Source organism: Pelobates fuscus, chromosome 1 (genome assembly GCF_036172605.1).
Source record: "Pelobates fuscus isolate aPelFus1 chromosome 1, aPelFus1.pri, whole genome shotgun sequence".
Classification (NCBI taxonomy): domain Eukaryota; kingdom Metazoa; phylum Chordata; class Amphibia; order Anura; family Pelobatidae; genus Pelobates; species Pelobates fuscus.
Window position 1 is genome coordinate 36,303,491 of NC_086317.1, and position 144,179 is coordinate 36,447,669.

Here is a 144,179-nt window from a genome sequence, read left to right on the forward strand (position 1 = left end):
GTGCAGTGTGTATAATAAATGTAGTGTGTTTGTAGTGAGTGCAGAGTGTGTATAATGAATGCAGTGTGTTTGTAGTGAGTGCAGATTGTGTATAATGAATGTAGTGTGTTTGTAGTGAGTGCAGTGTGTATAATGAATGTAGTGTGTTTGTAGTGAGTGCAGAGAGTGTATAATGAATGTAGTTTGTAGTGAGTGCAGAGTGTGTATAATGAATGCAGTGTATTTGTAGTGAGTGCAGAGTGTGTATAATGAATGCAGTGTATGTAGTGTGAGTGTGTTTGTAGTGAGTTCAGAGTGTGTATAGTGAGTGCAGAGTGTGTATAATGAATGCAGTGTGTATAGTGAATGCAGTGTGTATAGTGAATGTAGTGTGTTTGTAGTGAGTGCAGAGTGTGTATAATGAATGTAGTGTGTTTGTAGTGAGTGCAGAGTGTGTATAATGAATGTAGTGTGTTTGTAGTGAGTGCAGAGTGTGTATAGTGAATGCAGAGTGTGTATAGTGAATGCAGAGTGTGTATAATGAATGTAGTGTGTTTGTAGTAAGTGCAGAGTGTGTATAATGAATGTAGTGTGTTTGTAGTAAGTGCAGAGTGTGTATAATGAATGTAGTGTGTTTGTAGTGAGTGCAGAGTGTATAATGAATGTAGTCTATTTGTAGTGAGTGCAGAGTGTGTATAATAAATGTAGTGTGTTTGTAGTGAGTGCAGAGTGTGTATAATAAATGTAGTGTGTTTGTAGTGAGTGCAGAATGTGTATAATGAATGAAGTGTGTGTAGTGAGTACAGTGTGTATAACAAATGTAGTGTGTTTGTAGTGAGTGCAACGTGTGTATAGTGAATGTAGTGTGTTTGGAGTGAGTGCAGAGTGTGTATATTATTATTATTATTATTATTATTATTATTGCCATTTATATAGCGCCAACAGATTCCGTAGCGCTTTACAATATTTTGAGAGGGGGGGGGATGTAACAATAAATAAGACAATTACAAGAAAACTTACAGGAATAATAGGTTGAAGAGGACCCTGCTCAAATGAGCTTACAGTCTATAGGAGGTGGGGTATTAGAAACATTAGGATAGGAAATATCAAGTAGGAGTGAAGCAGAGCTGGAGGAGAGAGCAAAGCACTATCCCATAGGAGAGCAAGCGACAGGTATGTAAGGGAGAGATTACTCTGGGAGGCCATACGCTTTCCTGAAGAGATGGGTTTTAAGGCCCTTCTTAAATGATTGAAGACTAGGGGAGAGTCTGATGGCAGTAGGCAAGTTATTCCATAGGAGAGGAGCCGCCCGTGAGAGGTCCTGCAAGCGTGAGTTGGCCGTACGGGTGCGAGCAGCGGTCAGGAGGTGGTCGCGGGCAGAGCGGAGGGTACGAGGAGGGGCATACCTCTGGATCAGTGAAGAGATATAAGAGGGGCTGGAATTGTTCAGTGCCTTAAATGTATGGGTTAGCACTTTGAATTGACTCCTATAGGATACAGGGAGCCAATGTAAGGACTGGCAGAGGGGCGAGGTGTGAGAGGACCGACTGGATAGGAAAATCAGTCTAGCTGCAGCATTCATTACAGACTGTAGCGGGGCAGTACAGCTTTTGGGGAGACCAATCAGGAGAGGGTTACAGTAATCCATGCGGGAAATTACTAGAGCATGGACAAGCTCCTTGGTAGCATCTTGCGTAAGAAAGGGGCGGATGCGGGCTATGTTTTTGAGTTGGAACCTACAGGACTTGGCAACAAACTGAATGTGAGACTCAAAGGTGAGACCAGAGTCAAGTATGACGCCAAGACAGCGCGCTTGTAGGGATGGACTTATGTGGATATCACTGACTTGAAGGGAGAGTGAGAGAGGAGGATCAGTATTAGGAGGAGGAAAGACAAGGAGTTCAGTTTTAGAGAGGTTAAGTATAGTGAATGTAATGTGTTTGTAGTGAGTGCAGTGTGTGTATAATGAATGTAGTGTGTTTGTAGTGAGTGCAGTGTGTATAATGAATGTAGTGTGTTTGTAGTGAGTGCAGAGTGTATAATGAATGTAGTGTGTTTGTAGTGAGTGCAGAGTGTGTATAATGAATGTAGTTTGTAGTGAGTGCAGAGTGTGTATAATGAATGCAGAGTGTGTATAGTGAATGCAGTGTGTGTAGTGAGTGCAGTGTGTATAGTGAATGTAGTGTGTTTGTAGTGAGTGCAGAGTGTGTATAATGAATGCAGAGTGTGTATAGTGAATGTAATGTGTTTGTAATGAGTGCATAGTGTGTATAATGAATGTAGTGTGTTTGTAGTAAGTGCAGATTGTGTATAATGAATGCAGTGTGTGCTGGATGAAGTGTGTGTGTGTGCATGTGTGCTGGATGATGTGTGTGCATGTGTGTGTGAGTGCTGGATGGTGTGTGTGTGTTGGATTATGTGTGTGTTGGATTATGTGTGTGTTGGATTATGTGTGTGTTGGATTGTGTGTGTGTGTGTGTGTGTGTGTGTGCTGGATGGTGTGTGTTGGATGATGTGTGTGTGTGCTGGATGGTGTGTGTGTGTGCTGGATGATGTGTGTGTGCTGGATGATGTGTGTGTGTGTGTGTTGGATGGCGTGTGTGTGCTGGATGATGTGTGTGCTGGATGATGTGTGTTTGTGTGTGTGTTGGATGATGTGTGTGTGTGTGTCTGTGTGCTGGATGATGTGTGGGTGTGTTGGATGATGTGTGTGTGTGTGCTGGATGGTGTGTGTGTGTGTGCTGGATGGTGTGTGTGTGTGTGTTGGATGATGTGTGCTGGATGGTGTGTGTGCTGGATGGTGTGTGTGCTGGATGATGTGTGTGTGTTGGATGGCGTGTTTGTGCTGGATGGTGTGTGTGTGTTGGATGATGTGTGTGTGTGCTGGATGATGTGTGTGTGTTGGATGATGTGTGGGTTGGATCATGTGTGTGTTGGATGATGTGTGTGTTGGATGATGTGTGTGTTGGATGATGTGTGTGTTGGATGATGTGTGTGTTGGATGATGTGTGTGTTGGATGATGTGTGTGTTGGATGATGTGTGTGTGTGTGTGTTGGATGGCGTGTGTGTGCTGGATGGTGTGTGTGTGTTGGATAATGTGTGTGTGTGTGCTGGATGATGTGTGTGTGTGTGTTGGATGGTGTGTGTGTGCTGGATGATGTGTGTGTGTACTGGATGATGTGTGTGTGTGTGTTGGATGATGTGTGGGTGTGCTGGATGATGTGTGTGTGTGTGCTGGATGAGGTGTGTGCTGGATGATGTGTGTTGGTTTGTGTGTGTGTGTGCAGGATGATAGGGGAGAAGCATTTTTTTTTAATTCATGTGTGTGAGTATATTTTTTTAGTTTATTCCCCCCTCCCTGCTTCTTACCTTGTCAGGGATGGGGGTGATCGCCGGGTGGTCCGGTGGGGGAGCCAGCCGCTGCACACAGGGCCCATCACACGCTGTGTTCCCTCTCCAGCTCTCGCGAGACTCGCGTGGTAACCCATGGCAACGCTCTGACAGCCGCGGGTCTCGCGAGAGTTAGAGCTGGAGAGGGAACACAGCGTGTGATGGGCCCTGTGTGCAGGTAGCAGGGCAGGTAGCAGGGAACGGGAACGGCGTTCCTGCTTTGGAAAAAGTGCAGGAACGCCGTTCCCATGCGTTCCTGCAGGACTCGAGCCCTGGCTGCCATACAGATTTCCGCTGTAGGAACATCATCCCAGGCTGCCCACCATTGCCCTGGCAGAGGGCCAGATTAAGAGCCCAGTGGGCCTGGTGCTGACAATTATGATGGGCCTAATTACAGAATATTATCGACCAAAAACACTAAAACAGTCATGCCTCCCAAGCGTCATGTATCTGATGGAAATGGTGTTGGAGGGAAACTCAACGGATCCAGCTATGAGAAAACACATACTCTATGCCATGGGTCCTCAAACTCCGGCCCCCCAGATGTTGCTGAACTACAACTCCCATAATTCTTTGAATTACATAGATAGCCAGAGAATCATGGGAGTTGTAGTTCAGCAACATCTGGGGGGCCGGAGTTTGAGGACCCATGCTCTATGCTAATCTCTCTCTAGTTTATGCTTTCATCTTTCAAGTAAATCCATAACCCCTAACAGCAGTGTCCAGTGAAGCAGGAAGTCAATGGGCGGGGTAAAAGGGTGGGCCACTGACGCTAATCACGTGACCAGAACTGCCAAAAGGTGGTGAACATGCCAAAAAAGAGGAGAATTTGTCTGTCCAAAGAATTGAAAGGCCATTTCTTATTTACCATATTTGAGAATGACGCTCTTGATTCTTGTTCTCTCTCTGAATCTATTATGTGGACATGGTTTCTGGTTCCCTCTTTCTTTTATTTGGTGCCTGCGCAGTAATAGCTTGGAAGCCTTCCACAGTATCTTGAGTAATCCAGATCTTTAGTTCATTCAGGGCTGTGTCTGTTTCTCTGGGGACATCAGCAACCTCTCTGGTTTACAAATATTCTTTCCTTGTGGAGCCACAGAATTTACAGCCCATTTGTCTGGTCTTTTTCTTAAGAGGTGATTCTGAGGACTTCTATGGGCTAAAATTAAAGCCATACAGTTATTACTACTACAAACAAAATAATAGACTAACCTGCTAACTTCTAAAGGGGAAATTCATGTAAATAAGCCAAAGTGGTGGGATTGACCCATTAGTGATGCTGCTGTGGTTGACTAGGAATGTTCATGCATTCAAAGCAAATTTCAGACCTCTATGCTTCTATCTCAGCAACATTCACCTTAAATTTGAAATTCACTTTGAATTCTCAACAGTTCTTAGTTTAGTAAGTAACTAGGACAGAGAATGTTCAGTGGCCCTAAACACAGAAATCTACAGCACCAGTAAGTCGTACTTTTACTCCTTGGTCACCTTTTTTCTTAATGCAGCTTTTTTTATATACGATAATAATATAAGGTTAACCCCCTTAGGCATCAAATGTTAAACGGTCATCTCAATAACTTTTTAACCCCTTAAGGACACATGACATGTGTGACATGCCATGATTCCCTTTTATTCCAGAAGTTTGGTCCTTAAGGGGTTAAAATACCTTATACGCTAGGGTGGAATACCCAGCTTATTTAGCTTTTGGGTGCCGATTCTTAAAAAATAATTATCTCAAAAAACTTTTATTTTCTGTTTAAAATAATAATCTTTTCTTTAAGTTTTTAAAAGGAAATATATATATAAAAAAAAAAGTATATGTAAATAAATGAGAAAACACATCTCTACCTTTACTATACGACAGGGTCCTTCAGCCATAATATACATACACCTTGGGTCAGAGAGTGTTTGAAAATCGACAGTCTGATCAGTTTTTGTGCAGAGAGTGAATCAGGGAAGGCCATAGAGACTAACAGGGTTATTTGCTAAAGTGAAAATTCTAAATTAATCTCAAATCTAAGGCTCAGTAGGTGGCTGAGCTCTGTTGTGGGTTAATGGTGTATCTAGTCGATGTACTATAGGAACTTTACCACTGAAGTCAGAAAGGCAGGTCTTGGGTTAAAACAAAAATCTTATATTGTATACTTGTGAATACAAAAATATAGAATGCCCTCCAAATACAATTACAAAAATATAAAAAAAAACATCAACAAAAAACAAAAACACACACTATACATTCTGGGAACAACATTTGATAAACATTTTTGAGGATAAGTAAAAAAATAATAAAAAAAATAAGTCATGTTACATTTTGTTGTTATCCATTAGAACAGAACATTTTCTAATTATGTTATTAAATTTAGGCAAAAATTAGGGAAAAGCAGCAAAGGAAAAGGTATGAAAAAGAAAAAGGGAAAATATGGAAAAAATGTTTCTCCATCCACCATCGATTACAGATATTAGGGAACACGGGACATTTCAAACAAACATAAAATATGGCACAAAAAATGAAAGTACTGATATTCCTAAATGGAATATACAGAAAGAAGAGGGAGTCGGACAAACACAAAGCAGCTCAAACTGGAGAGTATAGGGATTCACCAAAACCTATATAAACAATATTGGAGATAGCACCATAGACTATAGTGCAAAAAATCCAGGAGCTAGCTAATAATTATGGCTCAAATATATACTGTATCTTTAAAAGAATAAATAAAATAAAATAAAATGTAACAGATATGTCCAAATAAAACAACCCAGGGTAAATTATACTATCACCAGATAATATACTATTTCTTGGGATAAAGAGATAATAAAAAATCCACTTGTTATAAAAAACTGTTTATTGTCAAAAACTTAAAAATAAAGATAAGTATCAGTGCACAGTAACACCACCAGTCTAATAAAGATCAAAGAGTTACAAGAAACTTGGAATTGGGAAAGGATGGATGTAGATGCTGTATGTACACTTGCCCTCTGGATTCCGACTGCCGGTGAGGACGGCGTGCGTTTCAGTGTGCGTTCCAGCATGGACCTCACTCCGAGGGACGGACTCTGTAGCCGGTCTGGAATCCGAATATACGAAAGGTTCCTTGTGCATAGACCTGATGTGATGGATCTGTGTTCTGTTTGATTCGTCTGACGCGTTTCGTAGGGGTCTGCCCTACTTCTTCAGAGACTGTGTACATCATGTTGCTTAAGTAGTTCTTATATACATATTTTTCTTATTGCCAATTAAATAATAAAAACATATATTTCGATACAATGACATAATTCTATTTAGCCTTTTGTTGAAAATTCATAATGTTGTATTTGAATGTTTTTTTAGTTCATATTCACTTTGCACATCCAGCACATCAGCTGCCAAAGTGGGTCAGTATACAGATCCATATTAATCTTTTTGGGCACAGTCATCATCCTTAGCATGTTAACTGGGCTAAATTTGAGGTCTTTCTTTTACCAAATTAGATAAAAGCAAGACAATTTTACAAAAATATACATTTTACAAAAATTAATATTTTAAATGAAAGAGATAATATATACATACATACACACACATTTATATCGACAAGTGTATACAGACTTTTTATTTCTCTTTTACCCATGCTAAAAATTGTATAGTTATTAACTAATGGGCTTGAAATAAAGGACATTTAAAAAAAATAAAATATAAAAGATTTATGAATAATACTGTAGGCATAAAACAAGATTCTTTTTTTAAAAAAAATACATGCAATTTTTTATATATATATATATATATATATATATATATATATATATATATATATATATATATATAAAAATCGTGCTTTTGCACTTCCCTCCCCCCTAAAAAAAAGATGCCATGTAAAAATACAGAGATCTCACTCTCAGACAGACAATGTACGTTGCAGAGAACTAAATACATAAAACCATTGTAACAGTCTTCATATTCTCTCTGATTGGCAGAAAGCCATCTGCCAGTCTAAAGCAAATGTGTTTCTCTATAACAGACTGTGATAGACAGTCACTGACTTGGAGTTGCAGTTCAAACCCTAACTCAGAGCTATATGAGGAGAATACCAGGTATTTTATCGTCTGGTTTTTAAAGGTTGATAATCCTTAAAAAGGCACTATATATGTTATTTCAAAGTTCAGTCTGTATATGAAGAATATACAGTATAGCATGTTTGGTGTTTTATGTGCCTATACAGTACAAGTGCTTTTTACTTCTCCACTGGCCAATAAAACAATCTTCACAGCTCTTGGCCCCACACAAAGTGGCTTAGTAGAACCAGGGAACTGATTTCAGCTTGAGTGCTTGATGCAATAATACAGTTATCGTCTCATATAACCAGACACACAAGGTTCATCTAAATCAGAGGTATGATCCTCTTCCTCTGAGCAGTAGTCCTCAGATTCTGAAATGATTGGTGTATCCAATTCATTAGTAGATAGTTCGAATCCTCGTGCACCAGGCAAATCTATAGATCCTTGCATGGTCACTACAGGTTCTTGGCCCCTCTCTGGAAAAGGTTTTTGTAAACCTGTCCAGAGGCGTTCTGGATCTCCTACGGATACTGATTTTAAATTGACGTTGAAGGTGTCTCTAATATTCACTAAAATATTTTCGTTGCTTTCCAACTTGTGAGTGGACATCTCTGTGTTGGAAGAGCAACCTTCGTCAATCTCTACAAGAAGAGTTGCTTCCATTGCCTTTCCCGTTTCAGCAGAAGAGCCACTGTCTTGTCCGCTAGTCTCGACTGAATAAGACTCAGTGGAATAATGTAAAGCACTGTTCTCTTCAGCACTTGTGCTACTTTGATGGAGCTTTTTTCTCTGAGCGTAACCTTGGCCACATTGCCCATCAACACTTTCGCTGTCCTCCTCCTGTTCAGCTTTGTGTATAACATCCACGGCGAAAACTGAAGCTGGAGCATAAACGTTCTTATTCTGAAAAAATGTGCTCTCTGACTGAGGAACAGATTTCTGTAAAATAACAGTGGGAAAAAAAAGTTATTAAACATATTAGCATCAGCTACACAAAAAGATTGTCCCATTCTTGGCTTGGGTAGAACACAGCAGGTGTGTTTTATAGAAAGAATTTAAAGTTGTTTGTGTAATGACCTGCTGTGAGCAGCATTGCAAAGTTGGAACTAGTGGTTTTCAGTGATACTCTAAGTAAGGCAACTTTGGGCCAAGACTTCGTACATTCTATCCTTAAAGGGACACTATGGAATTTAACTGATTTTCTTTCTTTCTGGAAGTTGTAGTTCAGTTATAAGCTTGCTACTTTACGGAAGATGTTAGCGGAAATACAACTCACAGAATCCTTTGCAAGAGGCAGAATGCTGGGATAAAACACTTATTTTTCAATAACTATAAAAAATTATCAAGCGAAAAACAGCGGCACGGTCAAATGTACACAGTCAGGTCTCTGCCTACTGCCATTCCAAAGAACCTCAGTTGCGAGCACGTTTTCTCGGTGGAAGATCTCAATGATTTGCCCGCAGCACATTCACATTATGATGAGGTCTGTCATCATCACTGAGCAATGCAGAGTAATCTGTGGTCATGGGAATACCTACCCTAACAGATCACTTAAATGGCAGTAAGCAGGGAGACAGGGCTGTCTTAATGCGTGGACATGTACGTTAGGTATGCTGGGTAGTTGCCCGGGGGTCCCATAGGAATGTCACCTTTTCAGTATATTATTACAGAAGATTTGTTCATAATCTTCAAACCCTCTTTATTAAAACTGTATTTGAGTTGAGAATGCAAAAAGACATGCTATATACATCCATGATGACAATCTGACATGAACATCTAAACCACGGCTTGACAAATTTGTTAGGAATCTCGGAGCCAGCTAAAAAAGTTACAAGTTTTTTTGTTTTTTTTTAAGGGAAACTATAGTCACCAGAACCACTACAGATTAATGTATTTGTTTTGGTGCCTATAGCCTGTCCCTGTAGCCTTTTCAATGTAAAGTCTGCCTTTTCAGAGAAAAGGCAGTGTTTACATTGCTGCCTACTAAGACCTCTAGTAAGTCACTCAGATGGCTACTAGAGAGTCCTGTGTCAGTGCTCTGCATAGAAGCGCTGAATGTAACCCATAGAGAACATGCGAAATATCCTCCCAATGATTTCCTATGGGAAAGCATTGGCTTAGCGGAGATCATCAAGATCTCAGCTATGGAGACGGGACAAGCCACAGCGAAACCAGCGAAACCAGCATGGCGTGGGAAAAAAGGTGAGTAAAAACACCAATGATGTGATCGTAGGGGGGCAGGTACCTAAACAGATGCACACTCTCTGACAGACATACACACGCTCCTACTGACATACACACACTGACAGAGACATATACACACACACACAGACACTTTCTCTGTGATCTAGTGGTTTTCAGTGATACTCTGAAGTAAGGCAGCTGCAACTTTGAGACAAGACTTAGCACATTCTATCCTTAAAGGGACACTATGGAATTTAATTGATTTTTTTTTTCTTTAAGTACTGTACGGATAATCATTGAAAATGCACAAGTAACCAATACAAAATAATGTTTATATTTTTAATTCTAATCCATCCCGCCTCCCTACCTGGGAGAGCCGAGTGGACTTTCCCTGGGGTCCAGTGAGGCTGCTATTCCTGTGTGTGAGGGAGCAGTGATCTTCCTGCAGCTCCTCTCTGCTCCCTCACACTGTCTGCAGTGATGCCATGGGCCGGAATGAAGTAATATTCCGTCTCCCTGCATCATTACACAGTGCGAGGGAGCAGAGAGAAGCTGCAGGAAGATCACTGCTCCCTTGCGTGCTGCCCCAGCCTGCCGCCTCTATGCTCTCCAGGGCGGTTGGCTACATTCTCCCTGATCCGGATACCTCCATACAGCCAAGGGCAACTGGCTACAAAGCTTCCGAAGCCACCCACCTCCATACCTCCCAGGGTGGCTGGCTACAAAGCTCTCTGAGCTGGCCGACTCCATACAGCCCAGGCTCCATTGTTTGCCCAGCCGGCCACTTTATGTAAAAGGCTGACAAATCCCTATGCAATCCTTTGAAAAGATGTGGCAACCATGGGTTGACTTGGACGACTGAAAAGACAGAGAGTGGCTAGGCGGCCCTGCAGCAGGTCGCTGAAGAGGGACTGGTAGACCCGGACCCAAATGTCCTAATACAAGCTACATAAGCAGTTAGAGGGAAATTAATGGCATGCTTGAAGCGTTAAGGTTTTTTGGTTTCGTTTCAGTCCACTAGGGCTTCAGTTTTTCTATTCTTATTGGGATCCTCCAGAGGATAGACCACAGATAGAAGACACCCCACAATACACACAACCGCACAAACGCAGGTCGCAAAGTCATGTACAGTGCACTTATTGTGTATCTCGATGTAACTGGTCATTTTACAACCTTGTGTCAGAATGCATGTGAATATCTTCTGTATTGTATTACAGCTGTTTCAAAAATAAAGAATAAAAAAAAAAAAAAAGGGCCAACAAATCCCAGGCGCCAGGTCGCAATGGCAACTAGAAATTTTGCCCTGGCGCCTGGGATTTGTCAGCCTTTTACCTAAAGTAGCCGCCTGGGCATTTATCGAGCCCTGATCTAAGCAGTAAGATGCAACCATAATGCAATACTAAAGAATCACGCTATTCGCTTCTGTACCAGCTTGCATCTCCCCTAAAATATCAACGGCATCTTAACTTTATTACTAGAATAGAAGCCTCGAAACTAATCTGAATTTTCCGCATCTTTAACACCAGTGATGAATGTTTAGTCATTTAGGGAAACCGTTCATCACAGACCACTTCATAAAAAAAAAAAAAAAAAACGAAACAAGTATTCATTTATTGACAAATACTGCATTGCAATCAGGAAAAGTAAAAAAAAAATACACACACACACACACACACACTTACCAAGACTTTGGGAAAGAAATGGGGTCCAACGCAAATGAATCCTGCTTTGTCCAAAGAAACCAGTAAACTTATTAGCATAAGTATAAACATCACAGCTCCAGCGATAACCCCTCCTATTAACCACATGTAACCACCATAACCACCTGTAATGAAAAATAAAAGGTATAATTTATCTTATACATAATAATTACACTCCTGGGCAGCACTTTTTTTTGGGAAACTTCCTGTTCCGCATACCCCTTAGAGATACACCGATCACCGAATATTTAAAACATAAATTAAACCTCAACAAATCATTGTGCAGCCGTCTATGAGTTCAAGTGTTACAAAGTTAAAAAAGCTCACAAACCAAAGCTCACATGTTTCAGAGCCTTTTTAGGAGGCTCTGGCTTGGAAAGAGTTACAGCCTATAGGCAGACAATTAACCCTTCTTTAATGAGATCTCAAGGTTTTACCATGAGTACGCCTTGGTACAGAATTGTTAAATTCTTTTGCCACTGTATCAGGTTAAGAAGTGGTAACCCCTTGGTGTGGAGCCGTGTGTTCCAGCTCTAATATTTACCTCTTTTTAGTATTATTATTATCGCCATTTATATAGCGCCAACAGATTCTGTAGCGCGTTACAATATTATGAGAGGGGGGATTTTACTACAAATAGGACATTTACAAGAAAAAACTCTTCTATTGTATTACGTCAGCAAACGCAAAGCTTGAAACACAGCACAATCCAAATTTGGAAAACTATGATAAGGGATATAAAGGGAAATGTTCCCATGGTTAATTCTATGAAACCTGGTAACATATAAAACAAAGTGCAAATCTCCAAAACGTGTTACTTTCACTGTTCCAAATGGATTGCGGTGTTTTCGCAGTACCAATTAGTGCAGACTTGCACATAGTTCATTATCTCTGTAAATAACCTTCTGCTATTCCTATTTTACTAGACGTCAAAATATCACAAATTATCATGGGAAATTTAAAGATAGGAACTATAATTAAAAGGAAAAGATTTTAGCCCAAATTTTGTACCACTGGTACATTTTTTTAAATCTGGGTTTATGTAAAGATTTTTTTAACAAATGATGGATTAAAGCACTTATTATGCCAAATATTATTTTTTTTATTATTTTCAGCAGCTGCTATATTTAGATGCTGCTATTTATTTAGTCTCTCGTCTGATACAGATATGCCAGTAAAGGAGCAGAGGAGATAAAAAGTGTTATTATTCAATCACTCTAACAGGGTTAATCACTAAAGTGAGAAATTAAAGTCAATATAGCCGAACTGGAAAAATTCTCTACGTCAGCTATGCTTTCAGTTTGGCTACTCTGGCCTTAGATTTGAAATTGAGACAATGTATTCACTTTGAATCCTCACTATATTGAATAACCCTGTAACTCATTGATTACTCTAGTCTAGAGAATTGCACTGTTAATGATTAGGATTAGATATAAAAATTAAATATTTTTTTCTTAATGGATAATGTGTTTTGGAGGGGGGGTATCGTGTTTCAGACTGTGAAAGAAGCTGCTTTTACAGCCATCATTCAATAAAGGCACGGGTAAATGGAAAGTCTACTAGTGATATCGCGGTTTATGATGCCCTTAAGCTGATATAAAAGTTTTTATCATTTGGAATGTAAGAGAATATCAATTATTTTAACAAATGCAAATGTTTAAGCAATATTAATAAATGTGCTTGTGCTGCACGTTTTCTCTGTATACACTGTTTTTCAGAGAAAATGCAGTGTTTACATTACAGCCTAGGGATGCCTCCAATTGCCAATCCTCAAATAGCTGCTAGAGGTTCTTCCTGTGGCAGTGCTGCACAGTGTGACTGAGATTCAGTGTCTCCACCCTCTGCATGGAGACACTGAACTTTCCTCATAGTGATGCATTGATTCAATTGTTGCCGATTGGCCAGGGCTCCTCTTGGTTTGTTCTGGCTCTGCCCCTGATCTGCCTCCTTGAAAAAGCTCAGCCAATCCAATGCTTTCCTATGGGAATGCATTGTGATTGGCTCAGATCATAACTTCTGATAAGGTCAGCCTAGCAGGCAGATCAGGGGCATAGCCAGCAGCTGCAGACTTGAACAAAAGTAAGAATTTACTATATTTGGGGGGGCAAGGAGGTGCAGGGGGGCTATAGTGTCAGCTACTGGCTATGCCCCTGATGTTTGTGTTCCTGACCCTATAGTGAACACATGTTTGTGTTCCTAACCCTATAGTGTTACTTTAATATCCTAGACTGAATTATAAAACTTTATTATAACAGTCAATATATAGCAAGGCTTGCCAATTTAATATGCTGATAAAAGCTGAATAAGATACTCCAGGAAACATAAACTGGAGCCTCTGAAAGAAGAAAACTGTGTAAGGAAGACAAGTGTTTTTTACGTGTGATCACAGTTTTCAAAAAGACTAAGCTGGGCATTATGTCCTCATCTACCTAATGTTCCTGTATCATTTTCTAACCCGTCTCATTTATTGTTAAATTTCCCCCCTTTCATAATATTGTAAAGCGCTGCGGAATTAGTCTGCGCTATATAAATACCAATAATAAATATTAAATTGCTGAAGGGAACACAGGGGGAGGAGGGCTGTCTCAGAACATACCAAATGCTGCCCATTGTTTGCCCACAATTAGTCTTACCTTCCAAAGGGTGAGGTTCAGTGATGACACATTGTGGAGCAGATGGGATATGTCGGGTGTTTAGGTTAATACCAAAATTAGTCACAGCAACCGATACACAGTAATTGGTGTTTGGAGACAAGCCGTTTATCACAGTAGTAAAGTTTTCCTCAGTCGTGTCTTTGGTGAGATTTTTTGCCAACTACGAGAAAGAATGAAAATGAAAAAACAAACTCAATGGAAATATGATATATCAATCTTGCATGCTTTACTGGGTTAATGGGGCAGTAGACACAGTCTTCAGGTGCCCGTAAAGGCCCAATGCCAGTGTTTCAAGATCTACAAAGGGAGTCTTGCAGACACATGGCTCAATGATTAGCTTGTGCCCTGTCTTGGCAAGAGATACTATGCAGAATCAACAGTGAAGCAGGTAATGGAGGTATTAAAGAATGTAACATCCATGAAATGTATCATGTATTTTTTTTTAAATTGATATCTTAAAAATGTGGGAAACAGTCGTCAAGATAGCTTTGTAATCAATATTACCTATGAATTGTGCTTTTTGTTGAGCTCTGACATCTCTAATTTTCTTTACTTATATCAGCAAAGATTAAATGTAACAATAAGTCATAATTAAAATAAGCGACTGTAATTAACACTTTTTATATCAGGCGATTTGTGCCTAATAAAAAAGATTAATTAACTGTGTCCTGATTCCGTCCAAGTTCTTGTGACTGCGGAGTATCCAATTTGATCCAGTGAGGGGAGGGGACCACTGTAGGGCTTCAAGGCGCTTCTAGAATTCACATCTTGTGAGTGTAACCAATAACTGCCGTGTTTCATTTTTATCACTGTACATCACTATGTATTGTTTATTTTTTGTTTTCTAGAATTTAGCTGTATGCCAGTTTTTGTATACATACCCGTCATATTAGAGGCGCTACAGGGGAAGGCCTCTTGGGAAGCGGTAATTTGTCGTACTAAGTTAAGTACTTTTTTCTCCACCCATCACTTGTTTGGTTTTTGAGTGGAGCACTTTTTATATAATCTCGGTGACACAGACAGACCTGCTCACCGACAGAAAATGTTATAAGTACACAGGCAATCTCACTGGTTCATGTACAGAGGCACAAGCACACTACAATCACACTCACTGATAGGGGCTATAATGGGATGGAAGGTTAGAAAAGACTATGGAGGCTGGCCAAAATGGAGAGGCCCTGACCCCAGCAGCATGATGGGGCCCTTGGGCTCTGCTCAAATGGTCTATTCCACCATAGAGTACTTGTAGTATCTGTGGGCAGATTATTTAAGGACTTCTTCCTTGAATGGTACAGTGCTTGAAACTAATTGGATAAACTCATCTCGGTTTTAGGTTCTGATTGGTTATATAGGAATCAATTGTACTAAGCACGTTTTTGTTTTATCAGTTACTGTGTTATTGGTGTGTTTCATTTTTATCACTGTACATCATTATGTATTGCTTATTTTTGTTTTCTAGAATTTAGCTGTATCCCAGTTTTCATATACATATGTGTCACAGAGATTGCCAGTGAACTTTTGTGAGCTATATTTTGCCTGCAGGTGAGCATGTTCACTGTATAATTACATTTTGCACTCAAAGAATAAACATTTTACATATATACTATAAAGCATGGGTGTCTGGAGGATTTGTCAACTTGCCCCCCTTCCTCACAGGTACCCATGCAGGGTACTTTGTTTAATAAATACACTTTAAAAGCCTGCACTTACAAACAGTGTGCTCAGCCACCAGGGCTGCCATCAGAAATTTTGGGGCCCCTGACAAAGCACAAGGTCTGGGCCCCCCCCCCCCCCCCCTCCCGGGCCCGCCCACGCCCTACCTAGTTCGCTGACAATGATGCAGGACTGAATGTGGTGTGTATGGTGGAAGTAAATTAGAATGTGTGTAATGGTTGTAGTGTTTGTGTGTATTAGATACTGTTTGTGCAGTGAATGCAGAGTGTGTGTTTGTGTAGCGGATGCAGTGTGTATAGTGAACATAGAGTGTGTTTGAGTAGTGGATGTAGTGTGTGTTTGTGTAGTGGATGTAGTGTTTGTATGTACTATATGAAATGTGTTTAGTGGATGCAGTGTCTGTAGTGGATGTAGTGTGTGTATTAGACGCAGCGTCTGTGTACAGTGAATGCAGAGTGTTTCAATTTATGGTGGATGTAGTGTGTGTACAGAGTGTGTGTTAGTGTGTAATAAATGCAGAGTGTGTGTTAGGGTGTAATAAATGCAGAGTGTGTGTTAGGGTGTAGTGAATGCAGAGTGTGTCAGTGTAATGAATGTAGTGTGTGTAAATTTGTAGTGAATGCAGTGTGTGTTAATGTGTAGCGGATGCAGAGTGTGTGTTAATGTGTAGCGGATGCAGAGTGTGTGTTAGTGTAGTGAATGCAGAGTGTTAATGTGTAGTGAATGCAGAGAGTGTGTTAGTGTGTAGCGGATGCAGAGTGTGTGTTAGTGTAGTGAATGCAGAGTGTGTCAGTATAGTGGATGCAGTGAGTGTGTTAGTGTGTAGTGTATGCAGAGTGCATGTTGTATTAGTGAATGCAGTGTGTGTATTGTATTAGTGTATGCAGAGTGTGTTGTGTCAGTGTATGCAGAGTGTGTTGTGTTAGTGTATGCAGTGTGTGTGTGCAGGGCCGTCTTTAATAACGACTGGACCCGCTTGCTTGGGCCCCCTGGGCCCTGCCGCCGTCGCCCCTCACTCCCTGGTATGCAATCACGGCATCCATCCCAATGCAGTGGCGGCATTAAATAGAATGAATTTTATTGGGACACCCAATTGCAAGATTGGACTAAAGGTAGAACCCCATCTGTCGTGCAACTCTAACAATGCTTTGACAGGTGGGGCTCTACCAATTTCCCATGCTTGCAGGGTTGTATTTAGCACTGTTTTGTGTGTTTGAATGTAAGCATGTGTTTGTATGAAGTATGTTTGTGTTAATGTGTTTGTATGTGGTACTGGAGTTTGAATGAAAGTGTGCATTTATGTGTAGTGTTTGTTTTTGAATGTAGGAGTGTGCTTGTATGTAGTGTTGAAGTTTGAATGGAGGGGTGTATTTGTATATAAAGCTGCGGCTCAGATGCACAGGTACATACTCTGACACACAAGCAGATACACAGATACATACACTGACTACATACAGATAAGCAGGCACATACACTGACAGACATACTGCCACACAGGTACATATATTGACACACACAGACACATACACTGGTAGACGTACTGACAGACACACACAGGCTTATATACAGACATACTGACACACACACTGATCAACATACTGACACACATACACTGACAGAAATACTGACACCCACACACAGGCACATACACTGACCGAGATACTGACACACACACACACACACAGACACACTGACACCCATATACACTGAGAAATACTGACACACATCCAGGCACATATACTGACACACACACAGACACATACAGAGACTGACACATGCATGCACATGCACTGACAGACATACTGACACACACACACACACACACACACACACTGACAGACACACTGACACCCATATACACTGAGAAATACTGACACACATCCAGGCACATATACTGACACACACAGACACATACAGAGACTGACACATGCATGCACATGCACTGACAGACATACTGACACACACACACACACACACTGACAGACACACTGACTCCCATATACACTGAGAAATACTGACACACATCCAGGCACATATACTGACACACACAGACACATACAGAGACTGACACATGCATGCACATGCACTGACAGACATACTGACACACACACACACACACACACACTGACAGACACACTGACACCCATATACACTGAGAAATACTGACACACATCCAGGCACATATACTGACACACACAGACATACAGAGACTGACACATGCATGCACATGCACTGACAGACATACTGACACACACACAGACATACTGACACACACACAGACATACTGACACACACACAAATATTTTGACACACAGACAGACCTACTGACACACACAGATATATTGACACACAGACACACAGACAAACAGACATACTGACACACAGACAAACAGACATACTGACACACAGACAAACAGACATATACAGACACACAGACAGATATATTGACACACAGACAAACACATGTAAAATGTACATTTTTAAACCCACCCTCCAGTTTCCTACCTTTTGCTGGAGGGTGGATTCTATGGGGTTCCAGTGTGGTGCCTGAGGATGATGGGAGTGAGGATCCCCCATCCTCACTCCCTCCCAGCCGGCTGCCGGAAAGCAAGGGGCCCGGTCGTGGGGGGAAAGAGCGCCCGACCGGGCCCCTGCTGATACAAGCCCTCCGGGTGGCCCTAAGTGCATGGGCCACCCGGTGGGACTCAGAGGACGGGGGGAAATTTTTTACATCATTTTTTTTTAAAAAAAAATCTAATTACATGTTTCTCCCCCCTCCCTGCTTACCTTGTCCAGGGAGGGGGGAGATTCCATGATCCCTGGTGGTCCGGTGGGGGGGCCCCGGCTCCCCTTTACCGCAGAGGGGGCCCAGGCAGCACACAGCTTCTCTTCTCTCCTCTGTTCCAATAACTCTCGCGAGACCCGCGGAGCGTTGCCATGGCAACCGGGTCTCGCGAGAGTTATTACAAGAGAGGAGAAGCTGTGTGCTGCCTGGGCCCCCTCTGCGGTAACAGGGAGCCGGGGGCCCGCGGCTGCACACATAGATAGCGATATTCGCTATCTATGTGTGCAGGGAGGGAAAGTGGGGCCCAGGACTGCCAGAGCAGTCCGGGCCCCCCAGGGCCGCCGGGCCCGTGACAACCGTCATGGTTGTCACCCCCTGATGGCGGCCCTGTCAGCCACACTCCTCATTAAGAAGCTGTGTCTTCACTCCCGTGCCTGGGCTGCATTAGAGAGCAGAGATAGACTTCTATAACTGCTCTCTCCTACCTGCAGGGGGCACCAAACTGAGCTTATCTCTCTGCAAGGACTACCAGTCCCAAGCTGCTCAGCCAGAGTACGCAAGAGCAAATAAGGAGAGAATCACTAGAACTGGGAATGTACAGACATGGAGAATATATGAAGAAAGGGACAGAATGGAGGGTGGGAGGGGGAATATTAAGAAATTTGTAGGTGTCTGTGTCTAGGGGTTTATAGGAAAATGGACACAAGTTATGGAGAAAGTGGAAGGTGTGTGTCTAATGAAAAGTTCTGTTCATAAAATTAAAATGATGTCTGCATGCTGATGTATGTCTGATTATAATAGAGAAGTTTGGGTGATATTAGAAATGGGACACAAAGTGGGAAGAATTTGGAGAAATGTAAAGGTTTCACAGCAGATTATGAGAAAAGGGAGAAAAGGTGTGTGTGTGGGTAAACATGGAGAAAGCTGAATGTGTGGGGGGGATATTAGAAAAGGGACAGTTTTTTTAGGGGGGTGGGGGATTTGGAGAAAGCAGTAGGTGTAGGGGTAGAATGTGAGAAATTGGTGGTAAAATATGTACAGACGGACAGCAAGTGGGGGAAAGTATCTGGACAGAAGGACACTAGGGGAGTATGGAAAGAGGAACACCACTGGAGGAAGGGACAATGTGGGAAGGGGTTGGGGGCAAAAACACAGAGGGGCTGGGGATGAGGACAATGACAGAAAGGGGCTGAGAAGCGGATAATAACACACGAAGGAGCTAAGAATGAGATAATGACACACAAAGGGTCTGGAGAAGTGGACAATGATACACACAGAGGAGCTAGGGTAGGAGACTGACACAGAGGGGCTGGGAAGAGGATCAAGAGACATGTGCATGCTACCTAGTGGCAGTAGCTTTGTGTGCAGTCTAGTGCTGTGGCAAGTGAAATGCTGTGCACGCCACCTATTGCTGTGGCCAAATGCAGATTCTACATAGAATTCAGTTATAGTGCCTTGATCATGGGTATAGGACTAACATGGTGCACTGAATAGTGTTAACATTAAAACAGATTAGAACTTACAATACTTAAATCAGACAATGTCAACTTGATTCTTCTAATAAGATTTTGCATCAGGTTTCTCAACCCTTTGCATGCCTGCGCTTTAGGTGATATTGACTATGCCCCTCCTCTTCATGAATAAAAATGAACACTTGTTTAAGAACATTTAGAAAACTTACCTGGTGTTTGCTAGGGCCTCCTCTGCAGCCAGAAGCTCTACCACACAGCTAAGTTCAGCAGTACAGAGTCACATTTATTGGCCATAAACCAGACCTGCACAGCAGTGTTTAACTCAGTGGGGCTGAAGGAGTCTGTGACAGGTGCCTGGCAGACCCCATTTAGGTTGTCAAACTGCTCTTAAATGGTTTGACTATTTACTCTTCGAGGGTGCCTGGGCGCTCCTGCCACCATAACTACTGCAGATGGTTATTGTACATGTAGTGTTCCTATATATAATCTACCAGTGCCACTCCCGAGAATAGGTTCTGGATCTACCCCAGTTTCTAATGGTGGCCGCCGCGCATGGCTAACCTCTAGGAAAAATAAAGCGTTATACCTGCTAAAGAGGATCCACGCTTACCTCATTGGGAGTCACCACCGTAATTGTGTATTGTATGGCGTACTCGTTGACCAGCTTTAAGATAGGATTGTTGTCTGAGCTCACCGTGGGCAATTTTGGAAGATTTATTGTAAGATTGATACATTTGTTGCATGAAGTAACACGAACAATGGGCGGCCCCAGTGCAGCTAGAGCGAAACAAGGGGTAAACCATCATTAAAATGACTAATAAAACAGTATTTTGTATTACAGCTACTAGCAAGATCTAATTAATATGTAGCCACAAAGGGGATAAGATACAGGCCACTAGACTAGCCTAATACTACGTTAGCTGCAGAGGCTTTTACCTCCTAAAGGGCCCCTGAGGATTACCATTCGAAGGGTAATGTGACCCTACTTTTATTGCACAATCAGTCTTTAGGGCCATTACTAAGTCTGGAGTCTCTTATTCTGGTCTATGGAGTCAGAGCTGTTGGACATATTTACCAAGAACTGCAAGGGTTAAAATGCATGTTGCACCGCAGCAGTTTAACTCCCTCAGCAGAGTAAAGGAATGTGAAGTCACTAGCCTATACGTATACATACATATCCTGCAGTTCGTTTCTCTTTTTACCTGCAAATCTCAAACTGCCATAAAATAAAAGTGATTTTTTTTTTTTGTCCAGATTAACTTGAACAGGTAACAAAATAATCCATTAACACACTTTAGTAGCAGTTATAATTCTCCTTACCGCCTCTCCTATACATGCAGGTCCCAGGGTGACACACTATTGTACTAACCACACTCTAGTTCTGCCCAACTCCCGTCCCTCTGCAATCTGATTGGCCGTTGGCAAAGAGGTCTATGCTGAGAACTGATTGACAAGTGGGGGGAAAGTTTAATTTTTTTTCATTTTTTTTTTAAAGAGCTTTTGATTAACCCCTTAAGGACACATGACATGTCTGACATGTCATGATTCCCTTTTATTCCAGAAGTTTGGTCCTTAAGGGGTTAAAATCTATACATTTGTTAGTACTCTGTACAGGTGAAAATTTCTGCTCTTTAAATTAAAGTTGAACGTACCATGACAGGTAAATATTTAATTTAAAATAAAAATAGCCAACCTTTTACCATTTAAAATAAAAAAAAAATACATTTACTGTGGATGTGTGTATTTTGTAATGCATACATGCAAGTAAAATATATCTTTTATATTCTCGTTTCCAGTGTTTTATCTTTAAGTCTTAAAAGAACCATATATGACGCACTCTGAGCTAGTTCAGCTGTTCATACTGTGAACAGTCCTTTGTGTTATTAAGGTTTTCAACCAAATAATTTTTTCATTATTATTTGTCAATGTATTTTTATTATCTTTAATTTTCATTCAATATGAAAAGAAGCATAGTTTGCTAGAACAATTCAAAGATTACATTTCAAATTTAAATTGTGACACAAGCTTTTTCAGCTACCATAGGAGGTGGTGGTCACAGGTCTACTTTAAAACGACACATTGTATCAGCTGATATGCTGCTGTTGGAAGCAAAACCTTGCAAACCTACCACTGTGACATATATCCTGGACCTACAGGATTATTACACCAGGCATACTGGAGCGTTTTTACTTACTGCTTTCGAACGGATTAAACAATGTAGAGTATGAAATGTTCGAAATAGCATTATGGGTGAAGCTTTGCACAGATCCTTGGTAATTTCCTAGAAGGTCGGTAAAATATTCCGTCAGGTCACAGAGCTGGTTTGTAACATTGGAGCATTTATCAACTGGTTTCCACTGCGATCTTCAGAAAACAGGCCCCCCAAAAAATAAAAATAAAACTTGTATCATACGAGGTATTGTAAAAGTGTTGTGTTACACGGCAGATCAATACAGAAAGCTCAAGACTAACCGAGTTAATGTAAAAGCGAACCACAGAAGTTTTACCTTATCCAATGATGCATCACGATAATGAACAGACTGCTTGAAACACTAGACTTTGCACTTTTTTGAATTGTTTAAATGCTTTCGTTATGAAAAACTATATTGTCCATATTATTAGGTCCACTGAATCACGAAAGACAATCTTGCCAAACAAGTACACAATAGCCAACGTGCCAAAGTATCAGCAACCAACAGTAACCAACGTGCCAAAGTAAAAACTTCCCAGCAATCCAGCGTTAAGCAATGTTCCCGAATCTCCTCTTCACGCCCCGTTCCAACGTCACAGCCTCCCTCGTGTGGCCAATCAAATGCTTCAAAACAGAATCATTTGAGGGGATTATTCTCACCAAGAATTGGTGGCCTTTGCCCATTGTCATTAGCCCTTTTCTTCTCCTCCATTGACAATGGGCCATTCTCCCCCCTAGCCCTGTCTCTCTCCTCCCCTCCCCACTGCCAGTAGGCCAATCTCTCCTGCCTCCCCCCAACTGCAAGAAGCCAACCTCCCCCCACTGCCAGAAGCTCAATCTCATCCCCCAAAATTGCCACAAGCCAAATCTCTCCCGTCCCCCAAAACTGCCAGAAGCCAAATCTCTCCCATCCCCCAAAACTGCCAGAAGCCAAATCTCTCCCGTCCCCCAAAACTGCCAGAAGCCAAATCTCTCCCGTCCCCCAAAACTGCCAGAAGCCAAATCTCTCCCGTCCCCCAAAACTGCCAGAGGCCAAATCTCTCCCGTCCCCCAACTGCCAGAGGCCAAATCTCTCCCGTCCCCCAACTGCCAAAGGCCAAATCTCTCCCGTCCCCCAACTGCCAGAAGCCAAATCTCTCCCGTCCCCCAACTGCCAGAAGCCAAATCTCTCCCGTCCCCCAACTGCCAGAAGCCAAATCTCTCCCGTCCCCCAACTGCCAGAAGCCAAATCTCTCCCGTCCCCCAACTGCCAGAAGCCAAATCTCTCCCGTCCCCCAACTGCCAGAAGCCAAATCTCTCCCGTCCCCCAACTGCCAGAAACCAAATCTCTCCCATCCCCCAACTGCCAGAAGCCAAATCTCTCCCGTCCCCCAACTGCCAGAAGCCACTGCAAGTAGGCCAATCAGTAGGACAATCTATCTTGTCCCCATACTGCCAGTAGGCCAAACTCTCTTGTCCCCACACTGCCAGTAGGCCAAACTCTCTTGTCCCCACACTGCCAGTAGGCCAAACTCTCTTGTCCCCACACTGCCAGTAGGCCAAACTCTCTTGTCCCCACACTGCCAGTAGGCCAAACTCTTGTCCCCACACTGCCAGTAGGCCAAACTCTCTTGTCCCCACACTGCCAGTAGGCCAAACTCTCTTGTCCCCACACTGCCAGTAGGCCAAACTCTCTTGTCCCCACACTGCCAATCTCTCCTGTCCCATCATTTCCAGTAGTCCAATCTCTACCACCCTAGTCTGTAGCTCTTTTTCTCCACTGTCACACTTTTAGTAGCCCATTTTCCCCTCATCTCTTGCTAATAGCCAATAGCCTCCACTCTACCTCACTGACAGTAGCCCATGTTCCACAGCATTATACATGGTAATGGTAATTTCTTATAAATATTTAAATCCTTGTTTAAGTGCAGAAAATAAGTTAAAACAGGAATAAACGTACCTTTCTTGGGTAATGTAGTGAACAGATGCATTCAAATAATTATTCTCCCAGACCAATATATGCACGAAGTTTTCAGAAATTATACGAACGTTCCGTGGAGGTGGCAGATTTGATGATACTGAAATAAAATATAAAATACCAGAAGGTTCTTAGAATTTAGTTTTTTCTCGTATACATAAAAATTTGTTCTTTTTTTAACAAGCTAATTCGGAAACCACACGAGAAAAAAAAATAAAATGATCTTCACTTAACAGCATACCACTCTTTCCCATAACATTTACTTTATTAAATATATGTCTGTCAGGAGTTAATGCATATGGGGATGAAATAACTGCTTATTACAATACCTTTAGAAGCACGGACGTTATTTTCCTCTTTCCTTATGCACCTTGTATATTAATGTTTATACTCCTTATACTTGTCAAAACCTGTGTGCCACCATTTTGTTCCCTTCTGTCTGTGGTGTCATATAAACCCAAAAACCATGGAGAAATAGAACGACAATAAAGGATCCAAAAAAAATAAAAAATAAAAGTGTGCAAAGCCACACACTTGGTAGCTTTGGTTAATTTCAATATATATTTATTTGACTATATAATGACTAACTCTTCAAATAAAGATTGTTTTAAAAAAATAAAAAAAAAGTGAAAGCTTTTCTTTTGTATTCCTTTTGTGCAACTTTATTTAGTGAGCAATGGTGGTGGACACTCCTCCTCCCCAGATTAATCAATAGGGACATTACAATAAAAATACAAATTACCACCCACCTAATCCTCTTATCTATGTGAGCATGTTAGTTTACTTGTGTGGGGATACCGGAGATCTATATAGCACCCCATTTTAATAAGTGCTCATCTATGTTGTATTGTATGTAGCAACACCAAAAAGCCAAAGTAGATCCCGTCTCTCTTTTATGTGACCCATGTCCAGCCTGGTGATATCTGTGATAGGGGGTTGCCCTTCGTGGCTCCATCTATTTCTCGGTGTCTATTAACAAACTGTCATGATTGGCCTATAGGATGCTGCTCCGATAACCGTACATAATATTTGCAGACAGGACACACTTGCTCTGGGTTTTAGGGTCCCTGATGGTGCTGTGTGCACCAAAATGAGCATCAGACCATTGTCAGGTTTTTTAAGGTATCCTGGGGCGCACTATGTTTTGTTAGTCACTTTTAATGTAAGTGGAACTTGTTAACAATCTTACTAGCTTTGGTATATAGGTTGCTTTGGGCATGTAACGTATAGATAATATAGTTATTTTAGAGAGTGCCTACATCTTGCTTTATATTTACTTTGTTTTAATCTCCCATATAGGCTGCCCTACTTTAACCATGTCCACGCAGTTATTTTAGAGCGCCTACATCTTGATTTGTATAGATAATAGCCTAGTAACAAGAGAGTTTACAGGTTTGTTGGCTGTATAGCTTAATCTACTTATCTATCCAGTTTGAAGGTGCCTGATATGCAAGATGCATTGTACAACCACGGTGTGCTACCGTTTTACTAACCTGTATACTAAAATCAACTTCATTAGCACACTGGCAGTGAACCCAGGAGGCAAAAGAGGGGGGGGGGACGACGCTAAAAGCAAGTATATTTAAAATCTTATAAAAAAGAACTGGTGATGGCACGTTTTGAAGTTCTAAAAGTGATATTTGTGTTGGTAGCCGAAAAATACTGAACCCCTGTACAAAGAAATAAAAAGGGAAGGATAAAAGGGGGGGGGAAGGAGAATTTTTTTCTTTTTATTACAAACTCTACCCACTGGTTCAAGGGGAGAAAGATAAAGGGTTTAATAAACCGCACAAATTACACGAGTGGAAAACTATAAAGGTTTGTCTATAAATAATAACGAGAAGAGAAAGAGAAAAGAGGAAAACAAAGGGGAAGCAAGTGAACTAAGTAGTGGAAATGGGTACGGTAAAAATCCCTCCTAAAAAAAGAACCAAAAAAAGATAACAAACAAGACAAGCACATGTCTGCCTTTTCTCCCCTCCAAATAAACAGGGAGTAGAAAATAATTTTGTAGAAGAATCCCTAGTGGAAGACAGAAGAAATTCCATGTCTAACCTTCAAGATTTTATTAAAACAAACTTGGAAAACAAAACGGAGACATTTAAAAGAGAGCTAGATAATAGTACAAGCCAATTAAAACAGCAAATAGAAGAACTTGGTACGAAAATAATTAAATAGAGGAAAATCAAGAAAGAATAGCATCTCATTAAAAAGTAGTTTCTGAGGAGCAGGAAAAAATAAAGACGGACCCGAATAATTTAGAAATGCAACTAAATCAATTGGAGGATAGACAAAGGATGAAAAATATAAGAATAAAAAAATATTCCCGAGGACATCACTTCTTAAAGAATAAAAGAATTTCTAATTGTACTGTTTGCAACGCTAAATATACAAATCCCAAATCAAGAAAGAATGATAGAGAACATATACCGGGTGAGAAAACCGCAAAGCATCCCGGAATCATGTCCTAGAGATACGGTGGTCTCCCTATAGTCACTCCATATTAAACAACAGGTTATTCGGGCAAGCAGAAATATGAAGATAACAGAAGAAAGATTTAAAAGACATCTCTTCCCTTCCTTTCCTAAGAACAAATAGATGAGCACAGTGGGGAAAAGGAGAAGAGAAAGAATAACTGCATGGTGTGACAAGCAAAGAACACAAAATACTAAAGGGTATTATATAAGAATAGTGGATGTAAGATAATTCATATGTAAGAAGTGTGGTATATATTCACTTGGTAAACGTATAGTTTATGTAGTAGTTTAAAGTTGTATTTTTTATCGTGACGTTCCTCTTCATGTCCTATGCTGGATAGATTGTGTCCTGAACTCTGATGTAGGTGAGAATGTGTGTTGTTCTCCTTGTTTTAAAGGAGAACCTATATTGGGACAAGGAGTAAAAAACTAGGATATAACTCTGAAGTGCATCTCTATGAATATACAGGGTTGAAATACCCCATTTAAAAGAAAACTTTTATATGAATTACTCAGAAAGGACCAGATAGACATAGCAATGATTCAAGAAACTCACTAGAAAATGGAGGAGAAGATCAGATGGAAATATGAGTGGTATGAGGTAGCCGCACATGCATCTCTTGAGAGAGCAAAAAAAAAAAAAAAAGAGAAATGCCCATTATTTTTTCAAAAAAGCTCAATAAAGAGACAATGAAGGTAGATATCAGATTTTAGTATGTAAAATAGACTCGGTTAATTATACTTTTGTAAATCTGTATCTCCCCAATGTTTTACCAACCAAGTACTTAAAGAAGAAAATGGAAAGGGTGGAAAAAGTTAAATTGGGATTTGTAACGGACCGTTTCACTTACAAGAGGATAAAACCCAGTTTAGGCAATAATCCCCTTTCCAGATGCACAGGCAGCTACTGCAAACACCATTCTCCCGACTGGAACCACACGAACACTGGGACAGCTGAACAAGAAAAGCAGACATCGGCTTACACTCCTGGCAGTCAGCAAACAATCCCATTCCCCCAAAGAACGAGACGACACATCGCTTTGAGGGTTAAGCAAGACTCAGGACTGAGACACCCAGTCTGGCTTTTATTTCCAACTCACACATACAGGCCACACCCAGGGGGAGGCATAAAATAACCAGTCAGATACATGGCACAACCCACACATCCCCTCCCCTCAGATAACCAGTTAACATAATTATACAGCCAGGAAAACTACAGTTTTTATACATGTGCTATAACTTTAAATCAATACATCCAATCTTCCTAAACACTGCATATTTAGAATCAGCACACTTTAAACATACACCCTTCCAAAAATCAGCCAAATCCCTCCAGTGGATCAAAAGTTAGCTGGAAGTCCTTTATGACCGACCGCAAGCACAATTTCCTGCCCAAAACAGTTCCATAGATTTGGGCTGTGCGGCCGGTCAATTTCATGCCGAAAAAACGACTAAGTCCCATTTCGTCTCTGGAGCTGAAAAACGAAATGATGGAGAAGGTAAGGGTCAGCGGTGTTCGGCAGAATGTGTAGCCGATTTTGGTTCCACAGAATCTTTAGCATACACCGCTGACCGCATTCGAATGACTAAAATGGCCGCCGCCACGTGTTCGGCTGTCGAATGGCGGCCACCCAGCGCTCGGCAATTAACCTGCAGTAACCTCACAGCCTGGGAGGTAAATTGCCTGCACACTTTAACTTCTGGGTGGTCTGCCTGTGTGGTACTTGGTTCAGTAAGCCCTATGTACTGAACCAAGTGGGAGAGAGCCAGGGGCAAGTTATTTTACAGGTCTGGGGACATAGTCTTAAAGGGGTATTGTTCAGCAAAGTCACAATATGTCCCCAGCCGGTTCTTAAAGGGCCATACACACACAATAAAAGTTCATACTTTTCAGGGGCCATAGTCTTAAAGGGTATTGTTACCCAAAGTCTCAATATGTCCCCAGACAGTTCTTAAAGGGCCAGCAGCAGTACAATAAAATACCATTCCCTGTGCTTAAAGGGCCAGCAGTCGCACAATTAAATACAATATGCCCCAAATAACCCAGGGGCCATAGTCAGCAGGTAAGAGGCTAGCAACCAGGCCTCTCCAGTTCACAGTGGCAAAGCTGGTTTCGCCACATTTCTCCCCTTTGCCAATTAGACTAACAGGGTACCTGACTTTCTGCCGGTCAGTGCCCTGGTTAGTCCAGCAACCCACCCACAAAACAGAAATAACAGAGCAGCCCACCCCCACTAACCGGTTACTACATCTGGGTGAGGAAGAATTCTGTCCAAGTTCTGGTGTCTCACCACTGCTGGGTGGGAGACGAGTAGGCTGTCTTGGTGGGTTGCTGAGGGGGCAGAGACCAGCGGTACTCTGTCCTGTTGCCAGCACTACCACGGGAGTAGTCTGGTGGGCGCCTGGTTGCTGGAGACTGACTGTCTCCCCTTTAGGTGCACAGCTCGACTGCCGGAGGGGGAGACCGACTGTCTCCCCTTTGGATCCATCACACTGAGGCTGGGGAACAGGACCGACCGTCACTATCTCTTGTGCGGTAGGTGCAGAGACTACGGTCCCATCTGCACAGTTGTGGGGCTTAACATCTCCCCTTGGTGGGTTAGGTTGCCGTGGGAGAGAGGGTGTAACAAGCTCCTCTCTCTGGATGGCAAACTGCCGCTGGGGAGAAAGGATGGCACCTTCTGCTCCTTGGGGTACACACTGCCGCTGGGGAGGAAGGACGACACCATCAGCTCCCTGGGGTACACACTGCCGCTGGGGAGGAAGGACTGCACCTTCTGCTCCCTGAGACACACACTGCCGCTGGGGAGGGAGGACACTGCTTTCCACTCCCTTCCCTTCACACTGCCTTCCTGGCATATCACTTTGCTGCTGGGGGGCAGGAACAACAACCTCTGCCCCCTGTAACTCAGCCTGCCGCTGGGGAGGAAGGACGACACCTTCATCTCCCTGGGGTACACACTGCCGCTGGGGAGGATGGACGACACCATCAGCTCCCGGAGACACACACTGCCGCTGGGGAGGGAGGACGCTGCTCTCCTCTCCCTTCACTTCACACTGCCTTCTTGGCATATCACTTTGCTGCTGGGGGGCAGGAACAACAACCTCTGCCCCCTGTAACTCAGCCTGCCGCTGGGGAGGAAGGACGACACCTTCATCTCCCTGGGGTACACACTGCCGCTGGGGAGGGAGGACGCTGCTCTCCTCTCCCTTCACTTCACACTGCCTTCCTGGCACATCACTTTGCTGCTGGGGGGCAGGAACAACAACCTCTGCCCTCTGTAACTCAGCCTGCCGCTGGGGAGGATGGACAACACCATCAGCTCCCTGGGGTACACACTGCCGCTGGGGAGGAAGGACTGCACCTTCTGCTCCCTGGGGCACACACTGCCGCTGGGGAGGATGGACTGCACCTTCTGCTCCCTGGGACACACACTGCCGCTGGGGAGGATGGACGACACCATCAGCTCCCTGGGGTACACACTGCCGCTGGGGAGGAAGGACGGTACCTTCTGCTCCCTGGGACACACACTGCCGCTGGGGAGGAAGGACGACCCCTTCATCTCCCTGGGATACACACTGCCGCTGGGGAGGAAGGTCGGCCCCTTCATCTCCCTGGGATACACACGGCCGCTGGGGAGGAAGGACGGCACCTTCATCTCCCTGGGGCTTACTCTGCCGCTGGGGATCTGGGCCTGCTGCCCACCATCCCGTTGGGCCCGGTGGAGAGACCTCGGTCCCACCTCCCCCTGCCTGTTGTGGTTCCTCACAGGACCAATCTATGAGGACCCCTACTTCGGGTTCTTCCTGCCGCCTCAGGGGGGGGGGCGGCTAACCTCCTCGGATGCAGCCTCTACTCTGCTGCTGTACCACTCTTCCTGCTCATCATACTCTTCGTCCATCTTTGAGTTTTGCTCAGCCATGACCTGGTTCCAGATCCCCTGGAATGTGTCCATGGATATATAACCCCCATACTGGGCCACTTGCTGCCTCACCTTGGCCATAAAATCATCTTCAGCGTCAGAGCCTTCCATACTTGTCTGCTCCAAGTCGCTGGATACCTCTGCTGCCAGGGGCGCTGCACGAGTGCCAACGTTGCCCTCAATTTGTAACTCCAAGGAATTGGTGTTCTGTAGCTGTCCTTCTGGCTGTAGGAACGATCCCGCCGCTTGCCACCAATTGTAACGGACCGTTTCACTTACAAGAGGATAAAACCCAGTTTAGGCAATAATCCCCTTTCCAGATGCACAGGCAGCTACTGCAAACACCATTCTCCCGACTGGAACCACACGAACACTGGGACAGCTGAACAAGAAAAGCAGACATCGGCTTACACTCCTGGCAGTCAGCAAACAATCCCATTCCCCCAAAGAACGAGACGACACATCGCTTTGAGGGTTAAGCAAGACTCAGGACTGGGACACCCAGTCTGGCTTTTATTTCCAACTCACACATACAGGCCACACCCAGGGGGAGGCATAAAATAACCAGTCAGATACATGGCACAACCCACACATCCCCTCCCCTCAGATAACCAGTTAACATAATTATACAGCCAGGAAAACTACAGTTTTTATACATGTGCTATAACTTTAAATCAATACATCCAATCTTCCTAAACACTGCATATTTAAAATCAGCACACTTTAAACATACACCCTTCCAAAAATCAGCCAAATCCCTCCAGTGGATCAAAAGTTAGCTGGAAGTCCTTTATGACCGACCGCAAGCACAATTTCCTGCCCAAAACAGTTCCATAGATTTGGGCTGTGCGGCCGGTCAATTTCATGCCGAAAAAACGACTAAGTCCCATTTCGAACGGGACTTAGTCTCTGGAGCTGAAAAACGAAATGATGGAGAAGGTAAGGGTCAGCGGTGTTCGGCAGAATGTGTAGCCGATTTTGGTTCCACAGAATCTTTAGCATACACCGCTGACCGCATTCGAATGACTAAAATGGCCGCCGCCACGTGTTCGGCTGTCGAATGGCGGCCACCCAGCGCTCGGCAATTAACCTGCAGTAACCTCACAGCCTGGGAGGTAAATTGCCTGCACACTTTAACTTCTGGGTGGTCTGCCTGTGTGGTACTTGGTTCAGTAAGCCCTATGTACTGAACCAAGTGGGAGAGAGCCAGGGGCAAGTTATTTTACAGGTCTGGGGACATAGTCTTAAAGGGGTATTGTTCAGCAAAGTCACAATATGTCCCCAGCCGGTTCTTAAAGGGCCATACACACACAATAAAAGTTCATACTTTTCAGGGGCCATAGTCTTAAAGGGTATTGTTACCCAAAGTCTCAATATGTCCCCAGACAGTTCTTAAAGGGCCAGCAGCAGTACAATAAAATACCATTCCCTGTGCTTAAAGGGCCAGCAGTCGCACAATTAAATACAATATGCCCCAAATAACCCAGGGGCCATAGTCAGCAGGTAAGAGGCTAGCAACCAGGCCTCTCCAGTTCACAGTGGCGAAGCTGGTTTCGCCACAGGATTGTTAGTTATAACTGGGGTTTTCAATTATGTCCCAGTATTAGATAAAAAAAAAAATTAAAAAAAATCAGTAAACAACTAAAGAAACTATATCCTAAGAAATATAATGCAAGAAAATAAGTTAATGGATATATGGCGAGTATACCATGTGGAAGAAAAAGAATATACACATCACTCTAAAGTACACCATTCACGGTCTAGAATTTATTTGGTTTTAGGAGAGAATAGTTTAGTTGAACAAATGCAGAAAATTATAAGAAAAGGACAATCAATGGGCGGACCATAGTTATAACTTGTTTGATATAAAGGAAATGAGAAAACACAAACCCTATACTCCGTGGCGCCTGAATGATAATATTTTGTCTTATATAGTAGACCAAAACCAAATTAGAAATTTAATAGAACTGTATTTTACTGAAAACAAAACGGAAGGATTGTCGTACGCAACCATCTGGTGTGCCTTTAAAGCCGTAGTGAGAGGGTATTTGATAAAACTTAAAAGTAAATCCAAAGAGAAAAAGGTACCTCGAGGGAAGAATTATATATAGAGTACTATAAGCTATCCAAAAACAACAAAAAATATTTAACCAATGAAACGACAAAACAATTAGAGGAGATTAAAAACAAAATAAATAAAATGGAAAATTTAGAGAAAATGAAAATGAATATGAATTTCTACCACGATAATAATAAAACAAAATGGTTAACTAACAAACTTAAAAGGAAATCAGGGAAGAGGGGGCGTGGCTAACCGAGCAAAGAGTAAGACATGTTGGTGTGGAGCTCCTGCGGGCCGCACTAGAAAAACAATTAAAAAGCCACGAAGCAACACCTGTCTGAGCCTATTATCAATACCTGGGCATTCTAGAACCCCCCGGAGAAACATGGGACGAAAAAAATCGCAAGATGACCCACTCTGAGGGCACCAGGCAGTCAGACATCCGAGTGTCCTTTGAGAGGCCGCAGCAGCAAGCGCGGCCCAAGATGGCGTCTATGGGGCCTAGACACTCTAGCTCCTCGGAGGAGTCTGCAGAAGACGACCTTATTACACCAGGGAGGGCCCTGAACGGGGTATACAGAAGTGCGGAATCTGACTCCGACACCTCACCCTCCACTAAGGGGGATATTAAGAAATTGCTGGTGGACTTACGTGAGGTCTGGAAAGCAGACCTAGCGGGTGTGTGCACTGAGGTCGACGGCCTCACCGCACGAATCAACGCTTCTGAAGCGAGAGAAGAGAAAAGAGAGCAGGAGTTACTAGAGTCTCGTGCTCAAATGGAGACGATGTCCCAACAAATACAGGGGCTTAACCGCACGGTCACATCTCTAGAAACCAGACACCGAAGGAAAAATGTGCGGATTCGGGGAGCACCTGAAAGAGTGGGCATGGACACCATACTGGAATTTGCCAATGCCGCGGCAGCGGCCCTGGGTGTGAGACCTGCAGCAGGAGAGTTACCCATCGTGAATGCTTTCTGAATACGGAAGGCCCCAACAGCCCCTGCGGATGCCCCCAGGGATATCATAGCGGTTACCAAGGACATCTCTGTCAAATCTGCACTGCTGGCTCGAGCCAGGGGCACCCCAACCATCACGGTGGATGGCTGCTCCCTTCGGATATACGACGACTTACCATTTAGTGTTTTATTAGAACGACGGAGGTTCCTACTAGTGACAAAGGAATTCAGGGACAAAGGGATTGAATATCGATGGGGAGCATTTGGCACCCTGGTGGTACAAACAGAAGACTCTGTCCTCACCCTGTCAGCGCAGGAAGACCCGGCTGGATTCCTGAAGGCATTACATCTGCCGCGACAAGCCTGCACCACACAGGCGGCAAGTACGACCACCACAAATGAGGGGGGCCAACCTGGTGAGGAGAATGGATAAGGAAACAGGATCAGCGCATAAAAAAAAAATCAAGGCTGTTGGCCCCACCATAACCACAACCAGCCACTGACCAACTGGGGCCACTGATCACCCATGCGACTCCCCACCTTTGACACCGCTGACACTTTACCGGGACTGCACCGACCTCTTGCCCACAGGAGGCCATAAAAAGCTTACCCTGTGGCACTCTTGGGCTGGGTTTTTGTTGTTCCAGCTGACACTCTCCGAAAGATGACAAGAAACAAACGGCTACATTACATGTTTGGATATTTCTCCGCAGTTTCTTAATTTAATAACTTTTTCTCCCCCCCCCCTTTTCTCTTTTTTTCTTTTCTTTTTATTATGCCTTTTGAATATGTTTAATCCTTGGTATCTCTGTAAATTGCAAGCTATTGGGAAATTTCGGGGGAAGGGAACGCTGTAGCATAGGACAGAGGCATTTCGCAGGGACATACATACCGGACGCAACACTGATTAAGGCACGTAGGACCCACGGGGTGTGATGTGCCCCTCTTGGTTAGATACTACTACACACACAGGACCGATAGTCTGAGAGCCCATATTGCTAGAGAGGGATGTAGTGGTTTACCAGGCAGCCCGCTACGACTCCAATCCCATAGCTCCACCATAGGAAGCGTACGAGGTAACCCACATACACACTTAGGCTTCAATTTGTGAGACACAGAGTCCCAAACGTGAGAAGGGGTCACCCTGCCCTAGCATTACAAGGCCTCACCTCACTGAGCAACGAAACACGCTGCTGACACATAGCACATGTAAACTAATAATCTATAACCCGTGGGGCGCTTAGCACACACCTCAGACTCGAAATAGGGCCCGTACCGTCGAATCCACTTATAATTTCCCTATAAGAAGCGACGCCAGGCTATAACGTGGCATGCCACTCCGACCGCCGACATATTACCCCTAGACATGACACGGATAGCATCAATGACTCTCGACCTGACAAATTCTACAATGTGACACCCTGGCCCGTACGTGATACACATGGCTATTGTAGTCAATAATGAGTTTGTTTTATTTTATTTTATCTTATTTAACTTCACTGTTAACTGTAACATTAACTGCGTGGCAGCGGAACGGCACCGGCACACAGCCGGCGGTTTTACCCAAATCCACTAACATGGCGCGAGCCAAGCTGTCTCCACAACCACCGGTTGTACCCACGATGTCCTCCATGGCACGTACAAGTAGGATCACCTTGCATACTATACCCATCTCCCATATAGCCACAATCCTGTGATGCGCACGCTATGCTGACACCCTATTGAGTGAATACGGCATACCTGGCGATACTCCCATACTGAGATCAGCCCGCCTATGCATTATGTACACTATGAGAATAACGCCAGGTAGATCAGATAATTGAGCAGCTAAGCAGCAAAGCGAGATAACAAACCCATAACATGGCACACAAGGGTCCCCTCGGATCACACCTTACATCGATACACACCTTAGGATGATTCACATCAATATCGCATGTGTAACAAAGTTATTTTTATTGTGTATTTAGAAGTATAGGTTTTCCTTTTCCTTTCACTTTTAATTAACTTTATTGCTTATTGACTAGAGTACTAAGATTGCAGATTTATTATACCTATTGTTGATGACCATAAGCTTACATTTTATATCACCAAAATGTGCAACTGTACTCTGGAATGCTGAAACTGTGTTATAAATGTTCCTGTGTATGCCGTTGTGGCAACACAGGTGTGCCGTGTACGTCTGGTTGCACGAAAAATAAAGAATTTAAAAAAAAAAAAAAAAAAAAGGAAATCAGGGAAGAACAGGAAGATTTGGATTAAAAAAGAACAAACATATAAAAATCCAGGGACTATAGCTAACATTTTTCAAACCTATTATGAAGAATTATAACACATCCCAAAAACAACCTAAAGAAAACCAAATAAAAAAAAAAAAATCTAAAAAAAAATGACATAAACTTCCCTAAATTAACATTGGAATAAAATTATTTTCTAAATGTACCCCTCAATAAGGCAGAATTTAAACAAGCGATTGAAAAATTAGTCAACTTTAAAACTCCTGGCCCAGATGGTTTGACAAATACTTTATACCAAATGTATAAAGATATATTTGATAGGAACACTTGTAAATGCTTTTAATGAAATTGTAACTAAAGGCAAGGCAAAGGGCCAAAATAAATGTTATATGCTAATATTCTACCGATCCTAAAAAAAGATAAAGATCCCCAAGAGCTTAAGAATTACCGCCCGGTTTCACTAATAAATGTAGATTCAAAGTTGTTCTCGTCAATTTTGGCAGATAGGATAAAGAAAGTGCTCCCATGCCTGGTCCATGAAGACCAGATTGGTTTTGTTCCCACCAGACAGGCAAGTGCCAATTCAAGGCACTTGATAAGTATTTTGGACTGGGGGATATAGAGAAGGCCTTTGACAGGGTTGGGTGGGGATACATGTTTCGGGTGCTGGAGGCTATGGATTTTGATGGTTGGATGAATGGAATGCAGCAATCAAAACTATATATCAAGAACCGATGGCTAGAGTGGTTGGAATCGATTTGTGTTTCGACTGGTTTCGATTGGGCAACGGCACCCGTCAAGGATGCCCGCTGTCACCAATGCTTTATATACTTTCAAAGAAGCCTTTAGCTATAAGAATAAGAGAAAACACGGGTATAAGGAGGATTCCAGCAACCGTTAGAAAATTGAAACTGTGTATGTATGCGGATGACACCATAATGACCCTGACTGACCCAAATGCTTCCGTTTCCCATTTGATGAATGAGATAACGCAATATAGCAAAATATTCAATTATAAGATCAACGTAGATAAATCTGTGGTTATGTTTAAAAATTGTGAAGTGGATAGAAAAAAACAACAACAAAATCTTAGATTTATATGGCTTTGAAGAAGCCAAGAGAAGCTTTGATTATCTGGGTATACTGCTGTCTGATAACATAGATAGAATAATAGAGATCAACTTTTTGGAGCTGATGAAATCCACAGGGATGACACTAAAAGAACGGAACACTTTGCTACTAAGCTGGCTGGGAAGAATTAATATTTTAAATGCCTATATAATCCCCAGATGGACTTATTTTTTTTAAAATGATCCCCTTAAAAATACCTGCAAGATGGTTGGAGATTATACAGAAAATGTTTAAAATTTTGTTTGGAGAGGGCCGCCACCTCAGTGACATTGCTGCAAGTTGAGTTACACCAGCGACAGCAGAAGGGTTAATCTCCATATTTGCAGCGTTTCATAAGCTATGATTGAGTCTGATCAGTTTCTTTAACCAACTGAGGAGGTATAACAAGCTCATATCACAATTCAAGTCATACATTTGCAATAAATATCACATAAGCACTGATCAGTTTTCAAATCATGTACAGATATTGAGGAAGAATTTGCAATGTGAGAGAGTTTTTTTAAAATAAATAAATAAAACATCAACACAAAACATACGTTTAGCTAGGTTACGAGACTACGGTGGAGTGTCCCAGTTGAAGAGAGGTTTAATGTCAGCATACAGTTTAAATAAGCCCAATCTCAGGTACCAGGTCACACTATGCCCTCCAAGGCAGAGCACAGTCTCACAATAGGCCTAGGCCCAGGCCCTCTACATAAGGGGTGGTAGCGATGCAGGTACCAGACCTGCTTTCGTGGAAGGTACCACGATGTCCGGAGCCTCCAGATTCTTGTATCACTTGGAGCATGCGCCCTTTCGTGGGTGTACCTAACAAATGTGGATATGGAGGTAGGGTAGGTATCAACGGCACATCCACAGAAGATTGCAGGCTGTGTCCGAGCTTGGAGGAGAATTAATTTATCCAGGATAGAAAAGAGCTGGTCTCAGGATTCGACTGAACACGTGGCCTCCGTCATTATAAAGAAGACCGGATTTCTTCAGCTTGTTCATTGTTGCAGATAGACAGTCACCGTAACACTAGCGGAGATGGAAGAGACTAAAGGTGGAGAGTTCTGACACCTACCCCTCACCCACAGTGAGTAAGATGCAGATCAGTCCTAAGCAAAATCCTCCAAATGTAATTGGAAATGCAGCTAGGTTAATTATGCCCAAACCCACCAGGTTTTATGACAGCTTCGTTTGCTTTAAAAATCAGTAAATATGGACATAATCCCCTAAAAAGGCATAAATATCAGCTTTTCACTTGGAGCTCTCAGGAGATGCGGCTGATGAGCATGGCAGTCAGCCCCCAGCCCTTATTTATTTTTTAAATAAATTAAGTTCTGTCACAGGTTTGGCGTTCCCCTAGAACAGGCATAGGCAACCTTTGGCACTGCAGATGTTTTGGACTACACCTCCCATGATGCTTTGCCAGCATTATGGGGGATGTAGTCCACAACAACATCTGTAGTGCCAAAGGTTGCCTATCCCTGCCCTAGAATAATAGCTTTTTTTTGTTCTAAGGGTTAATTGGCCATTTGTTTCACTTTGGTAATTTATCCAAGAACTGTTTATGATCAAAAGGTTTTTGACAGGTTACTGGGGACTTTTTTTTTTTTGGTCAATCTTTGTTTTATTGAAGCATTATGAGTACGTTACAGAAAGGAAGAAAAGGAGAAATATATCAGTGAAAATGCACATGTAGACAGTAAACAATAGCATCGATACATTCTCACATGAGCGTCTGCTTCATTTTATATTTTGAACGACATCCTGTTATCAAGTTAGATAGGCGTATATAGTTATTATAGAGTAACATTCGGTCATATTGGCTGACTATGTAAGTAAGATTAAAGGAGTAAACTAGCGTTTTGCATGTGGGGCATATTTGTAAGGAGATGGCCTTAACAACTGACTGACCAAGCATAGCTTCTGTACACTGATATAACAAGAGGTTATAACATCTTTAAGCAACCCTGTCTAGTGAGTCAGGTGTGTAAAAACAGGAAGATTTACAGGTAATGCGATATTCGATTACTATTATTAGGCACAGCTCAGGTGATTAACCTTCTGCTGGGTGTTGAGAAAGTATGGTAGCCACTAGAGCCTGGGCAGCCTTGCATTACTATGCGTCTCAGCATTATCAGCAGGGTAATAAACTAAATAAACGAGAATCTGTGTAGCAGCCCTATACAAAATTCACAATAGCAGGTTTGTACATTCTCACCTCATTTGTGTCACACTTAGTCTGCCCCCAATCTAACATGTTAGAGGGACTAACTAGGTGAGGCATATCACATTGGGGGGAGGTTCAAAAGAATACAAGAGACAGCCTTCATTCCACGGACCCGGTTTTCTCTAGGGGCTGGGTCCTTCTCCCTGTGGGAGTGACGGGGGGTCTTGCTGGTCAACCGCTGGCTGCGGTGATGGGCCCTTCGTCTGTGTGGGCGATGTCTCAGGGTCGCGCCCAATTTGGCCTTCGGCCCAGGTAGGCCAGTAGTAGGAGGCTTGGGCGTTTTTAGTCCAGCTTGGCCCGAGGGGGTCTTCCGGCTTCCGCCTCTCCGCTCTTCTACCCGAGCTCGTACTGGTAAGTTTGCGCAGAGTTTCATCAGGGCTTCCAAGAATCGCTGGAAGTGCCTGTCTATCCGCTGCATAAGGTGGTCCACTGAGTTGTGGATCGTTGCGGTTTGCTCGCTTGCGGTCTCTGTAGGCCAGGGTGCCGTCGCCATTTTGTTGAGTGCGGCTAGGCCCCGCTTCTGCTTAGTAGTTGGGTGCTGTGGCAGTCGATTAGCATATTCCTGTGGGGACCGGGATAACCCCCACCGGTCCAAGGGGGAGGGGGAGTGATTTGCTGGGGTTTCTGCATCAGCTTACGGGCCAGAGGATCGGCCGCTTCCTCGTGGCTCAGCCGTGTGTAGGCCCCAAGCGTCCAGTGAAGCAATCCAGCATCCCAGACTCCCAAGAAAGGTACCGTCGGGTGCAGCTACCTCTCCTGGTTATTAGCTGTGGGAACAGTGATCTGTGTGTGTGGGTTGGCAAGTAAGGCACCCCGATTTTAGTCTCCAGACGTGGGAGCTTGTGCTAAACACGTCTGGGCTGCTTGGCTGTTAGGCGCCGCCCCCTACTGGGACTTTTTATTCAATGTTTATGACTTTATTGCTGGAGATTTTAGGTTTAGCGAACAAATAATGAAAGCTCACAATGTAAGAGAAACATTCAGTGAAATAATAAAAAGGAAGTAAGATGGTCTGAGGTTACACAAAAAAAAACCATATTCATAGAGTCACATGCATTACCAACCCCCATCTACCATTACCATGGTACCATTACCATTACCATTACCATGCAGATATATTATTACAGTTAGCGATACAGTGTAGCTGGTACGTATTTGTATTTCGTTACTGGCAGTCTGTATCCACTGTTACATTTATTTATACAGATTTTACCTCACCTTTCTAAGGATTTCTAATATTTTGGACCTATCTACTTATTACAGAGACTACATCTGTCGATTTGGATACGGGCAGTCTGTATTCATTATTACATTTATTTATACAGACTTTACCTCATTTTTCCAAGGATTTTTAGCATTTTTGGACTTATCTACTAATTACAGAGACTATATCTGTCGATTGGGATAAGTTTAGACACTACATCTTAACCCAGTCTGTTTTTAACGTATTGGATTTATTTTGGGCCAGTACCACTGTGTATATTATATGTAATTCCTGTGTCTTTTTCTCTTTTATATTTTAGATTACTTATTGTAGTTTTCGTAGACTCTTTCTCCCCCCCCCCCCCCTTTTTTTTTTTTTTTTATAGCTAGAAGATCTCCTGATACGCTTAGGGCGTTATCCCCTTTTTATCACAGATAATGTTACCTTTTTTGTTTAAAAACAATGATGCTTGGTAAAAAAAAACAAAAAAAAAAAAAAACCTATGTAAACGAGAGCCACCATTCAGTGAGCTCATGCTTAACCTCTTGTTTCACTGCACCATGTAACCAACGTCTAAAACTCTACTGGGCTCTTGCACGAGCCAAACTGTTAAAAAGCTTTACTATGTGTCATTGCAAAAATAAAGAATAATAAAAAAATAAAACATACATGGTGGTTTCAGATCATATAATAGCGTACATACAAAAAATGATATACTGGGGGTGGGATTGGACGCCATCTAAAGCGGACACATCTACCACGAGCTCCACATATACTCATCTTAAATTTACATTTCTGGTGCCTACCCGAGCGCAGAACCATGGTAATTCGACGCCTAAAGGTGTCCCAGAGACGCTGCTTGTACTGGTGAATCTTACCTTTGCTTGTTGCGGTGGTGCTTCGTACTGTCTATCTTGGTGCCTAGTGTGGGACCGGCAAAGGTTGGGGTCGACCTCTCCACTGGGATCCTGTGGGCTGACTTGCGGCTGAGTCCTCTGTCCTTCCCCCTTGGAGTGGTGGGGGTTATCCTGGTCCGTACTACAAAAGATTTTGGTGCCCCTGTGTCACCTACCTGCACTCATCCCTGAGACCTGCTTACCATGGACTCACCTATAAAATCCGAGAGGGCTCTCCATTACTCATTAGAGCGGTCCCTAAGTAAACTGGATGACGTCTTCACCCATTTCTGGGCAACATTGGAGAATTGCACTGCACACCAGGAGGTAGAATGGAGGAGGGAGAGTAAGGGGGCCAGTGATCCTCCTTCAGGCAAAGCTTATCCTATGAATTCCGTTCACTCTTTTACATGTCTACCTACCACTCTTCTACATGCCTACCTACCAAGGGCAAGTCCCTGAAGCATCGCCCATGCAGACAGGGGGGTATCTGCCGTAAGCAATACAGTATCACCACAGCCTTCTGACCCCCAAAATGGGGAAGGACTTGGACTTCTTAAGACTCCGAGTCTGTGGCATGCAGATGGCGGCCTCATTTTGGACCTGGGGTTGGAAGGACGCCTGGTCTTGCTCCCACTATGTCTGTACCTCCAGCAGCCTCCTTACAACAACTATGCATTTCCCGAGCCCAGGGATCGGCTGAATGAACGCAAGCCAACATATCTCACATGTTATATGCTCACATTGAAAACTGCTGCGTGTTTTCCTGTTATTTTCTTTTGTTTTATTAACGCTATGCATACCTTGTAATGCGGGTTTACGGTGACATTGGGGGACCTCAAAGTCCGACCCACTATGGCTACCAAGGTTGTTATAAAGCACGACTACACGACTGTACATGACATGTCTAAGAGCCTTGCTTGGGTTTTCCTCTACAGCTTAACTTTGCTTGATATATGTCCCAATCTACAGTTTGATGTAATTGCTTAGCCTGTTGATCTACTTTATGCCTCCACCTAGCTATATACTGAATTACCATGGTTTATTTCAGGGCTCGACAAATCCCACGTGCCAGGTCGTCATGGCGACTAGGAATTTCGGGATAAGTGTGCCCGGAGGGCGGGAGGCCGGTTGGAGAGTTTTGGAGGCAGGCGGAAAGTTGGGGGATTATGCAGGTGGGCGGCATGCTGGTGGGCGGCATGCTGGTGGGTCGTGGAGGTGGGCAGCTAGCTACACGAATAGTAGGCAAGCGGCGAGGGAGTTGTGGTGCCTCTGCTCCCCCGCGCGCCGCTCAGTGAGACCGGGGCCCGAGATATGACGTCATATTCCGGCCCGATCTCACTAAGCGGCCCGCGGGGGAGCAGAACAGAGACATAACAGCGCCCTCGCCTCCCGGCAGCAATATGCACAGCTAGCTGCCCGTCTCCACGACCCACCAGCATGCCGCCCACCTTCACAATCCCCCAACTTGCCGTTAGCCTGCACAAACCCTAAGCCGGTCACCCACAGGTATTGTCTGTCTGTCATAGTGTGAGTGTATGGGTCTCTCTGTCGTGTGTGAGTGTCTGTCATGGCTGTCTGTCATGGTATAGGTGTGTGTGTCTGGGTCTGTCTGTCATGGTGTATGTCAGCCATGGTGTGGGTGAGTGTATGGTTCTGTCTGTCATGGTATGTGTGTGTCTGTCATGGTGTGTGTGCTTAGGTTACCAGACCACTTCCGTTCGCAAGGGAATGGTGTTTTTACTCACCTTTTTTCCCACGCCATGCTGGTCTCCCATTGACAAGATGATCTCAGCCAATCCAATGTTTTCCACAGAATTGGCTGCAAAACGCTGCACCAATCAGCATCTCCTCATAGAGCATCTCCATGGGGACCGTTCAGTGCCTCCATGCAGTGTGTGGAGACGCTGAATGTAGGTGCTGCACACTGTGCAGCACTGACACAGGAAGCACCTCTAGTGACTGAGTAACGGTCACTAGAGGTGTCACTAGGAAGCAATGTAAACACTGCCTTTTCTCTGAAAAGTCAATGTTTACATTGAAAAGCCTGCAGGGACAGGCTATAGACACCAGAACCACTACATTAAGCTGTAGTGATCCTGGTGACTATTTTGTCCCTTTAAGAATTGTATTTTTGTCGTTATATAATATAAAGTTATATACCTACCGTATGTAATATGTCTCTCTAAGTTTGTATACTGGTCATTTAAAAATGGTGCTGAACCCTAGTCTTCCCCTGCTACCCACTATGACTAGCGAATTACTGTTGTCAATACATCGTCTTATCCTGCTTGTAAAAAACCAAAAGCACCGCAAAAATAAAGAATGTAAAAAAATAAAAAAAATAAAAAAAACAACAAACAGATATCTGACATACACTACACTCTCAGTTTAAGTTGTCCCTTCCCAGAAGCTACGTGGCTGCCTCATTTAGCAAGAACATATCTAGTGATGCCTGTCCTCAGCCTGTGCTTCATTGCCCCGAGTCTCTGACGCCATTTTACCTCATTAGGTTTCCTGGCAGCCTTTAGACTTTAGAATATCGTAAGTACCGATTGGCTTCCTTCACTCCTTGCATCTCCACTTGGGCAAAGAAAGGAAAATCCGCATAACAAAAATAACAATTCTTGACTATACCGATATTGTAAATGAAAATCTCACACTTTGTAGAGTCAAGTGCAGTCTTTTAGCTACCTATAGCCGTCCGCTTGCATCAATATTGTTACAGTACAGCAACGATGGAAAACAAAAAGAAAATTGAGTGGAATATTTTCTGTACTCACCCAGAATTGAGTGGAATGTTTCTTGTACTGACCCCGATGTACATTTATATCAGCACCAGAAATATAAAACAATCACGTTTTCCTGCACATTGAGCAGACATGTACTGGCTAATCTAAAGCCACCTGCAGCTGCAACATGAGTCAAGTTTGCATACATATAAAAGGCAGTTCTAAAAGCACAAACGTATAACATACAGGTAACCTACCTGTCATTACCAACAGACAAAGTGACATCAGTAGATGTAACCTTGACATTGTGTCTGAAGGTCATAAGTGTCCCAATATCATATGATCCTACTTCATACATCTGTAAAAAGAACAGAGAATTGGGTCATATGACATACATAACTGTCAAAAATCACAGCAAAAGTGAGTATTTTCCACCTTTTACAAGAATCCTAATGTTTATATCAAAGTCAGTCTTTACAATTACACAAACCTATTAGAAAAAGGCTTAAATGAACACTACAGGGTCAGGAACACAACAATGATTGCAACATGGCCATCTCTACACGGTTCCGCCACTAACTGTACAGTAAACATTCTCCAACGGCATAAAAATACACAACTTACTGTAATTTTTTACTGAATTCCATGTTCGTTAAAGGGACACTATAGTCACCTGAACAACTTTAGCTTAATGAAGCAGTTTTGGTGTATAGAACATGCCCCTGCAGCCTCACTGCTCAATCCTCTGCCATTTAGGAGTTAAATCCCTTTGTTTATGAACCCTAGTCACACCTCCCTGCATGTGACTTGCACAGCCTTCCATAAACACTTCCTGTATAGAGATCCCTATTTAGGCTTTCTTTATTGCAAGTTCTGTTTAATTAAGATTTTCTTAACCCCTGCTATGTTAATAGCTTGCTAGACCCTGCAAGAGCCTCCTGTATGTGATTAAAGTTCAATTTAGAGATTGAGATACAATTATTTAAGGTAAATTACATCTGAAACCAGTTTTTTTTTCATGCAGGCTCTGTCAATCATAGCCAGGGGAGGTGTGGCTAGGGCTGCATAAACAGAAACAAAGTGATTTAACTCCTAAATTGAGCAGTGACATTGCAGGGGAATGATGTATACACTAAAACTGCTTTATTTAGCTAAAGTAATTTAGGTGACTATAGTGTTCCTTTAATAAAAAACAGAACTGGACTTCAATTAACAATGAAACCATTAACCATAGAACAGAACTGTACATTCTACAAAACCATAAACATTTAACCATAAACTATTAAAAGGGCAATTCATACGTTTGCTAAAGTTATTGCAAATTTGTACACCAGTATTTTTTGATTTTCTTCATAGTAAACATAAAAGAGAGGCACTGACTGGGTGGGATGTTTCCACTAAATATGAAAATTGTAGTAAATTGAAATACAAACGTAAAATGTATGCTGTGAAAGCTGTGATTACTGATGAATTACATTGTTTTGTTTTTTTTAACCTGCACTTTTTTTTTTTAAACCTAAATTATGCAATTTTAGTTTTTCGTAAATAAGCCCCCAAACTACAAAAAAAAAGAAAACAAAATACGACTAATATCTAGGAAAATAGTGCTAAAAGTTCAGTGCTACTCACAGCTTGGCTTTTTCAGCCTAACGTTTCTGTATTTCAGTTGCATTTAAAAAACAGTTATAATATATATTATTTGTATTACTGGCATTTATAAAGCGCCAACATATTCTGCAGCGCTGTACAATTGAAAAAAAGAAAAAAAAAAAGAATATACACAGACCAATTCAAAAAGGTAAAGAGCCACCCAGCATACTGTCCCTGATCTGAGATTTATATTTAGACAATAAAAGGCAAATATTTAACCACAAAAAAAAAAAAAACATTGGTTTTCGCAAACAACAGCCATAAAGAAAGTAAAATTAAAGCTACCTATACAAATGCGATGCATTTGCACAAATCTGCAAACTACTTCCATCATTCACAGCCAGCATGCACTTATGAGGCTGTGGATGATGGGGGTTGTTGCATTACTATAGTGAAAGTAGGTACATTTATTTCAGTGCCTTAACAATGAAAACCCTAAAAACGACAAATTATTAAGACAATGCCGAATCTAGCAAAAATGAAGATTATGTAAATGTTTACATTCTAGAGACATAATTTAGTACAGGGACCTAACCGTATATACTATAGTCAGATTTGATTTTGATATGCTATAAAATGTATGATAATCTATATTAAAGACCTGCTCTACTGTACAGAACACAAATACAATATTCATGCTAAAAAAAAAAAATGTATGTAAACAGTTAAACATCAATGATAACGGTTTGGGTTGAGTGAAGAAAAGTCGTCGCTAACAGGGTTATTTACTAGAAAGTGAGAATTCAAAGTGAATTTCAAATTTAAGTTCAGAGTAGCCAAACTGACAGCTGATTTAGTGAATTTCTAAGGTTGGGCTATTTTAACCTTAAAATTTTAAATTCACTGTGAATTCTGCATTTAGTAAATAATCCATTTAGAAAGAACCCATTGCTTTCACTTTGCAATCCACAGCCCATAAAACAAGCCCACATCACAGCTCCTTCTACCTACTGAAGGAAAACGACTACTCTCATCAACCACAGGCGGTATGTTCTGTGGCTGTGGGTGATGGAAGTTGCTGTAGTTCTGTAAGCAGAAGCCACACAGCTCACAGTAACTTATCTTAAAAAAATAAAATAAAAACACAACAACAACAAAGCACTAAATCTCTAAAGAACACACTGTGAAACTGACCCCAGCCCTTCCTGCCAGCACAGATAAGGGATCATGTAGCACTGGAGTCAGACCCATGCCCGTTACCATGGCACCCTCTCCATTGAACACAGCTACCTACCTGCTGAGGCTGCCAGGGAGAGGAGCTGCTCTGTATTACCCAGACAGAAGGCTAGGTCAGCCCCTACATTCCTATCTGTTTGCCCCACCTTCAGCTCGCTAAGCACCGAATGGAGAAACTAAGCTGCGTCCTGATTGGTCGGGAGCGTGTCATCGGCACCGTGTTACACAATCCCAGCTGGAGGAGGATACATTGTAACAGCGATTTCCGGTACCTCGAATCCTCTGGGCACTTTCTCTTCCATTATCGGACAACGTGGAGGCAGATCCAGCCAGCAAGATCAATCAATTACACTGTAACAAATGCTCCACAGTTATACATTTATAGAGACATATTATAATACAGCATTGTATTGGGACACAGGACAGAGATTTCAGTGTAATTATTAGGGTCTTGTTATTTTCATGTATTTTATTAGGAGTATCTGTACTAGTAGGGGTTTTTATTCTGAATATTCACACAACGAAGCAAGTACCCCATCATAGAAACCCCATATGTGGGCTAAAATATCACTTTAATTCCGAGTTAGTGTCCCCAGAAGATAAAGGGACAATATAGCCATCCAGATCACTTCCTCTCAATGATGTCATTTGGGTGCAGTGTCCCTGTCCTTTTAACCCTGAATCCACCTCTAGTGGCTGTCAGTATGATAGTAAAGTTCAGTCATGAGTTGCTGAAGCCCACAGGAAAGCACTTTCCTCTGGGGAAGTGTGAATGCGTCAGCGGCACTTGCTGTACATGCGCATTAGGTCCCCAATTCTAGGAGAAGCATTGACGGGTGTGCGAGCCCAGAAAAGTTTGATTCAATTCTTGATCCTGAATGACATTCTTTGCACCAGAGACAATCGCTGATAAAATGGAGACGAGGCTGTTTTTGATTTTTCTTTGGGTGGAGAGGGTTAATAAGCAGCTTAGCTGCCCAATCCATAGGCGATCTCCTGTCCAATCCATAGGCAGCAAAAAAGATGATCGATGGTTAGGGGACTGCCACTAAATGTTGATTTTAGTCACAGACCAAGTGTGAAGTGATCACTAGAGTAAAAAAAAGAGGAGGTGCTGTAAAACAACTGGGATTCTTTAGACATTTTGACTTCAGTTACTAAGAGACTGGCAGTAATACAGTGTATTTACCCTTTCTGTGCTAGTGTTGGAGTCGGAGATAGCCTGGGTCATTGATTATAGTGTTAGACTAGCTTTACCTTTATGGTTTACCTATCGGCACTAGAGAAACATTGAGTGGGATTTGGGATATTGACTCGTAGGTTGGCAGGCATTTTGTCATTCGTCCTAGTGTGAGACTATTTTACCAATACACACCAAACTTGTTTTTTGTAATTTTTTGTTTTTGAATGTTTGGAGAAAATTCAAGTGTGTTGTCAGGAAAAAAAAATCCTCTTGCCCAGCCTGCATCATAGACTCTAATATGAGACTATCTTACAAGTATACAGTTGCTAACAGTTGTGTATATATATATTTTTTATGTCTGTGTGGGTAACTTGTATGGAGGAAAGAAGATCCTATTTTTTTTTCTTAGTGAATTCAGTCCAGTATGTGCTGTGCAATGTCACGTATTACTCACAAAGGAAAATTGAGGGAGGGGAGAGGCCCTGTTCCCCAATCCACCATCAGCAGTTTTGCCATGGCCTCTAAGAGTTGTAATACTTCTTCCTTGACCATGAGGGCTTCTGACACCTCCACCACCACTATTAGTAGTTTTCATGAAGCCTCAGGATATTGGGATTAGCAGCATGTCCATTACATCCGATTCAGCACCCAGGGGGCAATTGTCCCCCTCTCCCCCCCCCGCCCCCCCCCCATTCTTTTCATGCTGCAACAACTTGTGCTGCTGTTTTCAATGACACCGCAGCTCTATTTAGCAGAGTTAACTCAAGTGTTATTCCTTCTTGGTCCCTCCAACTCTTAAGACGCAATGAAGGGAGAGCACTCCTTTGTGCTACTACCACCACCCTTAGGTAGAGCACTGGGGATGATGATACTGCCAGTAGTTGATAGAGGCAGTTTGGTCAGGATGGGTTGGACCCCTCATTTTGAATTAAGATGAAAAAAAATAGAACCCCCTCTAAAAAGTTACTCTTGCTATGTGCTTCTGCCAATGCCACTTACACCCACTTCCATTTAATTCAGACTGAGTTTTTTGCCTTCTTTTGGATCAACAGCAAAAACATATGTGAGGAAGGCTGAACTTGATTGACGCAAGTCTCTTTTCAGCTATGTAACGATGTAATTCAGTGTGCTTCTGTGTTATTGCTTGTGCTTTAGAAATTGCAAGCTTCGTCCCTCAGTAATATCCATATTGTGTGACCGAGGTTTACTGCACAAGTGAATCTCTAACACTGAGCGTTCCAAGTCTTTTTTTTTTTAACTCTTTGTAGAAACAAATATTCTAAAATGTAGTGGTGCTGGTGGCCATGGGTGGAGCTTTGGGGACCGGTCACCAAATTGTGTTCGGGGCTCAATTACCAGGTGTTTTTTGACCCTAGCAATGCCCCTGTGCCCCTTTGGATCTTTACCTTTGCTTTGGTTTAAAAAGCTTCCCCCTGACTGCCATACTGGCAAATCACATCTAGTCAGAGCTCCAGGAGAAAATTGATTTTCTGCCCATTTAACCACTTACTTTACTTAAGATATCAAGCTGCAGGGGCTGCCTGGTGTCTCTGTACATCAACGACAGATAGCCTTGTGCATGGAGGGGCTAAAGCCTCTGTACCTACTTGTCCTAAGAGGAAAACCAAGCTGCCATCTTCCCACCATATAGCCACATAGTTGGGCTGAGAGCCAATGGGGGGTGGGGACCCAGGGATGCAGCCCACGTCCTTGGAGGGAGTATAACTGCCAACATGCGACAGTGCCTCTTCGAGATATGGATCTGGGTGCCAGGCGCAGCCTGATAGATGGGCCCGGGGCCGGTGGAGTGGATGGCTCTGGATGAGGAGAACGGTGTCCTACTATGGGACTTTTGTGCTTAGCTTGGGGGTTGGATGAACACACAGTAGGGCCAGGAGCAGTTTTTCTTTTGAGCATTTGGCTTCCATTCACAACTTGTCCAGTTCTATGTTTTAACGTGCTGCCTCCAAGTCCATCTAGACGACCATTTACCAGTGATGTCAGTTAACCCCTTATATTCCTTACAGTATATTCACGCAAATAGTGCGTATACCAAAGCCAGCTTATTATGTGTAACAACCTACTTGTATTACTCACATTCACATATTTTACTTACTATTTAAAAATTGTGCAAATCCTTCGACTTATATGCCTTATCCAGTATTGAATCCATCGGAATTTGCCTCACAGTAACATGCTTACGTTTGCCTGTATCTCTGCCATTGCATAAAAAAAATCATTATTTAAAAAAAAAAAAGATAAAAAAAAAAAGAAGCTTTCTCCTGGTCTGCCTTGGATATGTGATGTAAGTGGTGCATAATAGTACATTTGAATTAGTGGGGATTTTTAACATGTTGTATTCTCCCCCGCAACATCTGACTTGACTATAAATTATTTTCAAACCGTCAAATATGCGTTCAGCTATTGAATTTCCTATCTAATTCTTCCTCTGTCTACTAAGAGTAAGGCAGCTCATTATCTCACTGCAATTTCTTTTTATTTTTAGAAATCAAGTCACTGAGTTGAAACACAGTTTGTTAAAGAAAGGAACCTATATGTGGGTAGAAATGTTTACATTTCTTTTTTTTTTTTTTAAATGTGATCTCCCATGGGAGAGCCATGAGGGACAACTCCGCCATTTTATCACCATCTTGCAACAACTCAGAGCTGCGGTTAGTGTCACCCCTGCCATGCCAGCGGAACATCTTGTAACTCAGATCTGCAGTATGAAAAATAATAAAACAAAAAACTTTTTGGATTACCATTTTTTACAGAATATAAAACAATCGCACATATATTTACTAGAGATTGATAAGAGAAAAATAAATAAAACAAACAGTATAATAACTACAGTAAATTTCAGCTAGTGTGTATTTTGTGTGGATGTAGGGTTTGTAGCGAGTGTATATAGGGACTCTGCTGTGTGCTTAGGGAATGGAGTATATGTGTGTAGGGGATGTAATATGTATGTTTAGAGAATGTAGTGTATGTGTACAGGGAATCCAGTGTGTATAAGGGATGCTGTGTTTGTGACTATAGAGGTTTCAGTGTGGGTGTACAGTGGATGTTTGGCCATGACCAAATAGTGTTGTGTTCTGCACCTTTATCAGTATATGCTTGGTCCTTAACTCCCTCAACTGTTCGAAAGAGTGAGCTCAGCACCTTGTGTTCCTCTTTCTCTTCTCAATGACTCAGAGTGAACGACCCAGAGCTCTTACTCATTGACTCAGCCCTGGAACCAAGAGCTGTTAAAGTGATCTGCACCTAACATTGGTGTGTACCACAATGCTCTCCCAGTGCACCACCAGGGATTAAGCCCTGAGTGCCCTTCACTGGACCACCAGAGGTAACATATCCATCTTCTAAAAGGTAAGAAGGAGGGGGGGACAAAAGAAACATTTCCCTAAATAAACGCACACCATTTGGCTGGCACAATGTATAGATAACATTTAAAAATCCTTTCATTTAATGCACGGATAAACAACCATGACAGGTACAATTTAATAAATGTAATAATGATGAAAAAAAACAACAAGGAAACAAAAAAAGAAAAACGGTGAACAGCCATTGACAAGATTGTATAAGAATGTTTAAAGATTTCCAGCTATGAGAAATAGCAAACTCATCATTTAATGTAGTCTGATGTTAAATCTTCCTCTGGGTCAGAAAAATCACTGTAACCTGAAGTCATCTTTTCTTTTGAACTATAATCTTTAGATTGCTCTAATGGTGGAACATCCAAATTGAATATATTTACAAAGAGTCGGATTTTTTGCACAACAGGTGATCTTGAGTCGTGAAGGCCTGTTATAGTGTTTTGGCTGATCTGTGGAGGCAGCTCCTGTTTCAAACTTGACCAGATAAGCTCTGGGTCTCCTAATGACACAGATTTGAAATTAACATTACAAATCTCGTTTTTGTCCTGTGAACGGTTTGAATTGATATACAGTGCTTTAACTGGGAAAAGTGTTTTTTGGCAATGGCTTTTGGGTATTTCCGAGAGCGGTTCATTTTCGGTAGGCATTGCTTCTTCAGCTGAGGGTCCACACTCTTGTGCACTAGGCTTGGCTGGTGAAGACGTAGAAGGACGTGGAGCATTGTTACATAAACCACTTGCATTCCTTTCACCATTTTCCAAGAAACTTATACTCTCATCAGAATTTTGTCTACCATTGTCATGATATATTCTGCATTCAATGTTTCCAACTTCACTCAGCAAATCAGCAGGTATGACATATTTTGGGTCATTTAATTCTGTATTTCTATTGTGAGTACCCTCAGATCTTGGAAGCCACATCTTTTATATAAAAAAAAAAACATTAAATAATTTTATTAAAGCATAGTTCTTAAACTTTCCTACTCAGTAAAAAAACACAAGTGTGTATTCCTGACCCTATAGTGTTAAAATAACTATTAAACCCCCCTGCCTCCCTGACTCCCTAAATACAGTAAAATCCACATTATTTCCTGCGTTGCACAGATCTATGGTGCTGGCTCCTCCCCTGTTTCACCTCCTTGGCTGTCATTATCAGAAGTAATGATCTCAGCCAATCATAATGATTTCTCATAGGACTCATTGGGATTGGCTTAGATTGTAAACAAGGCGGAGTGGGGGGGAAACAAACACCACCCTGGCCAATCAGAATCTCCTCATAGTGATACATTGAATCAATGCAACTCTATGGGGAAAGTTCAACATCTCCATGCAGAGCGTGGTGACCCCGTGTACAGCACTGACCCAGGAATCACCTCTTGTGGCTGTCTGAGGAGTGGCCACTAGAGGTGTTCCTATGTTGTAATGTAAACACTTCCTTTTTCTCTAAAAAAGACAGTGTTTACTGCAAAAAGCCTACAGGGGCTGACTATACGCACCAGAACAACTACATTAAGTTGTAAATTACATCAAACTCCAGCACAAATCCTGTAAAGAAACGTAGTGCTGCAAACTCAATCTGAGCCATGTTGATAAAGTGTCAGGGTAGACGTAAAATGCTTACAGAGCACTCTTAGGTATTTAACCTGTCTTTTCAACCCCCCCCCCCCTAATTCCAGCAGGCACAGGGCTGACGTTTTCTTTTATTGCATTAATGTTTTTTGGGTTTGGGCACTATTTCCTATTATATTGTTATTTTATGCCCTGTTAATGAGGCCTGCTTTTTACACGCCATGTTACAATTTTTTTAAACAACTAAAGATGCACTACTTATGGAGCTTTCTCGTTTTTATATTATGGACGGCAGTGAGTGAAGACCTTTAGGAACAAAGTGGAGAAACTTACATTAAGCTGTAGTTTTTCTGGTGACTATAGTGTCCCTTTAACAAATATTAGGAGGTCCTTTCTATTGTGTGAGTTGATAATAAAGAATACTCGCCACTGGCAACTGGAGGAGCCTGGTCGCCCACCTCCTGCCACTGGACTATGGCCCCATGTTTAACACTGTTCTTTTACCCTGCAGAAAGGCTGGTTTGTGCCTTTCTGCGGGCTGTTAAAGTCATGAACAGCGCTGAGCCGCCGACCTCCCTTCTCCTACCTGCAGTCAATTATCCGAACACCGGTCCATTCGGTACTTTACTGTTTAAACCATGCTACCCCAGATAGCTATGCCATGGAGCCCAGCCGTATACTGAAAGACTGTATGAAAGACTTTGGCTCCATGGAGATTGAACTGTATGCATGTGATCTGAGCGCCATCCGGTGTTAATGTGCGCTCAGATCTAAGCTATCTGGGGATAGGTAGAATGTGCATGTTCTATGTGATAAATGTAACAGTATGTAATTTTATGTATTTTATTGTCCTTTGTCTGCCATGTGGTTAATGGAGTTTTGCCTCTGTCCTTGGAGATAATTGGATTACTTACCAATTATCTCCAGGACAGAGAGGAGGGATTGTGATGCATTGTGGGATTGTAAGCTTGTGATTGGTCAATGTCCAATATGTTTCCCAGTCTTCCATCTGGTCCCCTAGGGGAGTGTCCACCAAGTGGGAGACCTGCATAAAAGCCGGGCAGATAGCCCCAATAAATCAGTTCTGCTTGACCCTCAAACGAAGTGTCATTTCGTTCTTGGGGGGAATTGGATTGTATGCTGATTGCCAGGAGTGTAAGCTGATTGTATGCTTTTCCTGTTCGGCTGTTTCCAGTGCTCGTGGGTTTCCTGTTTGGGAGTTGGAGGATTCGGGTAGTTTGCAGTTTGGGAGATTGGTGCTTGCAGTAGCTGCCTGTGCATCTGAAATGGGAATATCGCCTAAACGGTTTTTAACCTCTTGTGTGCAAAACGGTCCATTACAATATTTATTGCTAATTGCAATAGCATAAAACCATAACAATATGTTGTAACTTTGAGAAAGTAATTACCTTGTTATTAACACCAATTGCTAATACCGATATATCCCACAATTATGGAACCCTGGGCCTTACAACTAATGATATATTCATGGAATATTAAACATTTTCTATATACATACCAAAATATCTGGGGTGTTTTTTTTGATGCAAAGGTATCCAGTAAAGTCCAGTCCAATTAACAAGAGTATTGTAAATAAAACAACAAACACACTAGTAACTGAAATGATGATCGCAAATTTGTTGCCATCTGCAATAACAAAAAGTTACCTAATTTTGAATGCGTTATGTCCAACACACAACTGATAGCATCATCACAAAATTGCAACGATTATGGAAAATCCTACTGCCAATAAAACCTGACAAAATTCAGCATATTCCAAAGCACCTTCCTATCGTTCCTCCTGCCACATAATTACATAGTTGCAGTAATTTAGACAAGGCAAAGGTCGTTAAGGAACTTAAATTTCACTTTGAATTCACCTCGCAATTCTTACTTAAAGGACCACTATAGTGCCAGGAAAACAAACTTGTTTTCCTGCCACTATAGTGTTAATAGGTCCCCCCACCCTCATGGCCCCCCTCCCGCCAGGCTCTAGAGGGAGGAAGGGGTTAAAGGCTAACCTTTGTCCAGTGCCGGGCTCCCTCAGCGCTGGGGACTCTCCTCCCTCTTCCGCCGAATGCACATGCGCGTTCAGTCAGTCCATAGAAAAAAAGCATTTCTTAATGCTTTCCTATGGACACTGGCATCTTCTCACTGTGAAAATCACAGTGAGAATCGCAGAAGTGCCTCTAGCGGCTGTCAATGAGACAGCCACTAGAGGCTGGATTAACCCTAATGAATTCTCTGAAACTGCTATGTTTACAGCAGGCAGGGTTAACCCTAGATGGACCTGGCACCAAGACCACTTCATTGAGCTGAAGTGGTCTGGGTGCCTATAGTGGTCCTTTAATTGAATAACCCTGTACAAGTACAAGTACTGCCCCTTTTAACATAAACACTATGATGGTAATCATTTTAAAATAAAAACAAACAAACAAAAACCAATTCAAGCACAATATCTATTATTCAGTAGTACATATTGTGTAAGTAGTGGATCAGTAGGATAGGGAGAGGGGGGCTTGACTGATGGGATGGTAGTGCAACTTACCTTCCGTTCTAGGTTTATGTTTGGTAGTGACACACTCAATAGGAGATGGTATGTTTATCGGGTTCATGTTAGCACTGGCTGAAACTTCGACAGATACGCAGTAATTAGTGATCGGCAGGAGATTTCTTATGGTGAAGATGGTCCTTAACCACCTCTTTCTCATTTCTAATTGGCAAAGGGGACTATGACCCGAACAAAACAGGAAGTAAAAAAAGACCTACGTTTCAGACATGAGAGTAGACACATTTATATAATATAATTTTTTATCAATGTATTTTTAGTCAAATTTTTGGTAAAAAAAATAAAAATCTCTTTTGTGAGTCTTACAGTAAGATGCTTCAAGGTAAAATCTCCAATGAGAGACACACACACTCTCTCTCTCTCTCTCTCTCTCTCTCTCTCTCTATTTATTAAGAGGTCCACCAAGCATCCCTACCTTTTTCTGGGATGGCTGGAGTGGATCCTCTCCCTTGTGTCCAGTGCACAGCTCCCATGTGCTGGTTCAGGTTGCCGGCACACTGCAAGACGCGCTAGGGAGCTGTGCAGAGACCCCATGAGGGGTAGGCAGAAGCCTACTCTGCTAAGTAAGAGCACACTCCGAGCACTGGTGCTTTAGGTGGAGGGGGCACAATCAATAATATATGGGGGCAATTGCACCCCTCAAATCCCATATAGCAACAATATAAAATCCAGAGTTGATATGTACTTACAGGGTAAGAGATGTACTCACAGAAATTCCAAAAAGTGTGTGTGCTTTACTTACACGAACAAACATAAAAAACAAACAAACATTTTGACCGTAACTGATTACAGTTAGGGACTGCGCACGTATACATTTATATATACACACACATATACAAGCACAGTTCTGTAGACATTAAAAAAAAAAAAAAACTGTGTTGGCATTTTTCCCCCTCCAAACCATTTGCAGTAAATCCTACAAATCAGAAACAATATAGAAAATAAATTGCAGCTTACCAAATTTGATTGCACCAGCTTAATCGTGTATATCAGAAGCGGATAAACGATTTCGTTCAGCATTGAAATAGTACATTTCCCATCAGCACTCTTTAAATGAGATACGGGAGGATTTATTGTAATGTTGATAAGTTCGGAACCCGCCACAACGCTCACTATAGGTGGACCGAGCACGGCTAATGAAAGACAGAATTTATTACATATTATATACCAAATACAGGGTACACAGAAAAGAGAGGTATCTCCCCTTCATAACATGACATGAATGCATTAGATATGTATTAGCGTAAAACTAAAATCCTTGGAACCTTCACAATCATTTTACTAAATCAAGACTTTTATTAATACAAAAATCAACTTTCAAAATAAAGGATAAATATGATGGAAAAAAAGCTGATTACTGAATTGATCTGATTATTGGTTAATCTAAAAATAAACTGTGATATGTGGAAAATAATAAGAAGTACCTTTAAAGGAATAGCCAGCATTCAAACAGAATAATGGAGATTTTGATTAAACTGGGAGGAATCCACCAGGTAAATTGCAAATTTTAGGCCGCAAGCTGGAAAAATAGTTTTTTCACTTCTAGTACATGGGGAGTCTGTATTATGGACTAAAGTTTGCAATTCTTCGGTCCGTTCACAACAGGTTTCAGCAGGCCCGGACTGGCCATCGGGCACACCGGGCAAATGTCCGGTGGGCCGCGGTGGCCATGGGCCGAGGCCGGCAGGGAGATCACAGGATCTCCCCTACCAGTCTGTGCAGGGCCGGCACTATCCGAGCGCCGGCCCTGCAGTAGTCCACGGCGGGCCGGTGGGGAGATCAGAGATCTCCCTCACCGGCCCACATACAGTATCCTGCGGCCGCCGGCGGGGAGAGAGAGGAGGGAGCCAGGCGAGGACCCGGCGGAGCTCCTACTTACAGCTCCGTCGGGTTCCTCTCGCGAGATTCAGAGCGTTGCCATGGCAACGCTCCGGGTCTCGCGAGAGTGAACTCTAGCCTCACAGGCTAGAGTTCACGCACCACTGGACCACCAGGGATAGAAGCCAGCAGCAGGATCCCCCCTCCCAGGCATAATTTAAGCAGGGAGGGGGGAAATAATCACACATTTGTCAGGATTTAAATTATGTTATGTCATCTTAATGCATTTTAGTCAAAAACACAAATAAACATATAATTTATTATTACAGTGGTGATTGTGCTATGTATGTTACAGACATGAAGACCTTTTCCTCCAGCATGATTTTGGACATGTACAAAGCAGATGAGTGATCAGACACTCCATCTTTGAATTACTTAAATGTTCACTATAAGAACTATAGGCTACTAGCATGACACATGAGGATGGAGAGGCTGTTCATGCACTCATAGCATTGTATTTCTAGTCTGTACTGCTATGCCATTAGTATTTTGGTAGAACAGAAAAAGTGGTCACACACTCACAGCACACACCCACACACACCCTGCACCCCTAACACTCACAGCACACACACACACTGCACCCCTAACATTCACAGCACACACACACACACACACACTGCACCCCTAACACACACTGCACCCCTAACACTCACAGCACACACACACACACACACTGCACCCCTAACACTCACAGCACACACACACACTGCACCCCTAACACTCACAGCACACACACACACTGCACCCGACACTCACAGCACCCTCACTCACACACACTGCACCCCTGACACACACACAGCTTCCTCACATGCAGACACTGCACCCTCACACACAGCTTCCTCACACGCACATAGCACCCTGATGCAAACACAGCACCCGCTCACACACAGCACACACACACTGCACCCATCACACACACAGCACCCTTACCCACATAGCACCCTTACGCAAACACAGCACCCATCACTCACACACACACACACTACACCCCTCACACACACTGCACTCCTCTCGCACACACACTACACCCCTTACACACACCCTCACACACACTGCACAATATGCTTTCCTAGCATTTTTGTCTCCTGGTATCCCAACTATGGAGACACCAGAGACAAATTTCAAGCAAACACAGTGCAAGCTATTATTAAATTTGCTTGCGCTGTGCATAACAAATACAGGGTCTTTTTCTCATGCCAGAGCCCTTCAGCAGAGCTCTGCGCATGGTCTACCCTGGAAGTGCATTGAACCAACATGCTCACTTTGTGATGGGGCGTGCTTGTCATTGGTGTCTTTGGTGTCTATCTGGCCCCGCCCCCTTTTTAGTGGGCTGCTGTAATTAAAAAATGCCCTGGCCGAATTTTCTTCCCAGTCCGGCCCTGGGTTTCAGTATGGTGGGAAATACTGGATATCTGTCAGCTATGCAGAAATAAATGACAGGTGAAATAAAAACATGTGTAAAGACAGAGACAGGAGAGCTATATAGATCTCACAGTTACAAGGACTTTCCAAGGACAATAACCACTGCATCTCAGCATTATACTAAGGTTCTATTCAGTTCACAACCAGGTGGAGGATACACATAGCACACCTTCCTAGCAATGGGACTGTAGGAGGGACAGTCCTTATTTTGGGCCTAAATCTCTCTGTCCCTCTTTTCTAGGAGCTCCATATTGCTGATGTGTCTGAGTGTATAACAGAGCTCCACAGTAATACTCACAGTAGTGTGTATTTAAACTACAATAAATGTGTTTTGAAATCAGTCTGTGTACAAAAGATACATAGATCTTGTTCTAAATTATATTTTAGTTACATAAATTGCTATTAGTAAATCACCATAAATTTCTTGGAACAGCCCTGCCTATGGCCACACCCCCATTCACATCCTTAAAATCAGGGTGGGCGCAACCATAAGGCAGTACAGTCAGGTGCCTTAGAGGTGCACAGCTAAGTGCTCCCCCTCATGCCAATCATCTCATGTAGCTTAGAGACACACTGGGGGGAGACACACAGAAGAGCTGGTGGGGGATAAAGAGACTCTAAGATGGGCTGGGGAAGGAGCAAATGAGACAGACATGGGCTGAGGGGGGGACACCCAGAAAGGTTGTGGAAGAAATATCTACATAAAAGGTGCTGTGGGGTAGAGCCACACAAATTGGGCTGGGAGGAGAGGTACACAAAGGGCATGTGGGGAGAGGCAAACAAAAAGGAATGGGGAGAGAGGCCTACAAAAGGGGTTGGAGAAGAGACACACAAATGGGGCTGGGGGGCATAAAAAGGCTGTAGGAGGGGAAAAGAGACACACAAAGGTTTTGGAGAGGAATAGACAAACAAGGGCTGGGAGAAGAGGCATAGAAAAAGCGCTGTGGGGAGGGACACACAGATGGGCAGGTGAAGGGGGGAGAAAGAGACACACAAACAGGATAGGGTAGAAAGAGAAACAAAAAGGGGCTGAAGGTAAGTAAGAGAGACACAAGGACTAAAGGGGTGTAAGAAAAGGGGTATAACATGCACTAAAGGAGGCAAGAAATTCAGAAGAGGGGATAAGAAACACAAATAAGCTAAGAAATATAAGAGGGTGTTACGAGACACAAGTGAAGATGTTTTTTCGGTAAGGGATGGGGGCAATGGCAAAATGTGACTTTGCCTCTGAAGCAATAAATCCATGCACCGGCCCTGCCTAATGTCAGGATCGGGACAGGGATCCAACACGCAGAGTACAAAGAGTAGCAGATACGTATACCGGACCTTAGAATGGCCGGACTTAACGTAATACTACGTATAGAATGGTCAGGGACAAGCCGAGGTTGAGGGAACGAGAAGACAGGTAAGCGAGAGACAAGCCGGGTCAAGGATAATAGAGAAGACAGGTAAGTAATAACAAAGCCGGGTCAGAACCAAAAGACAGAAGAATACAAGAGCACTGTGTGACTAGGCTGGCTAGAACCACGACAGGGCAATGAGCAAATGCTGAGAGCTCCCTTAAATACCCTGGTTCTAGAGACTAATCACGCCTCCGCCGAGACCTGATTCGTGTCCGGGATTTGACTGACAGGTCGGGCTAGAATAGCGTCATGACGTCGACTATTGAGCGTCACGTTACAAAAAGGCATAGTTCTCTCGCGGCCGGCGTTTACATGCGCGAGGGGACCGCGAGGAACGGGAGAATCATGCCGTCTGGATGGAAAAAGGTCTAAGTCTCTACCCGTCTCAGGGGTAGAGACTACAGGTACCCTGACACCTAACTTCAAAGTGGCCCTTTTTATCTAAATGTTGGAAGGTAAGCCATAATTTTCTGACAGACCAAGAATGGATAAAGCCTCTATCAAGCCCCTACTCAGACAGTCTACAATACTGGCAAGTAGGTAGGTAGAGTAGGATGGGAGTTTTGACAGATACAAAAGAGGTAGGTGGTCAGTCTACAAGGTTGAGTCATGAAAAACACATTGGCGTAAAAAGGTTAGGAAAAATACACACAAGGGTAAGGGGGGGTATAAGAGACACACAATGGGTAAGAGGGATTATGAGTGACACACAAAGGTGCAAAGAGAATAGGACAAACACGCAAGGGACGATGAGTGACACACAAGAGAGTTGAGGGGGTCAGGCAATGCATACAAGAGGGTTGAAGGTTGTTTGTCCACAAAAGCTAGTTGACTGCACCCATAGAATTCCTTTAAAGTAACGAATAACGTAAGTTTTGTTTTAGTGTCCCTTTAAGAGATATCAGGTAGAATTTGTTGACCCTATTAAAGTGAGGATGACTATAAGAAGAAGGGTAAAGTTATTTTCTGTAATGCAATTTGATTGTTATATAACTTCACCAATACATCAAGCTTTGTCAAGTCACAGAAAATGGGAAGTACATTATCCTGATTTCAATGTGTTTACACAAGACCTGCTTTTGAAAGTAATTATAGTGTGCTATATTCTGATGAGGTGTATGCTGTCTGTGGTGACCTTTCAGTGGTACACCATAAATGCCCAGAACCATGAACCTTTCTGCTACATTTTGTTATACCAGTATTTTGACAAACTTTTATTAACAAACCTGTCTGTTCTCTGCAGTATTTCTTTGCTAACAAAACTTACTTCAATCGGGACTTCCGTTGCAGGATATTACTATTTATTGTCACAGGAAAAATGTTCATATAATGAGTTATGATCTTCACAACTGGAAGACTCAGTTGTCACATTTTCTGTGTTTATGACAGGACAGTTTGATGGCTGTTTATTATTTCAAGCTCACTCACACTCACATGTATACATTTATATCATCAATGTCCTATACATAGAGATGTGATGATTGATCGCGGTGGTTTTGCACAGTTCTCAGCCGACACTGCATGTCAACGCTATGATTTTACGTTTATATGGACAATGAAATATTTCTAATAATTTGAAGATGCAGTGGTCAGTTTACTTCAGCGATCTTTGAATTTTGCCATAAAAATTCCCAGAAAGAGAGAAGGGCTTCCTAAGGCTGCAGACACCTGTTGTTTTTATTTTAATTTTTTTTAAATATGTTTTTATTGGTATTTCCTTTGTTCAATTTCCATTATTTAGTTCAATATGTTAGTTCAAAGCAGTTACACAGTGGGACGCGCAGGTCAGGTCCCTAACAACAGGGGTAAGATGCTTTGTTTAGTCAGATAAGGTATTTCAATACAGTTACACAGTGGGACGCGCAGGTGGAAAAAAACAATGGCTAGCGTGATTCACATAGTAAATACTATAATATCCATTTGAAACTGATTAAACAGCTCCCTGTGCAAGAGGAACCCCTTCTCATACCTCAGGTGGATTTCAGGTATCCTGGGTACCCAATCCACTGAATATTTATACAATAAGGGAAACCGGCCTCGGTTCTTGACTTCTGGAACAGGGCAAGTTGGCCCCTTTTAGTGTATCTGCCCACCACCAAAGCCTGCGACCCAAGTACTGACTTTGGGAACGATCAGTGGTAACGTCACTGGTTGAGAGTAAGGTAGAGGGGGAGCAGAGATAGAGGAATAGAAAACCGGAGAAGTAGGGGTTAGGTAAGAGGGGAGGGCAGGTCAGTCTTCCATTGTCCGTTGTATCAGTCTTGTCCTGATGAGCTAGTCTGTGAATAATTTGTTTAGCTATGTGCAGGCATACTATGAACTGTAGTATTCCAATGCACTTCTACCTTGGGACCCGCAGGTCCCCATAGACCGGAGCAGGATCTTTTGCTGAGTATAGTATAGTGTTACAAAGCAGGTAGACCTCGGGACGCATATGTCCCCATTGATCAGAGTTGGAACCTGTTCGTCATGGAGCGGTGTGGCATAACCGGTGTACTGTGGGACATGCAGGTCCCCATCAATAGGATTATGATTCAATATCCGGTGAATGGGCACGTTGTATGGTGATTACCCCATGGGGCTCGGGGTTCCGGGGTACCCAGAGGGGCAGGTTGACAGAACTCTAAATGTTGCGATGCCTATCCTGACTATCATAATATGCATTAAAACATTTTATTCATGTCTCATGTATGTGTGAAGCCTCTGTCTTAAATCATCGTCAACATCAGGCTCTCCGAACCCCGGACCCGTGCTACAGGTAGGGCGCGCTCCAGGGGAACAGACCTCGGTCCTTGCCTGTAAAAACAGGTTGGGTCAGCCCCCTCCAGCGTGCCCTCCAGCTCCCAGAGCCTGGGATGTGGGCGCTGCCCATGGAAAGTAATCCCGAGATCCCAGCGGCAGAGATCCTGGTAGGGCAGGGGCAGAGAAAGGGGATTGAAACGTGGGAAAGTAAAGGTTTAGGAGAGAGGGGAGGGGGGTCGGTTTTTTATTTTGGTTTTCTAGCCGATTTCCCCTATATTTGTAGTGTGTGAAAGCTAGAGGACACCTTCAGGCACACCCTTCATTGTTAAAGGAACACTTTAGTGTCATAAATACAAATGAATCCCTGACACTATAGGTTTAAAATAGCTGTTTAGGCCCTGCCCCCACTCCTTGGCAAATTTGATGATATCTGACAATCCAATGCTTTTCCATAAGAAAGCAGTGAGGCTATTTCGCATGCGCAGCAAAACGCCGTGCTGCCTCAGTCCACATCTCAATGAAAAAATACAAAATCAAATGCAGAGATATATCTATTGGGTGTATATCTACAAAGTAGTGATTTTTATTTATTTATTTATTTTTATTTAGGCAGTGGAGTGTCCCTTTATATGTGTTCAAAGCAGACATAGCTTGTTACTCACTTTCCATTATTGGATATATGATTCTGCGGTGGGAAGAGACATTTGAAACCGCGTTTTGTGTGAAGCTGTGCACATATGCTTTATAATATATTTTAATGTTTGTAAAATAATCAGTCAGGTCACAGCGCCGGTGTGTAATATTTGTACACTCGTTGACAGGAATCATTAGTTGTCTAGAAAGAGAGACAAAAAAAAAATATGATTTTGTGAATCAAGGAATAAAAATGAAAAGTCCTACTGGCTATTGCAAGCATTGGCAAAATGTAGTTCCCAGCCGAATGTTAAAACCCCTGGGGATGCTTTGCCAGACCAAATATTATATCACTGTTATATAAATTTAGTGTAAGAAGCCGTTTGGCGAGCAGGAGACTACCCGGGCAAGTGTACTCTGTCACCAGCCTGCTGTGGAAGATCGTCTCTTGAAGTATCAATTCAAAATGTGGTTATTTTCAGACACCTTACTGCCGAAGAATACAGCAACATGTATTTGTCATTTACTGGTTTGTTTCCATAAACATAGAATCTTTACAGAAAGATAAAACAGAAATATACATACTTAGTTCTATACGTGACGCTGTAGTAGATGACAGAAGTATTGGTATTGAGTTCTTCCCACGTAAGGATATGGCAGAAATTTTCAGAAAACAACTGAACGTTGAATGGTGGTAGCAAGGCAGATGAAGCTATTAAAATAAATTTTAAAAAAAATACAGTAAGTTGTTTTTACTCCCAAAATTCACGGGTTCCTTTACAATCATTAAATAATAAAGACATCTAGAAGATGGTGTGACTTAAAGCAGCCCCAGCGAGGTATCGTCTGAATTCGAATATTCCCTAGCCCTGGTAGGGTATTCCAGCCTGCAGCCAACGTTGCTGTGACTCTTATTTTTGGCTTATTTAACTGGGGGGCCTCTGGGGGTCTTCTTTCACCTTCAACTACTCTTCTGTAGTTCGTGTAGCCTGTTTATGTTTTACCCTTACGTTATATTTACCTTGCACTGTGTTCCTCTCAAAGGATCACTATAGGGTCAGGAACACAAACATGTATTCCTGAACCTGGAGTGTTAAAACCACCATCTAGCCCCCCTGTGCCCCTCATGCCTCCCTAAAAATAGCTAAAACTTGTATTCAAACCTGAAGCTGCAACTCTGTATGCTGTTTGACTCAGAATAGCAACCTGTCTGCTGACATCATCAGAAGTGGTAGCCTGATCCAATCACAATGCTTCTCCATAGGATTGGCTGAGACTGACAAGAAGGCAGATCAGGGGCAGAGCCAGCACAATCCAAACACAGCCCTGGCCAATTAGCATTTACTCATAAAGATGAATTGAATCAATTAATCTCTAGGAGGAAAGTTCAGTGTCTGCATGCAGAGGGAGGAGATACTGAATGTTTGGATGCATTTTAGGAAGCCATTACCCAGAAAGGATCTCCTATCAGCCATCTTAGAAGTGGCCAGTAAAGTTATCACTAGGCTGTAATGTAAACATTGCATTTTCTCTGAAAAGACAGTATTTACAGCAAAAAGCCTGGTAATGATTCTACTCACCAGAACAAATTCAATAAGCTGTAGTTGTTCTGGTGACTATAGTGTCCCTTTAACCCAGTGGCGTACACATGACCCATGGGGCCCCGGTGCGAAAATTGATCCGTGGGCCCCCCCCCCCCTCGCGCTTACTCTGCGCGGGCCGGGGCAGCAACACATGGCGGCGGGCACCTGGTCGCAGGGGTTGCAGAGCTGCGACCGCGGTATGTACGCCACTGCATGCAGATGCACACACACTTAAAGGACCACTACAGACACCCAGATCACATCAGCTCAATTAAGTGGTCTAGGTGTCAGGTCCCTCTAGTTTTAACCCTGCAGCTGAAAGCATAGCAGTTTCAGAGAAACTGTTATGTTTCACTGAGGGTTAATCCAGCCTCTAGTGGCTGTCTCACTGACAGCCGCTAGAGGCGCTTCCGCCATTTTAAGACACTGAACGTCCCTAGGAAAGCATTGAGTAATGCTTTCCTATGGGCGGTTTGAATGCGTGCGCGGCTCTTGCCGTGCATGCGCATTCGGAGCTGAGAGGCGGAGGGATCCCCAGCGCCATGGGAGTCCGGCGCTGGAGAAAGGTAAGTGCTTAAGACACAAACACACACTCTCACGAACAAATGCATACACACTAGCTAACAGACACACACATTTACTGACAAAGACACACTCAGCGGCAGACATACATACACACTCACTTACAAAACATACACTCTCACTGACAAACATACACTCACTAACAGACATCAAACAGACTCACTAACATACACACACAAACACACTCAGTAACAGACACACACAGTAACACACTCACTAGCAGACACACACACTCTAACACACACACTCATACACACACACACTAACACACACACACACACACACACTGACACTCACACACACACACACTGACACACACACACACACACTAACACTCACACACACACTAACACTCACACACACACTAACACATACACACACACACTAACACACACACACACACACTCACACACACACTAACACTCACACACAAACACTCACTAACACACACACTCACTAACACACACACACTCACTAACACTCACACACTCACTAACACTCACACACTCACACTCACACGTTTTTTTTTTATTTAATCCCCCCAGCCTCCCTACCTTTTGGAGTGCTGAGGGGATTCCCTGGGGTCCAGTGGTGCTGCTGGGCTCCTGGGGGGGCGGTCACCCGGCGGCCGGTCAGGCTGGCTGGTGCGCGAGGGAGCACTCCCCCCTGAGTGCTTCCTCTTCAGCTCCCTCGCGCGCCGCGTACTGATACCGGCGCCGGAAGATGACATCATCTTCCGGCTCCGGTATCAGTGCGGTGCGCAAGGGAGCTGAAGAGGAAGCACGCAGGGGAGAGTGCTCCCTCGCGCACCAGCCAGCCTGACCGGCCGCCGGGTGTAAGCAGGGCCAGCCTCGGGGGGCCCGGAGGTGGCCGGCTCCTGGGCCCCCCAGGAGAAGAGGCTGGCCCAGAGCGTACATACCGGGTCGCAGGGGCGGCCGGGCCCCCTGGTGGGCCGGGCCCGGTCGCAGCTGCGACCCCTGCGACCCTGGTATGTACGCCACTGCTTTAACCCCTTAAGGACACATGACATGTGTGACATGTCATGATTCCCTTTTATTCCAGAAGTTTGGTCCTTAAGGGGTTAATGTAAAAAAAAAAAAGTGCAGATCATTGTACACTTAATATTTGAACATATCAATTCAATGCTGACTTCACAGTGTATACTATGTCATCTCTTTCTAACACGCATTTCAAAAATAAAGAATTAAAAAATGAAATAAAAAAATAATTTGCATTTAGAACTTTGTATTTCCCAGACGAAGGTGACCTAGCGACCCAAGAGAGTAATTAGAAGAGGCTAGTCAGATGGCACTATACACCCGCCAAACTCCAGACACTATTCCCACACTCATTCAACCACTGCTGGCGATGCCATCAACCGAATGGCAACTCGGCACACATATGGTGGTCCTGCCTGGTGATACAGAGGTTCTGGTCTTGCCTAGCTGGAATAGTAAACACTATTCTGGATGTGATAATCCCACTCAAACCTGACATTTTTATATTTCTCCTCCTTCCGACAAATCTATCTAAGGACAAGGCATCCCTGCTCCAACACCTTCTGACAGCAGCAAATCAACTAATAACAATGTTCTGGGAAAAAGCGAACCCTCCATCCATAAGAGATTGGATTCAGAAAGTTGAAAACATTAGAATAATGCTGGAGATTTGACACTCCTTGCCCAACAAGTACCAACATTACACTCTAACCTTGGACCAATGGTGCAGATCACTCAATGATAACCCAGATAAGGAACACTAACTCTGTTCTTAGCTACCACCAAGTACGATTTACCTATAATCTCCCCTACAGTCTTCTTAGGTGCCAATTTCGAATAGAGCTTCACAGCAGCCCGGACGGCAGGATAGCCACTCTTTTTATGTTACATATCGTTATACTTTATGTTATATATCTTGACCAATTCTGTTAAATCAAAACTATGTGTAATACTCACTGGCGACGGTAAAGGAGAGGTCGCTCTCGTATATGGTCATCCACACCCTATTAGATTCAACCCTATTAGATTCCGCACTGAGAGATCAATGAATACTACATCTATCCTACAGACCTCGCCAAAAATCCAAAAAATCCGAAATACCTTTTTTGTGACAACACACCAATTCCTTTGAACTAAAATGCTATGTACGGATATTAATTGTACAACTCTCTACAGTATCATGTGTATGTATTTCGCTTATGTTCACATCATTGCTACATGTCTTTGCTCCAAAATGTTGATACATTCCAATATGCCTTTCCAATCTGTAATGCCTTATTGATCAAGAATAAAGCTTTTTTTTTAAAAAAAGCCGTGGGAGTTTGAGCACCTGGCTTAATTCTATAAGTTTGTATTTGTTTTATAAGGCATAAAAAAACAAATAATATTTAACTCCTAGAATGGCACACATCATTAACTTTACTGGTTAATCTTTGCCGTTTTGTCCCACAATTCTTTAAATGTGCTTCTGGTTGTCGAAGAAATTAAGACACATTGAAAGTAGCAAACATATTCAATTTGATTTTTTTTTTTTATTCTTTATTTTTGTTTTCATGATCAGAGATTCAATGCATGCATGGCTTTGAGAAAGTATTCACTTTTATGAAGTGGCTGTCCAGCTCCATGTGCTTTTAATTTTCAAATGGGCTCCTGGTTGGGCAGGGGCGTTCAGTGGTATAGACAAGTTGCGGGTAAGCTTCTGCATGAGAGGGCGACCATTGATAGTTTAGGGCGTCTTATGTCCAGAGGCGTATTGGTTAGTCCTCTTGACTTTCAGGGACTATGCTAAGTCATGTCTATGGGTCGATTACCTGGTTTGATAGTCTCAGCTGGGTCGAGTGTAATACTAGTGGTAGTGGTCTGTTCTGTACTGGCTAGGGTTGTAGGAGAGCGAGTGGTGTACTTCAGGTAGTGACTATAGGGTACCTGATAGTACAGGGTACACTTGAAGTGTCACATGGTCGCTCCTGTGCTGGCTTTCCTCAATCCCTCAAGGGAAATGAAGGGGGGGGAGGGGTGATGCACCCAAGAGCAAACTTGTTTTACCCAGCCAGTGAAGGCTTGGGTGGGTCTACCGTTGGGTGGGCAGGGCTTCGGCATCAGTGAGGGGAGTACTGTGCGTACTGAGAGATTTTAACTGTAGATTATAAGTGTAAGGGGAAAAGAACAACATGAACAGCAATAACAATAACAAAAGAGTTCTTGTGTAGTAGGCGTAGGCTTCAGGTTGTGGTCACAGGTTGCATAGTAGGTAGCCCTGTGGTACTGTTGGGCAGTCCCAGTGTGGCAAGTAAGGCAGTCCCAGTGTGGCAAGACCTTGTCTGATTTATTGTCCTTGGTTACCCAGATTGATCTAGGGGTTGCCCACCTGTAAGTGTGGTGGTTATGGGGTGCATGCTCTTGCGCCATGATAGTGTGCGTCTGCTCAGGTCTTGGAAGAAGGCGATTTGGTGCGTCTCAAAGTTGTAGGGCATTTTTTCTTTAATAGCAGCCATTAGGACTATTTTATCTGTAAGTGTTTGGCATCGTAGATGAGGTCACGGCCTTTGGCGCTTGCAGTGATTTGGCGATGCAATATACGCCATCAAACATGAAGTGTTTCGCTTGCCTGGTGGGTAGGAGCGAGGCCACTAAGCGCCTTATATAATGGGGAAGTTCCTCCAGCGGTACCGATTCTGGTACCCCCCTTATCTTAACATTCTTCCTCCTGCCCCTGTCATCTAGCAGATTAACTTGGTGATAGTGGTCTGTGTGGCTTGCATCTGAGTAACTGCATCTTTCAGTGCGTTTAGGTCTTGTCGCAGGTCTCTCACCTCCCCTTTTGCGGCTTTAGTGCAGGCTGTCACCACCTGTACCTCTGCTGCAAGCACCTTCAGGTCTGCCAGCCACATTTGCTGTAGGTTGTGTTGGAGTCCAGCCAGCATGTTCTGAATATCCTGCTTGGTCGCTGGGGCTGATTCTGTGGTCTGTGGATTTTCTCCGTCTGTGTTGGCTGTCGCCATGCTGTGCACGAGTTCTCAACGTCAGACATCATGGGTGAGGCTTTCATGGCGGCTCAGGTCCGTGCCGGTGGAGGGGACTGTAGCAGGATGCCTATGTCCCGTTGTGGCTTGGGTGCGTGTAGGCTCGTTTTTTTGGGATCTCCATCCCATTTCTTCCGGAGTGTAGAAATCCAACTTTGCATGCTGTGAGCCCGTCTTGAGCCACACTGCTAACTCTCTGACCAGGTCCTGCTGGCGGGTGCTCGCGGTTAGGCCCCAGAGCACGTTTTGTGCCTGGGGTTTGGAAGAAAGGCATCTGCAGATTCCGCAAAGTGCCCTGAGTCGATGTCCGTAGCCGGTTTCAGCCGATTGGCTTTAGTTTTGCCAATAGCGCTTGGATTCTGCTTTAGGTTATCAGAGCTATCTCACGGAGTGGAGAGGGTTCTTTTACTCTTTATTTATTCTGTGTGTTTTTTCAACCTTCTCCACTGTCTAAATTACTCTCAACCTTCTCCACTGTCCTCTATTACCTCCCCAGCATCTTACTAGCTTTTAAGCAGCTTTAATAATAAAACCAGTTGAATTGAACTGTCTAGAAGCCAGCCAAGAATCCCCCCTACTGGCTCTGCTGCTACCTGCTACTCACTGTCTAGTGGAAAGTGGCCACCGGGAGGCATGCGGATGACGGTGGCTCTTCTCAACTGCCTATAGGAGGTCTGCAGAGCAGCACTGTCCCACTCAAGAAGGAGAATGTGCAGAGATGGATTAAGAATTAAGATCCCATGGGGCCCTAGGCTCCTTACCAGCTTGCCACCCACCATAGTGATGGTTAATGGGGCCAAGCAAAATTATGGTTGTAGAACCCCTGTCTATCCCATGGACACAAGGCAGATGCTTAGAGTCGCCCTATTGTTAATTCTGCTCTGAGAATGGGTATGCACGCTCCTTCTCATGATACCACAATTAACTCTGCCACAAATGACTGGAACCTGGCAATGACTTGCCTTCACCTGTCAACCACTCAACAGGAACAGAGTCTGATAAGCATCACAGAACCAAACAAGAAAGTTTAGCGACCTGGACCAACCAAAAAACAACAAGGAAACTATTTTCAGGTAGTGCCAGGCACAGTGTCATGGATATTCTGCAGAAGATTTTACCAAAAATATTAAAGCAATTTTACCCCATGCCATCTCAGACACTAGAGACACAGGATGTTATAGAATAATAGTGTTGATGAAATTTTTGCTGCTAATGCATGCGAGAGGATGTAGTTATTAAGGGAAGCAGGTTTAGAGGAAGTCTGTGGCTGGTTATTTCTGCAATTTATTTTTTATGTTATACCCAGTAAATTGTTTACCTATCATAATTAGATGACAAAGTGCAAAGAAAACACCTGACATTGTGTCTGGAGGTTGTATACAGCCTGGTCCTTTCTGGTCTTCTGTCCAAATCTAGAGAGAATGAAAATGATTGACATTGTGTTAAAATATGTCTAAACAAATGCAAATCTGAGTGTTTCATGCACAAGACAAATCTCCACTCTGGCTTCTCTTTAAACATCATGTTTTCATCAAACTTCTCACCATGGTCGATATTTAGTGAAAATTACAATATATTATATCAACAGCCTTGATGTATGTTCACACTAGGAAGTATCATAGCCAATAAGGAGTAATTGTATTATGGTGTATATCTTCTGAACTGTCGTTCATATATAAGCCAACACTACAAGTGTTATACTGAAGATAGGGTACAGACTGTTTAACCCCCTTATTTTAAATGGTTACTCCAACCAAAAAAACAGTGTTTTAAGAAAAACACTGATCTTCCTCCGCTGACATCACTCCTCCGCAAAGGGGCGATGAATGTCAGGGAAAGCGGGCTGAGGGGAGGACATGGGAGGCCTGAAGGGGAAGCCTTGTTGACATTGGCGTCTGTGGTGTCTGTATGCTGTGCGTGCTGGCAGATTTGCAACAAATTCACATTAGCCACCAGAACTCTTGTTCTTGGTTGGCTAATAATGCCCCAATGCAGTGGCGTTACACCTCTGGCAGTAGAGGGATCTCCGTATGTGCGGCATTTTATAGCACACATGACACTACTTAGTAGATATAACTTAGATGAAAATGTATGCATCAAATTATGCATTTTTCTTTCATTGACATATATCTAAATTTCACAGACTTCCCAATGCAGTTTAATGACAATTGCTGCTTTTTGAGTTTAGCTCCACTGAGCTAAACAAAGCAGGAAGTAGCAGGACTAGTTGTCTAACGTCCAGGTTAATATAATAAGGTTAACTTCTAAAACTGCCAAACTGCTAAAGTGCTTTAAACGAACACTCCGGTCACCATAACAATTTCAACTAAATTAACAGTTTAACCCAGGGGTGTCCAACCCTTGGCCTGTCATCCTGGCTTCAGCATCACTGCTGGGTGCGCAACGGACCTGTGCAGGATGAGCACAGAGACCCCAGCCCAGCAACAACCGCTAGCCACCAGGAACAGAGGATCTATTCCAGCACTCCTAGAGCAAGGTAGTATGAATGTATTAATCAGTTTTTGTGTCAGTGATTGTGTGTGTGTGTGGAGGGGGGAGGATCTGTGTATATGTCTGTGAATGTGAGTGTGTAAGTCAGTGATTATGTGTTTGTATGTGATTGTGTGTGTGTCTGTGATTGTGTATTTTATGTGATTGTGTGTGTATCTGTGCATGTACATCTGTGATTTTGTATATATATCTCTGACTGTGTGTATAGGTCTGAGATTGTGTGTGTGTGTGTAGGTCTGTGTGGGTCTATGATTGTGTGTGTATGTATGTATGTATGTATGTATGTATGTGACTGTGTATATAGGTTTGTGATTGTATGCGTGTGAATGTGATTGTGTGTATAGGTCTGTGATTGTATGCGTGTTTGTGGGTCTGTGATTGCGTGTGTGTGTGTATGTATGTGATTGTGTGTGGGGGTCTGTGATTGTACATGTGTGGATCTGTGATTGTGTGTGTATGTATGTGACTTTGTGTATAACTTGGTATCCTTAAATATGGAAATCCCACATAAGGATAACAAATAAAGATATAATATAATGACATTATAGATTATATGTGTCTTAGTGCCCCCAATTGTCTAAGTGCCGCCATGTGTCCCCAAGTGTCTCCGTGTCCCCAGGTCTCTGTGTCCCCATGTCTCTTAGTGTCCAATAGTATCCTAGTGACATGGGGACACACTGAGACATGGGGACACTGGGAGAAATGGGACACTGAGACACTAGGAGACTAGGGGACTGGGCAACATGAGGACACTGACACTGTGATACATAGGGACACTGAGACACTGGGTGACTTGGAAGATTGAGAGACTGAGAGACAGGGAGACACTGGGAGCAATCCATCTATACAGCAGAATCAAACTGAAGGTGGTTTGTTGGTGATTTTACAGAATTTTCTCTTAGGTCACTCCTTGTGATTTACATCATGTGATTTCACGCATACATAATTAATTATACAAATGATTAAGGACGGTATTTTTTTCCAAGAAATGTAGCAACCCTAACTACTCTTCACATATTCTTGCTATAAGGAACACCATAGGGTCAGGAACACAATCATGTATTTCTGACCCTATTATGTTAAAACCACCATCTAGCCCCCCTGTTCTCCTCTTGCCTACCTAAATATAGTAACATCTTACTTGTATTCAAGTCTGCAGCTGCTGGCTATGCCCCTGTCTGCCTCTGCACTGACTCTGTCTGCTGGCATCATCAGAAGTGGTGGTCTGAGCCAATTACAATGCTTCCCCATAAGATTGGCTGAGACTGTCAAGGAGGCAGAGTCAGCACAAATCAAACATATACCTGGCCAATCAGCATCTCCTCATAGAGATGAATTGAATCAATGCATCTCTATGAGGAAAGTTCAGTGTCTTCATGCAGAGGGTGGAAACACTGAATGGCAATGGTGCACACTAGGCAGTACTGCCTCAGGAAGCACCTCTAGCAGCCATCTAATTACAGGCCAGTGGAGCTATCCCTACACTGTAATGTAAACACTGCATTTTCTCTGAAAAGAAAGGGTTTACTGCAAAAAGCCTAAAGGGAATGATTCTACTCACCAGAACAAATATAATAAGTGGTAGTTGTTCTGGTGACTGTAGTGTCCCTTTAAGTATGGACGCTTAAGAGGGATGTATGGGAACAGAACCTGTGTGGACTGGCTGACAATAAAATTAGTTAAGGTAATGCTGACTTTGGTCTCTCTAACACTGTGGCATGTTCCCTTTCTTCTACACTCACTACATACACCCTTTCTCTGTCCCAGACTATATACCAGGAAGACTAGTAAGAAGACAAGTCAACATGTGAGTGCTAGGGGACAGTCCTTAGAAAGCATGTAGGCACATTTTTTATGCATTTATGTCAAGCTCAGGGTGCTGTCTGCATAGTATGCCATTAGTTGGACAGCCTGCATGATTGGCAGCCAGCCTGACATGCATTCATGCCAGGCTGGCCTTCCAATTCTTTGGACAGACATGCCCCCTTTTTGGTTCTGGTTATGTGATTTGCATCAGTGGCACACCCTTTTACCCTGCCCATTGACTTCCTGCTTCACTGGGCACAGCTGTTAGGGTGTATGGATTTACTTGAAAGATGAAAGCATAAATTAGAGAGATATTAGCATAGGGCAGAGTTTCCCAATTGGGGTTCCGCCAAAATGTAAAAAAACAAAATGGCCGCAGGGGGCGAGGGAGCAGCGGACAGTGATCTCCCTGCTCAGCTCCCTCACGCGCACAGCAGTGATGCTGGAGCTGGAATATGATGTTTCACCGGCATCACTAAGAGGCGCTGAACGCCAGCCACTCATCAGCCCCACTGGACCCCAGGGACTGCATATCAGCTGTCCAGCAGCCCCACTGGACCCCAGGGACCACACACTCAGCCCAGCAATCCCACTGGACCACAGGGACATAAACTCCATGCCAGCACTACCAAAGGTAGGGAGGCTGGGTGGAGTAAAATTTTAAATACATAAATAAATTGTATGTGTGTCTGTTAGGGAGTTTGTATGTGTTTGTGTCAAAGAGTATATGTGTGTTTTTCAGTGAGAGTGTATGTGTGCTTGTCAGTGAGTGTGTGAGTGTGTATGCATTTGTCAGTGAGAATGTATATGTGCTTGTGTCAGGATCGGGACAGGGATCCAACACGCAGAGTACAAACAGGTACAGGATACGTATACCGGACCTTAGAATGGCCGGACTAACGTACGGAGAGTATAGAGAATGGTCAGAGACAAGCCGAGGTCGAGGGAACGAGAGGACAGGTAAGCGAGGAACAAGCCGGGTCAAGGATAACAGAGGTAAACAGAGTAAGTCAAACAAGCCGGGTCGGAACCAAAGGGATAACAGAAAATACCAGAGCACTGTGTGACTAGACAGGCTAGAACCACGACAGGGCAATGAGCAAATGGGAAAAGCAAGTTTAAATACCCTGGCTCGGAGAGAGAGACACGCCTCCGACGAGATCTGATTAGTCTCTAAAGGATTGAGTGACAGGTCGTTCCGGGCTGGCGTCATGACGTCGGTTTCCGGACGTCCTGCTACAAAAGGAAGTGACTCCCTCGCGGCCGGCGTTTACGTGACCGGGAGGACCGCAAGGAACAGAGGAAACAGCCTGTCCGGAGGGATAGACGTCTAAGTCTCTGCCTCTCTCAGAGGTAGAGACTTCAGGTACCCTGACAGCTTGTCAGTGAGAGTGTATATGTGTTTGTTTGTGTGTCTGGAAAAGAGTATGTGTGTTTGTCAGTGAGAGTGCATGCGTGTCTGTAAAAGAGGGTCTGAGTGTGTGTATCTGTGTGTCAAGGTTTGTGTATGTGTCACAGTGTGTATCTGAGTGTGTGTGTGTACGTCAGTATGTGTGTGTGTGTGTGTGTGTATGTGCCAGTGTATATCAGTATGTTTGTATGTGTCTATGTGTGTGTATGTCAGTGTGTGCATATCCGAGTGTGTCAGTGTGTGTATATGACACTGTGTGTATGTGTCAATGTGTGTATCTGAGTGTGTGTACGTGCCAGTGTGTGTATCTGTGGGTGCAAGTGTGTGTATATGTCACTGTGCGTATCTAAATGTGTGTGTATTTGTGAGTCAAGATGTGTGTCTGTGTGTCAGTGTGTATCTGTGTTTCACTATGTGCCAGTGTGTGTATGTATCTGTGTGTCAGATACATATATATACACACACACACACACACACATATACACACTGACACAGAGATACGCACACTGGCACATACAAACACAGATATACGCACCTTGACACACACCGGCACATACAAACACAGATACACACTTTGACACATAGCTACACACACCTTGACACACAGATACATACACACACAGATACACACTGTGTGTCAAGGTGTGTGTATCTGTGTCAGTGTGTGTATCTGTGTGCCACTATGTGCCACCTTGATACAGACACATACAAACACAGATACACATACTTTGACACACAGACACACACACACACAGAGATACACACTGTGTGTAAAGGTGTGTGTATCTGTGTGCCAGTGCGTGTATCTGTGTGTCACTTTATTTCACCTTGAAATTTATGTTTTTGTGCCACTCTGAGATAGTGCAAGATACACCAATATTATTAATATTGCCATTTACATAGCGCCAACAGATTCCGTAGCGCATTACAGTATGCCACTGTACACTGGTTTTTAAAACCACTGCAGAACGACAGTTATTAGATTTTGCATATTTAAGTTTGGTTTTATTTTAATGCTATTCTCAGGTACAATTCGAGTTTCAGTTTGATTTTAGTTAGTTTCAGCAATGATTTTGTTAGTTACAGTTTTGTTAGTTTGGTTTTATTTTCATAGGCAGATTGCTTTCTTAATTTTTTTTAAATATATATTAGTTTCAATAATTGTTCTAATAATTAACAGAACATGTGAGATGGAAAGGAAACTTGTAACAAAGATTAACAAAACACAAAGACGTGCTACTGTTCCCACTCCATAAAAACTTCATTGTTTTTAAACGGTCTAACCCCAAAGTTGGTTCCCTGGTGCTTATCAACTCTGCCTCCCCAGTCCTCCCTCCAGCTGCTATACAGTCTAGAGAGGTTTTCCCTGGAAGCTAATGACAGACTAAGTGTGTCAGACCTTCCTGGACTGTACAGTCGCTGAAGGAGGAGACAGGAGGCAGAACTATCGGACGCTCGGGGAACCAACTTTCGGGTTAAACCATACAAAAATGATTTGACCCCTGAAGGACACACAGTGCCCAGTGACTCCAGCCCCAATAACAACTTCATTAAGATGAAGTGATTATTGAGATTATTTTATTATGAGGTCTGAAACAAGGGATTCAAATGTGTTCCTCCTCCTGATAGAGCATCATATGGAGTCAGGTTCATGTAAATTAATAATTGTATACAGAGGACTCCCAACACCCTAACCCCTCCAGCCTGTCATAGGGGTTATGGGTTTGGTGGCATCAAATTCTGCTCAATTTTTATAGCCCAATAAATGGGCAGGTGAACCTTCAATAGTGAAATAATAAGACGGCAAAAAGAATCCTTAAATTTTTTTTAACCACGATTGTTTTAAAAAAATAAAGTGTCATTCTTACCAAAACAAATGGTACTATTCCCCTCAAAATATCCTATAAAAACCTCCCTGGGATTGATATAAACCTTACTAGGATGCACCACAATCTAGATTTAAATGAAATATGACCCTAAAGTGCTTACATTCATTTAATATTATCCTCTATATGGTACATTCAATAATGATAAAGTGCATCCATAAAGTGCGACCGTGAAAATAACAAAACTATTCCTGTTAAGGTGCTGCCACAAAAGTGCACACAAGCTTAAGTGTAATACTCAAAGCGGCACTGTTAGCCCCCACTTCCCCTCCCACCTTGAAAATTTGTATTTTATAAAGATAGAATCTTCATAAGATAGAATCTTTATGAAATACTCATATTGACTGTGTTGGAATTTCACTAAAATTCCAACCCAGTCAAGAGATATATAGAGACAAAATATACTTTTTCTCTGTATATTTCCTCAGCCCGACTTTCACCAGTGAAGGCTGCAGAGAATTGGCTCTCTATATGGAGCATCCCGTAGTCTCGCGGGATCCTCTATTGACTTCAATGCTGTACAGCAGTGATGTTCGCGCCTAGAGCCAAAGAGGACCCACCGGAATAAGATATCTGCACACGCGAAGAACAGGTTCAATAAATCTCCCCTTTACCTGCCTCTCTGGCTCCAGCGGCAATGTCACTTTCGGGGGTGTTTGTGAATTCTGCAAAGTCTCCAGATGGTGACAGTGCCTCTTTAATATACACACACAATATTCATGAGGAAATATTAATATGACTGGAGATGCCTTCAGATTTTAAGGTAAAACCCATTTTTGTATATTTGTCTTGTTTTGTTTATTGGATTATCGGAGTAGTAAAGAATTGGAGTCTGTATGTTACACTGACACAGATTTCTTTTACCACCAATTTAAGGGGGTGCCACTGGATAACAGGAACCAAGGCTATCTAAGTGAGATGATCTTCTAAGGGTCCAAATCAGGTAAGTGTGAAGATTTGACCCTTTTGTATGCTGATTGTTCGCCCTGACCCTTCACCCACCAACCCATAGCTCATTTCCTCATTTATAGATAATCTACCAGAGAACTTTAATTCTGCAAAAATGACAGCTGCAAACATTAATTAGCATTAATCCGTTACTTGACCTCTTACAATCCATCCCTATTTTCCCCACCCCTTCTTTCATAATCTAAATAAATACAATATACTTTTTTCCCCAAACATTGTACATCACGGCATCTCCTCTCCTCACCACTCTTGACCAACTCTCTTATCTCCTAGTCCACTTACTTGAGCAATGCTGTCTTCTTTTTCTTAGAGGCACAGATTTTCGAAGCCCGTGAGTGTGTTTTGTGCTGCTTCTTTTATTAGGTTGTGTTGGGCGAAATCTCTAATCTAAAAAAGTCAGCGGGTTTTAGCGAGGTCCTTTCCTTCAATGCCTCGAATGTTATGATTTGGTCACCCTTGTATAGGTGTAGTGCCCTCTGTAATTCTATGTATTCAATGCCCTTGTAGTCATGTGATTTCATTCCTGGGGGGAATGCCCTGTTTCTCAGTATTGGCATCATTGGCGAGGGCAGTGGTGTATCCTGGTTTTGTGCTGCCCGCGCCACCCCCACCCAACCCTTCCTTCCGCCCCGCCTTCTAAATACACACACACATTCACTGACAGATACGCATACACTAGCTAACAGAAACACACACTCGCTAACAGAAACACACACACTAACAGACACACTCACACTCACTAACAGACAAACACACACTCACTAACAGACACACACTCACTCACTAGCAGACACGCACACACTCACAGGCAAACACACTCACACAAACAGACACACACACACACTAACAGACACACACTAACAGACACACACACACACTAACAGACACACACAGTCAGACAAACACACACACACTAACAGACACACACACTAACAGACACACACACACTAACAGACACACACACACACTAACAGACATAGACATACACACACACTCACTCACATTAAAAAAAATGTTTTTTTAATTTAAGCCCCCCCAGCCTCCTTACCTTTGGGAATGCTGGGGGGGGGGTTCTCTTTCTCCCTGGGGGTCCAGTGGCTGGTAGGGTTTTTTGATAGAACAGCGGCGCTGGCGGGCGGCTGGCGAGGGAGCACTTCCTCTGAGCACTCTGCTCAGCTCCCTCGCGCACCGCAGAGTGAGGCTGGGAACCGGAATATGACGTCATATTCCGGCTCCCAGCCTCACTCTGCGGCGCGCGAGGGAGCTGAGTAGAGTGCTCAGAGGAAGTGCTCCCTCGCCAGCCGCCCGCCAGCGCCGCCCGCCAGCGCCGCCCGCCCAGCAGCCCGCCTGGCATGTCAGTTAGCCGCAAGGCTAACAAGACATTTGCCCTGGGCATTTGGGGCGGCTTTTTTGCTGCCCCCTGGAAAATGCCGCCCAAGGCAAATGCCTTGTTTGCCTCGTGGCTAAAGCGTCCCTGGGTGAGGGGGATGTGGTTAGCTTGTATTTCAGAGCAGTGGAATCCCAGACCCGGAAAGAGTGCAAGATCAAGGGGCACTGTGTGCGGAGGATCGGTCTGTGCTCTCTTGGTAGCCAGATGTAAAATTGAGGGAGATCAGCACCCATCATATTGGATTCAAGATCTACCCACCTTTTGTTGTCAGGCGTTGAGTGCCACATAGGGATCTGTGCTGATTGTGCCGCTAGGTAGTAGTAGTAAAGGTTTGGTAAGCCTAATTCGTCTTCTGCTTTAGGTCTGTATAATACGTTTCTGGATACTCTGTGTCTTTTGTTTTTCCAAATGAAGTCTCCTATTGCCTTTTGCATGGGAGCTAAGTCTGTTTTGGTGATTGGTATTGGTAAGGCCTGGATGTAGAACTGCAGTCTGGGCATTACGTTCATTTTTTGAATGGACCCTACCGATCCAAGACACTGGTTTGTCCACCCATTTGTCTCAGTCGCCTATCAGGGGTCCCTTGCACTTATCCACATTAAATGTCAGCTACCCCAGCTCTGACCATTTTTTTAGTTTACATAAATCATTTGCCATTTGGCTTTTCCCTCTAGGAAAATCAATCCTATTACAAATCTTTGTATCATCAAATGATTAAATATTAGTTAAGCCCCCTTTTCACATGTTCTTAGCATGTTGGATATTTTTTTATAATAACTTTCTTTCATGGACTGATGTTTTTTTTATATCAGTAATGCCGTAGAAATTGTTGAACCTGTGTGAACATTTGCAAAAGTAGACAACCTAAAGTATTGCAAATGGGGTATGTCAAGTCTTTTTTAGTAGCCACTTAGTCACAAACACTGGCCAAAATTAGCATGCAATTATTTTTTATTTTTTGCATTTTTCACACACAAACAAATATGAACGCTAAGTGGCTACTAAAAAAGCCTGGACATACCCCATTTGTAATACCTTGGGTTGTCTACTTTTGCAAATGGTTTGCCATCATGGGGGTAATTCTCATTCCTGGGCTATCATACGGTCTCAAAGTCAACATAACAGTCTGGCAAATTTCAATTTGTATAAACTTAAACATGTAACGTGCTATATTTGAGCCTGTAACACAAAACACAATAAAACCTGTACATGGGGGTACTGTTGTACTCGTTAGACATTGCTGAATACAAATAGGTGTATTTTATTGCAGTTAAAGGAGCACTATAGGCACCCAGACCACTTCAGCTCAATGAAGTGGTCTGGGTGCCAGGTCCCCCTAGTTTTAACCCTGTAGATGTAAACATAGCAGTTTCAGAGAAACTGCTATGTTTACATTGAGGATTAATCCAGCCTCTAGTGACTGTCTGCAATCCTCAATACAAAAATCACATTGAGGACACGCTGGGCATCCATAGGAAAGCATTGAGTAATGCTTTCCTATGGGCAGTTTGAATGCGCGCGCGGCTGCGCATTCGGAGCTGACGTCGGCAAGGGGAGGAGAGGTCACCAGCGCCGAGGGAGCCCGGCGCTGGATTAAGGTAAGTGGCTGAAGGGGTTTTAACCCCTTCAGCCCAGCGGGAGGGGGGCCCTGAGGGAGGGGGGGACCTAATGACTCTATGGGCCCGGAAAATGGGGTTGTTTTCCTTGCACTATAGTGTTCCTTTAAAGCTAACAGTCTCATGACATTCACAGTTAAAATGTCATGCAGAAGTAAAATAAAATAACAAAATGTCTTAATTTCTCTAATTTATTTACATTTATTCATATTAAATTGTGCTTTATAACTTAATATTCGATGTGAAATGAAAGCCCTGTTTCTCCTGAACAAAATGATATATAATAAGTGTGGGTGCACTTAATATGTAAGAGGTGAATTATGGTTGTACAGACATATAGTCACATTCCAGGTTTTGTTTACATTTTGTTTTGTTCAAAACTTGTGCAATTGCCTCCGTCCTTAAAGGGTTAATATTTTTTTAGCTAATAGGCCATCAGGAACAAGTGAAAGCCAACTTTTCTTGGGGTGTGCTATGAAGCTTGCCATGCACATTAAGATTTACATTATATCTTTCTTACATAAACAATATCCCGAACTCAGAGCGTACAGATATGTGTCTATGCACGTTGCAAATTATGTCACCTGAATGATTTGGCAATCTAACATTAAATCTGTTTAAAATTAAAAAGGAAATGTTAATGTTATGTTTATTTACTGCCGCCTTAATTTAACAAATATGTGCTTGCTATGTTCGAAAAAGGAACTTAAACATAGTGGTTTCCTTTTAAAGATGGCTTCTTTACATTAGTCTAACTCTAAGGAATTGTGAATCAATATGAACGTTCTATGGCATCAAGGAAGTACACAACAGCATTGTATTGCTATATCGCCATCTACAGGTAAGTATTATCATTATTTTTTATTTTTCTGATTATTTTATTTATTTAATACAAATTTTTACCCTACAATTTTTAGCTTTGTTTCGTTTTATTTTTGCTATGCACAAATATTTTTTTATGTTTGCTACTTTTTTTTAAATCAATAATTTTGGTATACAATATTAACCCTGGTATGACAAAGTATGGGGGTGTTAAAAGCATGGGTACTGTATTATAAACTAATAATATACCAGAGGATCTGTAGCACAGTTAAGGCACCAGGCATATATAAACATGTAACATGATACCACATGATCCTATTCTGATCATGGTTCTCATCTATACATTGTGTTTAGTAGGAGTTTAAATTAGCAGAGAACATCATAAACATTAACTTTGCAAATGTAATGCTTTTTGGGCACAAGGGGGAGGAATTGCAAAGGTGTGTGGACATGACTCCTCACTATTAAACCCTCTCTTTTTGAATGGGTATTTATTACATTGCACAGAAGGATAAATCAAACAACTAGTATGGGAATTGTTTCTGCTCTGTTACCACAGACTGAATTCTCTGCCAAATATTCATAATTTGATTTGTCAATGTACCTTTACATGTAAAACTTAAAGTTATCATCAGTGCATTTGTTTTACAGAGAGATTTCTAAATACATGGAATAGTGTTCCAGCAAAGATGGAGCTTGTGATAGACATACCTCTGCTGTAAATAGGAATCAGAAATGAAGTATTTACATATTTTGAGAAGAGTTGGGTATACCAACTGTGCCTGCTGCATACCTCACAGTATTTTAAACGGAAAAACATGGACATTTTAAATTTAGGGGTATGAGTGGAGGTGTGGCCGGGGCGGGCTGGTTTTGGTGAATTAATCATAAGGATATATGCAACAAAAAATGTAATTCAGAACAAGAACAATGTATCCTATTTACACAGAATGATTTCTAAGCACATTTATTGTAGTTGAACTACACTTTACAGTGGAGCTCTGTTATACACTCAGACAGAGAAACAAAAAAGAACTCATGGAAAATTGGGTTAATTAATGTAGAAAAGAGGGACAGACGGAATTGTTGCTAAAATAGGGACTATCCCTCCAACGTAGGGACACATGTGAGGTATGCCGCAGGCTTTAAGCCAAGTGTGAGATCCATTTATAGGGGAGGTATGCAGTAAGACAGTGCAGGAAAATCTCAGTGTTGACAAATAATATATATATTTTTTGCATTTAGCACCAATAACAGTAGGTTAAAATTGCAAGTGATATTTGCAGTGGACCTTTTTTATCCGCACACAGTTCAAAGTGAATTTCACGATTAAGGACAAAAAAGCCAAACTTAAAAAATTCTCCAAGTCAGCTTTGCAATATATGCCAGAGATGTGAAATTCGCTTTAAATTCTTAACAATTAGCACTTTAGCGAGTAATCCTGTATTTGTTATAGTAGCTCAATTATTTCCACTGTCTAGATTTTGGTTGGATATGGGGCAATAAAAAGAAAATTAGATGTGAAATTAATTCAAAATGCAATTTATTTATTTACAGTTTGAGCTTGTTATTCATGTGTTACACAGATATGGATGTACAAGCACCTAATTGAGAGAGGTTTCACACTATCAGCTGTCCAGTGCTGGATGACAAGTCTACTGATTCCTCCAGTGCGTTTCACATACATCTAAAAGAAGGGGATTTTTTTTATGTAATAAGTGTGATCCTACTTGGGTTTGGAGTGGTGTTAGGTTTTTTTTTTTTTTAACATACAGCCAACAGGCAGGATAATATGTAGGGTTTTCACAAAAATACTATTTTGAGAAATAATTAAAAGAAAAGTATAACTTTTTTTTTTGCTTTCTGAAACTTAGTTTTGTACTTAAGCAAACTGATTTTTGTTGGTGTACTCTTGGTTAAACTTCTATGGTTTTCTTGAAACCACATTTTTTACTTATGACTTATAACTTACAAAATACTGTCAAGAAGGGGTTTATTTAACCCCTTAAGGACCAAACTTCTGGAATAAAAGGGAATCATGACATGTCATGTGTCCTTAAGGGGTTAAAGCAACCCTTTTTATTTAATTATTTAGTAGATTTACCCTCAGATAAATTGTGCATGTTTTCTTTTGGGGTATCTGAAAAAAAGGCTGCAGACCCGCTTTTTACATTTAAAAAAATATTTTACTGTCCATATAAACTTAAAATCATAGCGTTGACTTGCAGTGAAATCAGCTTATAACTGTGCAAAAACACAGTGACCAACGCATTTCACGTGACGCAGCACGTTGAAAAGACCACATTAAACAAACAAACCATTATTACCATTCTTATCACAACTCTATGTAGATGACATTGAGTATATCTATATTTTCGGGCCACAATAATTGGGTTGTAGTGGAACTCCTATGTGAGGGAGATTACATGATGCTATTGGTTGTGAAAGCCCACCCTCATAGTGAGTGTGAGTGAGGTAACTGTCTTGTCTTAAACAAAAAAACTGTCAGTGACAAATATCTCTTCTTAGCTAAGTGAATGACAAAATATTTTGTAACAGAGACTTCCAGTTCTGAAGACCATAACTCATTGTTATATGATAAAAAAAAAATTGTAACAATAAATACTAATATTGTGTAACAAATACTCCGATTGAAGTGAGTTTGCTATAAATCTTGTCAGGAACAGGCATTTTTGTTAATAAAAGAAATATACAAACTAAGTCAAATCATAACTGGTGACGAGCATTTCCTCATTACCCATGGGATCATTAAAGGGACACTATAGTCACTCAGACCACTTCAGCTCAATGAAGTGGTCTGGGTGACAGGTCCCTCAGGTTTTAACCCTGCAGATGCAAACATAGCAGTTTCAGAGAAACTGCTATGTTTACATTTGGGGTTAATCCAACCTCTAGTGTCTGTCTTCTGGACAGCCACTAGAGGCACATCTGCGACACTGGAGGCATTAAATGCCTCCATCACGCAGAGTGTCCATAGGAAAGCATTGAAAAATGCTTTCCTATGGACACTTTGAATGCGCGCGCCGCACTTGCCGCGCATACGCATTCGGCTCCGCTGACGTCGGCAGAGGGAGCTGACGTCGGCGGGGGAGGAAAGGTCACCAGCGCCGAGGGAGCCTGGCACTGAAGCGCCACGGGAGGGGGACCTTGAGGATAGGGGCACCCTCAGGGCACTATAGTGTCAGGAAAACTGCTTAGTTTTCCTGACACTATAGTGATCCTTTAATATGCAGTATAGAGAGAGAGAAATATGGCTCAGATTGGAGCTTTACGGGCATTTCATCCAGATTTAGAAGAACAGCAACAAGATAAAAACATTCAGTTATACACTATGGATTTAAAGGGACACTATAGTCTCCAAAACAACCTAAGCGTGTCTTAATACATTCATGCAATACTTTGGAGATAAGCATAGAAACATAGAATGTGACGGCAGATAAGAACCATTCGGCCCATCTAGTCTGCCCAATTTTATAAATACTAAACAATGATAGTGAAAATGATACATGGATTGAATTACTAAAAATAAAATATCCATCAGTTTTTGACTCAAGTCTGGAAAAACTAAAGAATAATCAAGCTCTTAAAATGGAGGGAGGGGGGAGCCAAACCTAGAGCCCTGTGGCCCTTTACCCCAGTTACCTCCTTGCGCTCTGCAGAGCAATCCTGAGTCTTCGCTACCTGGAAGTTGGGATAAATGACTGCGGCAGTGCCTCCACCCAGTGGAGCATCCAGGGTATAGATGTGGGGCCCCACTGAAACCACAGTTAAATGAGCAATAAAACCCAACCAAGAGCTAACTTACATTCTAACTTGTATTGCACAGTAAAACACCATACAAGGATATAACAGATACATGCAGTAAAATAGTTAAGAATGCAACAAAAATGAATTCACTCACAACTCACAGTGCGGCCCATTTCAGTGGAAACTATTACAACAAATATTAGAAAGGTACATTTCTCAGTATGTACCATTGGGTAATAAATGTAAAAGAAACAAATTAAAACCAATGTGGCTTAGTAGAGAAGTAAAACAAGAGATTACAAATAAGAAAATGGCATTTAAATCAGACAAATCAGAGGCATCCTATTTAAGATATAAGGAAGCCAATAACGCTTGCAAAAAAGCAATTAAAGTGGCTAACCTAGAAAATGAGAAATTGATAGCCAAAGAATGCAGAACCAACCCCAACACTTTTTTCAAGTACATTAATTCTAAAAAAACAAAAAATGAAAGGGTAGATACACTGGAAACAGAGTTAAGTTTATTAGCTAATGAAGACCAGGAAAAAGCAGAAATTTTAAATAACTATTTTTCTTCAGTATATATTAATGAGGATCCTATGGCAAGAGAGATGCAAATGATTGCTGCAAAAAACTTGCAAATAGGGGGGGGGGGGGGGGGGGCGGAGCTTGACTGCCAAGGAAGCCAGAAGTGCTCTGCAAGAGCTCCTGCATCTGGCCCCAATAAATCAAGATTTACACCCGGGCCACCCATCAATCAGACCGTAATACGCACTCATATTGCCAAGGGGTCTTCGGTGCACCGGAGGATACTCGTTGTGAGCCTTTCTGGGCCCGGTACGTCCTGATAGTGGCCAGCGGCCTACACAAGCCTGAGCTCTGGAGAGACGGCCGCTCTCCGAGCTCCTTCATTTGCTATGTGGTCCCGGTGAACAAAGCTAACTTCTCTTCCCCCCCCCTCTGGACCGGCGGGGGTTACACCGTTATCCACTGGCTGGCACCTCTGTCGACCCTACACATCATACCACGACGCCTGATCACGGCTGACTCACCTAAGATGGCGGGCAGGCCTCTGCTCCACCAGCCAGGTCTGAATCAGCCCATGGAGACACGAGGAGGTGCGGCTGAGTATGTGCTGGAGCGACTGGATGCGACCTTTGCTGATTTCTGGGTCAAATTGGAGGCTCTTATTGAAGCGACACCAAATAAATCTCGTGAAGGAGAGCAACCCAGAGAGTCACTCTATACGCCTGCTAAAAGCCAAGCGGGTCCCGGGGGTCATCCTACTACACGAAGCGGCAAGCATATGCACAACCACCCCCCCCCCCCCGCACGGCTAACAAAGCAAGAAAGCGCAAGAAGCCACAGCGGCAGGCAACGCTCCTCCGACAAACCCAGCAGCATGGACGCTACTACCCACCTCGACCATGGAGATCCGGACTCCCTCGGCAGGAGCAGCATGACCCAGAGGTAGTCCCCTTAAGCTGCCTGGCACACAAGAACGTCGGCCCATGGAGGTCACCATCTTTCCAAGTTCGACGCCGCAACAGAAAGAGCAAGAAGGTGGGGCAGAGCCCGGTACCAAGCTACCTCATCAGACTTGGACTCTAAGTGGCATTGGCTAAATTCCTGTGTGGAATCATACCAAACCAAGTGTAGCCAGGGTATCAGCCAGCTTTACCTTGCTTACATGTTATAACTTAGATTGCATTCACTTTTATTTTTATTTCCTTTGTTTAGAACACCTCAAATCTATAACCTTCAGTAGTATTTTCACACATGCTTGTTATATGCTTCCTGTAGGCTTATTTCTGGTTTAAGTCTAGCGCAATATGCAACCACTTATTCCCAGCCTAGCCAGACAAGAGATAGGATAGAATCAACCTAACATATACTACATTGTAAAGCCGTGTTCATTCAATGATTGCACACGTCATACTTCATCTCTATGTCACTCCTCTGTTTACCCTTTCCTGACATGTGCACCTCGCTAACCCACTTAAACGAGAACCTAAACTATTGAAATACTGATGTCTCTAACATAAAAATGTGCCTGTTTAGCGAATGTCACAACTTGTTTTGCAAATGTTCACCAATTCACCCTGATGTCGCTGTTGTGGCGCACCAAGTTTATTTGTTAATATTGTGCACAACAAAAATAAAGAATTAAAAAAAAACTAAAAACTTGCAAATAACTTGTGATTGGATAACTCGAGACATGGTGCTATAGCTATTAAAGAAAATTTATGTAAATAAAGCTCCGGGGCCTGACGGTATTCACCCACGAGTACTTATGGAGCTAAGTGGGGAAAAAGGTGAACCTCTGTATTTAATTTTTCAAGATTCTTTTGTTTCAGGTATTGTACCGGAGAATTGGAAGAAGGCAGATGTTGTTCCTATATTTAAAAAGGGTTCAAAATCCTTGCCTGGAAATTATAGACCTGTGAGCTTAACTTCTGTAACTGGGAAAATATTTGAAGGGCTATTAAGGGATAATATTCAGGAATTCATTGGGAAGAACTTTGTTATTAGCAATAATCAGCATGGTTTTATGAAACATAGGTCATGTCAAACTAACCTAATTGCATTTTACGAAGAAGTAAGTAGATGTATAGATCAGGGTTTTGCAGTGAATGTGATCTACTTGGATTTTGCCAAGGCATTTGATACGGTTCCTCACAATAGGTTAGTCTTCAAACTAAAAGAAATTGGTCTAGATGAATATTCTTGTTCTTAGGTAGAACATTTGCTTAAGGATAGAGTACAACGAGTTGTCATTAATGGTAAATTTTCAGGCTGGACAAAAGTGGTAAGTGGTGTCGCTCAGGGTTCTGTTTTGGGACCACTTCTATTTAACATATATATGAATAAACTTGAAATAGGCATTGAAAGCCATGTATCGGTGTTTGCAGATGACACAAAACTTTGTAAAGTAATAAAATGTGAGCAGGATATTGCTTTGCTGCAGAGGGATTTGGATAGATTGGGGGACTGGGCACTAAAATGGCAGATGAAATTGAACATAGAGAAATGCAAAGTTATACACTTCGGGGTTAAGAATGCACAAGCAATTTACACCCTAAATGGTAGTGAACTAGGGATAACCACACACGAGAAGGATTTGGGAATTGTTATAGACAACAAATTAGGCAGCAATATGCAATGTCAATCTGCAGTTGCTAAGGCCAGTAATGTTTTGTCATGTATAAATAGAGGCATAAATTCTCGGGATGAAAATGTAATTTTGCCCCTTTATAAATCGCTGGTAAGACCACACCTTGAATATGCTGTGCAATTTTGGGCGCCTGTTCTAAAGAAAGATATTATGGCACTGGAAAAAGTCCAGAGACGAGCTACAAAATTGATAAAAGGAATGGAGCATTTTAGTTATGAAGAAAGGTAAAAAAAAATTACATCTGTTTAGTTTGGAAAAACGGCGCCTGAGTGGGGATATGATAACATTATACAAATATATTCGGGGTCAGTACAAACCTTTATCTGGAAACCTATTCATAAACAGGGCTATACATAGGACACGAGGCCACACATTTAGGCTGGAAGAAAGGAGATTTCATCTAAGGCAAAGAAAAGTTTTTTTTTACAGTAAGAGCAATAAGGATGTGGAATTCTCTGCCTGAAGAGGTGGTTTTCTCAGAGTCATTACAGATGTTTAAACTGCAATTGGATAAATACTTCCAAAAACATAACATACAGGGATAGAATTTCGAATTAGTGGGGTAGTAGCTGCTTGATCCAAGTAGACATCTGACTGCTATTTTGGGGTCAAGAAGGAATTTTTTCCTTGTTTGTGGCAAAATTGGAAGCGCTTCAGACTAGGTTTTTTGCCTTATTTTGGATGAACAGCAAAAACATATGTGAGGGAGGCTGAACTTGATGGACGCAAGTCTCTTTTCAGCTATGTAACTATGTAACTCCGTGGTTGGTGCACATAGTTGGGGCCCATAACTATAGTAAACCACAATGTGGCTTGGGTTATAGAGAAATCTTCCCAATGTCAGTAAAATTGGATATCGAGGTCATTAAATTGTGTTAACAGTTTCAAGGTTCCATGCAGGGCCGTCTATAATATGAATAGGACCCTGGGAAAAGCATTTTCTTGGGCCCCCTGGGCCCTGCCCCTCCCACCCACCAATTAAACCCAACCCCCAATCACACTTTTCACCCCAATGCAGTGGGGGAACTAAAGTAGAGAGATTCAAAACATACTACACAGCCATATACACTGACAGACATACTGACACATTTGCAGATACATACTGACACATACAGACATACTGACACACACACTAACATATATACTGACACACACAGACAGACATACTGACACACAGACAGACATACTGACAGACTTTCTGACACACACACACGCATACTGACATACAGAGAGACATACTGACACACACACAGGCATACACTGACACACAAAAATATACCGGCAGACATATTGACACACATTCAGACATACTGACACACACACACACACACAGACATACTGACACACACAGACACATACATGGACAGATATACTGACACACACACAGACATATACTAACAGAAATACTGAAACACACACAGACGCATGCACTGACAGACGTATTGACACACACACACACAGACATACTGACATACACACAGACATACTGAAACAAACACAGGCATAGTGACACACACACACAGGCATACTGACATACACACAGACAGACATACTGACACACAGACAGACATACTGACAGACTTTCTGACACACACGCATACTGACATACAGAGAGACATACTGACACACACACAGGCATACTGGCATACACACAGACACACACACACACACAAACATACAGACACACACAGGCATACTGATATACACACACACAGACATACTGACATACACACACACACATAGACATACTGACATACATACACACACACACACACACACGCAGACATACACACTCACAGACATACTGACACACATGCTACATTTAGCCACCCTCCAGGTTCTTACATTTTTCTGGAGGAGGGTTTCCCTGGGGTCCAGTGGCAGGCTGAGGCAGTTGGGAGTTATCTTCTGGAACTACCTGCCTTCCTCCTCCCAGCCAGCTGCCGAACAGGAAGGGGCCCGGTCGCGCTGTTTAAGCGCCACAGCAACCGACCGGGCCCCTGCTGACACATGCCCACCGGGTGGCTCTTAGTGCATGGGCCACTCGGGTAGCCTCCTTATGGTGCGGGCCGGTGCGGCTCTGTGCAGCTGCATTGGAGCCCCTCAGGAGCAACTGGGCCCGGGGCAGCTGCCCCGTTTGCCCCGCGTTAAAGACGGCCCTGGTGCCATGTTGTAAAACAGGGGTAGAGGTTTGAAGCTTACCACCGCACAGTCTGCAATCAGATCAATTCAGAAAGGGGAACACCTGGACCTTTAACTACAGCTAAGAATTCCTCCCTGTTCACCACAATCTCTGCTACAAACAGCTCGGTATCTTGGGCTGGCTACAGCTGTCTGCTGGAATGCTCTTTCAGGATCCTTCAGCAATCTTCTGAGCATTTAATAAACAGGTCTCAATCTCAGGCCTGTCTCTCTCTGCTTAGCAGGGTCTTTCACAACTTCCATCTCAGCTGTGAATTTCCAGTGAAAACTCAAAGAATCCTCAATACATACAGCCATGTCCCAAAGCTCGCCATCTGCTGGTCACTACACCAAAACTGCAGGGTAGTAATTGGCACAGCATAAATTACTGTGAAATCGGAGGAGTTACACAGGTATAATATCTAAGTGGTTAATATTGACTGGGCCTAACCTATATAATCTGCCCAAATATAGTGATATATGGATCTGTAGTGATTTTAGAACATTAAACTAGCACATTGAAATTGAGAGATACCGGTTACCGATACTGAAGTTGCAAATTTGGCAGGAGGAAACAGCTGGTATAGCTGTTCCCTACAATCACGAGACAAGGCTGCGTGTTGAGGGCGAAGTGAACTGATATCAATGGGACCACACTTGGCCTTTTATGACAGTCCCCATGCAAGGGGCACTCCTCCTGGACCTGAGAGTAAACCACTGAAGAAACAAATACACAATCACATTGGCTCTCAGATCCAGGACATTTCCATTCAAACTAGATCAATCCCTCCTCTGTACCTGGGAGATAATTGAGTCAAGTACTGTATTAACTCAATTATCTCCAGACACAAAAACACACATTTTTATAAAAACCCCAAAATACCTTTAAAACATAAAAATAAAAAAAAACAAAGGTTATCTGATAGCCCCGATCTGGGTGAACAACATATCCAAAAAATCACCCAGATCAGTTCGGGGTTCAGGAATTTCCTGGAAGTCATAGTTTTTGCCGACCACACGCATGGTCCCATGCCCAAAACAGTTCAATAGAAACATTAATATTTGTGTTCAGCAAAGTTTACTGAGTATAACAGTACCCCCTATGTACAGATTTTATGGTGCCTTGGAAAGTTACAAAAATACCTTTAAAACATACAAAACCCCCACAATGGTTATCTAATAGCCCCGATCTGGGTGAACAACATATCCAAAAATCACCCAGATCAGTTCAGGGGTTCAGGAATTTCCTGGAAGTCATAGTTTTGGCTGACCACACGCATGGTCCCATGCCCAAAACAGTTCCATAGAATCGCGGCTAAGTGCCGCTGGGGACTGACCGGGAACCGCAAAGTTTTCATGCCGAAAATAGTTCTAGGGCATTCGCGACTAAGTCCCCCTGATGTCTATTCGCGGTTTTGGTCCATGCGAACGGTCGCCAGTGAGCTAGTGTTTGGTTCTATGGAAAGTGCCGAACCAGGGAGCATAAAATATGGGTCTTTACAGTCGCTGACCTGGCCCATAGTCTTTTGGCAGGAGGCTGGCAAACAGGCCCCTCCAAAAGCCTGTGATGAGGTTCTGTTAGCCACATATACGTTTTACTGTTTTGAAACATTAATATTTGTGTTCAGCAAAGTTTACTGAGTATAACAGTACCCCTTATGTTCAGATTTTATGGTGCCTTGGAAAGTTACAATTTGTAATATTTATCTGTATGGATGGAATTTCACACTAATAACTGATCACAAGCCCATATTATCAATTATCAGCCTAAGCAGAAGAATTTCGATAGCTACAGTTACCCGATAAAAGTGGTTATGCTTATAACATCATTTAGTGGTCTTATAATGACCATGCCAATGCAGGTGGTTTTTCAAGACTACCTGCAGTAAAAAAAAAAAAAATGAATACAAAAATAAATAAAACATACAAACCTTGCCCTATTTGATGGATGAGGGACAGAGAGATATTCACTTAAAGATTTACTGCACCACGGTACAGTGCTCATCTGTCTTGGGAGCACAACAAGTATCCAGGGCCCCCCATACCTCTACAATAAGCCCTTTCAACAGCTCTTGGGATCAGGCCCATAATCTGTGTGCAGGAGGCTGGCCCTTAAGCCTCTCCATAAATCAGTGGCACGGGTGCTTCTGTCACACTGGGACCACCCCACAAGACTTGCTGTTTTGGAGATGTTTTGATGTCATCTAGCTATCAAGATTTGTCCCTTGTTAAAGTCACTCAGATCTTTTTACTTGTAAATTATGCAGTGGTGGGTGCAGGAAGGCATAGGGGTTGTGGTGACTGAAGAGAGCTGAGATGGGTGCAGGGAGGAAGGGATGGGGGCTATTGTGGGTGCAGGAAGGCATAGGGGCTATGGTGCATGCAGAGAGGACGTAGGAGCTGTAATGGGTGCAGCAGGGGCATAGGCTGTGGTGAGTGTAGGTGGCATAGGGGCTGTTGTGGTTGAAGTGGGACTTAGATGTGTGCAGGGAGGGATGGAAGCTATGGTGAATGCCTGGGGCATAGTGGATTAGGTGGGTGCAGGGAGGGATAGGGGCTGTGGTGGATGCCGGGAAAGCACAGTGGTTGTAGAGGGTGAGGTAGGTGCAGTGAGGGATGGGGCTGTGGTTGGTGAAGGGGGGGGGGTCAAAGTGTCTGAGATTGGTGCAGGGGGACACAGGGACTGAGGTGGGTGCAGCCGTGCAGGGGGACACAGGGCCTGAGGTAAGTGCAAAGGGACAGAGGGACTGAGGTGGGTGCAGGGAGGAATAGGGGCTGTAGTGGATACAAGAAGGCATAGTGGGTGTAGTGGGGGCTGTGATGGGTTATGTGGGAACAATAGGGCTATAGTGGGAGCAGGAGGCCTGTGGTGGGTGTAGGGAGGGCATAGGGGATGAAGATAACATCTAAAAGGAGCTTACCTGGTTGACAGGCTGCTGTTCCTTATAGAGTTCTTTATAGTCACAGTGCTCTGCAGGAGTGGGCAAGAAGTGATGTCTTTTCATGGACACTGCCTCTTCCTCTTCACAGAGCGCACCACAGAGTGAGAGGAGACCAGGTAGAAGAGATTGTATGCTGCCAGGTCTCACTGACACTGCAGGGCTCTCTGAGAGGGGGGCTGGAGGAGGCAGCCCAGCAACCTATCACTTTTATATGTGATTAATTGTGGGTTTTTTACTGGCTGGTGAGATCTCTGATTTCCTCAGCCAGGCCCCTGACTGCCTTGGATCCTATATATATATATAGACATGTTTTCTTTAACAAGTATTATATATAATTTCAACGGTATCTGTCCATCTACTCAAAACAACAGATTATGCAAGTTGCCAAAACTTAAAACAATGATTTCAAAAGACGCAAAAGCATGGGGTGGAAAACAGACAAACAAACAAACAAAAAATATATAAATATATATAATATTTTTCCGCATGTATCACTGAGTGGTAACAGCTTTTGGTGATAATAGATCGCTGACATGTAGAATCCTTTTGAGATAACACCAAGTATTGCACTAATTTGATATAACCACATGTGTGATATATAGTAGAGGAGGGGTCGGAAAGTTTGGGCAATATAGAAAATGAAGAATGAAAATGTATCTTATATTTTAGAGAGCTTCCATTTGAGGCAAATGTGGCAAAACTCCCATATTAAAAATCTATATATTTTTTTCCATGTGCCATGATTTGTGAGATGTAAGTAAAATTGGAAATATTTTGAATGATATGAATCACCAAATGCATATTGTTATCAACTGTAAAATACCTAAATCAGGCTTAAAATTACTAAATCAGGCTCAAAAGGAATCATTGGTGTAAATATTCTGCAAACGTATTATTCTTAAATATATAGTTTTGTTATTATTAAAGGAACACTAAAAGTGTTAAGAATACAAACCTATATTCCTAACGCTTTAGTGTCCCTAGTTATTTAGGAACCCCTTCCCCGGGGGACACACAAACCCCTTTACAGATATTGATACCAACTCCCAAAAATAAATACTCATTGCTAGACTCACACACTGCCAGGCACACTCACAAACACACTGCCAGGCACACTCACAAACACACTGCCAGGCACACACAAACTCACAACACACTGCCAGGAATGCTCACATTAACACACACATTGAAATTCAAGTTGTTTTAGCCATCTGCCTCTTTGCCTACTATTTGCTGCACAGAAGAGGAATAGGGCAGTTAGTACAGATGACAAAGGAGCCTGCCTCATTACCGATCTGTAATGTGGTCTGGTCCCTGATTGGACAGCATAATGTCACAGGGCAGGGCCGAACTGTGAAATTTTTTTGGGGTCCTGGCATTTTCTAATCAGAGAGACCAAGTGGTAGGGGGTGGAGCCAGAGAGGGTGTGTGTTGTGTCATCACCAATGATAAAGCCCCAAAGGGAAGTTTGCTGCTCTTCCAGGGACCACCAGGGTTGGTAAGGAAACAACAAAAGCCTCCCCACATACTACCTACCCTGCCACTGTCACCTTTCCCACAGACAGGGAGGCTCTGGGAGACTACATACCCAGTCCACTGGACCACCAAGGAGCAGGAGCAGATCACTGGACCACCAGGGAGCAAGAGGAGACCACTGGACCACCAGGGACTGGTGGTTAGTAAGGAAACAACAACAGCCTCCCCACATACTACCTCCCCTGCCACTGTCACCTTTCCCACACACTACCTCCCCCCCATTTCACCTTCCCCACACTCTACCTCCCCCCCACTATCACCTTCCCCACACTCTACCTCCCCCCCACTGTCACCTTCCCCACACTCTACCTCCCCCACTGTCACCTTCCCCACACTCTACCCCCTCCCCCCCCCACTGTCATCATCCCCACACATTACCTCTTTAACGGACCCCCTCTACTCCGGCTGAGTATATCCATTATGAATCTCCCAAGTCCCAAGTGCATTAGTGATTATATCCCAAGTTTCCCAAACATCAGCCTAGACTTGATGAAGGGTAAAACGAATCTGTTTAATCCAGGCTCAATGGATATTTATATACAATACAGAGACACAGCAAACACGTCCATGACACTCCCATAAACACAACTACAAAATGTCCCAAAATGCAATGTAACCGTGACTCAGCAATAAATGACAAAATATGAAAAACACACAAAATCACATATTTCCCACCTAGAAACCCACATAGTTTAAACATCCCCGGATAGCCTGGATCTGAGCGCCCAACATATCGAAAAGCGCTCAGATTCCACGAACACAGCCAAAACGCCACCGGGCTAAAGTACTGACCGGCCGCACACATAGTCCTATGCCCAAAACAGTTTCAGGGCATTTTGTGCTTTTGCCAGTCAACTTCGGGAGTTCCATGTGAAAGAAATACCGAAGGCACACTCTGACTATTTAGTAGTGTTTGTTAGTTTGGTTTATACAAACAAACCTACCGAACGGCACTCTCCTGACATGTGTGGGAAGGAAGCAGGCGTTTGTCAAACTTCACAGGTGTTCAGGAGTTTCTGTGTCCGATTTTAGTTCCATGCGATCAACGTCCAAACACCGTTGCCTGCATTCCCGCGAACAAGATGGCCACCAACACAGTTCCCACGTTCGGCCACCCAGTCGCACAGTTAGAACACACATTAATTGGAGTGGCAGGAGAGGTTACCAGGGGTTACCAAGCCCAGAGGTGGTGTGCAGTTTGTGAGTTTGTTTTGGTTCCCGAACAGTACAAATAAATCCCACAAACCAAGTCTTTTTACCAGCCTTTTCTATGGCCCATAGTCAGTGAGCAGGAGGTCATCCACCACACTCCTCCAGGAGCCTGTGGTGAACGTCCAGGCAAGGGGGGCACTTGTCACAACCTCCCCCCCACTGTCACCACCCCCATACTATTACCACCTTCCACACGGTCACCACCTGCCACATGGTCACCATCCCCACACTGTCGTCACTTCCCACAATGTCACCATACAAAAAACTGTCACCACCTCCCACACTGTCACCACTTACCATACTGTTAACACCTCCCATACTGTTACTATCCAAAACATTTTCACCATCCAAAACACTGTTGCTATACCCCCAAACTGTCACCACCTCCCACACAGTCACATTTCCCCCACACTGTCACCTTACCCGACACTCTCACCACCTCCCACACTGTCACCACCTCCTAGACTGTCACTATGCCCACACTGTCACCCTCCCACACTCACCATCACCATCCCCACATAGTCACCATCACAACACACCGTCACCATCCCACACACACAGTCACCCTCCCACACACACACACAATGTCTCCCTCACTGGAAGCAGAGAAATGGCACAGAGAGGCTAAGGGCAGAGACATGGCACAGAGAGGCTTGTGGCAGAGATATGGCACAGTGGCTGGGGGCAGAGAGATGGCACAAAGAGGTTGGTGGCAGAGAGATGACAGAGTGAGGCTAAGGGCAGAGAGATGGTACAGGGAGGCTGGTGGTAGAGAGATGGCACTGGCAGGTTGTTTGGGGGCACATGTGGCTCATTGGCATGATATACAAAGTTTAAGAATTTACTGCTCATTGGCATGATATTCAGGATTTATGCTGCTCATTGGCATGATATACCTAGTTTATGTATTTATAGCTTCATTGGCATGATATGCCAAGTTTATGCATTTAAAGTTAATGAACATGATATAGCAAGTTTACGCATTTACTGCTTATTGGCATGATACATGTATTTATTGCTCATTGGTATGGTATACCTATTTTTTGTATTTACTGCTCATAGGCAGGATATACAAGATGTGTGCATTTACTGCATTAATAGCATTTCCTTATCCCCTAGGGTATTTTTATCCCCCCAGGATATATATGTGTGACTCAATGTGCTTGTGTGTGTGTGTGCGTGAATGACTGTGGGGGATAGAGTCTTGGGCCGACCCTGTGGAGTTGGAAGCATAGTCGGAACTGGTTACTAAAAAATTTTAATCCCCCTACTGCTTAAAGGGACAATCCGTTTTCCTGGCACTGCAGGTCCCCTCTCCCTCCCACCTCCCATCCTGGTTGCTGAAGGGGTGAAAACCCCTTCAGTCACTTACCAGAGGCAGCGACATGTCCCACGTCGCTGCTTCTTCCTCCGCCGCCGCTCTTCCCCTTCATTACGTCAGCCGGCGGGGGAGACTGATCCCGCCTGCCGGAAACATAGAAACATAGAAACATAGAATGTGACGGCAGATAAGAACCCTTCGTCCCATCTAGTCTGCCCAGTTTTCTAAATACTTTCATTAGTCCCTGGCATTATCTTATAGTTAGGATAGCCTTATGCCTATCCCACGCATGCTTAAACTCCTTTACTGTGTTAACCTCTTTCACTTCAGCTTGAAGGCTATTCCATGCATCCACTACCCTCTCAGTAAAGTAATACTTCCTGATATTATTTTTAAACCTTTGTCCCTCTAATTTTAGACTATGTCCTCTTCTTGTGGTAGTTTTTCTTCTTTTAAATATAGTCTCCTCCTTTACTGTGTTGATTCCCTTTATGTATTTAAATGTTTCTATCATATCCCCCCTGTCTCGTCTTTCCACCAAGCTATACATGTTAAGATCCTTTCCTGGTAAGTTTTATCCTGCAATCCATGAACCAGTTTAGTAGCCCTTCTTTGAACTCTCTCTAAGGTATCAATATCCTTCTGAAGATATGGTCTCCAGTACTGTGTACAGTACTCCAAGTGAGGTCTCACCAGTGTTCTGTACAATGGCATGTGCACTTCCCTCTTTCTACTGCTAATACCTCTCCCTATACAACCAAGCATTCTGCTAGCATTTCCTGCTGCTCTATTACATTGTCTGCCTACCTTTAAGTCCTCAGAAATAATCACCCCTAAATCCCTTTCCTCAGATGTTGAGGTTAGGACTCTATCAAATATTCTGTACTCTGCCCTTGGGTTTTTACGTCCAAGATGCATTATCTTGCACTTATCCACATTAAATATCAGTTGCCACAACTCTGACCATTTTTCTAGTTTACCTAAATCATTTGCCATTTGGCTTATCCCTCCTGGAACATCAACCCTGTTACATATCTTAGTATCATCCACAAAAAGACACACCTTACCATCAAGACCTTCTGCAATATCACTAATAAAAATATTAAAGAGAATGGGTCCAAGTACAGATCCCTGAGGTACCCCACTGGTGACAAGCCCAAGCTTCGAATATACTCCATTGACTACAACCCTCTGTTGCCTGTCACTCAGCTACTGCCTTACCCATTCAACAATATTGGAATCCAAACTCAAAGATTGCATCTCCATAGGAAAGCATTGAAAGTGTGTATGGAATCTAGTCTGTGCATAGGGGATACATGGTGTGTATATAGGATGCACTGTGTGTGACGGTAACGTGTGTATAGTTGGTGTAGTGTGTGTCTATGAGGGATACAGTGTTTGTGAGGGGTGTGTGAATGTGTTAGGCCTGTATTGTGTGTTTTTGGGGGGAGGGGATTTGAGATTGGGGCAATTATAAATATGTAATTTTTAAATGTATATATTATAAAATTGGGAATGTTCTATCCCCCCCCCTCCTTTTTTCTTGTCTTTGGCAGGGGGAAGGGGGACAACGACATTTAGTTGTTTTGGGTGTGCAGTATCCCTTTAATAAGATAAACAGCAAATGCTAAGAATGCAGGTTCATACATCACATGTACTTACAGGGTAGGAATATGATCTACAAGTCTTAGACCATGCATGGCTGCAGCTATAATTCCATTCATGAAGACAATGCACGGAGATGTTGGTAAGCCGCTATATTACAGTATTTTCATTTAACTCTTCTCTTGATTGGACAAACTGCATATCCAATATCCATGTTTGTGTGTTAGTTTATTGAATATGTACAGATACATGTACATATAGACTATGTGTATAAATCACTTTATGTATGAAGAAATTATTTAAGATGTCACTTATGATAAAAAAATAATAATAAAAAATAAAAACTGCATACCCAATATATTCCTGCTGAGAAGGTTTTTATGAAATATGCTGATTAATCCCAGTGATAATATTGTTACTGCTAAGTTGGGCTGATATTTATCAGGCACGTCCTAGCGTGGATACAGCTCACTACAGAAACATGCTTTTTTTTTTTTCATTTTAATGCATTACCTGTATAATGAATAACAATTAATATTGTCCCCAGTGTGGACGTAAACAATTGTCATATTACAAAATAATAGTTACGAGAGAGAGGACATGAGAAAAGTGCATGGAACAAATTCTTATTTTGATTGAGCATTATACAGTAATGAGGATTCAGGAAGAGGCAACCATGGGGATCCGGAGGTAAGATGTTACTGTAGACCTGCACCTCCGTCAGGTTTCAGGCCGTGATCCCTCTTCTCGAGAGCTCCAGCACGGTTTTGTGGCGGAGAGTTGCTGCCATGGTTGCCAGAGGAATACACTGCACCCCGCAAAGGTGCAGATTGCAGCCTTTGTCCCGTGGTTGGCCCCTGCATTTGCCCAGTTTGCCTGATGGTCAGTCCAGGCCTGTTACAGGGTCTCGTGCTACCCTCAATTTTTGATGTAACCCCACTTACAGATTATTACCACACCTGTCTTTCAAGTTATTCAAATGAGAATGCAGGGCTCTGAAGTGACACATTATGACAGGGCGAGAGGACGGAGCTTGGGAGACATAGCAATAGCAGAGGAGAGATTTAGAAGGAATCTGAGCAGTAGCATTGCTGGGGTGGGGGCGGACAGGGGCTGGGGTCCCTAGTGAAGTCCAAAAAAGTCTTAATGTCTAATTTTGGCATTATGTCAGTTTCAAATAACATCCCAAATTGTATCATTTGAGACAGTGCCCCTTTAATGCACCATTTTTAGAGTTAATTATACAGCATTCAATCAAAGATTTAGTGCCACATAAGGTTTAAGGGATGAATTTAGGGCACTCGATAAGGCTGGAATTAGGAATGGATTTAGGGCCACATAATTTACCCTTGGGATGAAGCTCATTGTCATTTTGCTACCCTGCAATGCACCCAAATCTGTGTGAACAGAACTATGTGTTAGAATGAATGGGCCACAGTGATGGGTGGAGCAGCAACTTAGTGCGAATGCATATGGAAGGGGATAACAGTGCACCGATACAAAATAAAAGAGAGGTAGGGATTTGGAATCGGAGAAAACATAACAAAACTCACTTATGTGTTGGTTAAAATACAATAACATACTATCATTTACAACAATCATTCTGACACAATACCAAACAAATAACAATAATAAGTAACTGTACATGCAGTTGCCTAAAAATACTTTCTCTGGTTTGTGGTATTTAAAATTCAATTTTAGACACAGTGCATCTTCCCTCTTCTTCTACATAAATTACTCATAATAAATTCACACCTTACATAACAGCCTCTGCTCTGTTAGTGGAACTGTAAGTATAACCTTCTCTGAGCAATCTTCTATTCTGAGAATGTATATGCCACTTCCTGACCACCTTCATGCATAGCGCGCTCACAGTTTTCCTACAAAACATTACAGAAGGTGTTTTACCATTTCACATATTTTTGGGGACAATTAAATGCATTCAACCATTGTTTACGACAAACAAAATAACAAGTAATCTGAAACGATACATCAAAAACGTCTTGCTCTAAGAGTATGATAACCCCTTAGATGGGCAACATCTGGTACCAATGCAGCATCTTTAACCCTGACATCTATGGGTGCTGAGCAGATCATTAAAGGAACACTACATCCCTCTGGACCAGTTAATCTCAACAAAGTGGGCTGGATGCAGTGGTCCTTTAGTTTTAATTCTGCAATGTAAAGAATTCAAGTTTTTTAGAAACTGCAATGTTTACACTGCAGGGATTAAATCCACCTCTAATGACTAGCTTCCCGACAGCCACTAGACACTTGCAGCCAAAAGTAGGGAATACGCTACTGCACGCTATATAAACTGCACCATGTGAGTGGTCCAAGTCGTATGAAAAGTAAGAATATTTGATGCAAAAATAAAGGTTTTTTTTCCATATTTTTCTACCATACTCACTATTTGATTGCTATCAGACGCAACCTGCAATTTTTGTTTGTTTGTGCCTATAATTTGGGGTATAAAGGGAGTCCCCCCTCTTTTCAGTGTTTGCTGCCTCAGGTAACCCATTGTTTAATTATTTTGAGGTTATCATCCTTTTAGATGTTTTTGTTTGTTTTCAAGAATAAGATGCATGCATGCTTTCATATATATATACTAAATAGTGATGTATTTATGTTACTGTTTTGGCAAGGGGGTAGATTCCTCCGAATATGTGAGCTTTCAAAAACATTCTAGCTGTGGAATGTTGGGTTTGACTGAATGAGGTAACGAGAGAAACAGAGAGAAAGACAGAGGTCCCGGGCAGGTTGAAGAGGAGTTGTGGGAAGGTAGATCCAGATACGTAGGCAGTGTTAGTTTCAACTTGGTCAACAGGAATCTGCGTTTAAATACTTGTGTTTCCTTTGTTTCAAAAGACAATTGCAGGAACTTGCTTTACTGTCTAAAATATATATTTTTATTTCTGGAAACAGATTACACAAACTGTGAGAAAGTAAGATAACTGTAAAAGGAAAGTCCCGTAAACTCGTATCTGAAGCACAAAACCCTTCAAACACCGGAGGACATATTTCTAAGAAAAAGCTGCAAAAACTTTCCTAACCTCTTTTCTCTCTTAATATTCTTTATGCCAATTACTTGTTGTATAAATGTAAAGCGTTGTTGGCACTATATAAATGCTAATGATATATTATTATAATGTCATGGTTTACTAGGCATGTGCATGGGGAAAATTTTCAGGTAGGCTCGGCATTCCGAAATTTGGAATTTTCGCAATTCGGGACTTCGGCAATTCGGCACTTCAACACTTCGGAACTTCAGCAACTTCGGAGCTTCGGCACTTCAGCACTTCGGAACTTCGGCAGTTCGACACTTCGGAAATTCGGCAACTTCGGAACTTCGGCACTTCAGCACTTTGGAACTTCGGCACTTCGGAACATCGGCACTTTGGAACTTCGGCAACTTCGGCACTTCGACACTTCGGGACTTCTATTGCAGCCGCTTAGTAGATAACTCCCTAATTCCCACGGTACTTTACTTAGTATTAGTAAATTTGTCTGAAAGACCAATTTAGGTCTTGCAGACAAATTTACTAATACTAAGTAAAAATGACTTAGTATTAGTAAATTTTGCCCCTACTTGCTATACCGCAAGTAGGGGCATGTCTAGTAAACAGTGAGCAGCCTGTGGCTGCTCACTGTTTAAAAAAATTAAAAAATACCTATTGTCCTCCCCCCCCGGCCCCCACCCCTGAGCAGTGGGTGGGGGCCCTAAATACTAATAAGGGGGGAAACTAATGTCCTCCCCCCTGGCCCCCACCCCTGAGCGGCAGGTGGGGGCCCTAAATTGGTATAAGGGGGGGACCTAATGTCCTCCCCCCCGGCCCCCACCCCTGAGCGACGGGTGGGGGCCCTAAATACTAATAAGGGGGGACCTAATGTCCTCCCCCTGGCCCCCACCACTGAGCGGCGGGTGGGGGCCCTAAATTTGAATAAGGGGGGGACCTAATGTCCTCCCCCCTGGCCCCCACCCCTAAGCGGTGGGTGGGGGCCCTAAATACTAATAGGGAGGGAGACCTAATGTCCTCCCCCCTGGCCCCCACCCCTGAGCGGCGGGTGGGGGCCCTAAATTCTAAAAAGGGGGGACCTAAGGTCCTCCCCCCTGGCCCCCACCCCTGAGCGGTGGGTGGGGGCCCTAAATACTAATAGGGGGGGACCTAATGTCCTCCCCCCAGGCCCCAACCCCTGAGCGGTGGGTGGGGGCCCTAAATACTAATAAGGGGGGGCCTAATGTCCTCCCCCCTGGCCCCCACCCCTGAGCGGCGGGTGGGGTCCCTAAAAAAAATGTCCCCCCCAGGTGACTAGGGGTCCCCAAACCCCTAGTCACCCTGTCCCCCCCAAAAAAATTATCCTCCTACCCACCCCCCTCACCCTAAAAATAATGAGGGGGGGAACTTTAACTTTAAGAACCTGTTAAAAAAAATAATAATAACTTACCATTCGATGTTTTCTTTCTTCTAAAATCTTATTTTTTCAGCCCCCAAAAAGGCCAAATAAAAAAACATAATAACCGACACAATAAAAAAATAAAAAAAGAGCGCAAAACTGAGCGCAGACTGAGCCCTGCAATTAGGCTCAGAGCACTCTGATTGGTGGGTTTAAGCCATCCAATCAGAGTGCTCTGACAGGTAAGTCTCTACATTTACCTTCACAGCACTCTGATTGGTTGGTTTGAAATCCACCAATCAGAGTGCTCTGTGTTATTTTACATAGCGTGGGAAAGTTCTTTGGAATTTTCCCACGCTGTGTAATTTGACTCATAACACTCTGATTGGTGGATTAAGTAACCAATCAGGGGTGATTACACCCTGCGCATGTAATTAGTGCAGTTTTTTATAAACTGCAATAATTACCTGCTAGGGTTAACTCCTCCTCTAGACAGCCACTAGAGGGACTTATGGGTGCTTAAATGACTTTTGGTTGTCTAACGTCGCTGGACGTCAGCACGCTCTGCATGAGGACTTCCAGTGTTGCCGGAATCCTCATAGGAAAGCATTAAATAATTATTTCCTATGGGGAGATCCTAATGCAAACGTGGCCATTGCCACGCATGCGCATTAGGTCTCCTTCGACACGGCATCCGTGAGGAGTGTGGGCGGAGCTGAGGCACATTGGCTCTGGACCCAGGTAAGTGACAGAGGATGTTTTAACCCCTTCTGCACCATAGGTGGGGAGGAGGGGAGGGGGTGACCTTACAAAGGGGGAAGCTATAGTGCCAGAAAAACTAGTTTGTTTTCCTGGCACTATAGTTTCCCTTTAAACATGGATTGCATCTATTTCATATATGATCTTGAGTGTAAGCTGACGTATGCTTGGATTTTGTCGGGTTCCCAGGGCACCCTTAGAAAACAAGGGAAACCTGGATATTTTATCTTCCAATAAAAATTGATAGTAAAAGAAAGAAGAGAGGCCTGAAAATCTATATAAAGGGCGGAGCAACATTCAGAGAAGGATTTGACAGGTAAACAACTAATTTCTTAGTAGTTAATTTTTTGTTGTTGCAGGTTAATATTATAACAGAGTTTTGGAAGAAGTAAAAATGATGGACCTTTTGAGACAACTGTTTAGCGAGCGGATAATTCCAAGAAATTCCCAGATTAAGTTCGCCCAACCTTTTAGCTCCTGATTACTTCCTGTGAGGATATCTGAAGGAGCGGGTGTATATGAACAAACCGTGCTTCACTGGCGATGGGGCAGAAGACCAAGAAGCTTTGGCCAGATCGGCCCAGATTCTCCGATATCAGAGATGTATTGCAAAGGCTGCATGGCGAGGCTGGGCCAAAATTGTCGGCGGCCCCCGGGGATTTCTTGGACGAATATTCTCTCCACAGCATGGCTGGTCTAAGGTATAAATGACCACCTAAGCCGCCTCAGCCGAGTGAAAGGAACCTAACCCCAGGTCATCACAGCAATACTTACCAGCCTCTTAACGGACCTCCGTCAGAACATCTCTGCGGACATCTCGTAAGTAAGGGAGGATGTCAAAGAGTTCACTACGTGCCTAGATGCAGTGAAGCAAAACACAACGGCACAAGCATCACAAATTCTAGCACTACAAAAATAGGTGAATGACCTAACCTTGGCCCAAGTCACTCTAAGCCACCAACTGGTGGCACTAGAAGATAAGAGGAGTTATAAACACCTGAAGATCAGAGGCTTGTCAGAGGGTGTTACGGTGACAGAGCTACCACACTTCCTCCGCAGACTGTTTGCAGCTCTATTGCCCCCTAAACAAGCGAAAAAGCATGACATTGGATGGAATGTTCTGTCTTCCTAATCCACAGTCAAGCATGACTTCGGCCACCAGCGATCTGCTAATCAAATTCCAAAATGGTCAAGACAAAGCGACTATCCTGAAAGCAACTAGGGGAAAGACCCCCGTATCGATATGATGAAACGGACCTTACCTTTTATTCAGACCTTGTTCGGACAAACTTACAGTTTAGAAAATCTCTTCATCGGCAGATGTCTACTCTGTCTACCAACGGGGTAAAATACCGCTGGGGTTTACCACATACCCTCCTTATTCAACACCAAAATGCAGAACATAAGGTGTCAGACGCTTCAGAGACAGAAGCCATCCTGATTAAACTGGGCCTGGCCCGCTCCTCACCACTTGCAACTACAATCTGGGACCAAGCTACTGTTGCATTCTGGGTCTGGATACACCAACAAGTGGTATCAGAGACAGCCTGCTTGACTGGGGCACAGACACATCAGAATTGGGGCCTTCACTATCATTGGCAGTGTAGACAATTTCAACGAGGCTATCAAGGCATTTGCGTCCAAGGGTGCCTTAAACACCCTGGCAAATGCCTTGTTAGCCCTGTGTCCAGGAAGGCCCAAGAGATGGCAGACTGGCTGCCTGAGGGCCACCCAGGACACAGGCAGCTGCTCATATTTTAGGCCGGTGGCGAGGGAGCTCTCTGAGCTCTTCCTGCTCTGCTCCCTTGCACCCTGCAGTGATACCGGGAGCCGGAATATGATGTCACTCCAGCCCCGGCATTACTAAGCGTCACACAAGGGAAAAACCAGAAAGGTTACAGCCCCCTCGTTGCCTCCATTGACCGCGCATCTGCCCAGCAATGAAAGGATCCCCAATGGACCCTAGGGAAAACGGTAAGGAGGCTGGGTGGATTGATATTAAAATAAAAAAAATGTGTCAGTATCAGTGTATTTGTGTCTGCTAGCGAATGTGTATGTTAATAACAGTGTGTCTGTCAGTGAATGTGTGTGTGTCTGTCACTGAGTCTGTGTGTCTGTCAGTGAATGTATATTTGTGTCTGTCAGTGTGTCTGTCAGTGAATGTGTATATCTGTCAGTGAGAGTGTGTGCCTGTCAGTGAGTGTGTATGTGTGTCTGTCAGCAAGTGTGTGTGTGTGTGTCTGTTAGTGAGTGTGTATGTGTGCCTGTCAGTGAATGTGTATCTGTCAGTTAATGTGTATGTGTGTGAGTGTCAGTGTGAGTGTGTCTGTCAGTGAGTGTGTGCTTATCAGTGAATGTGTCTTTTATTGAATGTGTGCATGTTTGTCAGTGAGTGTGTATGTATGTGTTTCTGTCAGTGAGCGTGTGTTTGTAATATCAGAAAAAAAGGGAATACAGCCAACTGATCTACAAAAAAATAATCACAACATAGTGTAATACAGTAAAAGCAAACCACTGCACAGCTGGAAATACACTCACAGGATAGATGATATTTAACTCGCCTATGGGTGCCACCCCTTAGATAATTTGAGGGCCTAGCCAGCGATATCCTCCTCTTTCTGTTCCTGGAATGAACTCCACCTCAGAGTAGATATGCTTGGACTCAGGAAAGTGTGTATGTTTGTCTGTCAGTGCACGTGTGTGTGTCTGTCACTGAGTGTGTTTGTCAGTGATGTGTATGTATTTGTGTTTGTCTGTCAGTGTGTGTGTGTGTGTGTCTGTCACTGAGTGTGTATGTGTGTCTGTCAGTGTTTGTGTGTCAGTGTGTGTGTGTGTGTGTGTTTGTCAGTGAATGTGTATGACTGTCAGTGTGTGTCTGTCACTGAGTGTATGTTTCTGTCAGTGAGAGTGTATGACTGTCTGTCAGTAAGTGAATGCGTCTGTCAGTGAGTATGTGTGTCTGTCACTGAATGTGTGTACCTGTGAGTGTGTATGTTTGTAAATGTATATGTGTGTCTATCTGTGAAAGTGTGTGTTGGTTAAACAAACAGTGTGTGCCAATGACTGTGTATCTGTCAGTGAGTGTATGTCAGTGTATGCATCAGCGAGGGCATGTGTCTGTCATGTAAAATGCGTGCTTGTCTTAAACAAGAAGAGGTGTGGCCTTGACAGGAAGGGGTGGGGCAAATTTAGATTGGGGTGCCCGAGTTTTGGCATGCTTAGAGCAGCACAAAACCAAAATACACCACACCAGACACACCAATACATGCCTCCCTAGAGCCATTAGGGGTCAAGCCTCCTTACATTGCCCATTGCCCAGACCTGTGGAGAGTCATCTGATGGAACTATCAAATCCAGCTCCCTAAACCTTTGCTTTCCCAGAAAAGTGTCTTGGACATTGTGTGTGTGCTTGTCTGGTGTGTGCGTGAGGCTTTGCATGTTTTGGGGAGTGAGAGCAATTTCTATTCATCGAATAAGTGTAAATCATGGGATTGGAGGATTATGCAGAGGTACGTGAAGATTTATCCACAAGGGAGGCCAAATTTCTCTATGAGATCTGGCAAAGGTAGGATTTTACCTTGGTGGATCAGGTTTCGTACTAGGAGAATATTCACCCTAATCCATTCCCATAGCTGTGGATCCAGTGTGTGCAGCCGCAGCATTCTGATTGGGGCAAAGGAGAGGTAAGAGTATGGTCCCATCAGTGGGAACGCTTTTTGTTTCTAAGTTCGTAGGGCCAGCTGTGTGGTTGCCAGGGATGCTTCTACGTGGGGGCTGATGCACAGAGGTGTCAATATTAGTTGATCTGTAGTGAATAGCACTATGTAAGTCTGCACTAGCTGGTACCACAACAAAGAGGTTCCCTTGTTGGTGGTCGCCACTGTTTGGGCCATTGTGGACACAGAGTAGTAGTACAATACATCAGGGGCTCCCAGGCCATCCATGCTTGGGGGCACCTGAATGTGTTCAGTGCAATTCGTGGAGGGCGTTTCTTCCATATATGCAGGTTAAATATGGAAGCGTTGCAAGAGAGATTTGGGTAGTTTAATTGGCAAAGTTCGAACAGATACAATACCAGAGGAAGAGCACTCATCTTGATGGAGGAAATGTGACCAACACAAGATACATCATGTTATGTCCATTTAGACAGTATTCCCTGTAGCTTAATTAGTAAATGTTTCTTCTTAATGCGGTAGTCGATGTGTGGTGTGAGCCAAACTCCAAGGTAGGTTAGATAATTTCTGTACCAGTCAAATGGGAAAGCAACCTGGAGGGTGGCCAGAGTTGCCGGTGGGACATGGAGTGGAAGGACCTGTGTTTTAGCTATGTTATTTTTGTAGAATGACACTGTACTATAGTAGTTTCGGTGAGAGATCACTATCAGAAGAGACTCTGTTAAGTCTGTGATAGTCAAGGGGATGTCGTCTGCGAATAAGTATACGCTCCGGTCGCTTATAAGTGTGGGAATACCTTTAACTCGGGGGTCTTCTTTTAACTTTAAAGTTTACGGTTCTAAGGCCAGTATAAAGATTAGTTGGGAGATGGGGCAATTGTAAAAGAGTCGAACAGGAACACTGAGTTGTATATATTAGCTGAAGGGCATGTGTAGAGAGCCATGACTGCTTTCAAAAAGGGGGGAGGTTGAAATTAGTTAAGACTGCCTTGAGATACTGCCAATTTATTGGGTCGAGCGCCTTCTTGGCGTCAAGAGCCTTGGATAGGCAGGGAATATTGTGTCTATTGGGTAGCTCCATAAGATCTAGGCTGGCCTGGTGTTGTCCGAGACCTGGCGTCCTGGTACAAATCCTGACTGCTCTGATGAGACGAGAGTAGGGAGTCACCTCTTCAACCGATTGGCTAGTATCTTTGCAAAAAACTTGGTGTCGGCATTTAACCGTAATATGGGATGGAAATTGACACAGGACATGGGTTGTTTCCCTTGTTCAGGCAAGGTGATGATGTGCACCTCTAACATTTTGGCTGGGATTTACCTGGTGTAACGGACCGTTTTGCTCACCAGTGGTTAAAAACCGTTTAGGCGGGGGGGCGGGGCCTGATCTCGGAGCGAAGCAGTCGCACGTTACCGCTGCTCCTGCTCTGGGTGGCGGTTTCCTTACTTATTCTCGACTAAAACAAGCACTTACTGACCTGAAACCGGCACCGGACACCAGGGGACATTGCAAGCTACCCGTTAATGCCAAACAAAATGTTTTTCGGATCAGCCTCAAACGCGCGACATCTGCGGCCTGCAAGCCTGGCTAGAGTGGGAGAGACGGCCGCTCTCCCGCCGCGGCAACCAACAGGGACGCCCGAGAAAGGTACCCGTTTCCCCCCCCACAGACCGGCGGGGGTTATCCCGGTCCACAATGTGACAAGCAAAACTCACCTAACGACAACAGACCCCACGAGGCTCAAGATGGCCGCTGAAAATCTCACTCTGAGTGGTGAGGGGTCGGCTACCCGTGACTGGGAAACCAAATTCCTAAAGGCATTTGATGAGATCTGTCAGCGGTTCTGGAGGAGAGTGGAGGCAAGGAGTCGACGCCTGACTACACCCGCTCCCAAGGCGCAACCTCTGAACAGAAAGCTGGCTCGGCGACCCACTATCTGGCATAGATCTAAGAGGCTAAGTGCACCAACTCACAGACCCAACAGGAGGAGGTCCCACCGCCGCCCGAGATCCCGAAAATCACGCCTCACAGCGACACGACGGCGGGGAGACCGTCCAGGGGAGACAAAGGCCCCCGCTGCGACCCAGGCAGGAGACGGTGAGAGGGGCTGGAGCATTCAATGGCCTAACGGAAAAACCCCTTCCCACAGCCCCAACAACTTGCAGCACTCACCAGATTCGCGGGACTGTGCCCATCCCATGGAGGGCATCGGCTGAGCTGAGCCTGAGGGACACCCAGATCATACCCTGCACTCAGTGGGGAAAAGGGACATGGCATACAGGATCCACATTTAAGGGACGCTATCCTGCCTTCTATGCTTCAGTGATAGCTACTGTTATGTTTGCTTAACTAATGCATATGGCTGCCCACGGTTTCATAAGGCCTAGACAGACCTGACATACAGGCATCCTACTCCCCATAAATTCTGGAATGTGTAGCCTGGGTGTCATGCCAGACTACTAGTGTATTAAGTCGTTTATTGCATTTTCGATCCACAACCTAGCCCACAATTCTTAATCTGACAAGCACTTTCCTAGAACCTTTTGGTCGCTGTTTATGTTGTTTTTGAGTTAATCTGAATCTAGCATGTCACACTTCTACACACCTTAGTCATGCGAGTCATTAATTTCATATGTGTCAGTTCACTGGCCCACCCAGCATGATACCTAGCCTGATTTAAGCTAGCTAACGACACATGATATCAACTATAGACAGCACTAGGATTACTCAGCTTGTTTTAGTTTCTCTTGTTCAAATGTTTCTACTTTTCTCTTAATTGTCTAGATCTTCTCCTAGGCTAGCTAAGCGTTATATGCTCATTCACTCTAGACATGACTAAACAGCATAATGTATTTCACATTTACTTAATTAGCAAGCTAATGTACCGACAGTTTATATTTTTATTTTGTGATTTAAGCCTCAGTCCATAACCTGTGTGCAAGGCTTGTCATTCTTATTCATTACTATTAAGTGAAACACAAGACCTGCAAATCACATTATAAGCATTAATGTACTTTTTCAAGTTACTCGAATTTTACGCATATCTAACCTAGCATGTTATAGTATACTAAAAACAAAAATGTGCAAAGATAATGCAGTCCTTTAATCTTAATGTCAGTATGCTGAGCCAATTTTTGAATTTGCTTGTATGCTTTTCCTGACAATGTTTTACCCACAGTCAAGCTTGTTTATATAAAAATTTGTGCAGACTTAATCTATGCCATGTATCTGTCAACCACGAATGGCCGGTATCTGCTATTGTGGCACTACCAGCATGTATGTCTAATTCTTCATGCACTCAAAAATAAAGAATTAAAAAAAAACAAAAAAAACGTTTAGGCGATATTTCCCTTCCCAATGCAGCTACTGCAAGCACCAATCCCCCGAACTGCAAACTACACAAATCCTCCAACTCCCGAACAGGAAACACACGAACACAGCTGGAGTAGTCTGGTTGGAGCCCAGCTGTGAAGAGGGGGTAGTAGGCTCCTCTCCCAGGACCCAGTATTGCTGCTGGAGGGCACGACAAGCGGTCTCCCCTTTCAATATTTTGTCCTGCTGCTGGGGGGCGAGACTGACTGCCTCATCTGCCCCATCTGGGAGATAGGGTCTCCCCTTTGGGAAATAAGCTGCCGCTGGGGAGAGGTGGTCACCGACTTCTCTCCCTGGAACCCTTTCAGACGCTGAGGAGAGGGGGTAGCAGGTTCCTCTCCCGGACACTCTCTCTGCTGGTGAAGGGGGGTACAACTGTCTCCCCTTTCAATATTTTGTCCTGCCACTCTGCCGCTGGGGAGGAAGGACAGCACCTTCCGCTCCCTGTAATACACACTGCCACTGGGGAGGAAGGACGGTACCTTCAGCTCCCTGGGATACACACTGCCGCTGGGGAGGAAGGACGACACCTTCAGCTCCCTGGGATACACACTGCCGCTGGGGAGGAAGGACGGCACCTTCAGCTCCCTGGGATACACACTGCCGCTGGGGAGGAAGGACGGCACCTTCAGCTCCCTGGGACTCACTCTGCCGCTGGGGAGGAAGGACAGCACCTTCGGCTCCCTGAGACTCACTCTGCCGCTGGGGAGGAAGGAAGGCACCTTCAGCTCCCTGGGATACACACTGCCCCTGGGGAGGAAGGACGGCACCTTCAACTCCCTGTAACACACACTGCCGCTGGGGAGGAAGGACGGCACCTTCAGCTCCCTGGGGTACACACTGCCGCTGGGGAGGAAGGACGACACCTTCAGCTCCCTGGGATACATACTGCCGCTGGGGAGGAAGGACGACACCTTCAGCTCCCTGTAACTCACACTGCCGCTGGGGAGGAAGGACGGCACCTTCAGCTCCCTGTGACACACACTGCCACTGGGGAGGAAGGACGGCACCATCAGCTCCCTGGGACTCACTCTGCCGCTGGGGAGGAAGGATGGCACCTTCAGCTCCCTGTAACTCCTTTTTGGCCACATCTGCTTTGAACTGCAGGTACTCTGACACTCTTCTCCTCGTGTTCTGTACATATTTCTCTTCTGGATTGGGTCCGAAGTAAACCAGCAGACTTTTCAGCATATCGTCGAACTCCTCCTGAGTGTAGCCGGGCGCCATGCTTGCTCTGCTGAAGTTGGTTCTTTTGTAGATAGGGTCGCTGTACGGGTACTAACGTTGCCCTCAATTTGTAAATCCAGGGAATGGTGTTACCTTGTAGCTGTCCTTCTGGGCTGTGGCAATGATCCCACCGCTGCCACCAATTATAACGGACAGTTTTGCTCACCAGAGGTTAAAAACCATTTAGGCGATATTCCCCTTTCCAATGCACAGGCAGCTACTGCAAGCACCAATCTCCCGAACTGCAAACTACACGAATCCTCCAACTCCCGAACAGGAAACACACGAACACTGGAAACAGCTGAACAAGAAAAGCATACAATCAGCTTACACTCCTGGCAATCAGCATACAATCCAATTCCCTCAATAACGAGATGACACTTCGTTTTGAGGTCAAGCAGAACTGACTGTACTGGCACATACAGTATCTTTTATTCCCAATCCACAAACATAGTACAGCCCACAGGGTTTTACAGAACAACCAATCAATCCGCACAATACACACAGACACTCCCACACAAAATCCTCCCCTCTGCCTGTGATATGATTACTGAACACAATGGGTAATCTCATTATCACAGGCAGAGGAATACAGTTTTTACACAATATTTATAACTTCTAAAATATACATGCCACAAACATAAAACATACATTTTCATAATCAGCATGCGGGAAATAAACACATACAGCAGCAGCACAACAAAAATCTATTATACCCAAATCTGCTATTTCAAGGGCCAAACCTCCCAGGGACCATAATCACAGGGCAAGAGGCTGGCAAGCAGTCTTCTCCAGTGCACGCTGGCGAGGTTGGATAGATATAGAAAAGATATAGAATTGTAAACGGGGATTCTGAATGCTATTAAGCATGCACGAAGAAAGCAATTTAGACATTGTTCTTAAGGCGATAACCAGCTAGATAGAACTCTAATGTTGGGTGGAATAGAGTGGTGTATGCTCAAATGAGCTAGGCCATATGTTTTGCTAATATGTCACGTAAGAACCCATACACTTTGGCTAAGCTGTACCATAAACTGTAGTCCAGGTAAGCTGTTTTTTACGTTTTTTTGGTATTTTGTTCTGTTCTGGTACCGCAACATATTTATAAATGATCTTGAAATAGGCAAGTGAAGGATATTACGGCACTAGGAAAAGTGCAGGGGGTGGCTGCAAAATTAATAAAAGGAACATTTTAATGTTTTCTGTGCCTGAAGTGGTGGTCTCATCAGAGTCTGTACAGATGTTTAAACAGCAACTAGATGAATACTTGCAAAAAAAACATAATATTAAGGGACACCATTGTTAATTTGAGGGGTAATAGCTTCTTGATCCAAGGAGATATCTGACTGACATTCTGGGGTCAAAAAGGAATGTTTTTGTAGTTTGTTGCAAAATTGGAAGAGCTTCAAACTGGGGTTTTTGCTAAACCAGATATGAGAGTCTGAACTTGTTGGATGCATGTCTCTTTTTAGCCCTTGCAGCTATAAAGTCTTGACACAGAGCAACTGTATCTTGTAACTATCTGTATGGCGGTGAGTTCTATTTTTATTCCATCCTTAAAAGAGTTGCCTCTAAGTAGGAAGTGATGTACCAGCCCTGCAACCCCAACAACTGAAATCGGGGCACCTTCCCGCATCGATCGATGCCCTTTCAGTACACCCCGAGACAACACAAACAGCAGCACAAAGCCGGAGCCTACCAACCGCCAACGCCACGAGGCCTAGAGACACTTCTCAACATGCCACCCTGGTTGTCCCCGCTGCCCGACACCCCAGCCATGAAACACCAGACACAAAAACCCAACAGAGACATCGGGGCCATGCTTCAGAGTTCCACTACCTCGAAGAACACACTGGCTGAGGCAGACCACACTATGACAGCGCCAACTCCGGGAGTGGAAAGCCGGGAACCTGAACCTAAACAAACATCCCCAACAGAGCAAATTCAAAGCCTACAGCAGGCAGATAGCAGTTAATAGCAGAATAAGATAAATAGCAGGGACGTCTAAGCCTCTGGTGTGTTATATAACTCATAATTATTATATATATAATAATGAATAATTTGATCTCGCCTGGACATTCAGCCCTTCTCTAACCCAATTCCAAATATATATGTATATATAAAAGGAGCCTGAGCTTAAATAAATATTAGCTTTTTCATTAGACCAGTTTGGATGTGTGCAATTACATACTTTTTGCATCACTAGTATTGAAAGCGTTGCTATCTTTACAAATTACTATTTATTTTTCTTATTCAGTAGGATAAGTGGGGTATTCACACCCATACTTATAGATCTTAAAACATCCTTTTCTTATTTCATCATTTAGCCAAAAGTCTGTTTTTTTATTTTATTTTATTAATTTTAAAATTTTAACAGAATCTTTGGGAGCATCTGACGTAACAAAACATTGCAATTTTTGCCAGTAGGTGGCGATATAGGATATAGAATTGTAAACGGGGATTCCACAAAATGAGCAGCATTCAATTCAGATCAAATTCACTATATTTAGTATCCTCTGAACCACTCGAATGAACCCTTACTAACAACATTAATATCTTGGGTGTGGATATTCTGATCATCCGGTAATAGGAGTTAGGTATGCAGGTAGTATGTGGATAAACCTTACTGCCAAGATATATGATTGTAGTATTGTACAGCGCTACGGAATTTGATGGCGCTATATAAATAATAAAATAATAATAGTAAATACTGTTCTACAGGGTAGTTTGCTCCCAGTAAATCCTGTCTTCCAAGCTCATTGTACTGACAGAGATTTCCTCAGGAGTATTTTTAAAATGTCACCGGAGACGGAGCAAGCCATGATGAAAATATATTGAAAAAATAACATGCTTAGTAAAAGTAATTGGAACATACTATATCGGGTTATTCACTAAAGAATTGCAGGGAATTTAAAGTGAATTTTAAATTGACAGCAAAACTAAAAGCATAGTTGGCTGGGAGAATTTCAGCTGTTTGATCTAAAGTCTGAAATTCATTTTAAATTTCCTGCAATTTTCACGTTACTGAATAACCCTTTCTGTTAACTTATCCCCTATATTTATCAAGTGTGTGTTTTGCGAGGCTTGAAATACAACCTCTATGAACATAGTGTTAACCTCATTTGCATAGTGTGCCTTTGCGGTGCCAGGATTGAACTGGACTGTGATGTCACTTGCTACAATTTAAAAATAATTCTAAAAGTTAACGGAGCATCTCATGAAAAAAAAAAAAAAAGGTTAACATACGTTATAGTTTTTTTTTTTTTTGTGAGTGTTTTATTTAATGGTGTAATAATTTCAGGAGAAGTGATGGCTCCCGTTTGATATCGCTGCTTACTTTGGTATATAACGAGATAAAGCAATAAAATAACATAAAGATTCTTTCTATCTAATTCTGGTGGAAATAGCACAGATATTCAATTGCTGTTTGTATTGACCTATAACCATGTATAGCAAGAGAATCATGCTCAGAGTATCAATATTATAGTCCGTGGAAATATCTTCTCTATGCCAAGGCTTATTAATAAATGTGGGATCTTTTAACAGTGAAATGCCCAACTGGAAATCAGATTATTCCTGGGATTATGCTGTATTCATTTATATATTTTTCTAAATATGATATATGATAGATATGTTCACTAAAGAATATTTTATCAACAGTTACCGTAATATAATTAAATGGGGAATTCCTTCCTCTTTTTGTCTGTTTTTTAGCAAGTACATATAAAAACATTATGCCCTAATTAGGGAGGGTTCTTTCCTAGTGGAATACTATTTGGAGTAACCATAGTTCTCCCTACGATTTTCATTATTTTGTCCCTAAGTACATTTTATATGATTGATGGCTTGGGGACAGTCACAAAATGTTGATTTCATTTATAAATCAAGTGAAAAGTTATCTGTAATCAACGGAGGCAAAAAAAGATTTAAAAAGAAAAGAAAACAAAATCCATATTAAAATATTATATATTTAATAAATAAATAAATAAATATAGATCTTTTTTTTTTAATGCTCCTCCTGTTTTTCCCCATTTGATAACTTTTTAACATTTGATCTGTGAATCAACTGATGGGAGAATGCTCCTATCAGTGTACGACAAAACAGGTACATGATAATAAATGATGGCTATATTTTGCAGCACACTGAATTTAACTCTTTTTAGGTTCAGGGTTGCCGAATCAGTTTTTGGTACAGAAATTCTGGTGCGCCGTCCCAAGATTATGGGGAAATTTGGATGTCGCAAAAAATGTTCTGTTTTCACGAAAAATGGCTTGACTAAGCTAAGATATCTTGTCATGCAAGACTAGTACATAGGCGCGCTAGGGAATCTGATGGTGCTATATAAATAATAAAATAATAATAAAAATAGTAATAATAGGCCTTCTTAGGCTTCCATTAGAAAAGAATTGCAATATTTTATAGACATTGTAAAATAACCCTCATATCTATGATTGCAACTTGTGTGGAAGCACAGTTATTGCCTTTGTGGCGGGTTTAGTGTTTTACTCCTTTCTCGTCTCCTTTATACAATACGATTTATTCACTAAACTCTAAATTGTAACAAATGAAATCCTGAAAATAGCCAAGTTGGGACTATACACGAGTTGGGGGATTTTTTTCCAAATCAGCTATTGTTGTCTTAGTTTTGCCATTCCGATTTAAATTTGCTACCATTCAGAGTTTGGTGAATAACCCTGATATTGTTTCATGCATCTGCACCATAGCAACATGAACATTCAGAAAGCAACATTTTACAAATGTCCGCTGTCTGAAAGTGAATGCGAACAATTTGAATATGAACATTGGCCCTCACAGGCATCATGAAAGTGTCTTGTGTTTTCAAAAATGTATGACCTGGTTTGATTCTCTTCTTGTGCTACAGAAACCTCACATTGAGAATATAGTTGACATGTAAATAACTTTGACAATATCTCATGCAAATGCAGATCACTACGGAACTATTAAATGTCCTTACGGTCTATTCCTGCTGACCAGAGGGCTGAAAAAGATGAAGGCTGAAATGGTGAGAGGTTCTGCCAACGGGTTGGAGAGGAGAAGAATATTTCTTGTAAATATTGAAAAAAAAAACATTATAAGTAAATTTTACTGGCATTGTATTTTTACATGTGACATCTACTCAATACGGTGATAGTTTTCCTTGAAACACTCCACTGCGTCCAAGACTAGTTAAAAACAATTGTCCCATTATGCATGTATCCTTTCACTTAAAAGGGAACTGTTACTTCTCTGGAAATAAATACCCCTTTGAATAAAACTGTGAAAATGACCTATAATTTGTGTTAACATTTTTTTTCACTGTTTTCTTTCAAATGTATATTAAATATTTAGTGACATCACAACCCAGTTCCGTCAAGGCACAGCCAGGGCACAGAGCGCAAATTAAAATGTAATTAAAAACATTGTATCTTTTTGTCCTCTTCCACTAACTATGTTCCATGACAGACAAGAGAAATATAATGGCGATTGACATGGAGCCAAGATAGAGTTGTCCAGGACAAATGTTTCAGGACAGATGTAAATACAACAGTGTGGATTTCGATATTTCACTTTATTTTTCAGACATCACAAACACATATTTGGTAAACACATGGGATAAGAAAACTTACATTTTGAGAAGTGTCAAGTTCTGGAATAAAAGGGAATCATGACAGAATATTTCCGTCACGTGTCCTTAACCCCTTAAGGACCAAACTTCTGGAATAAAAGGGAATCATGACGTGTCAGGCACGTCATGTGTCATTAAGGGGTTAAAGGGAAACTCCAGTGCCAGAAAAACAATCCGTTTTTCTGGCACTGGAGGGTCCCTCTCCCTCCCACCCCCCAATCCCTGGTTACTGAAGGGGTTAAAACCCCTTCAGTGACTTACCTGGGACAGCGGCGATGTCCCTCGCCGCTGTCTCCGCCTCCGCGACGCTCCTCCTTGTGATTACGTCGGCCGGTGGGCGAGACTAATCTCGCCCACCGGCCGAGGAGACCTAATGCGCATGCGCGGAAATGCCGCGCATGCGCAATACGTCTCCCCATAGGAAAGCATTGGAAAATCATTTCAATGCTTTCCTATGGGGTTTTGAGCAACGCTGGAGGTCCTCACACAGCGTGAGGACGTCCAGCGACGCTCTAGCACAGGAAACCTAGTAGACAGCCACTAGAGGTGGAGTTAACCCTGCAATGTAATTATTGCAGTTTATGAAAAACTGCAATAATTACACTTGCAATGTTAAGGGTAGTGGGAGTTGGCACCCAGACCACTCCAATGAGCAGAAGTGGTCTGGGTGCCTGGAGTGTCCCTTTAATGGCAGTGATTGGGGGGAAGTCTGTTGTCATTGGAATAATATGAGTTTATATTATTGTATTGTTTTGGTTTACGTGTTAAAGTGTGAAAACAATGCACAACATTTATGACAAATGAAATTGGCAAATAGTCACTATATCTAAAAACATTTTATATGAGCCCAAAAGTAATGTGTTAGTAATAATCACTAGCTTTTAGTGAGCATATATTTTGAATGTTTGCATGAAAAACTAAACATTTATTTCTCTATTCTTTAATTTGCAGTTTATCTTCAATGTAGTTATCAGTTTTTTTTTTAATTTTGCTAATGCGATATAGCATTTACATAAATTATTATTATGCATTATTTACCCCAAAACAGTACAATAGTTCAAATTATTATTCACTGAAAGTTATATAGAGGCAATTTTTTGCCATTTGAATCCAAATAATTCTGATTCCATTTATATTTAAACTTTTCCCCTGAATAGACGATTTGTAGTTATTTTTAACAATCAACAATTTCCTATAGTAGTCACGCTATAGCCGCTCTTCACTATAAGCTATTCCTTAAGGGATTTGCACTGTCTTCAGCTGCAACAATATATAAATTATCACGTTTCATTTGCAGGCTCATTAAAGCACACGGCTGCTGATTTTGATATAATAATTGCCCTGTACAGAGGTGAATCTTAGGTGTTTAGTGGCTCACCCAGAGTGATAACGCCCAATTAACATTAATAAAAACATAGAATTTGACGGCAGATAAGAACCATTCGGCCCATCTAGTCTTCCCAATTCTCTAAATACTTTATCTTACATCTAGGATAGCCTTATGCCTATCCCACGCATGCATAAACTCCCTCACTGTGTTAACCTCTACCACTTCAGCTGGGAGGCTATTCCATGCATCCACTACCTTCTCTGTAAAGTAATACTTCCTGATATTAATAGAATAAATGTGGTTATACACAAACCAAGAAACTCAGTGTATTTACAGACACATTGTTTTATCCAACTATAGAGAGTTATTGTTATCAGAAAGGTATGCCACAAATTTTAAGTTTCTACCCTCATCTTCAGAAGGGACCTCAGAACCTTTATTTGTATAGGCGATGCTACCACTCTGGTCATTGATGATAGCCCCAGCACAGCTTGGGAACTACGTTACCCATGATACCTCTCATGGACAATGTATTTTAGTAAAATTACACTCTTGCAAGGTTATTCACTGAAGTAGGAATTGTAAGTGAATTAGAAGTGAATTAAAAATGAAAAGCCAGGAAATGTATTCTGGAGACGACTGCTTAGATGTCTCCTTAACGCTCTATGTAATATTTGATAAAAGAAAATTAATAAAATATATTTTTTAAAAAAGCCAGGTTATCTAAACTAAAAACATTGTTAAAAAATGTTTCCCGTTCAACTTTTTCCGGCTCCCAGCATCACTGCAGGGAAAAAGAGAGCAGTGCTGGAGGAGCACAGAGATTACAGCTCTCTCACCGCCCGGCTACAACCTCCCCCCGGACATTGTATTTGGACAGAGTAGGCACCTACTGTCCGGGTAAGCAGGTGCCTACTCAGGCTTAGCGCTGAGCGGTCGCCTCCTGGGTGGTCCTAGGGTGGTTAGCTGGCCAGTTCTTGGCATACCCCCTGCTCTAGGTGTGCGAACCGCCACAGGTTAAGGGAATACACCATATATCATTATGGTTTATTCAATGTGAAATATAAAGATTTACTCATTTATCCTCCGTTTCATGGCCACTTTGTGGGTGTTACTCTTCATGTAACACCCACCTCCGGGCCATCCTTTGCTCCGCCTGGCCTCTTCTTTGATTCTCCCTGCTTAGGAAGCATCCCCCTGCTATGTCACATCACTTTGTTCCCATACTCCCTAGCCAGCGCTAGAAGCGCCAACTAGGGAGTTTCCATAGCAACCACAGCACATGACGCAATGTGTCTTTTCTGCTCTCCCTTGCCAGTCAATGTCTCGGCACACCAAGGCACTGACTGACAGCTGGGAGAAAATCCTATTCTTAAATAGTTTTTTTTCATTTAATCTATACATTTGCTAGCAACAAACACCATACACACTACTGCCTGCTGTAGTTGTCATGGTGCAAGGATTGTCCTTGCACTCTCCCAGAATAATTTGTCAAACCATTTCAGCATGGCTTGACAACCTAAGTGGGTCCTGCTAAGTGACTGAACCAGCAACGTGCCAGCAAAAATAATCTTGATAGCTCCAATGAGTTATGCAGGTCCGTACTCCTTGGCGGAGAGTTTCAGCTGAGTGCTTACACCCAATGAGGTCCTGGGTTGGCCAGGCTTAGCTCTTTCAAAAAAAAAAAAAAAACCTGCAGGAGAAGAATACTGGATGTGGTGTGAATATCCAGGGGGCTCACAGAAGATTTGAAGTTGTTCAAACACAGAGGGGGCCAGAGCACTCCTGACACCATAACCAACACATGGGTTGTAGTTGTTATGGTGCCTGGAGTGTTCTTTTTGAAATAGAAATCCTAATCCAATCACGGCATAATTATTTATGAACACAATTTTTTTAATAGGCTTGTTGCTGTAAGGCTGGCGCACAACCCCTTATGAGACATATATTTGAAGTGCACCCAGTAGCACTATTTAACACCATAAACAAGCTGTACACACAGACTACTAATAGCCAGCATCTTTGCCACATTTGAAACAGAAGATAACCTTGTTATAATAAACAGCAATGTAATCAGTGTGTGCATCACCTGGGACCTGTGTCTGCAATCTTTGGATCTGCCGGATACCAACTGGGACCAATCATTCTAGTGCCAATTATTCTTAGCAAAGTATTTACGTGAACAGGGTGTTGTTCTCTACAAAACCATGTGGTGACTCAATCCTTGGCATATTCCCCTACGTGTTAAAAGTGCCATGCTAACCAAGCATCAAACCAGGGCTCTTGACAGGTAAAACCTGGCTGCACTATGAATCCTGATTAATCTTTAGGACGCCAGAACCATAAAAGCTATTGCAAAAAGAGAAAAAAAGGAACGGCACTCCAATCATGTGAAGATCCGGGTGCTAGACTGGACCCAGGGCCAGCACCAGCCCAATGGAGTAGATATCAGTACTAGTAAAGAGAGGATCCAGGCACTCCAAGTATCTTCAAATATATTTATTGTTATAAGTGAGACACCGCAACGTTTCAACCCCTGAAAGGGTCTTCGTCAAGCTTGACAATGATCCTCTTTCTACCACAGGACCATAAAAGCTGTCCTCAAGAGCTTGCAATCATCATAAAACTGTATAGTGCTGCAAAATGCTTTAATGCTATATTAATACCACTATTCAGTAGTAAACCAATTTTACCAGCTGAATAACAATGAAGGAGTGTCCCTGGCTGTCCAAAAACTGGCCACCATGAGAGGTATGGCTACGGTTGAGATTACTCTCTTCCTTCTATCCATACCAAGTCATTCCGACAATGGGCGGCTGAAAGCGGTCAGCTGACACTCTCAACCTAACACTGCCACCCATTGTTGCCACTAATGCCTCCTCATTAACCTGAGCAGCACAGTCTGGATAGACTGCTGGGGACTCTCATATAGCATTAAGACATTCAAAACAGTTTAACGATGAATGGAAGTACAGCGCCAGGGGACTCCAGACACTATAACCACTTCAATGAGAAGAAGCTGTTACAATGCCTATAATCTCCTTTAACCCCTTAAGGACCAAACTTCTGTAATAAAAGGGAATCATGACATGTCACACATGTCGTGTGTCCTTAAGGGGTTAAAGACCAGTAGTTATTCCATAATCACGATGTGACCCTTAAAGCCTTAATGCCAGCATAGAATGACCTGTTTATTTAGCATCTGTACCCCCAGAGAGCCTTGCTGTCACCAGTGGGAACGTTTCTTTCTTTAAACCATTAAGGACCTGTGACTCTGTGTCATCATACAATTCTGGTCTTTAGAGAGCTAACCTTGACATTCTCCACTCTTTAACAGACAGCAGTGTTAGCGTCACTTAGCAGAGTTGGGAAACAATTCTCCCACTGAACGTTAGTCACAGCTTGGCAATGAATTTAACAGTTTGGTTTTGTGTTCACCATAATACACTGTTGGGAAATTCACTAAAAGTGTTTAAATACTAAACATCACAATATTGTCAATTGAAAAAGTTACTAAAATATACCTCCCAAAAACATACCTCTCAAGTGTCCTAATAAAGAGGTACTGCCGCACTTTTAGGCCCCAATCCCTGTGTCCCTCTTTTCTATCCTGATGTCCCTCTTTCCCATATTGTTGGTGTGTCTGATTGTATAACAGAGCTTCACAGCAATAATACCCCCAGTAATTTGTATTTAAACTACAATAAATGTGTTTAGAAATCAGTCTGTGTAAATAGGATACATTGATTTTGTTCAAAATTACATTTTCGTTGAATAAATCGTTTTTAGTAAGTCACCTAAAATTTCCAAGAACAGCCCTGTCCATAGCAACACCCCCACACCCCTAAAATTTAAGCACCCCTCTTTGTACATTTTAAATGTTGAGAGATATGCATAAAGTAATGATTTCGAAGAATTATTCAACTGAAATCACATCTTGGCAATTCAGCCTACATTTTTTTCATTCAATTTTCAATTCACTACAATTCAGAGTTTGGTGAATAGCCCTACTGGTATTGTGATACTGCCTCAAAATAATAATGCAAAAAAAATATATATATCATTTTTAAAATTTATTGCGGAAAAAAATATATTTTAGGGCGTGTTACACTTTGTACGAGAATTGCCATAATTTGGTCACAATGACTAGCCTTCCAAAATTCCGGTCCAGGTACAGCAGTTGCCCGGTTACAAACCGCTACGTCTGGTCCTGAATAATGCTAAACAGTTGTAGCATGACAGAAATGATCTATTTCTTCCCACCATACACCTACATAGACCATTTATCTCCTCTTTCTTCGCAATCTAACTCACTAGCAACTTTCTTTCTTCAAAATATTGTCTAGATGACAAAAGGGAAATGTGTCACTTCATTGTGTAAAAGAGAAAACAAACAAGTATCCTGTTGTGTGAGTGTGTCTTAGTTTCATGGTCTATGGGGTCCAGATGTGTATGTAATTTGAGATAGAATGGAAGCAGAATGCGGGACAGACCATGTGTTGTTTGCAAACCTTCACTAGACAAACCACAGTCTGAGGCCTACACGTTGTTAGTGTCGACTCAGGTGCAACCTGGAGGGATCTGTGGGAGAAATGAATGAAAAAGTGAATATATTATTGATCCTACACAAACATATTTGTCAGCTTAAATATCAAAGCCACAGCAACATGCCGCTTGTTATTTTTGCACACTAACGGCAACATCGATGTACAAAGCTCTAGACAAAAAATGCCAGGGGTGTTCTGGGGATTATCGATGCAACCCCCATTAATCTCTGCCAGAGTCTTGTAGAATGAGATGCAGTTGAACACTTTTTTACATTTAAACATTATCTTCATTTATATATCGCCAACATATTCCGCAGCGCTTTATAATATTATAAAGTGGGAAGTTTCATAATTACAAATATTTTTAGATATAATTTCTGGTATTTTAATATTTTGAATAAAATCATTTTAAAAGTTTATCCAAAAACATAAAAATATTTGAAGAGCTTATCCGAAAATATTCAATCAGGGCCATAAACTGAGTTATGCAATTTGTGGTTTTTAATATGCCACAGTTCTCTGTTTAGTGATTAATCACATCAGGTTTTTTTTAAATGTTTTTTTTAGTAAACACTGATTTACACTAAGTTAAAAAGGCAAAATATGTTAAATATGTCTTATATGATGGGTGTACTTGTGATAATTATAAGATAATTACATTAAAAATTGATTATTATTTTTTTTAAGGAAAATTTAAATGGTTTCCAAGTGCTAAATATTCTAATTTCTAACCAGCGTGATATCTGATTGCCCAGGTATCTGTAGGTACTGTGATCAAGATCCTCAAACGATTTTTAAAAATTGCCACTAATGAGGACTGAACAAAGTCAGACCAGCAAAGGATGTTCTCTGAAAACAGCAAGTCACAGTTTAGCAAAACAAACAATTAGCTCCCATTATAATACAGGCTCACCTGAAAGCTATTGCGTTATTTTTCTTGTGATACTGCTTACACCTTGTTCTGTACATTTTAATACAAGTTCTTTTTTAGCGGTTCAAAGTTTTGTGACATAAAATAATGTAAATTATGAACCGAAGGTACTTTTCAGCAACTGTATTTGTCTGTCTATATCTATATAAAATATCTGTGTATCTATCTGTCTGTCTGTCTGTTTGTCTGTCTGTCTGTCTATCTGTCTGTCTGTCTGTCTATCTCTATCTTTACACCAAGTGACTCTTAATAACGCCTCTTTTTTCTAATGCCTTAAAGAGTCCACATTATTAATTCCACAAATTATTAAGGGGTAAGCGTGTCCCATTCTAGATCACACAAAATGAGAGTAAAAATGGCTGGCCTGAGTACGTTTGGTGGGAATCATAGCGGCAGGAAATTGGCAACTTTTTACAAGGCTTCTTAAAATCACTTATCTTAGCAAACAAATATGGGGATTCATTTCCACCATATGGATATATTGTGTTAAGCCCACCACTACGTCACAGCACCCCAATATCACTAGATCCTACACTATTTTTACTGTTTACATTTACATGCTGACTGTAATACTCCCAGAGACTCCTCAAATTTGTTCATCCCTGTGGTCACCTCCAAAGGGGCACCTATAGGGAATGGGTGGGGTGCTCAGCCCAATAGGTATCCGGTCTGGATTCCAAATCTAAACAAAAAATAATAAATTAGGGGCACACCTGTAACATGTAGCCACTAACATTTCTAAGTAGTGGCGCTGCCTTAAAGACCAAAATATATACAAAATCCAGATTAGGGAACAGGCCACACCACAAAGATTTGTTTTTTTCTTGGTTAGATCGATACAAAGATAGGCTTGCATTTTCTGAGTAGTTTCTCCTCTTTGAGATCTAATGAGAAGAAGTCTATTGAGAACTATCTTTCATTAAGTGCAAGCACTTTTAATCTTTATTTTGCTTCGTCTGCTCTGCCTACACACTACAGGAGCAAAGGAAGGAATGATTAACTGAGTGTGTCTCCCGTCCACACAGAATGAATGCCTCGCTTGTGATCAGCTAGTGGTACACATCATATTGAAAGGTACCTGATGGGAAGAGGGAATGTATCACTGAAGAGGTGGGAGCCGATTCATCCTCTGTTATAATGAAGAAGATACTGTGTTACTCTTGCTAAATAGGGCAGACATGGCTGGGTTTTGTCTTATTCCTGCTGATTGATTGACTGATGGCTCATACTGCTGTCTTGGGTGACAGTGACAATCTAGCCAAGGACAAGAGAGGTGGCTGAGAGGACACTCTCGTGCTGCCCCCTGCAGTGTTTTAAGAACAGGGGGGTTTGCTGGCTCTGTAATCTACTGGCTGGTGTCCAGCAGTCCCTTCCAGCCTGGTTTGTGTTGCAATGCTGCCTGTGACATAGTGCCCTGAGCTGTGGCATTTGTTAATTAAGGCATACCGCCTAAAATCACCCATCTGTTACAAAAGCTCAGAGTTTAGACAAACCGTGCTTGCAGCAAGGATACGAAAAGTGTTTAACTTCTAAAACAGGACTTTGGAATTTGGGGTAAAAAAAATATGGAAAATATATAACTGTTAAGTTTTACAAGTCCTGAAGTTTACTTGGTTTGTCCACCAATCACTGAACAGATTTGTATAATTATTCATTAATTATTGATGAACTATGTAAACTAAGAAATAGTTTTGAGGTTTATTCTGTAAATCGGGATATGAAAAAATTGCAAATGTAAGGCCAAAATAATCAAATTGTAAAAATGCAGCTGTTGTGTTCCAGAATTTGGAATTTCTTTGTCCGTTTTCTACAACGCCTGGTTTAGTAAACTATCTATTGTTCCTGTTACACGTCATTGTCTCATTTAGTAAATTCCCCTTTTATTGTAAAGTGCTGCGGAATAAGCTGGCGCTATAGAAATACCAATAATAATAATAATAATAGCTGTAGTCAGTTTTACAAACTGGTCTTGTTATGAGACACAGTGAGCAGGGAGTTAACGGGCCTTGTTGAAGCATAATTTTTTAACATAGGTCACTGTGGTGCTTATTGTGTACCTGTAAGGTTAACCCCTTAATGACACAACTTCTGGAATAAAAAGGAATCATGACGGAATATATCCGTTGTCTGTCCTTAAGGGGTTAATTATTGTTAAATAGTAATGCAATGCAAAATAAATAAATAGGCTGGACCCTATGATTGATGATTGATGTATTGTTTTCTACTGAAGACAACAAAAGGTGTGGATTTACAAATTCTTTAGATTAAGAGAAAACATTAAATCAGTTGGGAAACTTGGGCTCAAATTTAGAGCCTATTATTCCTGCTCAGGACAGGGCACTTTGTAAATTCATTACTGAGGAAAATCTAACCTTTCTGTGTTGGTTAATGTGGCAGATCCAGGTGCGTTGCCCTGCGAGCTTGATGCTAGTGTTCTCCTTAGCAGCTACTGTCACCATTAAGTTAAAGGACCACTATAGTGCCAGGAAAACATACTCGTTTTCCTGGCGCTATAGTGCCCTGAGGGTGCCCCTACCCTCAGGGTCCCACTCCCGCCGGGCTGGATGGAGAGGAATGGGTTAAACACTTACCTTTCTCCAGCGCCGGGCTCCCTTGGCGCTGAGGACTCTCCTCCTCCTTTCCCCGTCATCGGCCGGAAGCGCATGCGCGGCTTGAGCCGCGCGCACATTCAGCCAGTCTCAAAGAAAAAAACAAAAGACAACAAATACAGGGTGCGCTGGATAAAATAAACGAAAATGGAAACACGGAAAGGAAAGTCTCTATAGGTACAGTGTAGACCTTGAGTAACTGTTCTTCTGTTCTCGCTTTGGAATTGCAGTAGTTGGATATGAAACACAAAAGCAGAGAAGGGGGGGACCAATAGTGCAAAACCGTATTGCTGAGAGGATCACGAACAACACAGACGTAGAGAAATGCCAACTTACAATTTTTAGAGCTAAGCCCAGCTCTAGGTAAAACAGCTTACAGTGGTATTTGATACTCCCCACATGTAGGATATAACTGGGCAATTGGAGTCTCCACACGATACTTTAAAACTTCTGAGACAGACGTCAGCATATAAAATATATAAAGGGAAAAACCCAATGGTGCAATAACTTAGGTAGTACTGCAACAACAGACAACACAGAGGTCCTAAGAGTGCCAACTTACAATCTAAAGAGCTATAACCAGCTCTAAGTAAAACAGCATACAGTGGTATTTGAACTCCCCACGTGTAGGATATTCCTCTAGTGATGCTTGTGGTGCCGGTCTTATGAAAAATAAAATCACAAGAAAGGGCCCATAGTGTTTTCCATATGTAAAAATGACAAAGAAATAAAAAGAAACGTACGTACTTTTAGAGCTAAGCCCAGCTCTAGGTAAAACAGCTGCTCTGAACACTGTAAGTACGTTTCTTTTTATTTCTTTGTCATTTTTACATATGGAAAACACTATGGGCCCTTTCTTGTGATTTTATTTTTCATAAGACCGGCACTACAAGCATCACTAGAGGAATATCCTACACGTGGGGAGTTCAAATACCACTGTATGCTGTTTTACTTAGAGCTGGTTATAGCTCTTTAGATTGTAAGTTGGCACTCTTAGGACCTCTGTGTTGTCTGTTGTTGCAGTATTACCAAAGTTATTGAACCATTGGGTTTTTGCCTTTATATATTTTATATGCTGACGTCTGTCTCAGAAGTTTTAAAGTATCGTGTGGAGACTCCAATTGCCCAGTTATATCCTACATGTGGGGAGTATCAAATACCACTGTAAGCTGTTTTACCTAGAGCTGGGCTTAGCTCTAAAAATTGTAAGTTGGCATTTCTCTACGTCTGTGTTGTTCGTGATCCTCTCAGCAATACGGTTTTGCACTATTGGTCCCCCCCTTCTCTGCTTTTGTGTTTCATATCCAACTACTGCGATTCCAAAGCGAGAACAGAAGAACAGTTACTCAAGGTCTACACTGTACCTATAGAGACTTTCCTTTCCGTGTTTCCATTTTCGTTTATTTTATCCAGCGCACCCTGTATTTGTTGTCTTTTGTTTTCTCCATTTTCTGAAGGGTTTGAGGGTTGCCCTTCCTCTCAGGTGTGCAGCTTTATTCCCCCTTGTGATCAGTACTATAGCGCTGTTCCCTTCCCACCTTTTCTCACTACAGTCTCAAAGGAAACCATTCTCAATGCTTTCCTATAGACGCTAGCCTCTTCTCACTGTGAAAATCACAGTGAGAAGCGCGGAAGCGCCTCTAGCAGCTCTCAGTGAGACAGCCACTGGATTAACCCTAAAGTAAACATAGCAGTTTTTCTGAAACTGCTATGTTTACAGCAGAAAGGGTTAATCCTAGATGGACCTGGCATCCAGACCACTTCATCAAGCTGAAGTGGTCTGGGTGCCTATAGTGGTCCTTTAAGCCTTTGGGATGTTGGTGTGACTGGGACATTACAAATGAGACGTGTCTATTTAGGATTTAGGACAGTGCTACGAAAGACTTGAAATAAATCTACTGAAATTTATACAGGAGTAGGAGGAAGAAGTAAGACAAGGCCGGATGCTTGGTCTGGAGTTTGACTTGCATCAACTAGAAGTTGACTCGCAGTTAGAATGATGGTGCATAGCAGAGACAGGACTAGCATGTTGTTACTGACTCTGAGACAGATAATGTCAAGTCAGTAGTCGAGTTCACATGACGTCTGGAACCAGGTGCTAAGAGTAAAATGTAGCAGGTCAATATCGCCAAGAACTCCAAGACAATGTTAATCCCAAATATACTACAGAACAGACTAACAGTCAGTAATGGGTTCCCTCAGGATGCAGTTGTAAGCAAAATTATTAAATTTCCATTGAAAATCCGATTTATTGTCAAAATGTACAGACTTTCAGCTGTCTGTAAATCAAACAAAAGCATATGAAATAGCTCAACACAACGAATGCTACATTTTACTCTTAGCAAGTACTATTCATCTGGACCTGGCTGAATAATTTTGATTACAACTGTATGTACTCAATATAATGAGCCAGCCAGGATTGCTAACAGTATGTATACTCTGGCCAGTAAGCCCAGTCTGTTCCCATTATATATACTCTCTCTGACCAGTAAGCCCAGTCTGTTCCCATTATAAATACTCTCTCTGGCCAGGAAGCCCAGTCTGTTCCCATTATATATACTCTCTCTGACCAGTAAGCCCAGTCTGTTCCCATTATAAATACTCTCTCTGGCCAGGAAGCCCAGTCTGTTCCCATTATATATACTCTCTCTGACCAGTAAGCCCAGTCTGCTCACATTATATATACTCTCTCTGGCCAGTAAGCCCAGTCTGTTCCCATTATATATACTCTCTCTGACCAGTAAGCCCAGTCTGTTCCCATTATAAATACTCTCTCTGGCCAGGAAGCCCAGTCTGTTCCCATTATATATACTCTCTCTGGCCAGTAAGCTCAGTCTGCTCGCATTATATATACTCTCTCTGGCCAGTAAGCCCAGTCTGTTCCCATTATATATACTCTCTCTGGCCAGTAAGCCTAGTCTGTTCCCATTATATATACTCTCTCTGGCCAGTAAGCCCAGTCTGCTCCCATTATATATACTCTCTCTGACCAGTAAGCCCAGTCTGTTCCCATTATATATACTCTCTCTGACCAGTAAGCCCAGTCTGTTCCCATTATAAATACTCTCTCTGGCCAGGAAGCCCAGTCTGTTCCCATTATATATACTCTCTCTGGCCAGTAAGCTCAGTCTGCTCGCATTATATATACTCTCTCTGGCCAGTAAGCCCAGTCTGTTCCCATTATATATACTCTCTCTGGCCAGTAAGCCTAGTCTGTTCCCATTATATATACTCTCTCTGGCCAGTAAGCCCAGTCTGCTCGCATTATATATACTCTCTCTGGCCAGTAAGCCCAGTCTGTTCCCATTATATATACTCTCTCTGGCCAGTAAGCCTAGTCTGTTCCCATTATATATACTCTCTCTGGCCAGTAAGCCCAGTCTGTTCCCATTATATATACTCTCTCTGGCCAGTAAGCCCAGTCTGTTCCCATTATATATACTCTCTCTGGCCAGTAAGCTCAGTCTGCTCGCATTATATATACTCTCTCTGGCCAGTAAGCCCAGTCTGTTCCCATTATATATACTCTCTCTGGCCAGTAAGCCTAGTCTGTTCCCATTATATATACTCTCTCTGGCCAGTAAGCCCAGTCTGTTCCCATTATATATACTCTCTCTGGCCAGTAAGCCCAGTCTGTTCCCATTATATATACTCTCTCTGGCCAGTAAGCCCAGGCTGTTCCCATTATATATGATCTCTCTGGCCAGTAAGCTCAGTCTGTTCCCATTATATATGATCTCTCTGGCCAGTAAGCCCAATCTGTTCCCATTATATATACTCTCTCTGACCAGTAAGCCCAGTCTGTTCCCATTATATATACTCTCTCTGGCCAGTAAGCCCAGTCTGTTCCCATTATATATACTCTCTCAGGCCAGTAAGCCCAGTCTGTTCCCATTATATATACTCTCTCTGGCCAGTAAGCCCAGTCTGTTCCCATTATATATACTCTCTCTGGCCAGTAAGCCCAGTCTGCTCCCATTATATATACTCTCTCTGGCCAGTAAGCCCAGTCTGCTCCCATTATATATACTCTCTCTGGCCAGTAAGCCCAGTCTGTTCCCATTATATATACTCTCTCTGACCAGTAAGCCCAGTCTGTTCCCATTATAAATACTCTCTCTGGCCAGGAAGCCCAGTCTGCTCCCATTATATATACTCTCTCTGGCCAGTAAGCTCAGTCTGCTTGCATTATATATACTCTCTCTGGCCAGTAAGCCCAGTCTGTTCCCATTATATATACTCTCTCTGGCCAGTAAGCAAAGTCTGTTCCCATTATATATACTCTCTCTGGCCAGTAAGCCCAGTCTGCTCGCATTATATATACTCTCTCTGGCCAGTAAGCCCAGTCTGTTCCCATTATATATACTCTCTCTGGCCAGTAAGCCCAGTCTGTTCCCATTATATATACTCTCTCTGGCCAGTAAGCCCAGGCTGTTCCCATTATATATGATCTCTCTGGCCAGTAAGCTCAGTCTGTTCCCATTATATATGATCTCTCTGGCCAGTAAGCCCAATCTGTTCCCATTATATATACTCTCTCTGACCAGTAAGCCCAGTCTGTTCCCATTATATATACTCTCTCTGTCCAGTAAGCCCAGTCTGTTCCCATTATATATACTCTCTCTGACCAGTAAGCCCAGTCTGTTCCCATTATATATACTCTCTCAGGCCAGTAAGCCCAGTCTGTTCCCATTATATATACTCTCTCTGGCCAGTAAGCCCAGTCTGTTCCCATTATATATGATCTCTCTCTGGCCAGTAAGCCCAGTCTGTTGCCATTATATATACTCTCTCTGGCCAGTAAGCCCAGTCTGTTCCCATTATATATACTCTCTCAGGCCAGTAAGCCCAGTCTGTTCCCATTATATATACTCTCTCTGGCCAGTAAGCCCAGTCTGTTCCCATTATATATACTCTCTCTGACCAGTAAGCCCAGTCTGTTCCCATTATAAATACTCTCTCTGATCAGGAAGCCCAGTCTGTTCCCATTATATATACTCTCTCTGGCCAGTAAGCTCAGTCTGCTCGCATTATATATACTCTCTCTGGCCAGTAAGCCCAGTCTGTTCCCATTATATATACTCTCTCTGGCCAGTAAGCCCAGTCTGTTCCCATTATATATACTCTCTCTGGCCAGTAAGCCCAGGCTGTTCCCATTATATATGATCTCTCTGGCCAGTAAGCTCAGTCTGTTCCCATTATATATGATCTCTCTGGCCAGTAAGCCCAATCTGTTCCCATTATATATACTCTCTCTGACCAGTAAGTCCAGTCTGTTCCCATTATATATACTCTCTCTGGCCAGTAAGCCCAGTCTGTTCCCATTATATATACTCTCTCTGGCCAGTAAGCCCAGTCTGTTCCCATTATATATACTCTCTCAGGCCAGTAAGCCCAGTCTGTTCCCATTATATATACTCTCTCTGGCCAGTAAGCCCAGTCTGTTCCCATTATATATGATCTCTCTCTGGCCAGTAAGCCCAGTCTGTTGCCATTATATATACTCTCTCTGGCCAGTAAGCCCAGTCTGTTCCCATTATATATACTCTCTCTGACCAGTAAGCCCAGTCTGTTCCCATTATATATACTCTCTCTGGCAAGTAAGCCCAGTCTGTTCCCATTATATATACTCTCTCTAGCCAGTAAGCCCAGTCTATTCCCATTATATATGATCTCTCTGGCCAGTAAGCCCAGTCTGTTCCCATTATATATACTCTCTCTGGCCAGTAAGCCCAGTCTGTTCCCATTATATATACTGTCTCTGGCCAGTAAGCCCAGTCTGCGCCCATTATATATACTCTCTCTGACCAGTAAGCCCAGTCTGTTCCCATTATATATACTCTCTCTGACCAGTAAGCCCAGTCTGCTCCCATTATATATACTCTCTCTGACCAGTAAGCCCAGTCTGCTCCCATTATATATATTCTCTCTGGCCAGTAAGCCCAATCTGTTCCCATTATATATATTCTCTCTGACCAGTAAGCCCAGTCTGCTCCCATTGTATATGATCTCTCTGGCCAGTAAGCCCAGTCTGTTCCCATTATATATACTCTCTCTGGCCAGTAAGCCCAGTCTGTTTCCAATATGTTATGTATTCCAAGTGTATAAAATAATCAAAAAAATTTATTTTACTGTATAAAATTGAATAACATAATGGTTTTGTTTGATAACCTACTATATATAAAAGCTATGTAACACTGTATAATGTAATGTGGTTATAACAAGTCAATTTACGAAGATCACTAACTAAAATTCTGTGCTCACCAGAGCTTACAGTCTAAAGGAAGCAACGCTGCACTTTTCAGGGGCAGGGAACAACTGCTGAACTTCGATGGCCATGATGCTCAGCCTGGCAATAGCTGTCTGAGAATTCTGTGAGTTATAATCTAAAAACCGTCATTAAAACTGCAGATTATGAAATCACTGCCTCTATCACAATGTTCAAATCTGAGTATATTATGTTGGAAACTGAGGTCTTAATTTAATATTGTAAGATATGTTTTCCAAATGATTTAATATCTATCGATAATCTTTTAAAATTATTTAATATTGTTGAAAAATGTTTTAACGTTGACATATTTAGATTTTTTTATATTAATGTTTTTTTTATTAATATGATATATGTTTTGATATTTAAAAAATATATATTTTTGAAAAATATGTTTTAAACGTTTATCCAAAAATATGAAATTATTTGGAGCGCTTTTTCAACTATACTAAATCAAGGCCTAAAAGTTTCTAATCTGCACAAAAATGTTTCTTCTTCCAACTCGGGAGAAAAAGAAGAGAAAGAGAGAGGTGCCTCTTTCTGTCCTACTTTTTCATTTTTATTTTTTTTTTAAATACCCTTCTATTTAATTCTGTAAAATATTGAAAAACAAGGTCTAATGCAAAATGCCATATGAAAGCCAGTGATGGAATATTAGGGTCTGGCTTGCTGCAGTCTGGACAGAAGGCTGTATTGGGTTTAGCATAAACAGAGGCAGCTGGTCCCCCAGCATGTAGTGGCTGTCCTATGAAACATGGCAGATGCAGTTTCAGCTGTTATCGGGTGCAGAGCATCAGCCTCGCAGCCCTAGGTCACACACAGACCCATTTCAACTGTGACAGTACAGTGTCAAACTGCCATCCTCTCTCCGATGTCTGCCAGATTTCTGTAACCGCAAAAGCACCGACTTCCAGTTTAAAGACTAGAGGGACAAACAGAAAACTAATAATTTGAGGATTACAGATGTACAATTGTTTCAATACAAGATAGCATAGGTTTAGACCAAGACCCGTTGGATTTAATCTCCCCCCTGACCCCCACCCTCCTGATGCGTATTCCTTATGAATGGGGTGATAGTTTCGAGTCTGTGTTTAGAAAAAATAGACCCAATTCTGGCTTTAAAAAAAATAAAAAAAAATAAAAAATTATGAACCCAATCAATACGCCAAGGGCAATTTTGGTTCCAGGGTTTTGCTCTGATGAGTTCTTGGCTGGAATAAAACATGCAATTAGTTCCGACTCATTAGCTGTGACAGATTCTGTTTTGTTCAATAGTTACCAACGTGTCACTTTCACACTATGCTAAATGGGTAAAGTATTTGGTGTCAAAGTGATACTTTTTTGCTCTGCATGCGCGTACGATACGTTTATTTGAATAAAACATCTGCTTCCGCCTTGCATTAAAGGGTAAAGAGCTGCTAAACTTTAACAATCATATTTTTGATCTCAATTAGAGAAGGAAAAGTTATTTTTTAGATGCATTGAAAATTGTAATTTTTTTGATAAATAAGATTAATGTTCCCTTTTCCTTTGATTCAGTAAGTTGCTGGTAGGGATTCCAGTTGTTGTTGTCCTGTTCAGGAGTGGGGAGAGTATTTAAGATGGATTAAGGGATACTTTAACCCCCTCAGGGCCTGTGTTAGAAAAAACCCTTATACAATGACAGCCCTTATCCTAAAAAGATTTTCAGATCCGTGTTTCTTAATTTTTGTTTTCAGCCTTTGTATATGTGCTCCCTAAGCACAACAAAGGACTAATAATAAAAACTTTTCGTATCTGATTTTTATTGCCATTTGCGCCCCGGCTGGGATGTCACCCAATTAGGAGGCACTGTTTTCAATATAATTGATAGAGAGGATCCTACCTGGTTCTGACTATATTTTATCTTAAAACCAACATAGAAATGCTCGCTGGCTGGGTGTTCTCTCTCAAACAGCCTTGTCTATTGGTTGGTACATGTGGTGTGTAAAGGGGAATGCTGCAAGTCTGTTTAAAAATACATGGATTACCGTAATCACTAAAGTTCAAACTGCATTTAATTTGTAACTATATTCTTTAGATTTCACAAAAGGCTTGGCTACAGGGTGACACAGTTGGCCCATAGCTACTGTCATCTAGTCCCAGTATGGCTTGCCAATGACTGGTCATGGGCGATAAAATTGTATAATCTGATGGGGAGAGTGCTATCTCTAGCGCCTCCACATGGTACAATGAACTATAGCATGGGAGAAAGTGACATCATTTCAGCGTCCAGACTAATTGTGCAGTGCAGTACTACGGGAGGTGCTGTGAAATCTGGAGAGATATTTCACTCCTGTCACTAATGAAAATGCAATGGTGACTGAAAGAAATAGGTTTATTAATATTTGTGAAGTTTTAGTTATTGTGTAGGGCAGGGCCAGCCCGTCCATAGGACACGATGGAGCAGTGGCTCCAGGTGGCACCTTGACAGGGGCGGCATTTTCTCCGGCCCAGTCATAATTTAGTAGCAGTTTGGGAAAACTTTTCCCTCCGTCAGGGCGTGTGGGAGAGGGAGGCTGACCTGGGGTTGCCTGGGGGTTATAGACACATTTCCCAATGAAGTTCCGGCGCTCTCTGATTACCTGCCGCGTGTGATGGAACTGCAGTGGATTACTGTACTGCATACATTGCAGCAGTGCTGTGGGCGGGCACCGGACCCTCAATGTCTGATTATTTGGGTGCTGCAGCGGCGGTAGCATTTCATCCGTGCTCCAGGCTGCCCAATGTCGTTGGCTGGCCCTGGTGTAGGGGAGTTATTGCACAGTCCACAGCAATATGCAATGTGTAGGGGGGGTTATGTGAAAGTCCCCAGTAATATTCAATTGATAGGGGGGGGGGGGGGGTTATGTCAGAGCCCCCAATAATATGCAATGTGCAGGGAGGTTATTTCTGAGCTCCCAGTAATATACAACATGTAGGGAAGAGTTATTTCAATGCACCAAGTAATGTGCAATGTGTAAGGGAAGTTTTGTCAGAGCCCCCAGTAATATGCAATGTGCAGGGGGGAGTTATGTCAGAGCCCCAAGTAATATGCAATGTGCAGGGGGGAGTTATGTCAGAGCCCCCAGTAATATGCAATGTGTAGGGGGAGTTATGTCAGAGCCCCCAGTAATATGCAATGTGCAGTGGGAGTTATGTCAGAACCCCCAGGAATGTTCAATGTGTAGGGGAGAGTTATTTCAAAGCCCCCAGTAATGAGCGTGGTATAAGGGGGTATTGTAGTGCCCCCAGTAATGAGCATGGTATAAGAGGGTTTTGTAGTGCCCCCAGTAATGAGCCTGGTATAAGGGGGTATTGTAGTGCCCCCAGTAATGAGCATGGTATAAGGGGGTATTGTAGTGCCCCCCAGTAATGAGCATGGTATAAGGGGGTATTGTAGTGCCCCCAGTAATGAGCATGGTATAAGGGGGTATTGTAGTGCCCCCAGTAATGAGCATGGTATAAGGGGGTATTGTAGTGCCCCCAGTAATGAGCGGGGTATAAGGGGTTATTGTAGTGCCCCCAGTAATGAGCATGGTATAAGGGGGTATTGTAGTGCCCCCAGTAATGAGCGGGGTATAAGGGGTTATTGTAGTGCCCCCAGTAATGAGCGTGGTATAAGGGGATATTGCAGAGCCCCCAGTAATGTGCAGATATTGGGCCTATTTCTATGCTTGCGCAATCAGTTACCAATAACCTGTAATGTAACTAAACTTAACAACTCCCAACTGTTTCCATGCTACAAAATGTTACTTACATCAACTGGCAATCACTGTCTGCGGTGAAGATTATTGTTGACTAATACCAGGTCACACAACAGATTGGACGCAATCGCTAATTTCCTCAACGTTACACGTACTTCAGCGGGAGGTAAAGTGGAAAAAGGAGATTTAGCAACTACAGAGTCTCAAAACATTGCTGCTCACTAATGCTCCAAGCAGCACAGAAGGGATGGGAACTGCTGAGGACTCTTGTTTCGCATTAAAACATTAAAAACAGGGTAACGATAAATGGAAGGACGATGCTAGTGGACTCCAGTCACTATAACCACTTCAATGAGATGAAGCAGTTACAATGCCTACGGCGTCCCTTTAATGCGGTCAATAGTGCAGTAGAGTTAAGTAAAAAACGTATTAAGGTGACATGATATTGAATCTATACCTGCCTTGTATAGATATGAGGATACAGTAAAAATCTATATGGCACTGGTTCCAGGAACAGGAAGATGCACACAAATCATTGTTCTAGTCTTCTGAAAAATGATGACGCCACGTTAAAAACAGCACTTTGTTGTGTTATATGGGGCTATTTAAATTTGCGACTTGCTTTTTCCCTAGCTTGCTACCAAGCCATGATTAACCTATTGTCTGTCAATAGCCCTAAAATGCTCAAATTCCAAAAACTACAACCGCTCCTCCTGGCACCTTAATGTGACGTTAATGTGATCTTCCGTTATTAAGTCTGTGTGTCTGTGATGACAAATAAAGCAAAACATTCTATTGAGTTTCGAGAGTAATAGACGACATTATCACAAACACGAAGGTATTATCGCATAATATTAGCACAAGGTGTCTTTACTGCTCAAAACATCTGGTCCCAGGATGGATTGTTACAGTTTCCACCGCTCCTCTGCTGCCTGTTCCCTAGGACATTGTGAGCTCTGCATCGCACAGGCTGTTTGGGATCTGTTCTTAAGTTGCTGCAGTGAGCTTGTCGTATGATGGCAATTAGGAGCAGATAGTTTGCAGATGAGGCGCCGGAGCGGCAGGTGTTAAGGATGGCAGTCAATTAGCTGGTATGAACCAAATCCTTCGTTAATGAGCCTGGGCCACCTTGAATGAGCAAGGGAGGTGAATGCCATCAGCACCTAAAGGATCTTTGAAACCGCGTGCAAAAATCAACAAGTAGTTGACACGTTCAAGATGTGAACAGAATGAGCAGAAATATTACAGCAAGAGAATACAAGATTATTATTATTATTATTTATAAAGTAAACACAGTCTCGGTGCGGCACAGTCAATATTTAATTTACAGCGTGTCCTTAACCTGGCAGTGAATTAATGAGCTCAGAAAATGCTTGTGTGGAGTGATGATATATAATAACCCAAGGAACATTGGCATGCCCATTGCGATAAAAAGGCTAAACATAATCATAAATTAAATGAATTTCCATCTTAATTTGCAATTTTGTATTAAAAAAAAGTACGGTACATTTAAATGTAATTTCCATTTCCCATATAAAGCAATAAAGGCATACAGATAATTTTAAACGACAGTAGTAGGCATACGGTTATGGGACATTTAGGGTTAGGAGTGGTTTAGGATTAGGTGAAATTTAGGGTTAGGCAGTGGATGCCTTCAGAATTGTAACTTCAATGATTCTCAGCCAAACAAAATCTTAACCCTAAGTTCCTCCTGTTCCAAGTCTTCATCTCCCAGAAAGCTCTGGGTCCCAGTCCAATACATGAATACTGATTTCATCCAGCTAATTACGCAGCCCGCCTCCGATCTCCCCAACTAGCCATATCCCATATCCCTTATTTGTCAGACCATAGATATTAGCCTATGTAGGTAAGAGAGCGGGTGGATAAACTTTAGCATTTTGTTTGCTTAATTTAAAAACTCCACATTTTGCAAAAACACCTTGGAGAAAACAAAAATCAGATGCGTGCTTGCACTTACAGTGGCTGACATGTTTCTTAAATTCAATTCCATATGCATCTTCACCATCTCGACTGACAAAATAAACTTGTTCAAGGCGATAAAATTCAGTTTGAACATAATATTTTCGAAAATTGAATTTAGTTTGTGACGTCCAACAGTCGTTGAATTGACTCTTCTGCTAGTCCGAATATCCTCCATGAAAAATATTTGGGAAAATTATTCAGATCAACAAAAAAGGGTGCGAAAATCGTCCAAAATCAGCGTACCTCAAAATATATGCAGAAATAGAGGGAACACATATATATAAATATAATTTATATTGTCAGTTCTTTCTTTATCTGTGAATAAAATCAATATTAGTGGCTATCCCACAGCCATCAATCATCTTTTTTCCATCAATAATCTCTTTTTTTGCCGCCACCAGTGGAATCCCGAAGAAAACAAACATGCTCATCCATTGCGCTAGTCGTTTGCTCGGTTACACGTCTGTAAGGTGCCTCGGAGATACAGATTTGGCCAAACAGCTGATTGGCCTAAATTCGGATGAATTGCAATGTAGCCGAAACCAAATGCACAAGTCTACAAAAAATTGCTTCCAAAGATGGTTGACGTTGAGAGTTTTGATCCAAAATACAGGCTGTGAATTTGAATCCAGCTGCAATGGACAGGCCAATCTCTTTAAAATCTTCCGATTTATTATTTATAATGCAAACACATAACCTTAAAGATTTTTAATGAGTTTGGATCAATATATCTTGTGTCTCATCTGTGACCTTTGCATTGTACTGCGCAGCCTGAGAGCTAACTTAAAGCTCACGGTTCATATGCATAGAACACGCAGATCTATAAAATGACCCTCTGGTTTACTGAGCTAATTAGACATGGTGAATCAAAGTTAATTTGGTGTAAAAAATGTCTTGACTTAATGACATTCATGGGCAATTAAGCATGTTGTAGGAAAGAATACGCATTTGCGTTTACTCCCAGAACCTTACACAAATCCACCTCCTTTTTTTTTTCCATTCAAAGTGTCTGATCCTCCAGAGATTATGTCTGGCAGGAAAACCAAGTTATTCTGGGTAATGTGTTAGCATGAAATGAGCTAATGCCTGTTTGAACATATACAGTAACCGCTATGATACAAGCACTAGGCAATACTGTTTGCAGAAGAAAAAGCTATTTCAGGCAATGTATCCCATGCCTAACCTAACCTAACAGATATTTTATCTATTTAATGAAAATATATTAAAGAGACACTGCAGGCTAAAATAGACATTTTCTTTTTAAAAGCAATATATTTATACTGCATTACATAAAAGTATGAAAAAAAAAAAACCCCAATAAATTAAATATAAAATAATATGCTACTAGTGGAACTTGCTGCATTCACTAGATACCCAAGCTACATGGCATTTGAAATGAGCGCTCACCAAACTAGAAAGTGACTCGATCACTGATGATAGTCTATTAGCAGTCCATCCCACAGTGATTTATGAGCATGGCAATGGTTTCTTGTAGTTTTAGTTCAATTGTTGGCTTTTTACTGTAGAAAGCTAGCAGGTGACCTATAATTCCCTGAAAAGTCAATGGGCACTCCACTGCCCAAATAATAAAAACACTGTTTAGTAGATATTCTTCAATGAAAACATGCATGTGCTTAATTATGTATTTTTTTCATTGGGGATATATCTAAAAATAGCTTGCAAAAGCTGTAGTTCTCTTGTCTGCAGCCTTTGCAAGCCCTCCCCTGCTAACCCCGCCCAGACTTTCTGTGGCGTCCAATCACAGACTGCTCAATGCAGCTCAATGAGAAGTCTTTGCAAGGCAGGTGTTCTAAGCAATTGCTGCCTCTTGAATTTAGCTTCACTGAGCTAAGCAACCAGGAAGTAAAAGGACCAGTTGTCTGAAAAACACCCAGAGGAAGGTAATGAGGTTAATTTATAAAAGTGCCAATTTCTATTGAAATCTGCACTTGAATTGTGATGTAGGCAACATTAGGTCATTAGGGGAATTATAATGAAACTTGTATATAGAACTCTCTTAAACCAAAGGTCACTAGTGCACATAGCAAGGCAGCTGGATTCATAAAAATACTAATTTGGAAGAATTGACTAGAGTTGCATATTCTAAAATAAAATACAAAAACTGGAAATGTCTTCAGTTTCTTAATCCAGATAGACCATTTGGTCCTAAAATTTACAGTTGCCTTGTAATGTCTCCCTAATTCCCTATTCGATGAATTTACCCCTTATTCCAGCATCTTTGGTCACAGGATAAATCCTTCTAAAATAGCCTTTATTTCCCACTTTACACTGAAGCTGCCAATGTCATGAGTAACTTGTCAGGCTATGAAACTATTTGAAAAAATAGAGAAAAAAAAAAACAGACTTTGAGATCGGAACTGGCATTGAAGAGAAAGAGACGCTTGTCATTGAAATATCAGGGTTTAAAAGCCTGCTGCAGGTGTCCGTCCATCAGTAAAATGTTGTTTAAAAAGGACACTCGCAGGTGCTGCCTCTGTAAATTGATGTCCACTTCCTGGGACCTAAGACGAGCCATAGAACATTGCCAATACAGCACAGAACGCCACTGTTGCATCAAGAGTAAATAAAAAGATGGTTCAGTGTTGCAGTCAGATTTTGGATGGTTTGCCACATAAGGACAAAAAGCCTGCTATAAAATCTCATTTAAATAGTCCTATCTCACTTGTGCTCTCTGTGACCAGATTCAATTGTGCGAGTGATCCCTATGCAGCATGATATCATAGCGTTAGAGGAAAGCTTTATGTAGGGGTCTCGTTAGCTGCTACTGTGGGTATAATTATTTTTTTTTCACCCTGGACAATGTTTGACTGTGATGCTATGGGCCAGATGGCTGAACAATTTTGTCCATCCAAAGACACACAGGCCCTTCATTGTGGACCGATAAACAGATTTCATTGTGTTTGTTCTAAAACTTCAGCCTACATCACTTTCTAAAGATTAAGAATACAATTTTCACAGCTTGGTAAGATATGCAAAGCGATTCCCTTTATGAAGAATAAATGCCTTGTGAGGTTTTACAACTGGTTTGTTTTAAAGAGCCTCTATTAATTGTCGTTTGGCTTTCTTTTGTTTTGTTTGTAGGATGGACTGAACTCACTCAGTCACTCGGTTTGATAACTAGAATCTCTGTCCCATTGATCTCTCCATCTAATTGGGATGACTTGAGCTATGCAGGTAATCGATTTTCCCAAGGGAATGGGCATTTACAAATAGGTAACAGAACATGCTTGTCTATCCTTCGCACATGTAACTTAACATTATCATGGCATCTCCAAAGAAACAAATATAACCCTGTATTTATAGTAAATGATAAAAAGGAATCCTAGGTCTTAACCTGGTCTTTAAGGGACACTATAGTCACCAGAACAACTACAGCTTAATGTAGAGGTTCTGGTGTCTATAACCTGTCCCTGCAGGCTTTTCAATGTAAACGCTGCCATTTTTACATTGTTTACATTGGTACCTAGTAACACCTCTAGTGGCAGTCACTCAGATGGTCACTAGCGGTACTTCCTGGGACAGTGCTGCACAGTGTGCATCACTGGCATTTAGTGTTTACACACTCTGCATGGAGATGCTGACCTTTCCCCTTTGAGATGCATTTCATTTTTATGAGGAGATGCTGATTGGTCAGCCATTTACCACGCATGTACAATAGCCTCGCTTTTAAAAATGTTCATAACAAACATAATGTGTTGGTACTGTGCCATGGTATTAATAATAGTGGAATAATCGTGAATCGTAAATATATATGAATCTCAGGTTATAGCTGTGGTATGCATGTTGAGTAAGCAGTGTGGATTTCTGGAATAAATCTCAATGTACAGATGTTTAATATGAAGTTAATGATGACGTACCTAAGGATGTTATATGGTGGGTTTCTCGAGTGCATGATATTGTTCCTTGGAAATCAATAGTCTGTATTCAACTAAAACTTCAAACAAAATATT

At 42.6% G+C, this 144,179-nt stretch overlaps 2 protein-coding genes across 3 annotated transcripts; both read right to left on the reverse strand.

The window, feature by feature from the left end:
- Positions 1–7,196: 7,196 nt before the first annotated feature.
- LOC134586860 (interferon alpha/beta receptor 2-like) lies at positions 7,197–46,851 on the reverse strand. Of its 2 annotated transcripts, none has more exons than XM_063442743.1 (8): positions 46,733–46,851; positions 44,106–44,206; positions 23,999–24,116; positions 22,063–22,232; positions 20,479–20,645; positions 13,917–14,097; positions 11,266–11,408; positions 7,197–8,338 (listed from the first exon to the last, which is right to left on the reverse strand). In XM_063442743.1, exons 2-8 carry the CDS (start codon positions 44,152–44,154, stop codon positions 7,688–7,690), a joined length of 1,479 nt encoding a protein of 492 aa, XP_063298813.1. In that variant the 5' UTR covers positions 44,155–44,206; positions 46,733–46,851; the 3' UTR covers positions 7,197–7,687. The 2 variants fall into 2 exon arrangements, with proteins under 2 accessions (XP_063298813.1, XP_063298824.1); XM_063442754.1 differs by lacking the exon at positions 46,733–46,851 and adding an exon at positions 46,633–46,698.
- Positions 46,852–51,418: 4,567 nt separating this feature from the next.
- On the reverse strand, positions 51,419–91,432 carry LOC134612796 (uncharacterized). Its single transcript, XM_063457414.1, has 8 exons — positions 91,191–91,432; positions 70,954–71,047; positions 64,035–64,161; positions 63,479–63,651; positions 56,209–56,504; positions 55,351–55,567; positions 54,322–54,449; positions 51,419–52,154 (listed from the first exon to the last, which is right to left on the reverse strand). The coding sequence occupies exons 2-8, from the start codon at positions 70,994–70,996 to the stop codon at positions 51,483–51,485; spliced, it is 1,656 nt and encodes a 551-aa protein (XP_063313484.1). The 5' UTR covers positions 70,997–71,047; positions 91,191–91,432; the 3' UTR covers positions 51,419–51,482.
- Positions 91,433–144,179: the final 52,747 nt, after the last annotated feature.

Excerpts from the sequence above, each read along its gene's own strand:
- LOC134586860 (XM_063442743.1), bottom strand. The coding sequence starts at position 44,154 with ATGTCAAGGTTACATCTACTGATGTCACTTTGTCTGTTGGTAATGACA. Across the intron at positions 24,117-44,105 it reads TTGTCTGTTGGTAATGACAG|TATCATCAAATCTGCCACCT; the intron begins GTAGGTTACCTG and ends ATTTTATTTCAG. Across the intron at positions 22,233-23,998 it reads CACTACATTACCCAAGAAAG|ATCGCAGTGGAAACCAGTTG; the intron begins GTACGTTTATTC and ends TGTTTTCTGAAG.
- LOC134612796 (XM_063457414.1), bottom strand. The coding sequence starts at position 70,996 with ATGTCAGGTGTTTTCTTTGCACTTTGTCATCTAATTATGATAG. Across the intron at positions 55,568-56,208 it reads ATGTCTACAGAACTGTGCTT|GTCTTTTTTTACTTCCTGTT; the intron begins GTATATGTGTGT and ends TCTGAAACGTAG. Across the intron at positions 54,450-55,350 it reads ACATAAACCTAGAACGGAAG|ATGGCAACAAATTTGCGATC; the intron begins GTAAGTTGCACT and ends TTGTTATTGCAG.